The sequence below is a fragment of the Azolla caroliniana genome, unplaced genomic scaffold, assembly GCF_043228905.1.
Source record: "Azolla caroliniana isolate FFs.n. ecotype wild unplaced genomic scaffold, voAzoCaro1.0.p SCAF_4, whole genome shotgun sequence".
Lineage (NCBI taxonomy): Eukaryota > Viridiplantae > Streptophyta > Polypodiopsida > Salviniales > Salviniaceae > Azolla > Azolla caroliniana.
Genome location: NW_028230439.1, coordinates 3901509 through 4045687, shown reverse-complemented (window position 1 = coordinate 4045687; position 144179 = coordinate 3901509). Strand labels below are relative to the sequence as shown.

At 40.9% G+C, this 144179-nt stretch overlaps 7 protein-coding genes, 1 non-coding gene and 1 pseudogene across 10 annotated transcripts; 3 read left to right on the top strand and 6 right to left on the bottom strand.

Annotated features, from left to right (window-relative positions):
- Positions 1 to 14461: 14461 nt before the first annotated feature.
- Positions 14462 to 16384, bottom strand: LOC147864873 (putative carboxylesterase 18). Its single transcript, XM_087319048.1, has 2 exons — positions 16086 to 16384; positions 14462 to 15278 (listed from the first exon to the last, which is right to left on the bottom strand). The coding sequence occupies exons 1-2, from the start codon at positions 16336 to 16338 to the stop codon at positions 14503 to 14505; spliced, it is 1029 nt and encodes a 342-aa protein (XP_087175174.1). The 5' UTR covers positions 16339 to 16384; the 3' UTR covers positions 14462 to 14502.
- A 24559-nt stretch (positions 16385 to 40943) lies between these two features.
- On the bottom strand, positions 40944 to 42892 carry LOC147864872 (putative carboxylesterase 18). Its single transcript, XM_087319049.1, has 2 exons — positions 42620 to 42892; positions 40944 to 41897 (listed from the first exon to the last, which is right to left on the bottom strand). The coding sequence occupies exons 1-2, from the start codon at positions 42870 to 42872 to the stop codon at positions 41122 to 41124; spliced, it is 1029 nt and encodes a 342-aa protein (XP_087175175.1). The 5' UTR covers positions 42873 to 42892; the 3' UTR covers positions 40944 to 41121.
- LOC147864869 (putative pentatricopeptide repeat-containing protein At3g01580) lies at positions 42003 to 88275 on the top strand. Its single transcript, XM_087319047.1, has 2 exons — positions 42003 to 42017; positions 84239 to 88275. The coding sequence occupies exon 2, from the start codon at positions 84578 to 84580 to the stop codon at positions 87314 to 87316; it is 2739 nt and encodes a 912-aa protein (XP_087175173.1). The 5' UTR covers positions 42003 to 42017; positions 84239 to 84577; the 3' UTR covers positions 87317 to 88275.
- LOC147864871 (U6 spliceosomal RNA) lies at positions 45498 to 45600 on the bottom strand. Its single transcript, XR_015529743.1, has one exon. It is a non-coding gene; the product is annotated as a U6 spliceosomal RNA (small nuclear RNA).
- Positions 67528 to 72821, bottom strand: LOC147864870 (uncharacterized). The gene is made up of 5 exons (XM_087319044.1): positions 72546 to 72821; positions 70944 to 71463; positions 69222 to 69662; positions 68254 to 68334; positions 67528 to 67877 (listed from the first exon to the last, which is right to left on the bottom strand). The coding sequence occupies exons 1-5, from the start codon at positions 72714 to 72716 to the stop codon at positions 67786 to 67788; spliced, it is 1305 nt and encodes a 434-aa protein (XP_087175170.1). The 5' UTR covers positions 72717 to 72821; the 3' UTR covers positions 67528 to 67785.
- Positions 88276 to 103794: 15519 nt separating the features above from the next.
- LOC147864868 (CDPK-related kinase 7-like) lies at positions 103795 to 107945 on the top strand. 2 transcript variants are annotated; one of them, XM_087319042.1, is made up of 11 exons: positions 103798 to 104509; positions 104691 to 104821; positions 104944 to 104985; positions 105076 to 105184; positions 105274 to 105352; positions 105448 to 105744; positions 105862 to 105968; positions 106737 to 106844; positions 106935 to 106997; positions 107228 to 107395; positions 107541 to 107945. In XM_087319042.1, the coding sequence occupies exons 1-11, from the start codon at positions 103847 to 103849 to the stop codon at positions 107685 to 107687; spliced, it is 1914 nt and encodes a 637-aa protein (XP_087175168.1). In that variant the 5' UTR covers positions 103798 to 103846; the 3' UTR covers positions 107688 to 107945. The 2 variants fall into 2 exon arrangements, with proteins under 2 accessions (XP_087175169.1, XP_087175168.1); XM_087319043.1 differs by lacking the exons at positions 106737 to 106844; positions 106935 to 106997 and having other exon boundaries at positions 103795 to 104509.
- A 12321-nt stretch (positions 107946 to 120266) lies between these two features.
- Positions 120267 to 123766, top strand: LOC147864867 (uncharacterized). Of its 2 annotated transcripts, none has more exons than XM_087319040.1 (8): positions 120267 to 120609; positions 121231 to 121368; positions 121498 to 121623; positions 121740 to 121973; positions 122265 to 122568; positions 122688 to 122920; positions 123007 to 123150; positions 123248 to 123766. In XM_087319040.1, the coding sequence occupies exons 1-8, from the start codon at positions 120289 to 120291 to the stop codon at positions 123368 to 123370; spliced, it is 1623 nt and encodes a 540-aa protein (XP_087175166.1). In that variant the 5' UTR covers positions 120267 to 120288; the 3' UTR covers positions 123371 to 123766. The 2 variants fall into 2 exon arrangements, with proteins under 2 accessions (XP_087175166.1, XP_087175167.1); XM_087319041.1 differs by having other exon boundaries at positions 120268 to 120609; positions 121234 to 121368.
- A 2870-nt stretch (positions 123767 to 126636) lies between these two features.
- On the bottom strand, positions 126637 to 127834 carry LOC147864866 (uncharacterized). The gene has a single exon (XM_087318680.1). The coding sequence runs from the start codon at positions 127823 to 127825 to the stop codon at positions 126647 to 126649; it is 1179 nt and encodes a 392-aa protein (XP_087174806.1). The 5' UTR covers positions 127826 to 127834; the 3' UTR covers positions 126637 to 126646.
- An 8548-nt stretch (positions 127835 to 136382) lies between these two features.
- Positions 136383 to 137710, bottom strand: LOC147864865 (protein EXORDIUM-like 2 pseudogene; annotated as a pseudogene).
- Positions 137711 to 144179: the final 6469 nt, after the last annotated feature.

Below are 144179 nucleotides of genomic sequence, written 5' to 3'. Positions count from 1 at the left end.
CTCCAACTATCACTATAAACAGAGGTGTACAATGGTGAAGCTACAAGGCAACGACCTTGAGCTCACTGTCTTCGCCACAGGCGGCGGTGATACACAGAGATGTCGACCTCTTCGTTTCTCTCCCTCTCTCTCGGCTGCTCTCACTTTGCTCTCTCGGCTGAAAACATAAAAAATGAGCAACAACATTTAAACTGTTTGCCCTAAGTCATATTTATACACATATGACTTTCGGGCTATTTACAAATATAGCCTCAAGGGCTCTTGGCAAACATATTCACAAATATGTCCCCGCATCCGGATCTCTCTCCGGGTACATTCGTCATCCGGCTCCGTAACCGGGGTCTTCAGCATCCGGCTCCGTAGTCGGGGTCTTCAGCATCCGGCTCCGTAACCAGGGTCTTCATCATCCGATTCCCGGACATCCGACCATCCCATCCGGAGGGACCGTAATCCCAACAAACTCCCCCTTCACTTCGGCATGGGATGTCTCTCCAATCCGATCCTTTTCCGGCATGCTTCCAGCTTGCGGGTGTGAGTACCTTGGTCAGCATATCCGACCCGTTCTCGTCCGTGTGGATCTTCGTCAGCATGAACTCCTTGTCTTCTATCCTTTCCCGGATCCAGTGGTATCTACGCTGGATGTGCTTCGTCCGGGAGTGATAGGCCGCATTCTTCGCAAGGTGGATGGCACTCTGACTGTCGCAGTAGAGTCGGTACTACACCTGCCGGATACCGAGCTCTCTAATGAAGTCCTTCATCCATATTATTTCCTTGCCGGCTTCAACAGCCGCCATGTACTCCGCCTCCGTGGTTGACAACGCAACCGTCTTCTGCAGCCTCGACTGCCACGAAACAGCTCCCCCTGCATACGTCATCACATACCCTGATGTGGACCGGCTGGTATCTGCATCAGCCGACATATCCGAATCGGTAAAGCCGTCGAGTTCGGGCTTACCGGAGCCGAATTGGAGGCACACGTTTGCCGTGCCCTTCAGGTATCGGAGTATCCACTTGACCGCGTTCCAGTGCTCTTTGTCGGGATTGCTCATGTACCGGCTCACCACTCCGACTCGTATCCTATGTCCGGTCTTGTACACACCATTGCGTACATCAAGCTTCCGACGGCGAGGCATATGGTACTTTCATCATGTCCTCCTTCTCAGCCTTTGTCTTGGGGCTTTGCTTGCTCGACAACTTGCAGTTTGCCGGGAGGGTTGACCCGACCGGTCTTGCTTCCGACATGTTGAACCGGTGAAGCACCTTTGTCACGTACTTCTCCTGTGACAGCCACAACTGCTTCTTCTTCCGGTTCCGGATGATGTGCATCCCTAGTATTTGCCTCGCCGGACCCAGGTCCTTCATTGAGAAAGTTCGGTGAAGCGCTTTCTTCAGCATCCGTATCTTGGCCTGGTCCCGTCCGACGATCAACATGTCGTCCACGTACATGAGGAGTATTAGAAAGTCTCCTCCTTCGAACTTCTTCACAAACACGCAGTGATCGGACTGCGTTTTGTGGTAGCCTTCGTCGGTCATGAAAGAGTCGAACTTCCGGTACCATTGCCGGGGAGCCTGCTTCAGTCCGTAAAGGCTCTTCTTCAACCGGCATACCAGGTGCTCCTTCCCTTTCTTCTCGAATCCTTCTGGTTGCTGCATGTAGATCTCTTCTTCGAGGTCACCGTGAAGGAATGCCGTCTTCACATCCATATGTTCTACCTCGAGGTCCACGCTTGCCGCTATGCTCAGCACCGTCCGGATGGAGGTCATCTTCACTACCGGGGCAAATATCTCGTCGAAGTCGACGCCCTTCTTCTGCTGGAACCCCTTCACTACGATCCTGGCTTTGTATCTCGGGAGGTTTCCGACATCTCCCGGTTTCAGCTTGAACACCCACTTGTTTCGAAGTGCCTGCTTTCCTTTCGGCAACTCCACAAGTTCATATGTGTGGTTCTCATGCAGGGAATCCATCTCCTCCTGCATTGCACTTAACCACCTGCGGCTATGGGTGTCAAGTTTTGCTTCTTCAAAGCTCTCCGGCTCCCCCTCGTCGGTTAGCAGCACGTGCTCTGGTTCCGGAAATCTCCGGGGGGCCCTTCTCTCTCTTAGAGGATATCTCCGTTCCAGAGCTTCGGTAACCGGCTCCTCCGTTTCCTCTCCATCCGAATCCATTTCGGGATCGGGGCCAGTTCCGGTATCAGTTTCATCTTCCTCGGCCGGTTCTGTTTCTTCACCGTCTTCGGCCGGATCCTCGAGTGCTAACCGGTCCCTTGCCGGTCGGGACTGCTCTTCGTAGAGTTGATCCTCACCGGTCGACTTGGAGCTCTTCATCTTCTTCTCCGACTCCCAGTCGGCGAGTGTCTTGTCCTCCATGAAGATGATATCTCGACTCCTGAATATCTTCTTGTCGGCCGGGTCCCATACTCGTTAGCCGAACTCGTCGTCACCGTAACCGAGGAATATGCATGGCCGGGTCTTTGGATCTAACTTTCCTCTCCGGTCCTTTGCCACATGCACGTATGCGAGACACCCGAACACCTTCAGATGCCGGTAGGACACTTCCTTACCGGTCCACACTTTCTGCGGCGTGTCTCCGTCCAAAGGTACTGAGGGTGATCTATTTATCACATACGTCGCCGTCGACATTGCCTCAGCCCAAAATCCCTTGGGTAATTTTGCATGTGCTAGCATACTCCGGACCCTCTCCATTATGGTCCGGTTCATCCTCTCGGCCAGCCCGTTCAGTTCCGGCGTCCTCGGCACAGTAAACTCGAGCCGTATTCCCTTCGAGCGACAGTACTCTGCGAACTGCCCCCGGTATTCCCCTCCGTTATCCGCTCGTATCGCTTTCAGCTTCTTGCCGGATTCTCTTTCCACTCTCGCGTGGAGTTCTTTGAAGACGGACAATACTTGGTCCTTTGTCTTCAACGGTGCCGCCCACAGCTTCCGGCTATGGGCATCTATGAATGTTACGAAGTACTGAGCTCCGCCATGTGACTTCGCTTCTACTTGACACACATCAGTGTGTACCAACTCCAATGGTGCGCTACGTCTCGTCGGTGGCCTTGAGTGGAAGGAGGTCCGGTTTTGCTTACCGGCCAGACAGTCGGTACACTTCCCCAGGTGTACGTGCTTTACCGGTATCAGGTTGTCATCGGCAAGCCTCTTCATCCCCTTCTCACTCATGTGGCACAGTCTCTTGTGCCACAGCTCACCGGCAGTGTCGGCTGCCACGTTCAGCTCCTCCGGACATAGCCGGGAATTCATCAGGTACAGTGTATTGACCTTCCGGGCCCGAGCCACTATCAGACTCCCTTTGCTGAACTTCATGACACCGTTCCAGATGCTACCCGTGTAGCCTTCATCATCTAGCCTCCCGGCCGAGATCAGGTTCAATCGGACCTCCGGAACGTGTCGAACATCCTTCAGCAGCATCTTGCATCCGGTTGATGTCATCAGCCACACGTCTCTTATGCCGGCAATCCGGCATGTGCCTTCATTTCCCATCCGGACACAGCCGTGCTCACCGGCTGTGTAGGATGAGAAGTATTCCTTCTCCGGGGTCAGGTGGAACGACGCTCCGGAATCGACCACCCAGGTCATCTCTACACCGGCAAGGTTCAGCTCCCTCTCTTCGGTAATGAGCATTATCTCTTCTTCACTTGCCGCGAGTGCCGTCGTTCCTTTCCGGTCCTGCCCTCGCCGATCCCGACCTCTCCGGTCCGTGGCTCCCCGGTATGCACCGTTTCTCTCCGGTGACTTCTTCGAATCGGTGTCGTCGGCTCCGTTGTCCTTTCGGTAATGCCGACAATTCTTCCGGAAGTGCCCCGGCTTCCCACAGTGGAAGCATGTGGGCCTTCCTCTTGATTGCGACCGGGTCCCCGACTTCTCCCGTCTTTGCGGACTTCGATTCCATTGTCTTCCCCGATCCGATTCGGTAAGCAGCATCTTCGGATCGGAAACCGGTTCTTTATCTCTCCGACGCGCTTCTTCGTTCAAAATGCTTGTCTTTACCGTTTGTAGAGACAAGTTATCTTCGGTGCAGGAGGTGCTGAGAGTCACCACCAAGTTCTCCCAGCTTTCCGGCAATGTACACATCAGAATGATGGCTTGCATTGCATCCTCCAACGGGAACTTGATCGCCGCAAGCTGGTTCACGAATCCCATGAACGTGCTCACGTGTTCCACCATATTCTCGCCGTCCCGGTACTTGAGGTTCACTATCTTCCTCATCAGGGAGGTCCGGTTCAACGCATTCTTCCTCTCGTAGAGGCCCGACAGCTTCTTCCACATCTCATATGCGTTGGTGTCGTTCGCCACATGTTGTAGAACGCTTACATCGACATATTGCCGGATCGTCGCTACGGCTTTCCGGTTCAGGAGCTTCCACTCCGACTCTATTACCCCCTTGGGTATCTCGGCATTGTCGATCGGTTCATACAGGTCTCGGACGATGAGAAGGTCTTCTATCTTTATCTTCCAGTCGGCGTAGTTCTGTGAGTTCAACACCATCATGCCCGGAGGCCCACTACCGCCGCCTTCCATTTTCTGTGTTACCGTCGCTCTGATACCAATTTGTTGCAGAACAACGCTCGGTCACAAACCGAGGAATAGGATCAACTCACAGAAAACGGGAAATACAAAGTGCACGAGGACAATAGAGAGAGGAGTACACAGGATGTTTTACGTGGAAAACCCTAAATGGGAAAAACCACGGGAGTCCTCAAACTCCAACTATCACTATAAACAGAGGTGTACAATGGTGAAGCTACAAGGCAACGACCTTGAGCTCACTGTCTTCGCCACAGGCGGCGGTGATACACAGAGATGTCGACCTCTTCGTTTCTCTCCCTCTCTCTTGGCTGCTCTCACTTTGCTCTCTCGGCTGAAAACATAAAAATTGAGCAACAACATTTAAACTGTTTGCCCTAAGTCATATTTATACACATATGACTTTCGGGCTATTTACAAATATAGCCTCAAGGGCTCTTGGCAAACATATTCACAAATATGTCCCCGCATCCGGATCTCTCTCCGGGTACATTCGTCATCCGGCTCCGTAACCGGGGTCTTCAGCATCCGGCTCCGTAGTCGGGGTCTTCAGCATCCGGCTCCGTAACCGGGGTCTTCATCATCCGACTCTGTAGCCGGGGTATTCATCATCCGATTCTCGGACATCCGACCATCGCATCCGGAGGGACCGTAATCCCAACACTAAGCAATCGGTGCACTTCTTAAGTTGCACGTCTTTCACCTCCGGAATGAGGTTGTCCTCAACAAGTCTACGCATCCCTTTTTGGCTCATGTGACACAGCCTTTTGTGCCACAGCTCACCGGCATTGTCGGATGCCACGTTCACTTCTTCTTAGCAAATCCGGGCATGCATCAGGTACAATGTGTGGATCTCCTAGGCTCGGGCCACGATCAAGCTCCCTTTGCTTAACTTCATGAATCTATTCTGGATGCTACCCATGTAGCCTTCATCACATAGCCAACCGACTAATATTAGGTTCAACCGAACCTCTAGAACATGTCAAACATCTTTCAGCAGTAGCTTGCACCCGGTTGATGTCGTTAGCCACACATCTCCCATGCCGACAATTCGGCATGCACCTTCATTTCCCATTCAGACAAAACCGTGATCTCCGGCTTTGTAATATGAGAAGCACTTCTGGTCGGGGTTCGGATGGAACGATGCGCCGGAGTCGACCACCCACGTCCTTTCATCGCTAACAAGGTGTAGCTCATTTTCCTTGGTGATGAGCAACAATTCTTCCTCACTAGTCGCAATTGCAAACGTTCCTTTCCGATCCGGACCCTTCTTCGAGTCGGTATTGTTGGTCCCTTTCTCCTTCCGAAAGTGCTAGCAATTCTTCTGGAAGTGCCTTGGCTTCCCACAATAGAAGCATGTGGGCCTCCCCCTTGATTTAGATCTCGTCCCCAATTTCTCCCAATTCTGGGGACTCCGATTCCAGCGTCTTCGCCGGTCATACTCGTTTTCCATAACCAAGCCCTTCAGATCGGTTCCGGATTCCTGATCCTTCCGACGAGCTTCTTCATCTAGAAGGCTCGACTTTACTCTTGCTAGGGATAGGTGTTTCCCTTCCGGCCCGATGTTTCCCAAAGTGACAACCAACGTCTCCCAACTATCCAGGAGCGAATCAAGCAGGAGCAACGCGAGTACCTTGTTGGCTAGAGGTACTTCCTACGAGGTTGTTTGATTTAGAAGCCCTTGGAAGGCATTCATGTGCTCCGCCATACTGGAGTAGTCTTGATATCAGATTCTCACTAACTTTCGGAATACTCAGACCGGATTCACAACATTTTTGTTTTGAAACATGATGCCTATCTTCTCCCAAAGTTCATGAGCCTTACTCTCATCATTGAAGTTGTTGTACAAGCTCATATCGATGAAGCAACGAAGGTAGGATGTTATCTTCATGTGCATCACCTCCCAAGTCGGTGCATCTATTTTGTCCGGTTTTGCATCTCCAAACTGTACTGGCAGCTAGAGATCTTTGGCCACCAACATGTCCCTCATCTTCGACTTCCAGACTGGGTAGTTGGAATCGGTGAGCTTGAACATGCTACCGGATTAATCTTCCATTTTCTTTCTTTGTTTGAAGTTTACAACTTCGCGTTAATACCAGTTTGAGAAAATCATGCTCGGCCACAACCGAGTCTCAAACTCACAATGGAAGAAACAGAAAACAGAAATAGGACGACACAGAGTATTAACGTGGAAAACCATAATCAGGAGAAACCACGGGAGCCCACAGTTCGATCTCCAAGTCCATATTGGCAATTATGCTCAGAACAATTCGAATTGATGTCATCTTCACGACTAGTGCAAATATTTCGTCAAAGTCAACACCCTTTTTCTGTTGAAACCCCTTCACCACAATGCGGCTTTATATTTGGGTGTGTTGTCAACTTCACCGGTCTTCACCTTGTAGACCCATTTATTTCTATGTGCTCTCTTACCTTTCGGTAATTCTACTAAGTCATAGGTGTAGTTCTCATGCAAGGAGTCCATCTTGTCTTGCACTGCACTCTACCATTTCTCTGTGTGCTCATCAACAATGGCTTCATCATAGCACTCAGGTTCACCTTCATCAGTCAAGAGGATGTCTTGACTCACATATGTATTCTGTGCTCTTCTTTCTCTAAGTTGGTATCTTCTTCCACCCATTGTCAGCTCCAATCTGGATGTCTCTGCTGACTCTACTCTTGGCTCAGGTTCATATGTGTGGATCGGTCGTTGAGAGTTAGCCGATTCTCACTCGTAGTCCTCAATCGACTTCAATAGGTCCCCCGACTCCGACTCATTTGTGTTGGTCGGTTGCTCCGAGACAACCGACTCAGATTTGGTTGTGTTGACTCGTTGTCTCCAAACAACCGACTGTTCGGTTCACTTGGCCTTAAGTCGGTAGTAGTGGGAGTCGATTGGGAAATCTATTCCGACTTCTGTTCCTTCCGGTCCTCAATTGTCTTGTCTACCAAGAAGACTACATCCCGACTCCTCGCTACTTTCTTGTCAACTAAGTCCCACAACCTGTAGCCAAACTCGTCCTCTGAGTATCCCATGAATATGCATGGTTTCAACTTACTATCGAGCTTCGACCTTTGGTCCTTAACCACATGCATCTACCCTAAGCATTTGAACATCATGAAGTGTCGGTAGGAGACATCCTTTCTTGTCCACGCCCACTGTGGGATATCTCCCTTCAATGGCACTAAGGGAGACCTGTTTATCAAATAAAAAATTGTATACATCACCTAAGCCAAATACGTTTTCGGCAACTTAACATGTGACAACATGCTCCTTACTCTCTCCATAATCGTTTCATTCATTCTCTTTGCAAGCCCGTTCAACTCAGGGGTCTTTGACATTGTGTATTAGATTCGAATACCTTGGGCCTTGCAGTTTTCCTCGAACTGCCCTTTATATTCGCCACCATTGTCGATTCGGACAACCTTCGACTTCCGACCTAACTCTCTTTCAGTTCTAACCTGGAACTCCTTAACTCCTTAAACATTCACAGTACTTGATCCTTCAACTTCATTATGAAGGCCCATGTCTTCCGACTATAGTCGTCCATAAACGTTAAGAAGTATTGTCCACCTCGATGTGATGGAGCATCTACATAGCATAATCCGTGCGTACCAGTTCCAATGCAGCTTCTCTTCTTCTTGGTGGTCTTGTGTGGAATGCTGCTATGTTCTGCTTTCCTTCTCCAAGTGTACTCCTTTCATTTCTGGGAGAAGTTTGTGGTCGGCCAGGATGTGCATTCCTTTTTCACTCATGTGGCCAAGCGTCTTATGCCATAACTCTCCACTCAAGTCGGCTGCCACATTGTCTTCCGATTTGCAGAGTCCCGCATGCATTATATACAGTGTGCCCTCTTTCTGTGCTCAAGTCACTATGAGGCATCCTCGGTAGAACTTCCACTTGTCGTTTCGGAAGCTACCATTGTAGCTTTCGTCATCCAACCTTTCAGTTGATATCAGATTCAATCTGATATTGGGGACATGTCGAAATTCCCTCAGAGTTAGTCGACAACCTATTGACGTCATAAGGCTTGTACTTCTAATGTCGATTATCTTGCACTCACCATTATCTCTCATCTTTACATAGCCATGATCTTCGGCTGTGTAAGTCAAGAAACACTCTCTCAATGGAGTTATATGGAATGATGCACCAGAGTCGATCACCCATGTGCACCATTCACTTGCAAGATTTGTGCCTGCCAGCTCACAGATGAACAAGATCTCCTATGCACTTGTGGCCACGGCCGAAGTGCCCTTTTCCGCAAAACCTTTCTCGGTTTGACATCCTTACTGACACCTTTGTCCTTCTTCAGGTGTCGGTAGTGCTTCTGAAAGTGTCTAGGTTTCCCGCACTAAAAGCATGTCAGGATGCTCGCATCGATGCTAAGAACAGTTCGGATGGATGTAATCTTCACGACTAGTTCAAAAATTTCGTCAATCTCAACACACTTTTTCTATTGGAACCCCTTCACCACAATGCGGGTTTTATATCTGGGTACGTTGTCGACTTCTCCAGTCTTTATATGGGTTCGGATGTCTCTACCGACTCTTCTCTTGGCTCGGGTTTATATGTGTCGATTGGTCATTGAGGGTTAGTTGATTCCGACTCGTATTCCTCGATCGACTTTAGTAGGTTCGCCGACTCAGATTCGTTTGTGTTGCTCGGTTGCTCCGAGTCGACTGAATCGGATTCGGCTGTGTTGACTTGCTATCTCCGAACAGCCGACTGCTCGGTTAACTTGGCCTTAAGTTAGTAGTAGTGGGAGTCAACTGGGAAATCGATTCCAACTTCTGTTCCTTCCAGTCCTCAATTATCTTGTCTTCCAAGAAGACTACATTCCGACCCCTCAGTACTTTCTTGTCGACTAAGTCCAACAGCCTGTAGCCAAATTCATCCTCCAAGTATCCCATGAATATGCATGGTTTCGACTTACTTTCGAGCTTCGACCTCTAGTCCTTAGCCACTTGCATATACCCTAAGCATCCGAACACCGTTAGGTGTCGGTACGAGACATCCTTTCCTGTCCACACCCGTTGTGGGACATCGCCCTTCAATGGTACTAAGGGAGACTTGTTTATCAAATAAATAGATGTATACATCACCTAAGCCAAATATGTTTTCGGCAGCGTAGCATGCGACAACATGCTCCTTACTCTCTCCATAATCGTTTGAGTCATCCTCTCTGCAAGTCCGTTCAACTTCGACACTATGTATTCGATTTGAATACCTTGGGCCTTGTAGTATTCCTCGAACTGCCCTTTATATTCACCACCATTGTTGGTTCGGACAACCTTCAACTTTCGACCTAACTCTCTTTCGGTTCTAACCTGGAACTCCTTAAACATTGACAATACTTGATCCTTCGACTTGAGTATGAAGGCCCATGTCTTCCGACTATACTCATGTGGCCAATCCTCTTATGGCATAACTCTCCACTTGAGTCAGCTGCCACATTCTCTTCTGACTTGCACAGTCCGGCATGCATTATATACAATGTGCCCTCTTTCTATGCTTGGTTCACTATGAGGTTTCCTCGGCAAAACTTCCAGTTGCCGTTTTTGAAGCCACCATTGTAGCCTTCGTCATCCAACCTTATAGTCAATATCAGATTCAATCTGATATCGGGGACATGTCGAACTTCCCTCAGAGTCAGTCGATAACCTGTCGACGTTGTCATGCATACACTTCCTATGCCGGCTATCTTGCATTCCCCATTGTCTCCCATCTTTAATAGTCATGATCACCGACTGTGTAAGTCAAGAAACACTCTCTCGGCAGAGTTATATGGAAGGATGCACCCGAATCGATAACCCATGTACACTCTTCACTTGCAAGATTTGTGCTTGCCTGCTCACAAATGAATAGGATCTCCTTTGCACTCGTGGCTATGACTAATGTGCCCTTTTCATCAGGAATGTTCCTCGGTTCGACATTATTACCGACACTCTTGTCCTTCTTGAGGTGTCGATAGTTCTTCTGGAAGTGTCCAGGCTTTCCACAATAGAAACATGTCAACTTGCCTTTGGACTTGGACTTGGCTTGGGACTTGTCCCTTCTTTATGGCTTCTTTGCCATTTTCTTCCTCTACCAGTTTGTTGAGTCATATTTGACTTCGACTGGGACAGGACACTCTTGTCCTTCCTTCTTGTTTCCTCATTCAAGATGCTTGTCTTTACCTCTTGTAGAGACAAGTTCTCTTCTTGACATGAAGTGTTGAGAGTCACCAACAGGTTCTCCCAACTGTCTGGCAGGGTACACAATAGTAGAATGGCCTTTATTGCATCCTCAAGGGAAACTTGGTTGTCGCAAGTTGGTTAACATACCCCAAGAATGTGTTTAGATGCTCCTCTATGCTTTCTCCGACCCTGTATTTCAGCCTTACAATCTTTCTCATCAAAGATGTTTTGTTGAGGGCATTCTTCCTCACATATAGACCTAACCACTTTTGCCACATCTCATAAGCATGTGTCATTTGCCACATGCTTAAGGACACTTACATCGACGCATTGTCTGATGGTGGCCACTGCCTTTCTGTTCAGAAGTTTCTATTCAAACGCTAATACCTTGTGGGTATTTCTACTTTGTCGATGGGCTCATACAAGTCTTTGACTATGAGAAGGTCTTCCATCTTTATCTTCCAGTCTGCATAGTTTTTAGAGTTTAGAACTATCATACCTAGGAAGCCACTTACACCTCCTTCCATCTTTCACCTGTCGCTTTGATACCAGTTTGTTGAGATCTAATCCCTGAGATTCAAGAAGAAGACCGATTGTGAAATACACAATAGCGCAGAAACAGAAAACAAATGCACAGTATACAGTGTTCAACGTGGAAACCCTAAACGGGAAAAACTAGGGGAGAACAGATCTTCCACTATACACAGAAAATACAAAGAAAGATTACAACTCTTCTTTGATGCTCAGAGGATAACCACTTAGGGTTCTTTCCAGGTTTGTTAAACTTTGCCGCCGCTCTCTCTCACGCACTTTCACGTCTCTCTGTAACTCCCAGTTACAGAAACTCTACACTAGTCTATTCTCTCTTTCTACTCTAACTTCTGTTCTACACTAACTTCTTTTACCCTAAGTGTATTATACTTATACACCTTATGGGCTATTTACAAATGTAGTCCCTACTACTCTCACTTCTATTATTATACTAATAATAAATAGCAGTTAATCAGCTGACTGATCAACTAGCTGACACCTGTGTCGACTGTCCAATTGACCCGACTAGTCAACTATATGGTTGGCCCGATTAGTTGGTCGTGTCTTCGACTTGGATCACTTACTATGTTGTTGACTCCATGATATCGATTGTCGGCTCTCGGCTAGACCAGTTAGCTATTCCTTGTCTATTGTCGACTCTCAATCCGACTAGTCGGCTCCTCCCATAGGAGGGACATATTCCTAACAAACTCTTCACCTTGTAGAAATAGGAGAAGACTTCGCTTTTCTTCTCTATCAAGCATGCCCAGGTGTCCCAAGTGCAGCCATCAATGAAGGTTAGTGTAAAAAGATTACATGTGCGAAAGACATCGAGCACACAATTGATTATTCGGAAACTCGACAGTTAGGTAAACATAGAAAATATGAGAGAGAGAGAGAGATTGAGTGTAGCAGACAACAATATTTCGATTACAAAAAGGATCATTACATACAATAGTGCTCAGAGTGCACTTTATATACAAGCCCTTATGAGTGGGCTGACACAAGTATCTTCATTACTTGAATGCTCATAAATAAGCCTGACATTAATTCTGCCTATAATATTCCTATTTACTATAGGATCTTAACAGCCAATCGAATTCCCTTCAATTCGGCATACCTAAATCGAACTCTATTCGATTTGGCTCTCGGCTTCTTCAGCCGATTCGGGTCTAGTTGATCAGTCTTCAACCGATTCATTTCTCAACTCATCTAGTTCCGTGCACCTCGACCCCTACGGTCAACTTGTCTACTACTCAGGACCTTCTTAGCTACCTCGTTGTCACGGTATTGGCGTCCCTCGACCTGTCGGCTCCTCCATCTCGGCGTTGGCTTCGGTTGCCTTCTCGTCTGTTTGGCCTTTGTGTGATTCGGTTTGTCCGAATCACCATCCTCAATCAAATCGGCTAGTACCGATTCGTTCCAGCTCTTGTCCGAATTGGTTGTCTCTGATTCGTCCTCCTTCAAGCCCTTGACCACATCTCCCCATGTCTTGGTCCTGGCCTTCACTTAGTCGGCTCTGTCCTTTTCAATTTTTCCGCCTCTCTCAATTCCACCTCCCCTTGGTTCGGTTGGCTTTGGCTTTGGTCTCTCTTTTTGGCATGCAACTAGTCTTTGCTTAGCCAATCTTCTTCCACTTGTCCATGTGTCCTCGGCTTCTTCAACCAATCCAAAATCGAATTCTTCATCCGATTCGGCTTTTCGGCTTCACTCCTCCCCCTCAAGTTTGGTATGTCGAGATGTTGTAAGCCAAGCATAGTCGAAAAATGCCGCAACTTGTCCAGGCCAAGAGGTTTGATGACAATTTCGGCAACCTACCGATCAGTCGGAAGTTGTGTGTGGTGCAGAGCGAGTGCTTTTGGGAATGTGGTGCCTTTGAGATTGATGGTTGTTGACCACCAAAAAGGGGTTGGCTTTGTCATAATTATATTTGTTATGCTTCCTATGGTTGTTGTCTTGATCTTGATAATATCATTAGGATGATTATTTTATTGTGTCGATGGTAGTATCGCAAACACCTTCTTCTTGGTATGAAAATCATTCACTACTTGAGGGCCTATGTAGTTACGACCACTCTATGTTGGGTATCAAGGGTTTTCTTGCATTGCATAACTTGTTTTCCACTTGACTTTCTTAAGTTATATATTGTGGGTGTAGATGTTTCTGTAAAAAAGCATCATGAGTTTGTAGTCTAGCATTTTGGAGGCCAATCATCGAATCCTCCATGATTATTGCAACAAGAAAAATTTTAGTCATAGAATCTTCTGTGATTAGATCTATGAGAAAACTTTATTAGTAGGTCATAGAATTTTCCACAATTGTTACAATGAGAAAACTTCGAACACCACCACCATAGCCATAACCATAAAAAATATGATCATCATCACTATGAACACCATCACCATTACATCAATATTCACATCAACATACCATCATGATCATCAACAACTGTGTAGCTACATTAGATCAAAGGTACCAATCTTGCGAACAATAAGGTATAGATTGGCGTAATATTGCATCATAATCTTGGTTTGGAGGAAGAATTTTGGCCAAGTTGTTAGCCTGATTTAACACACCTAAAAGCTATACAAGATTGAGATTAACTAATCTAATTATGTCACTAGCCATATAACAAGTTTGGTGTAGTCATTTTGCAATGGAAGATGTTGGAAATGAAGCTAGATTCAAAGATGTACGTAGTAACATTTTTTGGGACATTACCTAACTCGTGGAACACCTGTCATGTGAATCTTCAATTGTAACATGTCTATAACTACTCAAGGATTACATCTATATCACACCCTTGATATTAATTTCCCCTCTTTGCACTTTCTAGCATTATAATAGTTTCTTCACGTCCCTAACATCAAATTGATGCAATCATATGTAATGACATGTTCATTTTGACATTGTGTTTCTAACATTAAGCTAGTTATGGCCCAATATTGATGTCGTATGAGAAGACATATTTGATGTAGATATGATGGAATATACATAGCTTTAACCAAATACATCTATCAAACATTCAATTTACACAAATAGATAATTACAAGATCTAAGACATGAGATTAGTCCCATCTAGAAGACCGAGGATCTAGAAAATTTGTTGCTTCATTATACTAGAGCAATATTTGAACGTTGGTGGTGACTATACCCTGCCTTTATGATGGATCATCTTCGTCGATGACTATACTATGCGTCTAGATGAATTCCTTTATGATGCGTCTAGATGACTACCTTTTTCATTGATTATCTTCTTTCGAATTCAGAACATTCTTCCATAAACTGACACAACCTATCAATCACATACGAAGACATTTCCATTTGGGGGAAAAGATGGGAGGAGTGGAATCCTCCCTTGCAATACTCGAGAATGATTCTCTTATCAAATTCCCGAAATTGCTCAACATAACGTAGTTGCCAATCTTTCAACATATCATGTTCTGCAACTATGACCATGGCAGGGGGGAAATCAAGCTTCATATAGTCGTATGTGTCATGTTGACCAAACACATGGGCTGCTTGGTGGTCTCTAGTGACTCCGAGGGGGAGATAAGCATTCCAATATGAATCACATGCTTGAAGAGTTATGAGAGGACTATAACTCATACGAATCTCACTTGGTGTTCTTTCTTCTCCGCCAAAGAATGGGCAAAGCAAGACAATACCTTTGAGTTTTAGCGGATTTCGTGATTCTTTTGGCATATTAGTGAGTATCATCGATGTGACATGATGCACAATGTTCCCCCCGGCACTATCACCCACCAAATACATGGAAGAAGCATCTGCATAAGGTGAAATTTTATTCTTAATATTGTGATGGACCCATGTAATTGTCGTCAAGCAATCTTCGTAGGCAGTAGGGTATCGAAACTCAGGTGACCTACGATAGTCAATGGAGATAACTATCGCATTGCAAGATTCACATAGACGATTGCAAAAGGCATCATAAATTCGGTTTCTCGGAGTCATAAAAACAAATCCACCTCCATGGATATAGAAGACTATTGGGAATCCCTTTTCTCCTAGTATGAAAATAAAGACCAAAGGGTAAGTAAAAAGAGGAAAAAAGAAACCAATCCCTACTCCTGACCTAACCTTAGCCCCTTAAACATAAACTTAACCTCGACAATAACCCTAACCTAGTCTTAATCATGATTCATAGTCCTAACCTAAACCCTAACCTTACCAATAGTTCTAACCTAACTTTAATGCTATCAATATTCCCAGCCCAATTTTTACCTTACTAATATACCTAATCTTACCAATATTCCTAACCTGATCTTAATCTTACCAATATTCCTAATCTAACCATAGCTAACCGAGTCCACAACCCTGATATAACCTTAATCTTATCCATTAACCATAATTCAGAACCTCACCTTGACCTTAAGAATACTCCTGACCTAACCTTGATCCATAATCATAGCCTGAGTTCTATCTTTGACCTTAATCAAGAATATAACCCAACACCACCCCAGCCTAACATCCAAACTCCAAACACAGCTCAATATCCATAATCCAAACCTAAACTTTATCCATAATCCTAACTTAACCTTATTCATCACTTTAACCTTAAAACTTAACTCCAACCTAACTATGTATCCAAACCTAAACTTTATCCATAACCCATTCATAATCCTAACTTAACATTATTCACCGCTTAACCTTAAACCTTAACTCAAACCGAACTATGTAAATAATCCTAGCATGGCTTTATCCCTAACCCTACATTTTAGCAATACTGATCCTAACCCAATCCAACGTTAATACTTCTATGTTCTATCCCGTAACACACCCTAAAATGGATTAATCCTGAACCAATCCCTAACCTGGAGTTGTTGAAGGGGTATAGATTCTGAAGCCAAACCCTTTGTTTTTGTCGATAAGGATGTCTTTACAAGAGATGCCATGGCGTGGGGAATAAGGCTTCACAGAGAGTAGGTAATCAAAGAAGTCAGATACGCTTCGATTGATGGACCCATCTCTGCGGAAAATCAAAGCGCTCATAAGCTTCTCGATTATTAAGAAGAGCTTCAATGAGAGTGGGAGCTTGAGCTCTGTTTCGTGGCCATATGGCTCCATCTACAACCTCTGTTTTTCTTTTGTTTTGTCTATTCTTTCTTCTTCTTCTTCTGTTAAGTTTAGCCGCTCTCGATTTTAAGCATCCCCACATGAGTTAAAGTTCAACCACACTTGAGTTAAGGTAACCACACTTTGAGTTGAGTTAACCACACTTGGGTTGAGTTAACCATACATGAGTTTATAGTTAAACCCACATTTGGGCTTGCCTTAACCACACAATTTTGAGTTTCTAGTTAACCCCATGTGCACATGGGGCTTTCTTAGTGTCAGAACATCACACCACTTTTTTAAGCCTCTCGTCTCCTCCTCTATTGCGAGAATATTGCATCACTTTACACGAGTTTATAGTTTAAACCCACATTGGGGCTTGCCTTAACCACACAAATTTGTGTCTCTGGTTAACCCAATGTACACATGGGGCTTTCTTAGTGTCAGAACATCACAACACTTTTTAAGCCTCTTGTCTCCTCCTCTATTGCGAGAATATTGCATCACTTTTTTTGACCCCTCGCGTTGACAAAAACACCTCCTGACACCGTACTCGGCGCGATCACAACAATTTTAAAGCTACTCTCCCTTTCTTTAAATACTCCTTTCTTTCGTTCTTCCTTTAATTTCTTTAGTTTTTATGAATCCTCTCTAGTCTATATACGTTACATCGATCAACCAATCAAATATAAAAAAGGAGGTTGGATAGAAAAGAACGTGTCTCTTATTTACCCATCTAATGTGAATGGCTCTTTTGAAGTGAGAGGCTTTCACTTGGGTCCGCACTCTTTTCTTCACTCACTCATTCCGGTGTGAACCCTCTCAATGTTATAGGCTTTTGCTTTGTTGTGTTGTTGGCCTGCACACTAAATGATCTCTTAATATACATATAATCTATGTGAAGATAATTACACTTGGCATCTTAGTGTGGTATGCATGTTTCGCATTATCAATAAGAGAATTTGGTCACTTTGCTTGGATTAGGCATGGTTTATAACAAACAAATAAGTGTGCTAGGGTAATAGATGGTATCTTATATTTATTGATTTTCAAGGTTCTTCCCTCCCTCTATTTGGACAACTCAATGTAGGGATCAAAACTTGAAATGACATGTTTTTCTTGGCTATCGTTGTCATACTACACGCATGCAAAATCTATATTGAAACTGGAGTGATACTAGAGCATTTATGTTTTCCATGCATCACCTATAGCTCCGAAGTATAGTATATCAATTCACATGTTAGGGGAATGAATTGTATATTCTAATTGCTCCAATAATAGTACGACTTGGGCTCTCTTTAATGTATTTAAGAGTAATAAACGTGGACACATTCATTGGACGCATAGGTCCTAGACTATACATTAGTTGATAAGGTGATACATTGTATTTTCTTCTAGACGCAATGTTAGTAGTGAGTAATCTATTTATGGCTCTCTACCATGCCTTCTAAGTGCTCCCTTGGCTTTTTGCATGAGCACATGTGTGTATGAAAAAGAGTACCTCATTCAATCTAGTTACATAGTCAACATAGTTGAGGAATTCGTTCAATCAATAAAGCTCAAGTGATTGTGTATCACTATGTATGTGTGTGTGTATTGTGGTTCATGCATCACAAATTCAACATTATGAAATGCCAAAATCTTCAAATCGTGAGTGCATCATTCAATGAATTTATGAGCATATAGACTTTGGTTTTTCTTCAATTTTTTGTGAGTCCTTTAGCTTCTAGACTTTTGCCATTAATTTGTTGAAAACAACTTGGATAAATAGGGCTATGAACTTAATAAATGTTTAGAAGAGCCAAAAATTAAATACAATGTTCAATGCTATAAAATCTCAAGGTACATGAGCAAGTAAATTGTAGCTCTTCATCATCTCATAGCATTTGGCTGTAAATTTACATGAGACAACTGTAAAGTGAACTAAAGGTTCTATGTTCATACAATGACTCTTCCCTTTTCTCAAACTCTATAATTACCAAATGTATATCTGAAGACATTGGAGTACTCTTATGTGGCATAAAAGTATAGGTTGCATCAGGCCAAAGCAAGATGTCATGGGAAGGTGTCTCATTTGCTTTTACCTTGTGCTTTTATTCATTTTTTATCTTTGTCAATCAACAAAACATAATAGAAGTTCAATCAACAAAGTAATGGATTGCATAACAATATGATTAGTTTTGTATTAAATACAACACTCATCTTTTAAGGAGTTCAAACGTCTTGACCACCCCCATGGCCAAGACGTTTACTCTTTTATGTACATTGCCATGGCCAATGACCCCCCGTACATAGATTGAACCTCAAGCCACTTTTAATCTTAACTCTTCTCACTCCCACCCTCATTCTTGGGTTTCTCCTCTATCCAACTTCTAGTTTATTTGTAGCTACCATCTCTCCTTTCTTCCCTTCTAACATTAGACCATTCCTTTTATCATTAATATATAAACCCACCTTTGGAAGTGTATCACATGCCAAGACCTATGTAGACAAGGAAACTACAAAATATGCACTTTCTAAGGCACTTGACTCACAAAACTCAATAATTATCTTGCTAGAAACCTTTCCTAATCTTATACATACATTCCAAAAACAACATGCCAAATGTCAATTTTTCTAGAGAGAGAGAGTGTGTGTGTATACACATTCAACATTAATTACATATTCAATTACCATAAGATGAAATGAAGATAAAGATTTAGAGCCTGTCCACATAAGACAAAATTGTTTCTGGTTAACCCTAATGCAATTACCTATAGGCTATGACTATCCATCCACACATCATTCATAAAACAAACACCCAAAATCATAGATATAGAAAATAAAAACTACTTGTATGAATGGTCAAATATCGTGAAAAGGACATAACAACAGCTCTTGCACAAAATATCATTCATTATGTGTAATACACATGCACTGTATAATAAGGTCGTCCATAACTTAAAAGTATCATGTGCATGCGTAGAACAAGTTACACCAACATTCAAATACAAGTGAGGATGTCTTGCTTTTATTTATTGACTTTGTATGACGTACTAGTAAAGACAAATCTTTATCATAAATGTTATTTATTGCTTTTGTTGCATTGAGTTTTATAACATCGACATTCACTCTGTCTCAAAGTAAAGTAGGTCTAAGGCCGTTATATTGAATTACGCTTAATAATCACGATAAGTCATCAATTGCATGTCACATTGGTGTATTCAATTAATGACTTCATGAGTCACTGCAAAGAGACAAAAGTTATTAACATTCACAAGAGAGATTGAATACTATCTATGAGACATGGCCAGGTTCATACTGAAGATTGAACTTCGGTTCTCAATGCTTACACTTTTATGACTTTGTTGTTACAATGTAAAACACCAAGGATAGATTGATATATTTTTAACATCCATAAAGACTTATTGTGTGTGTTTGTGAGAGAGAGAGAGAGAGAGAGAGAGAGAGATGAGACTAAAGTATCAACTCAAAGGTCAAATATGACCTTTACAAGACTAAAGTGAAACATTTTCCTGTAGTATGTGGGGTTGATAAGTGATTCCCAATGTTTAAGAATTATAGATTGGTGACTTTTGATGTTCTTGAATTTAACTAATGTATGTCACAGAGGTGGGGGGAGGCAGGGGCGGAGAAGGTAGAAGCAATTTCACGATGCTAACTTATAGGTACTTAGACAATGACAAAAAATGATACTTATCCCTAACATAAGGACACACATAAAGACATGGGGAACGTACGAACTAATGAAGTAGAAACCCCTTATCATTGATTCCATAAGCAAAGTGAAACTTCCACCCTAATGCAATGGAACCCTCCATCACTATCTCTATTGGATTATTTAATGAAGAGATATATTTTACCATTTCATCATGTTAAATAGCTTTGTACCAATAAAGTAACCCAATGTGTCTACACAAAGAAAACGACATCCAAGGCTATCACATCTAAACAAGAGTTATTAATTTTTAAATAAATAGATTATAAGTATAGTGTAGCCATCTTTGCGAATCAATCCAAAGACAAGAGCTTATATTTTGAAGGACATATAAAAGTTATTTAGACTAAAGCTCTCTCTTAATCTCTCTCATTTCTAAGAACACTTAGTGCTTAAGTTTCCTATCTTAGGTACATAAGATAGCAACTTGTATATGCATGATATTTGTATTAATTGAAAACATCCATTATGTATTACTAACCTAAAGTAAATATACCAATTCTTAATAGAGATTGCATTGTTGTATTAATGAAGTTTTAACATTAAGAAATATAAGATATATTAAAATCTTCTAAATTTGGTCTATGAGACAATTAAGAAATTTGGCCCATAAGAGATAAAGGGAGTTCATCTAGGTGCTTTACATGATCAGTCGTAGATTAAGAGTGTTTGACAATCATTTTGGCTATGTTTGTAGCTTAATAGTGAGGGAGGGTGGATTCAGTTATGAGAGATGAAAAGGGGGGTCACCAAAGTGTGTTGGGTTGTGGGGTGGTTGTTTGTGGTGCAAAGTGAGTGCTTTTGGGAATGTGGCGCCTTTGAGAGTGATGATTGTTGACCACCAAAAGGGGGTTTGCTTTGTCATAAGTATAATTGTTATGGTTCCTATGGTTGTTCTCTTGATCTTGATATTAGCATTAGGATGGTTATTTTATTGTGTAGATGGTAGTATCACAAACACCTTCTTCTTGGTAAGAAAATCATTCACTACTTCAGGGCCTAGGTAGCTAAAGCCACTCTATGTTGGGTATCAATTGTTTTCCAGGTAATTCATGGGGATTGTCTCGTTGATCCCCCTAGTACATATTCTCGTCTACTTGTAAGTAGAGAGGCAACACCCTATCGTATTATTATTGTTCTTTTTCACATCGTCTTCCATCTTTGAAGTAAGGTTTGATCACCCCCAAGCCTCATGGTTCACCCCTATGGTCATATGCTAAGTTGACAAGATTGGTTCTAATGTCTGGTAATGGAGGTCCTCTTAGTAGGATCTCCAGATGAAATGGTTAAAGGAGCCTTAGGAGATGATTTACAATGCTTACACCACTAATAGTAAGGTCTATGTTGGTTGAGGTATGTGTGTTCATGTTTGCTATGGTGGGGACTAGATATTTTTTCTTGCATTGCATCACTACTTTTCCACTTGACTTTGTTACACTATATATTCTAGGTGTAGATGTTTGGGTAAAGAAACATCATTTGTTTGTAGTCTAGCATTTTGGAGGCCAATCATAAAATCATCCATGGTTATTGTAACAAGAAAAACTTTAGTCATAGAATCTTCCACAATTAGATCTATGAGAAAACTCTACGAAGTCCTTTACCATCTTCTTGATCTGGGGATACTTGAAATGCACATCATTGTACATGGATCCCATGGTTCAGATTCCGTACGGCATATCTGCAACACACGATGTATGTGCCTTTTTGGTAATATTTCGAGCATATTCGCCACATCCCCAATACATTATAATGTAATTGTTTGAAAGGGTAAACTTTGGGCAAAAAAACCTTTTACCGTTTTCAAGTCCTTCGTCACTTCCTACTACTTTCCCGATGTCATTCTCTTTTCATATTTAACATGTTCCAAGTGCATGATGAACGAATTTGGAATACCTCATTACTATCACTAACTTTCTTTTGATCAAGGTAGTTTTTGCAATATTCGATTTTGTAAGGAATCTATATGATAAATGAATCTATTCAAATTGAAAATACACATACCCGTTCTCTAAATATAATGAAGAACTCTTGCAATGCCTTATATAATGATGTTACTGGACAAGCTTGTTCCACTTCTTCCCAAGTTGGCAAGAACAATTTTTTCATCATCAGTTCTTGTATCTTCATGTATACTTTATGATTAAAAATAAGTTATGAAATGTAAAATTAGACATCAAAGCAAATGCACAAGCAAATAAATGACGAGCATATCAATACTACTTACTTTTGAAACTCGGCCACCATCTCGTCTAAGCTAAACTCCTTGGCTGCAACTCGAGACAATACAGATATTAACAATTTATCATCTTTAATTCCTTGCAATGACCTCCAATGGTGCAGCTTCATATCTTCGGTCATAATCCTCAATAACTAAGTTACTTTTACGTGACTTCCTCTTCATTTCCAGTGGTGGATCTATCTTGGCCTTCTTTGTCTGTTGACCTTTGACCTCTTTACGCTCCCACATGTTGAATATTCTATATTGGAGATCCCATACCTCACTTGTTCTAAAGGAAACCTGAAACCACAAGTCATATTATCGCAGCCCTTCCAATTTCGTACTCGAGCATCAACTGCAATACTTGAAGCGTGAGTGTATGCGGAAATGTATGAGGATCTGTCTCAATTCGTACTCAGAAAACAACACAGAAAGAGAAGCAAGGATATACACAGATTGAAGCTTTAATGGAAGCTCTATTACGTTCTCTGTCTCTCTTTCAAAGACTCGATATCTGATCTATGATCAAGAAGATTATTCTTTACATCGTTAGGTTATTGCTTATATATTAAGCCCTAACTATGTGAACGAGTTCACACTAGGATACAAAGTGGAGGGAATCGGCCTTTTATGCCAACAAACTACCTCGTAAAAGGACTACTCTTTCCTACATGTACATGTGTTTGGGGTTGTCTCCCCCGTAAACTTAGATTACAACACTAATCTTGATTTATGTTACAAGTCGGTCGGCATATAGTCGAGTCGGCATAAGTGAGGTTCGTGTCGAGCCTAGCATGGCTCATTATCATGATTGATCCGGTCGACTCTTACCTTCTACTCCTTGTTTGACTTTCTTCTACTCGGTTGCTTGTCATAGTCCCATCTTTGTCCTTAGTGCTCCGAAGTGTTGATCTGGGAGTGGCTTTGTCACACAATCGGCGATGTTCACCTCAGTGTCGATCTTCCGGACTTTGAGCTTCTTCTCGGTTGTGAGCTCCCGGATGTGATGATACCACACCTCAATATGCTTCATCTTTGCATGATAAACGAGATTGTTGATGAGGTGTATTGCACTCTGTGAGTTGCAATATGTCACGATTCTCGTTTAGCCCCATCTTCTCTCCTTGATTTACATCTCTGTCTTTATGCTCTTGTATTCTTCCTAGCATCTTAAGTTCCTCATCTCGTCGCGCCCAACTTCCCAAGTTTCTAGCCTCATCACGTTGAGTTCCACGTTTGTAACCTTATCAGTCATAGCCTTGTCATTCGTGCTCCGTCGTAGTCTAGGGTTGGTGTGTTCATGATAGTTTGAATCCCTTGAAAGGGACCACGAAGGTTACAAGTATTTATACTGTAAGTTGAAGTACATGTATTTGAATATTTTGAAGAGCCTTCTAGAACCTTGGAACTTTCTAAAACTTTGTATATGTCTAGAGAGTATACGTAGATCATGTACACCTTATATAATGACATGTAGATCAAATGTATCTTATACAATGCTTATATGAAGATGGTTGAGCATGATGTATTGTTCATGTGAGGTTGTAAGTTCAATCCTCACCAACTATATATTTTATGTCATTGTATTGTGACACAATAGATGGTTGGCGCAGGTCAGTCGGTTTGGCTTATAGCTGAGAAGTCGGGAGACAGTCGATGCACCTAGATCTCTTCCTTCGTTGCCTCTGATGCTGCTATGTACTCGGCTTTTGTGATTGAAAGAGTCGTGCACTCTTGAAGTTTTGACCTCCATGATATTGCACCGCCACCATAGGTGATGATGTAACCTAATGTCGATTTCCAATTGTCCGTATTCCTGGCATAGTCGGAATTGGTGTAGCCTTCGACTTTGGCTGAGTTTGTCAGTCCGAAAGTTAGTTGTGTATCTTCGGTCCCTCTCAGGTACTTGAAGTTGTGCTTTACGGCCTCCCAACGCTTTCGTCCTAGGTTTGACATGTACCGTTTGACCACTCCTACGACATAGGCTAGGTCGGGTCGGGTCGCCACCATTGCGTGCATGATACTTCCTACGGCCGATTGTCTGCACCAGAGTTGAAGGCCCTTCGTGTGTATCTCGATGAGAACCTCGAGAAAGGCTTTATTCAACCTTCTAAGTCACCAGCCAGGGCCCCCATTTTATTTGTGAAGAAGAAGGACGGCTCTCTACGCTTATGCGTCGACTACCGAGGTCTCAACAAACTCACTGTGCGCAACCGCTATACGCTACCGCTGATCCCCGAACTCCTTGATCGGCTCTGAGTTGCACGTGTCTTCTCCAAAGTTGATCTACGTGGAGCGTACAATCTAGTACGCATCAAGCTGGGGGATGAATGGAAAACCGCATTTCGAACACGGTATGGGCATTTCGAATACAAGGTAATGCCTTTTGGTCTTACTAATGCTCCCGCAGTTTTTCAACATATGATGAACGATATTTTCCGGGAATATCTTGATCTTTTTGTTGTCATTTACCTCGATGATATTCTCATTTTCTCGCCAAACATGGAGGAGCACACTCGCCAAGTCCGATTAGTTCTTGCCAAACTTCGCGAGCATGGCCTTTATGCCAAAGGCGAGAAATGCGAGTTTGACCGTACCTCGATCGAATTTTTGGGCTACATCATCTCGCCCACTGGCATCACCATGGATATGAAGAAGGTCTCTGTCATTCAGGCGTGGGCGACTCCAAGGCGACTTAAAGATGTGCAATCCTTCCTCGGCTTCGCGAATTTTTACCGTCTCTTCATCAAGGGGTTTTCCACCCTAGCACAACCTCTTATTGCTCTCACCCATAAAGGCACTCCATTTTTATGGACCTCGGACGCACAAAATGCGTTCGACTCACTCAAACACGCATTCATCACTGCCCCGGTGCTGCTACATGCCGACCCCACAAAACCCTTCCAAGTCGAAACCGATGCCTCTGACTTTGCCATTGGCGCCATCTATAGATTGACATATTCGCATTCGTCGGGTTTCCCATTCGAATGCAAACGAATACGAATACGAATGGGCAGTCAAGTATTCGTTTAAACCCCCCTCCCCCAAAAAAAAAAAATTAAAAATTAAAAAAATTCCTAGGATAAAAAGAAAGGAACTTAACAATAAATAGGGATAATAAAAGAGGGACTTTGGGGACTTGACAATTCTAAATTTTTATAATAAATGTATAACTTATAAGTATTCGTTTTATTTTTAATAAATAAATAAAATAAAATAAAGGCTCATTAATTCTCACTTTTTATTTCCTCAAAATTTATGGATATTTTTATCTTAAAATTAAAAATAGTACTTCAAACTAATCATATCTTCAAAGTTCATATTAATTAGTAATCATATTTGTATAATAAATTTAAAAATATTCGTTTTTAAACAATTAATTAATTAATTAAAATAAGTTTCATAAACTCTCTTGACACTATAATCTATTAATGAATAATTGTTTTTTTTGGTGAAATACATTTATTTAAATAAATATATAATTTTTTTATATTTATTTTACAAAACGAATGGTTTTTTAATATTCTTGGGGCCATTTTGTATTCTCGAATATGGAGAATATTGTGCATGGAGAATATCACGAATATCACGCATGTGTCAATCTATGGCGCCATCTTATCCCAAGCAAACGACAACAACTTAATGCACCCAGTGGCTTACTATTCCCAAAAATTTACGGCATCCGAATCAATTATCCCATTTACGACAAGGAGCTTGCTGCTATCATTGTTGCCTTTGAAGAATGGCGACCCTACTTGGCCGGCGCACAACATCGTGTCCAGGTAGTGACTGATCATAAAAATTTAGTTTATTTTTCCACCACTCGTACTTTGAATCGAAGGCAGGCCTATTGGTCGACATTTCTCGCCGACTACAATTTTGAGATCGTATTTCGACCTGGTGGCCAACATGGGAAGGCTGATGCCCTTTCTCGCCGGGCTGACCTTGCATTCCGCCCTGGGGATGCTGCTTATGCTCAACAATCTAGACGTTTGTTGAAACCCGACCAATTGCATCTGTTTGCCACTTGTATGTTGCAGGATGATTCTTTACTCCAACAAATCACTGATGCATCCAAGACCGATGCGTTCGCCAACGAGATTCGAGATAGTCTGCAAAACCCCTCCAAGGCGACCAAAAGGAAGGATCTTGACACCTTCACCATACAAGAGGGTTTGTTGTTCTGAGATCATCTCTTATACGTCCCAGAGGGCCCATGTCGCACCCGGGTGATGCGGGAATGCCACGATGACCCACTTGCAGGTCATGTCGGGGTCCCGAAAACCCTCGAGCTAATCTCTCGGGGGTATTGGTGGCCACAACCATGGAAGCTGGTCAAAGAATACATAAAGAGTTGTGAGGTTAGTGCTCGCTCCAAAGCCATTCATCATCGGCCATACGGCTTACTACAGCCGCTTCCATGTCCTCGTCGTCCTTGGGCCTCTATCTCTATGGACCTGATAATTGATCTACCCTTGGTCAATAGCTATGACTCAGTGTTGGTTGTTGTCGATCGGTTTACGAAGATGGCTCACTTCACTCCATGCTCCAAAACCATTTCCGGAGAAGGAATGGTGCATCTCCTACTCAACAATGTAGTACGCTTGCATGGACTCCCCGATGATGTCATCTCGGATCGCGGACCCCAGTTTGTCTCTCACTTCTGGCAGCGCCTACTACAAACTTTAGTCATCTCTGTCAAGTTGTCCTCCGCTTATCACCCCCAAACTGACGGGCAAACGGAGCGTTGTCGCGTTATTACGCGCGTGCGTGGAGAAAGGCGGGACCACAGGGGTCTTGGACTAGAGAGGGATGGAGCGTAAGACGTCGTGCTTCACTGCTTCTGGGGCATCTCAGAAACACACCGGAAGCAACCAAAGGGAGAGAGAGAGAGAGAGAGAGAGAGAGAGAGAGCTTAACACCGACTCACGCGCGCGCACACACACACACACCCACACATGTACAGGAAACGCAAGGAAAGAGGGGAGCACCCGACACCAACAAGACGCCGATATACACAGACAGACGCAAACGTATATGTATATATATATATATATATATAAGAAGAATACACTCCCGGCTTCGAGCCGAACCAAGATAGTTTACAACAGTCGTCTGCTGTCAAGCCGCCGTCGGGGAGCTCTCGGGCTCGTCGTGCCGAGCGGGGTCTTGCACAGGAGATAAGCTGCAGCCAACCCTAAACGAACACGAAGGGGAAGAAGAAGAAGCAGAAGAACCCTAACCCTAAACCTACCGGTATACCCTCTAATCCAAGAAGCAGGCCGATCGCCATCGATCTTCCACTCCACACTTTGTCGTTGGAGACATGGTCTGGTTGTTACGTCGACACATCTCTACTGCTCGTCCATGTGCGAAACTTGATTACAAGAAGTTGGGACCATTCCGTATCATCGAGTGCATCAATCCCGTCGCCTTCCAGTTCGCCCTTCCATCCCACTTCCGGATTCACGATGTTTTTCATGTCTCCCTCCTCGAACCCCATTATGCTTCACAACTCCCGGGACGTCAAGCCCCACCACCACCTGTGCAATTGACGACAGGGGAGGAATACGAGGTCGACCAAATCCTTGACTCACGTTGGCACCGTCGACACTTGCAATACCTCGTCCTATGGAGGGGTTACCCCATGTCTGAGGCCACATGGGAACCATCGGCAAATTTACAAAATGCCCTAGAGGTCGTCCAAGATTTTCATTACCGATATCCCCACAAACCAGCGGCCGATTTGGGAAGGCGGCGTAAGAGGGGGGATAATGTCAAGATTCGAACTCAAGACACGACCATGTTATAATCTAGTATTATGAGTTAACCAAGATATCTAGTTATGTATGTAATTGGTCCTTATTATTTTGCTAACATCATGTGCATAGTTGCTCCCTTATAGTATTTACACTTGGCACATGCATGCATACCTACATGCTCTATTGTAGATTCACATGCGTGCAACAAGTATGCATGCCATGTAGTATAAATAGAGGAGTTCACCTTGAAGGAATTCAAGGTGAACAACACCAGTTATGGAGTCTTTCCTTTAATACTATCTTCTTTCTTGTCCATTTGGTTATCTTCTTGCTTGTCTCTTGAGTTTATGATCCGTGACACCTGCCCCCAAGTCGGGATTTCGGTGGTGTCACATTGTCCTCCCCTATGGACTTTGTCGACTCGGTTATGTTTCCTACTCGCATCTTGTTGACTTTGCCTGCTTTGACTCTTGTCGAATTGGCTTTGTCGTTGATGGCTTTGTCATTGATGGCTTTGTCTTCGAGTTTGACTAGTGGACTTCCTACCGATTCGGAGTCGGTAGGTATGTTGTCGGCTTGTTCGAGTTTGACTGTTTGTCGAATCTTTGATTCGACTTGGTGGGTCGGTTCTTTTATGACAACTTTGTCGTCTTTGAATGCTACCTTCTTACCAGTTGTTCTCTACTGGTTCCGCTGAGAGAAGATAGATTCTTCATTGAAGACTACATCACTGCACCAGATCAGTTTCCTATTCTCAGGGTCCCATAACCTGTAGCCAAATTCCCCATCGGTTCCATAACCGAGAAATATGCATTTCGTTGCATGGGGTGCCAATTTTTTCCTTTTATCCTTGGGCATGAGCACGTAGGCTTCACATCCAAATATACGAACCCTATCGTAGGTCGGTTGTTTGCCTGATCATAGTGCATGTGGCACTTCGAGCTTGATTGCTCGTGACGGCGCCAAATTTATCAGGTATACTGTCGTCTGCAAAGCTTCTACCCAGAATTGCAGCTTCAATCCGGCTTGTTGGAGCATTGCCGTCACCCTCTCCTGGATCGTTCTGCCGGTCCATTTTGCATGGGTGTATAGGGAACGGTCTTTTGATGTCGGATCCCTTTGTTGGACAGGTATTGTTTGAAGGCTCTGGAGGCGTACTCACCTCCATTGTCGGATCTAAGTGTCCTCACTCTGTGTCCCAACCAATTCTCCACTTCATATGTCCACCGAGTGAAGACCTCAAGCGCTTCGTCTTTGGACCTGATGGAGTAGGCCTAGACCTTCCGTGTGTTGGGATTACGGTCCCTTCGAATGGGATGGTCGGATCCGGATGGGACGGTCCCGGTTTCGGTTTCGGTACCGGATGACGAATGTACCCGGAGAGCGATCCGGATGCAGGGACATATCCGTGAATATGTTTCCTATGGGCCCATGTGGCTACAGTTGTAAATAGCCCAAAGTCATATAAGTATATATATGACTTAGGGCAAACAGTTTTACTGTTGCTTATCATTTTTCTGTTTTTCCACTTAAGAGGAGTGAAGAGGGAGCAGCCGTGAGAGAGAGAGAGATAGAGCGCGAGAGAGGAAGAGGACGACGCCTCTGTGTATTTCCGCCGCCTGTGGCGAGGACAGCGAGCTCAAGGTCGTCGCCTTGGAGCTCGTCATTGTATACTTCTCTTGTATAGTGTTGTTTTGGAGTCTTGTACTCCCGTGGTTTTTCCCATCTAGGGTTTTCCACGTTAATCCCTGTGTACTCGTGTGTTTCTCTCTTTTGGTTTCTATTTTCTGTTGCATTGATCCGCGATTACTCGGTTGTGGTCGAAAGGAAGAAGGTGAATCGAAGCGTCTATTTCTTACAAATTGGTATCAGAGCGACTGTTGCAGAAAATGGAAGGCGGCGGCAGCGGGCAGCCGGGGATGATGGTGCTGAATGCACAGAATTACGCCGACTGGAAGATCAAGATGGAGGATCTTCTGATTGTTCGGGACTTGTACGAACCGATTGACAGGTCGGAAATACCGAAGGGGGTACTTGAGTCGGAGTGGAAGCTCCTGAACCGGAAAGCCGTAGCGACGATCCGACAATATGTCGATGTAAGCGTCCTACAACATGTGGCAAACGACACCAACGCATATGAAATGTGGAAGAAGCTGTCGGGCCTCTACGAGAGGAAGAATGCGTTGAATCGGACCTCCCTGATGAGGAAGATAGTGAATCTCAAGTACCGGGACGGCGAGAGTATGGTGGAACACGTGAGCACGTTCATGGGATTCGTGAACCAGCTTGCGGCAATCAAGTTCCCGTTGGAGGATGCAATGCAAGCCATCATCCTGATGTGTACATTGCCGGACAGCTGGGAGAACTTGGTGGTGACTCTCAGCACCTCCTGCACCGAAGATAACTTGTCCTTGCAAACGGTAAAGACAAGTATTTTGAACGAAGAAGCGCGTCGGAGAGATAAAGAACTGACCTCCGACCCGAAGGCGCTGCTTACCGAATCGGATCGGGGAAGACAATGGAACCGGAGTCCGCAAAGACGGGAGAAGTCGGGGACCCGGTCGCAGTCAAGAGGAAGGCCCACATGCTTCCACTGTGGGAAGCCGGGGCACTTCCGAAAGAATTGTCGGCATTACCGAAAAGACAACGGAGCCGACGACTCCGATTCGAAGAAGTCACCGGAGAGAAACGGTGCATACCGGGGAGCCACGGACCGGAGAGGTTCGGATCGGCGAGGGCAGGACCGGAAAGGAACGACGGCACTCGCGGCAAGTGAGGAAGAAATCATGCTCATCACCGAAGAAGGTGAGCTAAACATTGCCGGCGATGAGACGACCTGGGTGGTCGATTCCGGAGCATCGTTCCACCTGACCCCGGAGAGAAGATACTTCTCATCCTACACAGCCGGTGAGCATGGGTGTGTTCGGATGGGAAACGAAGGTACGTGCCGGATTGCTGGCATAGGAGATGTGTGGTTGACAACCCCGACCGGATGCAAAATGCTGCTGAAGAATGTCCGACACGTTCCGGAGGTCCGACTGAACCTGATTTCGGCCGGGAGGCTAGATGACGAAGGCTACACGGGTAGCATCCAGAACGGCGTAATGAAGTTCAGCAAGGGGAGCCTGATAGTGGCTCGGGCCCGGAAAGACAACACACTGTACCTGATGAATGCCCGGTTATGTCCGGAAGAGCTGAATGTGGCAGCCGACACTGCCGGTGAGCTGTGGCACAAAAGACTGTGCCACATGAGTGAGAAGGGGATGAAGAGGCTTGCAGAAGACAACCTTATCCCAGTGAAGCATGTGCACCTGGAGAAGTGCACCGATTGCCTGGCCGGTAAGCAGAACCGAACTTCCTTCCACTCAAGGCCACCGACGAGACGTAGCGCACCATTGGAGTTGGTGCACACTGATGTGTGTCAGGTAGAAACGAAGTCACATGGCGGAGCCCAGTACTTCGTAACATTCATCGATGATCATAGCCGAAAACTGTGGACGGCACCGATGAAGACAAAGGACCAAGTGTTGTGCGTCTTCAAAGATCTCCACGCGAGAGTGGAAAGGGAATCCGGCAAGAAGCTGAAAGCAATACGAGCGGATAACGGAGGGGAATACCGGGGGCAGTTCCAGGAGTACTGTCGCTCGAAGGGAATCCGACTCGAGTTTACTGTGCCGAAGACGCCGGAACTGAACGGGCTGGCCGAGAGGATGAACCGGACCATAATGGAGAGGGTTCGGAGTATGCTGGCGCATGCGAAATTACCCAAGGGGTTTTGGGCTGAGGCAATGTCGACGGCGACATATGTGATAAACCGATCACCCTCAGTACCTTTGGACGGAGACACGCCGCAGAGAGTGTGGACCGGTAGGGAAGTATCCTACCGGCATCTGAAGGTGTTCGGGTGTCTCGCATACGTGCATGTGGCAAAGGACCGGAGAGGGAAGCTAGATCCAAAGACCCGGCCATGCATATTCCTCGGTTACGGCGACGACGAGTTCGGCTACCGAGTATGGGACCCAGTCGACAAGAAGATATTCAGGAGTCGAGACATCATCTTCATGGAGGACAAGACACTCGCCGACTGGGAGTCGGAGAAGAAGATGAAGAGCTCCAAGTCGACCGGTGAGGATCAACTCTACGAGGAGCAGTCCCGACCGGCAAGGGACCGGTTAGCACTCGAGGATCCGGCCGAAGACGGTGAAGAAACCGAACCGACCGAAGAAGATGAAAATGATACCGGAACCGGCCCCGATCCCGAAATGGATTCGGATGAAGAAGAATCGGAAGAACCGATTACCGAAGCTCCGGAACGGAGATATCCTCTAAGAGAGAGAAGGGCCCCCCGGAGATTTCCGGAACCAGAGCACGTGCTGCTAACCGACGAGGGGGAGCCGGAGAGCTTTGAAGAAGCAAAACATGACACTCAGAGCCGCAGGTGGTTGAGTGCCATGCAGGACGAGATGGATTCCCTGCATGAGAACCACACATATGAACTTGTGGAGTTGCCGAAAGAAAAGCGGGCACTTCGAAACAAGTGGGTGTTCAAGCTGAAACCGGGAGATGCCGGAAACCCCCCGAGATACAAAGCCAGGATCGTGGTGAAGGGGTTTCAGCAGAAGAAGGGCGTCGACTTCGACGAGATATTTGCCCCGGTAGTGAAGATGACCTCCATCCGGACGGTGCTGAGCATAGCGGCAAGCATGGACCTCGAGGTAGAACAGATGGACGTGAAGACGGCATTCCTTCACGGTGACCTCGAAGAAGAGATCTACATGCAGCAACCGGAAGGATTCGAGAAGAAAGGGAAGGAGCACCTGGTATGCCGGCTGAAGAAGAGCCTTTACGGACTGAAGCAGGCTCCCCGGCAATGGTACCGGAAGTTCGACTCCTTCATGACCGACGAAGGGTACCTCAAAACGCAGTCCGACCACTGCGTGTTTGTGAAGAAGTTCGAAGGAGGAGACTTTCTAATACTCCTCCTGTACGTGGACGACATGTTGATCGTCGGACGGGACCAGGTCAAGATCCGGATGCTGAAGAAGGCTCTTCACCGAACCTTCTCAATGAAGGACCTGGGTCCGGCGAGACAAATACTAGGGATGCACATCATCCGGGACCGGAGCAAGAAGCAGTTGTGGCTGTCACAGGAGAAGTACGTGACGAAGGTGCTTCACCGGTTCAACATGTCGGAAGCAAGACCGGTCGGATCGACCCTCCCGACAAACTGCAAGCTGTCCAGCAAGCAAAGTCCCAAGACAAAGGCTGAAAAGGAGGATATGATGAAAGTGCCGTATGCCTCAGCCGTCGGGAGCTTGATGTACGCCATGGTGTGTACGAGACCGGACATCGGATATGCAGTCGGAGTGGTGAGCCGGTACATGAGCAATCCCGGCAAAGAGCATTGGAACGCGGTCAAGTGGATACTCCGATACCTGAAGGGCACGGCAAACGTGTGCCTCCGATTCGGCTCCGGTAAACCCGAACTCGACGGTTTCACCGATTCGGATATGTCGGCTGATGCAGATACCAGCCGGTCCACATCAGGGTATGTGATGACGTATGCAGGGGGAGCTGTTTCGTGGCAGTCGAGGCTGCAGAAGACGGTTGCGTTGTCAACCACGGAGGCGGAGTACATGGCAGCTGTTGAAGCCGGCAAGGAAATAATATGGATGAAGGACTTCATTGGAGAGCTCGGTATCCGGCAGAAGGAGTACCGACTCTACTGCGACAGTCAGAGTGCAATCCACCTTGCAAAGAACGCGGCCTATCACTCCCGGACGAAGCACATCCAGCGAAGATATCACTGGATCCGGGAAAGGATAGAAGACAAGGAGTTCGTGCTGACGAAGATCCACACGGACGAGAACGGGTCGGATATGCTGACCAAGGTGCTCACACCCGACAAGCTGGAAGCATGCCGGAAGAGGATCGGATTGGAGAGACATCCCATGCCGAAGTGAAGGGGGAGTTTGTTGGGATTACGGTCCCTTCGAATGGGATGGTCGGATCCGGATGGGACGGTCCCGGTTTCGGTTTCGGTACCGGATGACGAATGTACCCGGAGAGCGATCCGGATGCAGGGACATATCCGTGAATATGTTTCCTATGGGCCCATGTGGCTACAGTTGTAAATAGCCCAAAGTCATATAAGTATATATATGACTTAGGGCAAACAGTTTTACTGTTGCTTATCATTTTTCTGTTTTTCCACTTAAGAGGAGTGAAGAGGGAGCAGCCGTGAGAGAGAGAGAGATAGAGCGCGAGAGAGGAAGAGGACGACGCCTCTGTGTATTTCCGCCGCCTGTGGCGAGGACAGCGAGCTCAAGGTCGTCGCCTTGGAGCTCGTCATTGTATACTTCTCTTGTATAGTGTTGTTTTGGAGTCTTGTACTCCCGTGGTTTTTCCCATCTAGGGTTTTCCACGTTAATCCCTGTGTACTCGTGTGTTTCTCTCTTTTGGTTTCTATTTTCTGTTGCATTGATCCGCGATTACTCGGTTGTGGCCGAAAGGAAGAAGGTGAATCGAAGCGTCTATTTCTTACACCGTGTACAGTCATCTACAAAGGTGATGAAGTAGCGGGAGCCTCCTAATGGTCGCTCTGGCATGGGCCCACCTATATCTGTCAGTAGAAGCTCTAGGGGTTGTCGTATCGTCTCGTAGTGGAGAGTGTGCGAACTTCGGGTCTGTTTCCCGTATCGACAATGCTCATAGAAGTCCATCTCTGCTTGGAGTTTTGGGATGTAGCCTACTACCATCAACTAATCAAGTCTGGCTTGAGACATGTGACCGTGTCGGCCATGCCATAAGTTTGGGTCGGTCTTTTTGGCTACGTTTACGGCCCCTTCTGGATTGATCGCCATTAGCGGGTACAGGTTGTTGTACTTGTGCCCGTCTAATCATCCATACCGACTCACCTAAAGTTGTTTTGTACCCGTCTTTGGCTAGCACGCCAATGGAGACCAGACTCCTTTTCAGATCAGGTACATGCCGAACTCGGTGCAGGGTTATGTCATAGACATATGCCATGAAAGAAGGTAGGGATTGAACCCAAGACCTCATGGTCTCTATTGGGCATCCTTGTATTTAATTCAACTTCATATAGTGTAGATTGAACATTGGAAGTTCCTAGCTTGCATGTATTCTCATTTTCTAGCTTGCATGCATCCTCATGCATACTCTATTGCATGCATCCTCATGCATACTCTATTTCTAGCTAGCTTACATAGCCCTACCTTCTTGTATAAATACTCATGTGCACCTTGATTCTAATCAAGGTGAACAACACAAGTTACGGGTTCTATAAGTTGAGTTCTTGTTCTTTTACTCTCTCTTGTTCTCTAGTCTTATCTTTGTTCTACTCTATTATACTTGTCCGTGACAGGTTATTGTGTTGCCATTTGGCAATCGGATGGGAACCTCTTCGGTCCGTGCAATTCTGCACTCATGCCCGTTGCCTAGACGGACTGTGCCGTTGGTGTCAGCTAAATAGTTCAAAGACCATTCAATGTTGGGGGTCACATGGAATGTGGCACCGGAGTCCAGTAACCACGTGTATGCATCTTGTGCACAGTATAGGACTTCTCTGATCGTTGAGTCCTCTAAGGAGAGAACTTCTCCTAATCGGGAATCAACAACATTGATTTGATTGCCGACTAGAGAGTGGTCCGAGTCGAATCGTCCTCAATTCCACTCGGATCGCCGACCACTCTCTTTCCTCTTGATTGACCGCTAGCTTTTCTATAGTGTGTGTAGAATTTGCGTGATCGGCCCGTTCTCGACTTTCACCATTGTCGGTCTCCCCTCGTTTTTGATTGGTTGGTATTCCGACCGGCTCTGTTGGCTTGTTCTCTTGTACAACTCTGTTAGTCGAATGACTCGGTCGAGTGATGGGCTTCTGCTGATTCATCGATGGTAAGTCCCATCAATTTTCGCCGAATGTCCTTAGTGAAGACTTGGCGGATCGTCTCATCATGATTTAGGATCGGTCGACTATTGGCGTTTGTCATGCAGAATACCTCCCAACTCGCCGGCAAGCTCAATAGGAGGGCAAGGGCTTTCACTTCTTCTTCGAAGTTGATCCCTTATGAGCAGAGTTCTGACAACACCCGACTGAAGGTGTTGATGTGGGAGGTAGCCGGATCATTCTCTCTCATCTTCATGTTGAACAATTGTTTGATCAAAATCAGTTTTGAAGATGATGACTTTTTCTTGTACACGTCTTGTAGTTTCTCCCATAGTGAGAACGTTGTCGTCTCTTTTGCCATGCTGAAGTAGACGTTTTCGGCTAGGTGCATTCGAATGGTGGAGCGTGCGATTTCGTCCATCGATCTCCACTTATCGGTTGACATTGAAGCGGGCTTTTCGAAGTGTCGAATGACCTTGACTTGTCTTCGAATAATCAGTACATCCTGCATCATCTCCTTCCATAGGGCAAAGTTTTTACCATCGAATTTCCGGATCTCAACTCCTGTACCGGATGTTGATGCCACGATTCTTTCAGAAGTGGGATTTACTAACCTGGTCTTTTCTTTCCTCCTTTTCTGTTGTTTGTTGCCGTCGATCAGCAGATCGCTCTGATACCAGTTGAAGCGTAAGTGTATGCGGAAACGTATGAAGATCTGTCTCATTTCATACTCAGAAAACAACACAGAAAGAGAAGCAAGGATATACACAGATTGAAGCTTTAATGGAAGCTCTATTACGTTCTTTGTCTCTCTCAGAGATTCGATATCCGATATATGATCAAGAAGATTATTCTTTACATCGTTAGGTTATTGCTTATATACTAAGCCCTAACTATGTGGATGAGTTCACACTAGGATACACAGTGGAGGGAGTCGGCCTTTTATGCCAACAATACTCACTTCAAGTAGACACTAACAACGTAGACCAAGGTGCAACTTGGGTGCAAACCTTTGCAACACATCAAGATACTTGTGGTAAAAGAATCAGATAATGAGTTCAATACAAGACATGTTTTGTCTATAATGATTATCGTTGTTGTGGTCCCAAGCTAACAACTTTGCCTCTTCATGAGTGAGACAGGTGCATATACTTTGAATTCTACATACTTAAAAAATGGGATGAGAGGATATTACTTGACTAGTTGACGTCGGGCTTCACCTGAATGAGATCCTCCAATGACATAATATGTATAATCATCTGAAGACCTATATTTGAAATCTGCAAGCATCAAACATTAATCAGGGTCTACCATAACAAAAAATGGTACGATAGTTGCATGCAGATTAATCTTCATTTTGCTCTTGAGATTCTCTACATGCACCACATGTGGCTCTCTTCCTATCACAAGATCGATGGGTGGCCTTTGGATTGAAGAAATCGACAGATGGAAGAGTTTTTCACACTAGTTTTCTCTTTGCTATATTTTCTCTTATTTGGTTTTGCTCAGAAGTCATTACACGTGAAACTATTTTTCTCTCCTGGAGGGACTACTTCAAGCTGTTGCTCATCTTCTTCTTCCTCCACAAACTCCAAGACCTTGAGCTCGTCGTCATTAGATCTTTGTTTTTTTTTAATATTTTTTCTGTTCCGGTTTTGATTTCCGAGATTGTTTTGGTGGAGTCTCTACTTCTGTGCTCATCCTCTCCTCGGTAACATAAGGTGGAAGAGCAACAATAAGGTTATTTTTTGTTTGCATAATATATTTTCTTAAAGTTTTCGGTGGCGCAAGTCGGCTACCAGGTTTCCTTCATCGACTCGCACTCGCCTAGTACCACCCAAGCTCTCTATGTTGAGGAAGATATTGGTCGAATCACTATCTCAATATTCGATATTACGACCTTTACTGTAGGTAAAGGTTTTTCCCTAATTCTAGCTTTCTTTTACTCTCCGACTTAGCAAATATGAGGAGCAATACTCCATCTTCTTCCACATAGACCAGATTCCATTCTAAATTTAAATAATTTTTAAGCTTAAGCTCCAATGACTTATCTTCTAGGAGCATAATTTATTTTCCTTTCGTATTGCTTATAGACGATTTCGATGTCCCATCATGTTCAGATTTCAATAATGTTCTGTGTTACTTTTCTTTTAGGAAGCTCTCTGAATTGCATTTCATCGGAAATCGGATCTTCAACTTGAAAGAGAGGACCTTCTGATGAGGTTCACTAGAATATAAAAAAGCTATTTTATCGAGAAAAAAGTCAATAACTAAAACATAAAATACATCAAAATACATGCCCAAACCACATATGAATAGAAAACAATATCCCGATGCAATGCATCAGATTCTTGAACAAAATGTAAAAAATCTACGAGAATTCGATGCACTATATCGGATTCTAGCATACAAACACATGAATCCAATGTAATGCATCGGATCTAGTTGACTTCCTCTAGAATTTGATGTAGTGCATCGGCTTCTAGAGGAAGTCCTATGATGAAGGATGAAACCTCTACTAACGAAGCTTGCATAACTCATCCGTTCACATTTAAAAGAGTTCCTTGAGAAGTTAGTCTAAAGAGATTTAACTTTTTATGTTTTGATAGTTATATTGTTTGCTATTCAAGCAAGACGTGTTGAGGGAATGAATCTATGTCTTAATAAATTTGGAAAGGCCAACTTACATATACTGCGAGAGAAGTATTTATCACTTATTTCACATATGCAGCTTGTAAGGGATCACGCCGTTGGGGCTAGTTCGACGCACGTTGAATATTTCCTTGGATTGAGTATTAAGTGTTGTAGAACTGTGTTTAAAATTACCCATAGCATTGGGAACATGAGGTTTCAAAGAATACAACTAAGATTGGTAAAAGGATCGTGGTAACCTTTTGATAAGAATATGTATAAATATAGGTGGTAGTCATTTTATACATTTTGTAAGTTTGGAATGTCTATTATTTAGGCATTTTTTGAAAGACCTAAAACTTTGACATGCTAGAAATCAATATATTTTGGGGTCATTTTTTAAAATCCTTTACGCATGCAACACCCTTTTTTGTGAATCGACCTATTTTGTGTCTTTTTTGACGGGCAGTTCTCCAAGTGCCATATATTAACTGTTTCTAATGTCTTGGTGATTGTTATGACCTCTCCAAAAAAATGTCTTCATGGGCCTCCAATGTGCATTTCCTTTGCTCAAAATGTTGGACGCAACGACGGAAAATTCCAGCTCCACCCCACCGATATATAGGGCGTCTCCCATCACTTTAAAATTTCGTGAACTCAACGTTAATCTTTTGCTTTGATCTTTACTCAGTTCAGCTCGGAATGTGCTTGTGGTAAAAATGCACCATGTCAATCTAACGATTCATGATTGGGATTGTTACGCACCTATGGGACTTCGGTGTGGGCCTTAAATAAGTTAGCTGCCATCCGGAAAGTCATCTGTGACCCCAACTAGAGGTTTGCCATCTTTGCTTCTCCGATTGGATAACCTCCTCACTTAAAGTGTTCAGCCAGCTGCAAGATGTCCACTTTGAAAAGGTAGACTAAGTTTGGGATTGAATTGATAATGTCCTCCACTTCATTGTCCTCTAGACCATCCGACATGTGCAATCCTTCCGCGACTTGTGGCCTATGTTGCCTAGAGAGTTTTTCCTCTTGTGCCGAATTTTTAGATAGTGGTTTCGTCGTCGTATACTTCAGGCGAGGTATCTCGATCTTGCTCGCTGGTGGAGACTGTCAAGTTTTGTGCTTTGTTTGCTATTCATTAGTGCACCGATGATGATTTGATCGCAAAATCGAGGTACTAGTGTTAGCAGCTCATCTACACGAAATGTAATTTTCTAAATTTCCGTAATTTGCCACCCATATGTTTGTTTCTCCGACGGGACTTTTGAGTTTGTGTGTGGGAGCTGGGGCCGGTATGTTCCGGGGTTACCATTTTGTTGGTGACAATTTCTTGCAATACCAACCCTCTTACTTCCTCACGGACATTCTTTTCTACGTCCCATTCATTGTGCTTGGTTTGACTACGGGTGGCGACAAACACCGAGTCTACGGTATCTTCGCCTTCCATTAATTCGATCTGGACCATGTTTACTGCTAGTTGTGACATGCCTTTTTCCTTCTCTTTTTGAATTGGTGCTCGGTACGGGCAATCAATTTTCTTATGCCCTTTTTCCTTCTCCTTTTGAATTGTTGCTAGGTATGGGCAATCAATTTCCTTATGGCCTTTTTCGTCTTATGTCCTTGTGGGGCTGCCATGCATTGATGTGGCCACCATTCCTACTCCAAAATCCCTGGCGCAAATCTCGTGGTAGCCGGCTATTCGCTGTGCCATGGCAATGAAGTCCTTGTGAGCAATTGTGTCCAGATTCTGTGAGCTTAGCACAGTGCGTAAATTCATGGGCATCGCTTGTGTTGTTTCGATCCGCTTGTGTGTGAGAGTAAAACGGACAATGAAATCCCTCGCCCATTTTCCGGGTTTCATCCTCATTATTAACTTCACACCTCTTTGCAATTTCTAGCATTATTCCTATTTCTTCACGTTTCTAACATCAAATTCATGAAATCATATGTAATGACATGTTCATTTTGACATTGTGTTTCTAACATTAAGCAGCTAGTTATGGCCCAATATTGATGTCGTTTGGGAAGACATATTTGATGTAGATATATGATGGAATATATACATAGCTTTAACCAAATAAATCTATCAAGCATTCTTTCAATTTACACAAATAGATACTTTCAAGATCTCAAATTCACACAAATAGATACTTTCAAGATCTAAGACATGAGATTAGTTCCATCCAGAAGACAGAGGATCTAGAAAATTTGTTGCTTCATTATACTCCGAGCAAAATTCGAACATTAGTGGTGTATGTTCATTTCACCTATATATTATTAAAATAGCTCATGATGTTATGTAGGCTAGACATAATCTATAATTCATTTTAATTTATTGGTTAATTTTATAAGGTACTTAGAAAAAGTTCTTCATTGAAAAAGTTGTCTAATTTAGTATGACTGGAATGTGCTTTGATTGTTGGAAAATGTTCCCTAGTTTATGCAAATAAATAATGCATATTGATCATTGCAAGATACCAACTAGAGGGTCAATAGATAGCAAGATGAATTCCTTTATGATTCGTCTAGGTGACTATACCTTTTCGTCGATTTATCTTCTTTCAAATTCACAACATTCTTCCATAAACTGACACAACCTATCGATCACGTACGAAGACATTTCCATTTGGGGGAAAAGATGGGAGGAGTGGAATCCTCCCTTGCAATACTCGAGAATGATTCTCTTATCAAATTTCCGAAATTGCTCAACATAACGTAGTTGCCAATCTTTCAACATATCGTGCTCTGCCACTATGACCATGGCAAGGGGGAAATCAAGCTTCATATAGTCGTATGTGTCATGTTGACCAAACACATGGGCTGCTTGGTGGTCTCTAGTGGCTCCTTGGGGGAGATAAGCCTTCCAGTACGAATCACATGCTTGAATAGTTAAGAGAGGACTATAACTCATACGAATCTCGCTTGGTGTTCTTTCTTCTCCACCAAAGAATGGGCAAAGTAAGACAATGCCTTTGAGTTTTAGCGGTTTTCGTGATTCTTTTGGCATATTAGTGAGTATCATCGATGTGACATGATGCACAATGTTCCCCCCAGCACTATCACCCACCAAATACATGGAAGAAGCATCTGCATAAGGTGAAATTTTATTCTTAATATTGTGATGGACCCATGTAATTGTCGTCAAGCAATCTTCGTAGGCAGTAGGGTATCGAAACTCGGGTGACCTACGATAGTCAATGGAGATAACTATCGCATTGCAGGATTCACATAGACGATTGCAAAAGGCATCATAAATTCGGTTTCTCGGAGTCATAAAGACAAATCCACCTCCATGGATATAGAAGACTATGGGGAATCCCTTTTCTCCTGGTATGAAAATAAAGACCAAAGGGTAAGTAAAAAGAGGAAAAAAGAAACCAATCCCTACTCCTGACCTAACCTTAGCCCCTTAAACTTAAACTTAACCTCGACAATAACCCTAACCTAGTCTTAATCATGATTCATAGTCCTAACCTAAACCCTAACCTTACCAATAGTTCTAACCTCACTTTAATGCTACCAATATTCCTAGCCTAACCTTAACCTTAACAATATTGCTAACCTCATCTTAATCTTACCAATATTCCTAACCTGATCTTAATCTTAACAATATTCCTCACCTAACCTTAGCTAACCGTGTCCACAACCCTGATGTAACCTTAATCTTCTCAATTAACCATAATTCAGAACCCCACCTTAACATTAAAGAATACTCCTAACCTAACCTTGATCCATAATCATAACCTGAGTTCTATCTTTATCCTTAATCAAGAATATAACCCAACAACCCAGCCTCACATCCAAGCTCCAAATATAGCTCAATATCCATAATCCAAACCGAAACTTTATCAATTACCAGTTCATAATCCTAACTTATCCGTATGCATCACTTAACCTTAAAACATTAACTCAAACCGAACTATGTAAATAATCCTAACATAGCTTTTATCCCTAACCCTAAATTTTAGTAATACTGATGCTAACCCAATCCTAAGTTGTATGGCGTAGCACAAACCCTAAAATGGATTAGTCCTGAACCTATCCCTAACCTGGATTGGTGGAAGGGGTATAAATTCTGAAGCCAAGACCTTTGTTTCTGTCGATAAGGATGTCTTCACAAGAGATGCCATGGCGTGGGGAATAAGGCCTAACAGAGAGGAGGTAATCAAAGAAGCCGCATACGCTTCGATTGAAGGACCCATCTCTGCGGAAAATCAAAGCTCTCATAAGCTTCTCGATTGTTAAGAGGAGCTTCAATGAGAGTGGGAGCTTGAGCTCTGTTTCTTGGTCATATGGCTCCATCTCCAACCTCTGTTTTCCTTGTGTTTTTCTTGCGTTTAGTAGCTCTCCATTTTAAGCACATCCCCCACATGAGTTAAATTTCAAGCACACTTGAGTTGAGTTAACCACACTTGGGTTAAATTAACCACAATTGGGTTGAGTTAACCATACATGAGTTTATAGTTAAACCCACTTTAGGGCTATAGCCTTAACCACACAAATTTGAGTTTCTAGTTAATGATTACCATGCCACCACCAACCTTTCCCTAATTCCCTACGTACATGCCAAATGTCAATTTTTCTAGAGAGAAAGAGAGAGAGTATGTATGTATACATACACATTCAACATTAATTACATAATCAGTTACCATTATATGAAATGACGATAAAGATTTAGACCTTGTCCACACAAGACAAAATTGTTCCTCGTTGTTCCTAATGCAATTACCTATACCTATAGTCTATCCATCCACACATCACTCATAAAACAAGCAGCGGAAATTCCAGATATAGAAAATAAAAACTACTTGTATGAATGGTCAATTATGGTGAAAAGGACATAACAACAGCTTGCACACGAAATATCAGTCATTATGTGTAATACGCATGCGGAGTATAATAACGTTTTCTATAACTTAAAGGTATCATGTGCATGCATAGAACAAGTTACACCAACATTCACAATACAAGTGAGGATGTCTAACTTTTATTTATTGACCTTGTGCAACATACTAGTAAAGTTCAATCTTTATCATAAATGTTATTTATTGCTTTTGTTGCATTGAGTTGTTTTATAACATTGACATTCACTCTGTCTCAAAGTAAAGTAAGTCTAAGACCGGTATATTGAATTACGCTTAATAATCACGATAAGTCATCAATTGCATGTCATATTGGTGTATTCAATTAATGACTTCATGAGTCACTGCAAAGACACAAAAGTTATTAACATTCACAAGAAAGATTGAATATTATCTATGAGACATGACTTGAACCGAACTGAACCAAACCGGCAAACCGTTTAAAAACGGTTTAACGATTTAGTTTAGGCTTGAGTGGAGCCATTGTTGACTCCTCATTGTAATCGGGAGTGTGAGTGTGATTGTGATTGTGTGAGTGTGAGTGAGAGAGAGAGAGAGAGAGAGAGAGAGAGAGCTCATTCATTTGCATATTCCATCGTCCATTATCTCTATGTTGGTATTAATCTTTCATGGGTTTGATTGTACCCAACATGGGTTAGGTTTCAATCGTACAAACAAATGGAGTGTATTCTTCAAGTTTACTTATGTTCCTTGTTGTAAAGTTAGTAAGTGTTGGAGAATAAATGCAACCAAAGTGCTACTCATATATAGGAAGTGAAACTAATGTTATTTAATGCCGTGGTAACTTAATACCTACTTTATAGAGTAGAAGTGAGGGGTCGCACTATCCCTCTTAATGCATGGAATGAGATTCAGAAGATTTAGGATATGTTTTTAGGAGATAATTGAGAGTTAAATCCAACTCCTACTAGGTCATGCTCTTAAAAATAGGTTTTCAACCCAGAGAGATACTATGTCACAAAGAGAATATAGATACATTACAAAAGTAAAGAATTATACCAAACCATACATTACCACGTCTTGTTGTGGAATGTTGGATGTAAGCTACAATGACTCACAAGAATAAAATTCTCTCATCTAGTTGGGTAGTTGACATAAAAAAAACTGGTTCTAAATTCTAATGATGGATTGTGGAAAATCTCTTAGAGCTTTGATATGACATTAATTGAAGAAAGGTTAATGGAACCACTAAAGAAGTGGGAAGATAATAAAAGGACATATTAGAATATTACATTGCAAACGTGAATGGCTCTTAAATTACAAGTGGATTCAATTTAAGGCAAGGATGTGTATTGATCGTATTCAATCTTATCTCATTACCAACATTAACTCAAGTAGGGCCCTCATACTCTTTTGCTCTCGGTCACATGAGCAAGGTATTGATAAAAAGGACAAATTAGAATACTACATTGCAAACATGGATGCCTCTTAAATTAGAAGTGGATTCAATATAAGGCAAGGATGTGTATTGACCATATTCAACCTTGTCTCATTATCAACATGACTATTAACTCAAGTAGAGCCCTCATACTCTTTTGTAGTCCATCACGTGAGCCAAGTATTGATAAAAGGACAAATAGAATACTACATTGCAAACATGAACGCCTCCTAAAGTAGAAATGTTTCAATTTAAGGCAAGGATGCGTATTGATCGTATTCAACACGAGTATTAGACGATGATAATAGGAAAAATTAGAATATTACATTGCAAACATGAATGCCTCTTAAATTAGAAATGCATTCAACATGAGTATTAGAAGATGATAAAAGGATCAATTAGAATATTGCATTGCAAACGTGAATGCATCTTAAATTAGAAGAAGACTCAATAGAAGGCAAGGATGTGTATTGATCGTATTCAACCATATCTCATTACCAACGTGCATGTTAACTCAATGGAGCCCTCATACTCTTTTGCACTCAATTACATGAGCTAGGTATTGAAGTTGTATTATTACATCAAAATGCATAAAAAATGAAAGCATATAAGGTATGTGATGAAGGCCTTGTAGAGGGTGAATATCACTTGCTTTTTACATGCTCAACATCTCTCTCTCTTTTCTCAATTTGTGTGTGTCATCCTTGCGCAAAGGCCATGGTAATCTTCTGTGTATTGTTCCAATTTTATCAAATGTCCCTAGGGGAACTCTCTCTCTCTCTCTCTCTCTCTCTCTCTCTCTCTCCACATATATATATATATTGCTTAAATATCTAGATGTCTATCTAACCTACATGAGTTTCTTATCACAAAAAGTTCCCCCCAAACATATTCAACTCATCAGTTACCTCAACACATTTCCATTCAACATTCACAACATTGTGTATGGCAATGTAAATCACAACTTCCGTTCAAGAGACTGGACACCAACCATCAATCATATATCCAACTACGTTGAATCTATTTCAACAAAAATCATGTCGGCATGCTTTTGGTACTAAATTTTGGACATTTTTCTTGGACATCGCGGTTATAGTATGTATAGATAAATCAAGGTGTTATAGTGATGAAGAAAATCTTTTTCGTGCTTGAGTGAGATTATTATACATTTGGCTCTCATCAATATCCTCCTTTTTTATTTGGAAACTTGTACATAAATAAAACATGGACTTCCATATCATTCACAGTTGGGCATTTGAAAATAAATATGATATTAAATTGAAGGATTGATGAGTTGGTTAATTGTCAAAAACTCAATTCAGGTCCTAAAATGGCTATTACATCATTGCCTTATCTTTGGGCACATTCAACAATATAAATCAAAACATTTATGTATGCTCAAAGTCTTGTTCAATGAATATGACCATAAATCTCTAAAATGTGGCAATACAAAATTGTAAAATTTATGGGAACGGTTTTGGATTTTGTAAGTCGATATTCCACACTATTTCCTTTTCAGCAACTTCATGAATTCCCTATTGTATAATTGAAGAGAGGTGTCACTATTTGGTATAAGGTCATCAATGGTGAAACTCTTACACATTTCCATTAAGGTAACACACATCTTTAGTTGGGGCATTTTTCTTCACATTATAACGTTATAATCATTTTGTGCGACTTTACAAAGCCTTTCCATTATCATTTTTAAACATTTCGTTGAAATTGTAAAATGTTTTTGTTGTAATGTACATCTTCATGAGATGACCTAACAAAGAAATTTATTGGTTGGATGATAAAAAAGGTTATGCTTGTTAATTGGGTGCAACGCTCTCGGCCATATACATCAGTTTTATGAGTATACTAACTCTACATATGGTTTTTCTTTTTTAGAAAACATATCCTTCCATTAGTTTTAAAAAGCACATATCAGCTACAAAATACAAAATGATGGAGAGGAAGTGATTATCCTTCCCCAACCTGTCTTGTGTAAGATAATGGCTAGCCATGAATCCTTCGTTTGATAGATTTGATTGAGCACTTCCTCAATAATTGAAACATACATGAATTTGCATATGCTCAAAGCAAATCAATCTTCCTCATCATGTTCATATTCAACATATCCAGATACCACCTTTTTGTCATCTAATCCTTGACAAACTTTACATGCATCCAATATACCACCACATTTACAATGACCAAGCATCCTCTATTTTCCATATTCAACGTAAAACTCAAGCAAAGCATTATTGTATAGAGGTCATTTTGTATTCCTTGATCCATGATTTCAGCATGTATCAACATGCCTTCATGCAAAGCCATATGATTGACACCCACCTTGAGGGATCTCAGCCCATGGAACAATTTATATGCATCTAATAAACTTCCACATGTTGCATACATATCAACAATGCTTCTAATGAACATATCCAATTTGATACCTAGTTGAGCGATGACAATATGGATTTCTTTTCCTTTCTTTTAAATCAAATGTGTTCGACCATGAAAATCACATCTTGAATACAAGATTTGAAGAACAATGACTCCATCCATCACATAAGAAGAAATGGAATTCTTCTAAATGCATACGTAAGAGCATCCTCCCCCCACTTGTTTCAATGACTCCATCCATCTCATAAGAAGAAATGGAATTCTGAATACATACCATTTAGCATATTAGTGATTACAAGATCATCTTCCAAACCCTATTTTCATATTTCACTTATCCTTTTTCTACTGCTTGAAGGGCAAAATTCCAGATAAGCCATGTTGCCATTGTTTCTTTTGATATAAAACAACAGGATTCTGCTTTGCCAATGTCTTTGAGATCTATGTCAAGTCAAAGGTAATGACTTGATGCTCCCATAAGTAGCAAATTATGCAATATTTACAAATTCTTGGGCCGACGCATACCACACAAACCTCTCTTCAAAGTTATCACCTCTGCATAGCCCTATAGCTTTTACGATGTTAAAAAGTTGCTAGATGAAGAGCTCATGAACTAGTCTATCCTTACAAGATGAATTGATGTGTAAAAAACTTTCATACAACTTATGTGACGCATGAATTCTATAAACTTTGCCATAATTGCATATTATCCACTCAATATCTTCAAATTATGGTTGTACCTTGTCATATGCTTTAATTTCAGAAACACTTGCCCTATGATTGACTTGATAGGTATCACAATTGTGCTCTATTGATGCTTCATGATAAACTTGAATGCTTCAAATAAAGTCACTTCTCCATGGTGGTTTAACAAGTCAAGGACTTTCTCACCATGAATATTTATAACATATGGTTTTATGATATAATACATCAGTTCAATTCTCCACAAACGATGTATACATAACCCAACTTAAAATTTCCCATTAAAAAATTGTTAGGTAGTTCATTTTCATTCATATTTCTGATAGATAGTGAGAAAGGCCATAAACCCTAATTCTCACTATTTATTAGTAGGTATAATAGAAAACAAGGGTTTTCCGGCGCCCGCCAAAAAATAAATTCTGTGTGTTTTTCTTTGTTTCCTTCTATGTGTGTGTTTCTCATCATTTTCTCTGCAATAAAAAATAGCAAGCTCGCTCGCTTCTCCTTGGAATTCCAACAGTGGTATCAGAGCATGAACTACCTGCAAGACATCGTTTGTTGTAGGAATCACTCGTTTTCTCTGTCTTTGCCCCTCTGCGTATGTTGTTTTGTCAAGAACTCGTCGAATAGAGCTAATATCTAGTACTTGCTACTATTGCAACTCATTTTCCCACTCGTTTGTGATCCGTTTTTGCTCTAGAACACACCATTCAAGATGTACTTTTTCCCTCTTTTTGACCTAGAGATAGTAAAAAAAAACATGTATTTACTAGTCTTTTGTTCTCAAAAAAGAGGAGTGTTTCTAGTATACAAAAGAGAGGATTTGCATGTTAAATACTTGCTCACCTAAAGTGAGATTATGAAATTGGAAGTTGTGTTTTAGTTGCATTCCGTTTACTTTTGGCTGAAATATGAGTGAGGTGTTGTTCTTAGGCGAACACACATCATTCTTGTTTTTTGGGGGCCTAGTTACATATACATATCCTTGAACATGGTGATAGTTGTACTTTGAGACCTACCAATGAGTAGCGTCCCAACTATCATGAGGTGCTTAGAGTTGCAATCAATTAGGTTTACTTACCACTTAATGGCCTCTGAAATGTCTGAGGTTTCAAGTACCTCAAGCAGTGGTTCCTTTAATTCCCATAGAAATCACTCTATGAGTGGAAAAGACCAGCATGAGATCTGTAAATTTGACGGATCCAACTTCTCCTTGTGGAAAAATAAGATTAAAGATGTTCTGATTCAAAGAAGGCAATTAAGGCCATTAGATGGCATAGCCAAGAGACTTGAGGGCATGTCCAATGACGATTAGGAAGAACTCGATCTCTTGGCAATGTCTACCATTAGATTGCACCTAGCTGACAATGTATACTTCACGATCTTGGATTGTGACTCAACTGAAAAGTTATGGACTAAACTATGTAGTACATACGAAAAAGACACTACATCAAATAAAGTTTATCTAATGAGAAATATTTAGGATCTTCGAATGAAGGACACCGATAGTGTCGCCTCTCATTCGAATGATTTTGATGCACTATGGTCTTACTCACAATTATAGGCTCCGAAAATGACTATGGATGATGAGCTAAAATGTGTATTTTTGTTATGCGCTTTGCCTAGCTCATGGGACACATTTTGCACCGTTGTTAGCAATAGTGCACCAAATGGGAAATTAGTCAATAACGACATATGTGGAGCACCATTTGGCGAAGAGATTCGTAGGAAATCCATGATTGCGTCACATAATGGAGATGCATATAATGTTTATGATGTTGGTTCTCGCAAGAACCAACACCATGGTAAGAGCCAAATGAGAAATAACAATGGAAATGATAGACGTAGAAGCAAATCTAGGAAGAAAAACAAGGAGCATCATTATTTCCATAAAAAGGGACACCTCAAGAAAGATTGTTATGCCCTGAAAAATAAGGAAAAAGATAATGATAAATTCAAAGGTGATGGGCATGGAAGACAATCTAGTGGTCCCTCTTCCTCGGTGGAAATAGAGGAAGTAAATGCAACATGTGATTGAGACGGACATATTGGTCTTAGATGAGATTAGCACACATGTTGGGTGAATATGGTTTTTTCTCCATCCCATACGTGGTTGTTGGACTCCAGTGCATCATTCCATGTGACTCCACATAGAGAGTGGTTCACATGTTATGAAGCCAAGTCCCTTGGGAAAGTTAGACTTGGAGACTCACATCAGTGTGATGTGATTGGCATTGGAGATATCTCAATGCACTTTAGTAATGGTTCTCATCTCACCATCAAAGATGTAAGCCGTGTTCCTCAACTAACTCGTAGTCTAATGTCCATTGGTCAGCTTGATGACAACGGATATAAGGTGATATTTGCTTCCCAATCCTTTCGTATAACAAAACGAAATATGATCGTTGCAAAAGGGAACATATTTGGTTCCCTCTACCCTCTATTTGTTCATAAAAAAGAACATGTGTTGGCTATCACAAACCAACCTATGACAAGCATTTGGCACAGTCGTTTAGGCCACATGTCACGAAATGGCATGGAAGTTTCATCTCGTTATGGTTACTTACCTAAGTTGTCATTCTTTGATTTTGCATTATTTGAACATTGTCAACATGGTAAGCAAACTAGAAGTGCACATAAGACCAATGTTAACTCATCCATTAGACCATTGGATCTTGTTCACACGGGTGTTTGTGGACCTATGCCCACAAGATCCTTGGGTGTTGCATTGTAATTTGTTACTTTTATTGATGATGCCATTATGAAAGTTTGGGTTTATCCGATTAAGGGAAAGGATGATGTATACCCTACTTTTAGAAAATGGTTTAGTTCGGTTGAGTTGGAAAAGGACATAAAGCTTAACACTTTACATTCGGACAATGGAGGTGAGTATGCCTCTCATGAATTTGGTGGCTTTGTAAGTCTAGAGTCATTCGGAGAGAGTTTACAGCTCCTTACACTCCTGTCCAAAATGGTGTGTCTGAGAGGATGAATAGAACCACCCAGGGACAGAGTTGTCTCTATGCTACACCATGCAAACCTCTCACAAGGTTTTTGGGTAGAAGTTATTTTAACAACAGTCCACGTGATTAATCTATCACCTGACACAACCATAGATCTAAAAGTGGCACAAGAGTTGTGGACAAGCAAGACACCTCATTATGCTCATCATAGAGTTTTTGGATGCGAATCATATGTACACGTTGTCGTGAAGAAAACCGTCCCTTAGCGCAATCGGTGCATAGCGCGCGTGAACCGGCTCTTCACACGTGCGCGCCCCTTAATGTATATAAAAGAGAATTAGGTACAAAGGTATATCCTAGGTAGTTAGATTCGGTAGTTAGGAAGTTAATGAGAAAAACGGCTCCCTTCTTGAAGCTATAAAAGAGAGGGAGACGCGGGGAGAAAGGGATCGCGCATTGAGGAGGACGAAGTGTTGTCAGACCATAACCGAACGCTTCTCCTCTGTTTTCTATTGCTCTTCTCTGCAGGTTTTCGGGAGGCTCGCGCTGCTTCGAGGAACGCCTGTGTGCTTCCGACAGCACCTCCATCCTATCCCCTTTCGTGCGCAGACGAATAGGCATCGACATCTGTTCGCCGGCCTGTTCAGTTGTAACCGCTCGCGTGCTCTGTTGTTTATTTGTCATTCGTTAATATACAAACATTCGTGTCTCTCTGTCTCTGTGTCCATTCGCGTCTTCTGCGTTGACGGGTTGTGCCCCCTGTGTTTCTTTGCTCATACGTAACCGGGCATCTCTCTCTTTCTCTTTCCCCTTCTATCACCTGCTCTTCGGTTCAAGACCCCGGTGGTCCCGCCTCGTTTCTCCACGCACGCACGTAGTAACGCGACATCTTTGGTGAACCCGACGTGAAACAGGCGGCAGAGGAGCAGAAGATGAGGGGGTCGGATCTTTGCAGAGGCCATGGCTTCGGCCGTGGACCGGATAGTGAGCGCGCGCGACGGCACTGGCGCCCTTGACAGGGCTATTGAGGCGATCGTTGGTATGATCGGCCGGTTCAGTGGAAAGGATGTCACGATTTATTTGGCGTCCTACCGGGCGGAGATGTTGATGAGGGATATTCCGGAAGAGAGGCGTCTTGCCGGATTCCCTCGAGTGGCGATGTCGGGCATCCATGTGGAGGTGCTCGAGGTTCGGGCGGAGAGCCGGACCTGGGAGGAGTTCGAAGGACAGCTCCTGGAGAAGTACGGGCTGGATGACGCGCTTCGACTTTCGAAGCGGAGCTTCATGGTGTGGGTGGAGTCCCCCGACAAAGGAAGAAATGCGTCGGCACTCCTCCGGGAGTTTGAGGATCTCTTTGCGCACCTTTCGGCGCTCGATCGGACCGTTCTGGACACAAGTCGTGTTTGTCAAATCGGTTGACGCACGGGATCGGGAGCAAGTGGGCTCCTTACTGGAAACTGAAGATGGGCTGACGGCCAACTGGGCCGCGGTAAAAAGAGTCTACAGCCGTTTTGACAAACGGTGGGAGTGGGCTGATACAGGGGTGACCGGGGTGGGGAAGCTCGAACCGATACCACAGGCGCGGCGGGAAGAGACCCGGGAGTGGCTCGAAACCGGTTCGGCGTCGACCGGCGTGGTCAGAGGCTCGTCCGGGGGGACAACTTTGGAGGAGTTGACACGGGCGGTAAAGGATCTCCAGATGGCCCAGGCTCGGAGGGAGGGCGGCGATCAGGCTCGTGACCGACGGCCTCCGGCAGGAAATAGGTGCATGTGTTGCGACGAGGTTGGCCACATTCGGAAAGACTGCGGGGACTTTGCGGAGGCTTTGAGAAGCCGGGTAGTGTACCTGTGGGAAGGTCGGGTGCACGCCAGCGATACCCGGAGGGCCCTGAACCGAAACGACGGGCGAGGAGGAATGAAAAGGCTGATGGAAGAGGCGGCGGCCCGGCACGCGGAGACCGTCCACTACTCAGCGTCAGCCGGTATTCGGGTCAGAGGCAGCGAGGCCCGGAAGGAGAGCTAAGCCAGGTTCTGGCCAACGGTGCTGGAAGGCCTCGCCGATGCCCGACTAAAGAAAGACGAGGCGGACCGCGCGGAGAAGCGGGTCCAGGAGGTAACCGGGTGGAGTGACCCGGTCGAAGAAAAGACAGGGTTCGTCGAAGCAGCTTGCCAGAACTACGAGGCTCTGGTTGAAGACAAACGGGTAGTTAAAACTGGAGGCGCCGGACCCTCACAGAGATACGAAACCCGATTCAGGCCGAAACAGAACGAGGCTGGTGAGACCAGTGCCCGGGATAACCACAAGAAGGGCGGATACCGTTTGGGCACGGAGATCGAAAGGACCACGGACCTACGAAAGGTCCTGGAAGAACGAATCCTCGACAGCAAGGTGGAACTGTCGTTGCGGGAGGTGCTCGGAATCGCCAAGAAGGAGTTCCACGACTCCATCGTAGACTTGGTGAAGAGGAAGAGGTTGTCGACGGAGACAGAACCGGAAAGACTAGTGGAGGTGCGGACGACGCACATAGAGGACATGGCGCTGGAAGACGAGTGGGCGGAGAGCCACTACTCGAGGCCACACTGGGCCCGAGCGACCACGGAAACCCCGATGAAGATCGGAGCTGTTCAGGAACCGGTGGTGGCGCTGGTGGACCACGGTTCGGAAATAAACCTGATGTCTATGGACTTCTACAAGAAGGGGAATTGGCCGATCAACACCAAGCACGGGTGGAAGATACGGGCGGCGACGCGCGCCACCGAGGAACTACACGGGGCCTGCCCGAACATGCGAGTAAAGATCGGCGACGTCGAGATAGATCAACACTTCTTTGTGCAGGAGACGTCCTCGCACCCGGTCATACTAGGAGAACCGTACATTACGGCAGCACGGATGGAGACCAAGGTGCTGGACAACGGGTCGGCTTACGCGAGGGTCAAGAGTCAGGACGGGCGTCATTCAGTCCAGTTCCTGACGGTGCGACCGAACCACGTGCGAAACCGCGAGTCCCTCGGTGGCGAGAACCGAGAGGATTTTTAGAGAGGGCTGCCAAGGCGTGGGGCCGCGACAGTCCGGACACTCCGGGAAAACCCCACAAATGTACGATAGAGGCGAAACCGAAGAAACCTTGTACCATAAGTAGGAAGTTTTGTTTCTCCGAGTACGATAGTCGGCGTCGTTGGCCAAGGAAAGACAAGGGCAGAAGAGCGACTTCGGGCGTGCGGAGTTCTCGGGCCCAGCGAGGAAATCAACGGAGCCGTGGAGGTGGTCTCCTTCGACGATACCTTGGGAATACCGCGAGAGGTGGTCGGAGAGGGCCTTAAAGAGGACCGGACAATACCGGTTTGTTCAGAAGAGATGTACGAAGTCATTGCGGACTTCAGTCGAGGGCTCGAGTCAGATCGGACGGCCCGGGTTAACACGAAGTACAAGACTGTGGACCGGAAGGTAAGGCCAGTCGCGGCACCCTTACCGGAGGGCAACGAGTTGCGAATCACGGGGGTCGCGTCGGACCCCAGTTTACGAGATCCGGCCTGCATAGGACACACCTTCACCGACAGAACGCTACGGGAGCTCAAAATCGGTGGGGGCGGGTTCCTACTGCCGGCGGAAGAAGACCGGTTTCGGAGAATGCTCAGAAGGCACGGGAAAGCCTTCGCATTCTCACCGGGAGAGATCGGGTGCGTAGACCCGACAGTCGTGAAGCCGATGGTGATATTCACGGTACCGCATGTGCCGTGGAATCTCAAACCAATTCTGGTATCGAGAGCTCACATCCCGGAGCTGATGGAGCTGTTGAGGCAGAAAGTCGATATGGGCATCCTCGAACCGTCGAGTGCCCTGTACTCGAACCGGTGGTTTATGGTACCGAAGAAGAACGGGACGTTGAGCTTCATTCAAGACCTGCAACCGGTCAACAGAGTGACCATTCGAAACGCAGGAATCGGACCAACGATAGATGAGTTCGCGGAGGTACTCGAGGTACGATCAGTTCCAACTAGCCGTAGAGAGCAGAGACATTACGACGATGCGGACTCCTCTTGGCCTAGTGCGGATGTGTACCCTGCCACAAGGAGGGACGAACTCGGTGGCCCACATGGTGAATGCGATGAACAATGTGCTGAGGGATTGTATCCCAGACATCACCATGCCATTCTTAGACGATATCCCGATCAAGGGATGTTCGGTGGAAGACAAGGACGAAACGATCGGACCGGATGGATGCCGGAAATTCGTGGCGACACACATTGACGACTGTGAGAGGGTGCTGCAGAGGCTAGAGGACGCGAGGCTCACCTTCTCTGGGGAGAAATCGGCCTTCAGGCAATCAGAGATCATGGTCGTCGGACATCTATGCGGACTGTATGGCCGGAAACCGTCTCCGACTAAGGTGGAAGCCATCTCCGCAATGAAGCTCGATTGTAACTCGGTCACGGAGGTGCGGAGGTTCTTGGGAGCGTGCGCGTTCTACCACATATGGATCCCGCATTACGCCCACGTTGCCGAGCCGCTATACGGGTTGCTGAAAAAGGGGCGAAAATTCGAGTGGCGAAACGAGCATGCGGAGTCGGTCCGGAAGATGAAGGAGGCTCTTGCTGCAGCTCCGGCACTCTGAAAGGCTGTCTACGAGAAAGGCATTCCCATCTACATAACGGTAGATACAAGTCCGACCGGGATCAGATGGGCCGTCAACCAAGAAGATGAGGACGGCATTCGGTTCCCAATCCGGTTCGGCGCGAAGGTCCTCAGCGAGCGAAAGCGAGGATACGCCCAGGTTAAACGCGAACTTTGAGGTATCGTTTCGGCAGTAAAGGCTGATAAAGACTATCTGATCGGGACAGAGGTGATTATTGAGACGGACTGCCTGCCGATTCTCGGCATGGTTTCCGGATGCGCAACCCCGGATCTGGCAATGCTCAGGTGGATAGCGTACATCAAGTCCCTGGATCCGGAAATACGACACATTTCCGGGAAAGACAATGCCATGGCCAACATGCTTTCGAGGGCGCGATTCGACGACGAGGCCGGCATGGTTTCGGAGGATGAGGAAGTCGGCGTGAACTTCTTCGAGGTGGCTTACGTAACAACCGAGGGAGGGAGCACTCCGGCGCTTAACGATTTCGACGAGAGCAAGTACAATGGGGAGTGGCTGCAGATTGGGGGATTCTTAAGGACGATGACGTCGGACGCATCATGGACAAAGAACGAGGCCAACCGGATCCGGAAGAAAGCATACCGATTCTTTCTCCGGGACGGATACTTGTGGAAGCACCCGAAGAAGAGAAACGGCATCCCGCTCCGAGTGGTGGCGATGGAGGAGGAACATGAGGAGTTGCTGAAGGCCTACCACGACAGCCCCTGGGCTGGACACCGTGGGACGTGGGTCACGTTCGAGAAACTAAAGGGGAAGTACTAGTGGCCGAGGCTGTATCGGGACGTGCATCGGTTCGTGACAACTTGTGAGAGTTGTCAGATGCACTCCATAGTCCGACATCGGGACGAGCTTCACCCGACTTACCCTCCGGCCATCCATTTCAAATGGATGGTAGATTTGGTGACGATGCTGATGGGCGTAGGGCAGATGCGATATCTGGTGCTGGCCCGGGAGGACCTGACGAACCAGGTGGAAGGCTGAGCCCTGCAGAAAAAAACGACCGCAGCCGTGTGTCGGTTCTTGATCGAGGACGTGATATGCTGGTATGGGTGCATCGGGAAGATCGTGGCTGACTGCGGGGAGTTGGACGCCAAAGAGGCCGAGGAGTTGTTCAACCGGCTAGGGGTCAAGCTCTCGCTCACCACAGCATACAATCCGGAGGCGAACGGGAAGGTGGAGCGCGGACACGGACCGATCGTCAAAGCGCTAGTCCGGGCATGCGGAGGCCAGGTCGAGAACTGGCCACGACTGTTACCCTATGCCTTCTGGGCGGACCGGACAACGCACAATTCGGTAACCGGGTTCATGCCGTCAGAGCTCATGTTCGGACAGAAGCCGATCATGCCGATGGAACGGACGATCTCCTCTTGGGCGACAGTAGACTGGAGAGACGAGATGAGTCGGGAAGAACTGCTAGTGGCGCGTATACGGCAGCTCGAGCGGAGGCCAGAGGACGTGGAACGAGCGGCGGAGAGACTTCGGACGGCGAGGATGAAGAACAAAGCCCGGTTCGACCGAACGCACCGGCTCCGACCAAAGAAAATCGAGGAAGGCGACTGGGTGCTAGTCTACGACAGCAACCTCGACAACTAGCACCGAGCAACACGGAAGTTTGCAAAGCGGTGGTTCGGGCCTTACATGGTAACGAGCGCCAACGACAACGGGACGAATCACCTGGCGGACCTCGACGGTACGAGAATGGCGATACCGGTAGCAGGGAAGCGGAGCAAAGCGTTCAAGAAGCCCCACGACGGCGAACCGGATCTAAGAGGCCTGGACAGCGACGACGAACAGTCCGAAACGGAGGACGAACCGATGGACGAGGAACCGGAACCCGGACCGGTTTTCTCCAATTTTGGCGCATACCGGTGGATGCGCGGTTAGGTGGGGGCGGATGTCGTGAAGAAAACCGTCCCTTAGCGCAATCAGTGCATAGCGCGCGTGGCTCTTCACACGTGCGCGCCCCTTAATGTATATAAAAGAGAATTAGGTACAAAGGTATATCCTAGGTAGTTAGATTCGGTAGGTAGGAAGTTAATGAGGAAAACGGCTCCCTTCTTGAAGCTATAAAAGAGAGGGAGACGCGGGGAGAAAGGGATTGCGAATTGAGGAGGACGAAGTGTTGTCGGACCGTAACCGAACGCTTCTCCTCTGTTTTCTATTGCTCTTCTCTGCAGGTTTTCGGGAGGCTCGCGCTGCTTTGAGGAACGCCTGTGTGCTTCCGACAGCACCTCCATCCTATCCCCTTTCGTGCGTAGACGAACAGGCATCGGCATCTGTTCGCCGGCCTGTTCGGTTGTAACCGCTCGCGTGCTCTATTGTTTATTTGTCATACGTTAATATACAAACATTTGTGTCTCTCTGTCTCTGTGTCCATTCACGTCTTCTGCGTTGACGGGTCGTGCCCCCTGTGTTTCTTTGCTCATACGTAACCGGGCGTCTCTCTCTTTCTCTTTCCCCTTCTATCCCTTGCTCTTCGGTTCAAGACCCCGGTGGTCCCGCCTCGTTTCTCCACGCACGCGCGTAGTAACGCGACAACGTTCCAAAAACTTTAAGAAAGAAATTGGACTATAAATGCAGAAAATGTATATTCCTTGGTTATGGAATTGATGGGCAATTTGGATATCGCTTATGGGACCTTGACACACTTACTGTGGTTAGAAGTAGCGATGTTGTTTTTTATGAGAACAAAATGCATAAACAATTCGTAAAGGAGGTAGAAGTGAGAAAGGTTATGTTTAAGGATATTGTGCCTTCTATCGATGTAAAACAGAAAAATCTTATTGATGTAAATGTTTCTACATGTGGTTAGTGTCGAAAAACTGCTATTAGTCAACATGATGATGCTCAGCACAATGATGTGCAAAATGATTATTTTCATCAAGAATATGCTCAGAATGATGTTTCTCATGCACAACCTGATGGTATTCAGGTTCAAGAATCACTGAGGAGATCCACGCGTTGTCGCGTTGTTACGCGCGTACGTGTAAAAGGGGTGGAACCACGGGGGTCTCGGACTAGGGAAGAGGGGAAGCCGTGAAGACGATTCCCGGTGGGTTCCAGAAACCACCGAACGGGAGAGAGAAAGAGAGAGAACGCGCGCTTGACTCCGACTCACACCCACACACACACCGCGCCGAACCAACTCACACCCTTATGCACAGAAACGCAGGGAAGGGAACACCAAAACACCCATACAAACAGAGACACGAGTATGCACAGAAGGATACTAGTATGTATATTACAAAGGGGGAGAATACAATCCCGACTTCGAGCCGGACCATGGTAGGGTAGGTTACAAGAGCAGTCTGTTGCCAAGCTGCCGTCCGGGGAGCTCTCGGGCTCGTCACGCGGAGCGGGGTCTTGCACAGGAGACCCAGCAGAGACAGCCCTCAACGGTCGACCTCCCCGCCAAGAAGAAGAAGAAGAAGAAGAAGGAAAAAAAAAACTAACTCTAAACCTAACGATATACCCTCTAACACAAAACGGGCAACCCTTTAACAAAGGGCGCTCCCTTCCTTTTATAGAACAAGGAGAGGGACGTGTTACAATGTGGGATAAATCCCGACTTACATGGGATCGTCTGTCCCGACCGGACTACTCTTCGGCACCATAAAGGTGCCCTCATTATTCACACTAAATGTACAAGGGTGAGCACACATGTTGCACCCCGCCGATGTAGCCAATGTTTCCCGGTTTCCGCCTCTGGCCGAAATTCTTCACGACATCCGCCCCCACCAAACCGCACGTCCACCGGTACGTGCCAAATGCGGTGAAGGGTGAGAGATTTCGGCCGGTGAGAAACCGGTCAACCGTGATCCGCATCCCAGCTCGCTGCCGGTTCGAACCGTCAGCTTCGGTTCTTCCTTCGCGCTTACCTCCCCGTAGGCTCGTTCGACCCGTCGATGGGTCCTTCAACGCGATCTCCGTAGTACGCGTACTTCCATTGGCCCTTGTTCGGCCGTATGCACGCCCCGCTCTCTGCCGTATGCCCGATGTCCTCCACTTGAGGAATGCCCATAGTGGCGCGCTTCGCCTTTCCCGTTTTGCGCTGCTACAACAGGTCCTGAGTCTTCCGCTTGCCGTCATGCCCTCGCCCCCACCAGCTTGTCATCCCGGGCTTGCCGTGTCAATCCTCGCTACTCTGACTGAGCTGCCCAGATCTACGAAGCGAGTGTGGAGGATCCTCCTCCGGACACCCTTGTCATCCCCTTACTCCGACCCTGTGCAGTCCATTATGCACTCGTCACCTCGTTCCCGGCACCTCCCTTGTGCCGTCTTCCGCTTCCTTTGTTCGGCTCCGCCCGTGCCGAACACCGTCCCGTAGTCACGCTTCGATCCAGCCCGCGATGGCCACTTATGAGACTCTTGTTCCGTCCCAGGTGTGCCTTTCCGGCCTGACACACCTCCCCGTGTTCGCCCTACGGGCTACTTCCGAAACCGTAACCGGCCTGTGAGGGTTTCGCACTTCGTTCGCCCCGTCTTACCGACTCCTGATCCGCTACCCCGTGTCGTTGGGTCCCGTTCCCTGCCGCCACCGTCCTTCTCCCTAGGTCTCACGTTGCCACGTTGGCCGAACTGTCGGGGTCTCCGGATCAGTGTGAGGGTCCCATAGGACCGGTCTTTGTTTCGTCGCTTGCCGAGATCCGGGTGTCTTTTGTTTGAGTCCCTCCCGGACTCTCCTCGTGTCCTCCGCGTAGTCGGGTCCCGTTTCCCGCCGCCACCAACCTTCTCTCTCGGTCTCATGTTGCCACGTTGGCCGAACTGCCAGAGTCTCTGGTTAAGTGTGGGGATCCCGTAGGACCGGACTTCCTTACGTCCACTCACCTCGCCGGAAGGTTTGAGATGGTCCATAGCCACCTTGCCGGCCTCATACCTCCTTGCCGTTCGTCGCCTCCTGTCGTTCAATCACGTTCTCCTGCCGCCACCGATCTCCCCTATAGGACTCACGCCGACACTCGGGCCGACCACCGGATCGGTGTGAGTGTCTTCGTGGGACCTCCCCTTCTGGCTTTGGTTGCCCGCCTTGCCGCCACCACCGTCCCTTACTCTAGGTCTCACACCTCCTCTTGTCGTTGGCTGCTGGAGTCTCTAGAATCGGTGTGCGTAAGGTCCTAGGTGCTCCGCTCTACCTTCGCCATTCTCTACTGTTGGTCACGTTCACCTGCCGCCACCGTCCTTTCCTATAGGACTCACGCCGGCACTCAGGCCGACCACCGGATCGGTGTGAGGATCTCCGTAGACCGCCCATCCGTAGCCCTTTGCCTTCATCCCCTCGCCACCACCGTTCGTCACTTTAGGCCGACCGCCGGTTTCTGTAGAACCGGTGTGAAGGATCCTCCTCGGGCTTGCCATATCTCTAACCCTTATCCCGGGTCTTCCTTCTTTCGTAAGTCGAGAGGGTAGCTCGCTCCACACCCTCTCCTGTGGTACCAACGTACCGTGTTCCCGGCCTCTTCGTAGGCCTGCTCTCTTTCTCCCTCCCGGAACGGTCATCCGGGAGTCCGCTCCGCCCGGTTCTCGTCCGGGTTGTTCGTCCTTCTCCGGTTTGCCGGGTCCCGTTCTCCTGTCGCCACCAGCCTTCTCCCTAGGTCTCACGTTCCCACGTTGGCCGAACTGTCGGGCCTCCGGACTGGTGTGGGGATCCTGTAGGACCGAACTTCGTTCTCCTCTTCATCCCTTGTACTTCTCCCGAACTCGTCGTTTCTCTCCTCTTCGCGTTCTCGCCTCCATCCTCCATCTCTTTCGGTCTCACGTTGCCACGTCGGCCGAACTGCCGAAGTCTCCGGATAGGACGTGGGGTAACCGATTTTTGCAACGTCTTTTGGTGACTCGTCTGGACCACCGCCCCTTTTAGTGGTGTCGGTGGATAGCATCCGCTCTGTGATCAATCAAGCCCCGCCTGAGCTTGATTCTCCAATGTCCGGAGTTTCGGCTCCGATGCCGACCTTGCCAGACTCGTTCCGAACCTTTGATCACCTTCCTTCGAATTCTCGACCATCGCCCAGTCGGTCTTTCTCCCCATGTAAAAGAGGGCGGCTCGTCCCGCACCCTCTTCCGTATCGGCCCCTTCATGCCGAATCCGGCCTCAGTCGAACAATCCACGACCGGATTACGCTCCATCCGAATCGGAATGCCAATCTTCTCATGCCGCTTCCGTCCTCGGCCTCCTCGCAAGTCGTTTCCCATCCATCTTCGCTGGCATCATGCCAGGACTCCTCGTCGGTGCCTTCGTTCTCTTCGGTCTCATGTCAGCACACGGGCATGACCGCTGGAGTCTCTGGAATCCGCGTGGAGGGCTCTTCTCCGCTCTCGACCATGTCCTCGGTCGGCAAGTCTCCGCAAGTCGAGAGGGCGTTTTGTTCCACACCCTCTCCCGTGGTATCGTGGTACCGATCTTCCGCCATCTCGTGGGGCAAGACCATCTCCTCGGTCTCAGCTTGGGGCCTCGATCTTTCCTCTTCCTCGAGCATCGCCTCGAGAGCTGCCTCCGCAATCCTGGCCCCAACGCCGACCTTTGCCAGCTCCCTTTGCCGTTTGGCATCTTCCCGTTGTGATGGCACGCCCTCGTGCGTCTTCCACTTAGCCTTCTCGGCTCGCTCATCATCTAGCCGTTGGCACACCCTTCCGACCTTCGACCAGTCCTCTGTAAGCCCATTCGCTCCGTCATCGTCTTCGAGCTCCATCTCGATGGCCTCCCGTTCCGCTCGGTCGATCGACTTGACGAACAATAGGACCTTGTCCATCCCCACCAAACCTTGTTCCCGCTCCGGGAGCCGAGCAAGCCGTCGCTCGAACTCTCGGAACGCCTTCGTCGCGCCCCGGTGGGTCTTTGCCGATGCGATCCACTGGTCGAAGTCGTGTCGTCCCTGGCTCTTCCACCGTCCTCCATATTCCTGCAGGAGCGCCTCTACAAAGGCCTCCCACGAACTATGAGCTTGTCGGAGCTCCTTTACTTCCGCGTGCATACGGACGGCGACAGCCCGACAGAAGAATTCCAGCCTCAACGTTTCGTCCACGTCTCACTCCTCCATTTCCGCGTTGTAGGCTTCCAAGTAAGATGGGACTTTGTCCCCGTTGAAACGGCCGACTCTTTCGACCACTCGCTCAACCGCTTGTTGCGCTGCTTCTCACCTCATCACCACTCGTGCCGACTCCAACACCACTTCGGCCACCATCGCCGCGAGGTCGTCGCCTTCCGACTCCATCCTCCCTTGCCGCCTTTTGACATCGGGTTCACCAAAGATGTAGCGTTGTTATGCGCGTACATGTAAAAGGGGCAGGACCACGGGGGTCTCGGACTAGGGAAGAGGGGAAGCCGTGAAGACGATTCCCGGCGGGTTCCAGAAGCCACCGAACGGGAGAGAGAAAGAGAGAGAACGCGTGCTTGACTCCGACTCACACCCACACACACACCGCGTCGAACCAACTCACGCCCTTATGCACAGAAACGCAGGGAAGGGAACACCAAAACACCCATACAAACAGAGACATGAGTATGCACAGATGGATACTAGTATGTATATTACAAAGGAGGAGAATACAATCCCGGCTTCAAGCCGAACCATGGTAGGGTAGGTTACAGCAGCAGTCTGCTGCCAAGCCGCCATCCAGGGAGCTCTCGGGCTCGTCACATGGAGCGGGGTCTTGCATAGGAGACCTAGCAGAGACAACCCTCAACGGTCGACCTCCCCGCTAAGAAGAAGAAGAAAAAAAAAAACTAACTCTAAACCTAACGGTATACCCTCTAACACAAAACGGCAACCCTTTCACAAAGGGTGCTCCCTTCCTTTTATAGAACAAGGAGAGGGATGCGTTACAATGTGGGATAAATCCCGACTTACATGGGATCGTCTATCCCGACCGGACTACTCTTCGGCGCCATAAAGGCGCCCTCGTTATTCACACTAAATGTACAAGGGTGAGCACACATGCTGCACCCCGCCAATGTAGCCAATGTTTCCCGGTTTCCGCCTCTGGCCGAAATTCTTCACGACAGCGTGTCTCCAAACCACCTAGTAAATTTGTTGATTATGTAATGTTATCATATGTCGGTGAGCCTTCATGCTACAATGAAGTCATATTTGTTCATGGTCATGCTAAATGGAAACAAGCGATGTAAAATGAGTTGGACAGTATCCATAAGAATGGAACTTGAGCCTTTGCCAAAAGGTAGGAAACCACTACCATGTAAATGGGTGTATAAGTACAAATACACTTCCGATAGTGTTCATCCCAAGTATAAAGCTCGCATTGTGGCAAAAGGTTTTAAACAAGAACAAGGAGTCTATTTCGATGAAAACTTCTCTCCGTTAGTCAAGATGACTACATTAGTTACGCATGATGCTTGCATTGGTTGCCAAAAATGATCTTGATTTATTTCAAATGGATGTAAAAATTGCTTTTTGCATGGAGATCTCGATGAAGAGATCTATATGGAGCAACCAAAGGGTTTTGAAGTTGATGGGAAAATGCCTTTGGTATGTAAACTTAAGAAAAGCTTATATGGTCTTAAGCAATCACCTCGAAAATGGTATCAAAAATTCGATGCTTTTATGAGGTCCCAAGGTTATGTTAGGAGTAATGAAGACTCATGCTTATATACGAAGAAATGTATAGACGACTCATATGTGATTTTGATACTCTATGTAGATGGCATGCTCATCGTCGATAAAAACAAGGATGAGTTGTCCAAACTAAAGAAAAATCTGAGTCAAACCTTCGATATGAACGATTTGGGAAATGCTAATCACATCCTTGGAATGTGTAATTACTCGGGATAGGAGTAATGGATGTATTTATTTGTCTCAATCTGAGTATGTATGCAACATACTCAAGAGGTTTAATGCATGCTAAATTGAGCAAAGATGAATGCCCCAATTCTGATCATGAAAATGAGCTCATCAGTAAAATTCCTTACTAGTCTGTTGTTGGTAGTTTTATGTACGCTATGATAGCGACTAGGCCAGACGTTGCATTTGCAGTGGGAGCTGTGAGCAGATTTTTTGTCAAACCCTGGTACGAAACATTGGGAGGCAGTTAAAATGATATTAAGATATCTGAGTGGCACCAAGAACAAGTGGCTATGTTTAGGTGGCATAAATGTATCCATTATTGGATATATAGACTTTGATTATGCTAATTGTTCTGACCATAGTACGTAAAATTCATGTTCGTCTAGCATAATATTCGTTTTCCTACGTTGGAAAACGAATGCAAATGTTATTCAAACATTCTTGTGTTTTTTTTCCCATTTTTTTAATGTTTTTTTTTCACTTTTTAGGCTTATTTACCTCATAATAAATAGTTAATCCAAAAGTATGGTATTTATCATTCTTTGAGGGTGTTTTTCTTATGCAAATGATTGAAACATTCGCAAATGCGAATGTACGTATGGTTCATACTATGGTTATGACAGCAGAAAATCCACTTCGGGGTACATTTTTCAGTTTGTGGGAGGTGTCATATCTTAGAGATCTCGTCTCGATGAGTGTATTGCCCTGTCCACTACAGAAGCAGAGTACGTTGCAGCTAGTGAAGCATGCAGGGAAGCTGTATGGCTGTCAAGATTATCTTGTGACATGGGCATACCTAAACTTGTACCCATACTGTTTTGTGATAGGTAGAGTGCCATTGCATTGGCGGAACACCCAATATACCACGCAAATACCAAGCACATTGGAGTATGATATCACATCATCAGAGAATGCATATCTACTGGCTACATCAGACTTGAGAAAGTTGTCTCTCAAGAAAATGCCACAGACGCATTGACCAAAGCTCTACTGCATGATGCACTAGAGCATTGTTGTCACTTGATGGGAATTGCTTAGGTCTTCAAGTTACACACTTTGTATACTGTGTAACATATTCATCTGTTTGGCCTTTAGTGGGAGATTGATAGATACTGAGGAAGGCCAAAAAGGTAATTCTCACTATTTATCACTAGGTAACTAAGTTAATATAGAAAACGAGGGTTTTTCGGGCGCCCGCCAAAAAACCGCTTCTCCTAGGAATTCCAACAAGATCTCCCCTTCTTCTTCATTATGATCAGAGCAGGAGACAAGAGGGAATCAAATTGGTCATGGTCCTCATCCATTTTCATAAATGAGGCCCAATTAATTGTTCCGAGAGGGTTTCAACAACAGTTAAGAGACCAAAACTTTCCCAACAATCTTCCAAGCGAGATGATTGAGAAATGCCTGCATTACATATATTACAAGCATCTACATGGCCTTTAAGAAATCTCCATTTCCATTGTTCTGCATAATATTTTTCCATCTACAAATAAGGAGCACCAAAAGAGAAAAGGAATCATTCTTTCGCAATCTACAAAAAAGATAAAGAAAAAGAACACCAAAAGAGAAATAGAAACTTCCTTTTGCCATCTACAAATTAACATGGTTAAACCAAAGAGAAAACAGAAACTACCTACAAATATGTATAGACAAACTCAATCGTCACAGACAGACTCTTCTTCCTCTGCTCCCAGAAAGTATACTCAAATTTGGAGAAACTGCAAAAATAGCCTTGTCTAAAACTACTCCCCAACTTTTAGAGTTTAAGCGCTTAGGGGCTTAGGGGTTTAGAGATTCACTGGCTTCGTGCTCGGGGTTTTGAGACTTGGGGTTGGGGCTTAGGGGCTTAGGGGCTTAGGGAGCAGTATCATTGCAATCACAAAACACACTAAATGGCCACGGTACATTGCAATAGCAACCCGAATCAATGTGTAACCAAAAGTATGAAGTGATATTTCGGATTATGTACATCCACCACACAAGAAATTGTTTCGGTCGGTTCTCACCTGTAAGTCAAGGAAATTTGGTTTTTCTTTTATAATGTCTATTGGATATATTGGGGGCATCTTGTGAATCAAAACTCTCTCTCTCTCTCTCTCTTCTGTCCTAAGCTTATGGTACATGAGCGTACAATTTAGTGGCATTTCATATTTCATGTCGTCTAAACATATGATAGTGTGGTTCTTTGCTTCATATGATCCATAAACTTTAAAACGAAATACATTGTAATCATATTACAATTTTATCTTATTTTGAACATTAGGTTTAAACTTATGTTTCCTTCTCTATTCTTTAACAAAATTGTCGTATATATTTAACATGCTTATAAATCTGGATCCTAGCATAACTGGCTTATTTGTCTTCATGCCGATTACTTTCCCTTCAAACAACAGCATAGCTAAGTAACATTATGAATGTCCTCATTAGCTCGAATGACTATAGCAAAAGTTCAAAAATGCTTTGTTAGTGTAACTACAGAAAAATGCATCCATGCACAAGCAAATTAGACCAATTTAATGTACTTCTACATTGAAGAATATTGAAGCATTGAACAAAAAGTCATCCAATGTAAAGCCATTCAATGCATGTTCTAGCGACATAAAGGAAGTCTAAACAGAGTATATTACACATATTTGGGATGTCAAATTGGAATGGCTTTACACTGGTTGACTTTTGAAATCAAACAATCCATCAAGGGAAGCAGACAATAGCTTGCATGACCATATGGCTTCAAATCCAACAATACAAAAACAACCTACTTCATTCTTGTGGTCTATATTACACAAGAACATAAATACATATATTGGCAACTCATTTTTTGTACCTTGGACCGTTTGAAAAGCTGAGTACACTAAATAATAGATTAATTGTTTTTATGCTCAACAAATACATAGACAGTTAAAATTGGTGGAATCACAACACAAATTAAAATATATGTATATATAGCTTTAAATATTTTGTTGAAAGAATATATTTTTTCAGCAATTAATCCAGTGTCACAGAGCATAACTAGCTGTTAGTTAATAAGGGAGTTCCCGTTAACACCAGCATTACTATAACAATGCTATCAATCTATGGTATGCTTGAGCAAGAACAAAGTAAATATGCGTACTGTCCAGTTCAAGTAGGTGTTAGGGCTTTCAAAATTCTTTTCACGAAGTTTGATTCCCCAAATAGGTGAACCTTTTCTCAAACATTCTAAATACCTTGCAACCAAGGTGGCCATATTTTATCACCAAATGTTACTACAAAAATTAGTTATAGACACTTTCAGAATGAAATGCCTAAGAAAACCCATCTAGCATATTGTGAAATTTTTCCTGACCTTTTTCATTTTGTTACAGAGTTCTACTCTAAAAAATCTGAGAAAATCTAAACTTGGTGAGAAAAAATTTATTGTAGAGACAAGGCTTAAAAAAAAACTGAAATTTTCATCACCATTCCAAGTATAATTTCATCTTTTGACCCATTGGAAGCTTTTTCGTGCCTTCGCCTTTCCTGGTTTCTTTCTTTCAACCATTCTGGGGTCCCTTGTAAGCATTCCAGCTGTTTTTTACAAAGACAAGTACAAAAATAAATACAGCAAGTAGACTTCCATCATAGTTCTATAGTGAAAATGATGCATACATTCTTGTATAAGATGATAGCTCAGTCTATTCAGAGAAAAACTAGTTTTCTATTAACCACCTTGAGAAATGGAGGATAAAGATCTTTAAATCTCTCACACACACACATTCAATGTATCCATAGTGGTGCACCACTTAATTCCTGGCTTTCGTATAATATAAGCCTTGTTAGATAATACAGCTAGTACCTCTACCTTCAAAAGCCAATAGAAGAAAGAAGTTCTCTCCATATAAGAAGGTAAAACAAGCATGGAAGTTTTGATATAGAGCACATATTTTTTAGCATTAATGCTTACCCCTTTTCAAAGTTCCCCGCAAAGAAGGTTCGAACCACATCAGGGCTCTGCTCAGCCCATGCCTTATAGCACCAGCTTGACCTACAAGGAAAAAGTTAAATTTTGAATGAAGAGTTACCAGGAAAGACAAAAAGTCAATAAGAGATTTAATTAGTAAATCTTTGTATCTTAAAAAAGCAAAGCCCATGGAAGAAATCTTAAAAGGACTGCAATAAACCTAGTCTGAAATAAGGTAAAGGCATCATGAGCACTTTCAATTACCAAACTTTCATCTCTTAAGATCCCTTCACAAATGGCCAGAAAAAAATGCTAACTTTTGGAATTAATTATGCCCTTAAATTGTTTATCATTTTATATTTTCTTTTTTATCTGCTGAATTCTTTCATCCACAACCTTCCGACTTACATTGTAAGATAATGCATATAATTTTAAATGATAAATGTATACATGTGTATTTGGTTTTTGATCCCATGGATAGGAAGTAGGATTAATATTAAAACACATGTGACCTTATATTCTAATACATGTTATAAACTGATGTTTCCATTAACTTAGACTAAAAGATATGGTGCATTTATCTGATGTGGCAAGTTGCACAAGAACCTATTAATTATGTGTGTCCTTCTGCATATGTCAATAGGAATAGAACAGCAAAACTCTTGAATTTGAATTTTCTTGAAAATGTGATCTGACTATATACTATGCAAGTTATGGTGCCATGATGAAGAGGATACCGATCTTTCAAACAATACAGTACTCTAAGAAGGTATTAAATAAAGAATAGAATAAAATTGTTAATAGTAAAACCATCCACACTAGCATCATTAGTCAATAGCTGATCAAGAGTATATAGATACAAATTCAGTTATTTTTGTTATAAACAACTTGCACCAAATCAGACCTTCATATAAACCAAAATCAGAATGCAAACAGACTTTAAGACATCTGCAAAAACCATTCAAAAGTACCTGTTGTGCCACCACCTCTGACAAGTACAAATGTATCAAACATGCCCACTGTATCAGTTACAACAAATGGTTCCAAATACTGCACTCGATCATCCATGGATGGAAAGTACATATCATGATGCATTTTATTAATGACTATCCTTCCTCGACCTTCTTTAATCCACACTCGGGCATTGCTCGTCTTTCTCCTTCCCACAGCATGGGCAAAACCTTGCTCGTCGACTTTTCTCACCCAACGTTTTGCCATTTCTGCTTGTTTCTCTAGTTCAACCTCCCTGCGCTTTTTCCTCCTTTCGGCATCCATGTCAATAAACTTGTAATCATCCAAATGAGGCAGCCCAACAGGTTCATAAAAGCCAGCCATTAGATTAGCGATGTCATCATCAGTATATCCACTTCTTTTGATCAAATCTCCAAAGGCGGCATCAGATGTAGGTTCCTCTGTCCACACACACATCTCTCTCTCTCTCTCTCTCTCTCTCTCTCTCTCTCTCACACACACACACACACACGTCTGCCATTCGAATCATTGTTTCCATGCGACTTAGCTTACATGCATTGCAATGTGAGACAAAGCGTCGGGGCACAAGTGATGGGAGTGGTTGACTATGCACACTTTGCCCTAAACAAGTTCAACAGTCAAAGTTTCACACTTTAATACAATGCTCTGCCTATGATCATATTCGACCATGCTTTCCACACATCTTTTACTAAGCCCAATCCTTGCATGAATTTCTTTGAAAACCACAATGTGCACTCTTGATTGCAACATTCATTGGTAAAGCATCGCAAGTCGCTAATCACATTCACATGTATTACGTGAAATGTAATATTTTTTGTCTCATAGGTCATACTTGACCTCCCAAGACAATAATAGAATCTATCTATCTATCTATCTATCTATATGTATGTATCTATCTATATGTGTGTGTGTGTGTGTGCGCGCTATTTTCATGTAAAGAGTTCTACAACAGAGTAGTAAACCCCCTTCTTAGGACAATAAAAAATCTCTTCTATTCTATTCTCTCTCTAGATGATGAGGAAAATGATATGATATCAATTGAGTGACACTACTAATGGATTCACATTATTTGGTAACATGTTTGATGTACCTCTAGACTCTCGCTTATCATATGGAGAATTTGCAAGATAAAAGCACTCAAATCGAATGATGGTAACATAAAAACATTGCAGTTCCTTTTTCTATCTTTCAATGGGTTCACATTATACAGCAATGTGTTCGAAATACCTCTAAACTGTCGCTTATCATAGACAATTTTGCAAGATAACGCATTCAAATCAAATCATGGCACATAAAGAAATTGTGGTTCCTTTTAACATCTTTCACCGCATGAGATTAATTGAATGATTTCTCTATTTTGGTGATCTTTTACATTATTGATCACAAACAAAATAATAGCATGAAAGTGCAACATTAAGATCCTAATTATGAGAGAAATGAAACAGCATATCACATGCATCAAGAAAACCAAAAACCAAAAACTAAATCAAACATTCTATATATGGCTTTCCTAACAAGATTAGCTGGTGAGTGAATGCTAATATAACCACAACTTCTGATCAGTTTGATGAAATGCATTGACACAGTCAGATAAAAACCAATATCGGATGCATGGATTTTACATCATAAGGGCTAAACTAAAGCCTAAATGAAAATAAACCATTCTGACTTTTAATAGACAGAAACTTAAGAAAACATACCTGCTACAGGATAAATATCCTCATCCAGAGGGAGTTGAGGCTTTCCCTTGAGAAGACGACCATCAGGACCCCATCGGCCAATATAAGATGGTGCCATGTCTTCTTGAGGCATCCAATCATACTTTATATCCTTTTCGGTTACAGTGGTTGAAACTTCAGCACTGAAACCTTTCTCCGTTACAACAGCGCTCCATCCCTCCTCAGTTTCCAATTCTTGTCCAGGTATATAATCCTCAACCGTCGGCTGAGCAAACACCCTTTCCTCACCAGGAGCCCACTCCTGATCCTCATACATTTCTTCATAATCTGGTTTATCAGGTGAAAACGATGACCATGCAGGAGGGGGCTGATCATCCTCTTGCTCATCCCAATCCTTTGTAGACTGGTCTTCTGAAATAGATTTACCAAATAATCCTCCTTCGCCAAATAGGCGAGGTTCTCCGAGATCTTCCTCACCGTTTCTGGAATTCCCTTTCCCATTCCCTGAATCCCCAGGAAATTTAGATGAAAAGTGACGATTCTGCAGGTACATCATCAATTTGTCAAGGCACGATTTAAATCTATATCAAGGATTAATCAGGATAACAGCGACGGTAAGAAATCTCCTGCCAATCAAAATACTTTCCTGAGCTGAGACCCAATCAGCCAACTAGAAGCTTGTTGGATAAACAATGAAGTTCTATATCCACATTGTAAAGGAAAGATGACTGGTTTGTCCATATGACGACATTTAAGAACATAGCTGGTTCTGCCACCATTGTTGAGGGTGTATCCCTAAAAAATGAAGTGATGCCTAAACTCTTTAAATGACAAAAGTCTAGGTCCTGCCCAGACAATAGTTATCCTGATAATGATTCAGCCAAAGGGTGTCCATTTGCTAATTAAGCTATTTAAAAGGCTTAATTTGACTCAAGCTGCATAATCGATGCATAGTTACGTGTACGACATCACAATATTTTAGATGTAGCATGACTATTAAACTATAGGTCCAAGTATATGCTTGTCGCAGAATCCACATTGGATGTGGTATCTTTGTAATAAGATTCCTGCATCTAACAAGATCTCGGTTGGATGAGGCATGATTATGCAAGTTATGACAGTACATACAATCAAGCATAGTGGTCTCAAAAATATGTCCTTTTTCAGGTGTTCGAATTTTTCTTTAGCAAGCTCTAAATAAATCTTCATCTAAGTTTGCTGAACTTAATTCTCACTAACAAATATTTCACCATTTACAAGGTTTTTATTGCCAAACATATGCATAGTTGAAAATACTTGTAACCTCCAATCTCACAACTTGAAGGTAATTTTTGAAATCTTGCAAGTGGGAATTACATTATACTCAGATTTCCTTTCTTTGTTGTCACCACTGCATTGCATTCAAGATAACCAGAGCCAAAGAGACATGAAAGATAGAAACAGACACAAATCTAGTGTTCCAAAGAAACAAAGAAACTAGCAGTAAGACATTATTCTGCAAAATGGTTCTCATTTCAAAACAACGAATTTTTGCACTTAAAAACGAGCTAAAAGGAAGGAACTTTTCATTTTAATCTCTAGCGTGAAGCCACAAAAATTAAGAGAAACGATTATAAAATTTACCATAGAGAGAGCAAAAGGCGACTTTGCGCAGAGGGAAGAACGAGAAGAAGAAGATGATGATGATGATGATGATGACAATAGCGATGAGGAGGAAGGTAAAGAAGAAGGAGAGGCGAGTCTCAAGCGCCTGCCTGCCCCAAAAAGAACCCTAGAAAGCATCGCGGATGCCATTGGTTTGTTCTGCTCTGTTGCTCCTCCTGGAGGTGTTACATCATGGCATCTTCCTCCTCCTCCTCCTCTGTGGGTTTTGACTGAAACAGAGTTCAGAGACAGACAGAGACAAGATACTGTTCTTCTTATATGTATGTATGTATGTATTGTATGTATGTATGTATGTATTGTATGTATGTATGTATGTATTGTATGTATGTATGTATGTATGTATGTATGTATGTATTGTATGTATTGTATGTATGTATGTATGTATGTATCTATGTATGTATCTATGTATGTATGTATGTATGTATTGTATGTATGTATGTATGTATGTATGTATGTATGTATGTATTGTATGTAATGTATGTATTGTATGTATGTATGTATGTATGTATATATTGTATGTACGTATGTATTGTATGTATTGTATGTATTGTATGTATGTACGTATGTATTGTATGTATGTATGTATTGTATGTATGTATGTATGTATGTATGTATGTATGTATTGTATGTAATGTATGTATTGTATGTATGTATGTATGTATGTATGTATGTATGTATATATTGTATGTACGTATGTATTGTATGTATTGTATGTATGTATTGTATGTATGTATGTATGTATGTATGTATGTATGTATGTATGTATGTAATGTATGTATGTGTTTAGGGGGGAGAACAAACAGAAGAAAGAAATAAAAATTGAAGGGTTTAGTTAGCCCTTGGGGCTGCCTTAGAATGCTCTCTCTCTCTCTCTCAAGTGGTAGCTTTTATTCATCGGATACATAGTCAACCACAAGATAGGATATCCCGTCGAGCCTTTGAGGCATCCCGATCCTTACATGTGTCTGGAGACACCAACTCTTGGTATAGCATTGTGGTGAGTTGGTTATTTGCAAATGGCATAGACATTAATAACCTACCTCCCCTTAAGTACAACCATGGGACTGATCAAACTTTAATCTCTCGTGAAGATCGTAATAAAGTGATACGCCAAGACATATGGCAAATCTACACTCGATACAAATGGATCACCCCACGAGAGCCACTCCCATCTAAAATGGTGTACTATAAGGAACACTTCTTGCACTTCTCTAAGTTAGGGTTTATTACACGACCAAGATACCTAGATACTTTCTTATCAAATGCACTAAGGGTGGCCATTGGACAACTTAGGATATCATCTCACCAACTTGAGATTGAGAATGGTCGAGCTAATAGAGTCCCTAGAGAGGAAAGGCTATGTAGGTTATGCCACATAGAGATAGAGGATGAGTATCACTTCACATGCAAGTGCCCAACTTATGCCGAGATACGGGCGGAATACCAAGACATACTAGGACCCTCTCCCACCCTCTCCAAACTATTAGATACCCCGAGTGTAAAGAGACTAGGTAGGTATATCTTAGAGCTAAAACAACATAGGGAGGATAAATTACAAAGTGTTAATCATAACCCTTTTACTACTCATCAACATGTACCTAGTGTAATTTTTCAGGAACATGGGGAGACGATGAATGTGGATACACTTATGCCGCTCGGCCTCTCCCTTGAGGAAGCAGAAATACAAAGAGCAACCAAACGTCCTCGGATGTTGGGCTTCAACACAAGTCAACGTGGAGTAGAAAAGATTAAGAAGATAAGGGAACGTGAGCTACGCCGACTCGAAGCTATGGTTGGGGTACCTCTTACATGGGGACCACGGGCCACATCCACATCATGGCAACCCTTTGACCCCCCGCTTCTCTTCGAGAGACTTGGATGGAAATGAAATTAGGCCTAGTATAGAATCATTCTCATTGTAGAACATGTTTTTTATATAGAACATGTTTGTTGTTTTCTTAGAACTATTTAGCTTAAACTCTATTTTATCTTAATTTTATTTTTACTTTCGATGAATGGGTAAATATCCCATTTTTGTTGTACACCATTTGTCTCATGGGCCAATTTTGGCCTTAGAAGACGTTAATATATCTTTCTTTCTTTCTTTCTTTCTCTCTCTACTAAAATCCATCTATGTTTGTTGTTATAACAAGATTTTGATACTAAAAAACCTTGGCTATCTATCTCTAAGGTCCACTTCGTCATCTCCGTAGTGACATATACATATACAATAGACATTCGGTTAAGTGCGCACTTTTTGGACGCAATGAAGAAGTGCGCACTTAGGGGTTTTCTAAAACATTTTAGGGTGATTTGGAAATTTTTAGGGTTCTTTGAAATATTATCCTTCTGTGCTCTAATCATATCATTCTTGATAAGAAAAATGATCAATTTACGTGATATAATTTACTTGAAACGTTTCTGGTTTTAGCATACATACATACTCTTCACTCTTCTGTTTCTTTCTCAATTCTAGATTACCTTCTGTTTTTGCCTTTTTTGCTACATCTAAGGAATACATCCATCTATGCAACAAACCTAATGGACTTCCTTGGATGCAATGAGATTTTTTCTTGTGTTTTCTTCCTGCTAGTGGTAGGTTTGAGGAATCGAAGTACAGATGGAGGAAACAGGAAAAGAGAGAGGGAGGGAAAGAGGTTTTCTTCATGCAAGAAAAGAGCATGCACACACGCATGCATGCAGCACATGCAGAAGTTTTGTTCCACATGGAGAAGGAGAGCTCGCATTCGCGGCCGATTGCTACAAAAACTTGACTATTCACGATCATCAAGATATCATCATGGCAATTAACCACAAGCAAGGTCGAAATAATCGTATACCAACACCGAATGATCAGTTGCAAATTAGAGTGGATGTCTGCAAGGTGATTGATGTTGATGAAGAACTTGGAGAACTTCATAGTAGAGTTAAAAAGCTGAAAGGGGTTGCTCTAGCCATAGAGACAGAAGGAAAATTCTAGAATGAACCGCTTACTCAGTTGGAATCTAAGACTCGTAATCGTAAACGCACACACACACACATAGAACACATGACACGCATACACATACACACAAAAACTCCTTTTGTTATTTTCTGAATGTTTAGAGCATAGTTTCAATTTGGTTTAATGTAATTTCGTCATGAAACAATGTAATTTTTTTTATCTGGATTTTGACCTCTATAAAAAGTGCATTTAATAGAATGGTGCACTTAAGTGGGCACACACTTAACCGAATGTCTACTGCACGCTAAACCCTCTCTAAGTGTTGTAATGCTAGATAGTGTAAACCTACCTCTTCTCGAGACCTCATTCCCCATACATCATAGTTGCGAAAATTGCCAAATCAGCCTTCCTTTCAACCTATAGAGTTGTCGTGGTATCCCACGAAGTTCATCAAATAGGAACCCATTTCTCATGCTCCAATTATACACTATACCACATCCCCCCCCCCCCCCCCCCCCCGATACCTACGGTTGTCAAACACCTCTTGATATGATGGGGGTGGGTAGAGCTCTAGTACCATCAATGAAACCTCATTTAAAAGGTGACAGAAAACTGCATGTTAATGATGCTTGAATTTGTTAAGTATCTGCCATTCGAGGCACATGTTGTGGACACAAAGGCACCAACAAAGAGACACCAATGTCAACAAGACATTAGGGAAAAGGGGGATATAGTAAATTTTGATAGAAAGGTTTGTCGTCAGTGGACACGTTAGTGTAAAATTAACCCACCCCTTTGTAAAATGCTATATAAGCCACTCTTTTGTGACTTTTGTAGCTCTTCTCCATTGAACATTCTTGGGTTTTCGCCTTTCATTAGACTGTTAAGAGCTCTCACTCTATCCCTCTAATCTTCCATTTGAGTTAAAAATACTTAGGGTTAAGAGGTAATTACTCAAAACCCTAAGCACACCACTTTTTTTATATGTGCTAAATACTCTATTATAATAAGAAGTTGTTATTTTCCTTTATTCTTCTTATGTGTGTTGTTAACTAACATCCTTTATTGAGAGAGAGAGAGCAATCACTATTTGGGAAATCTAGACTAGGCAATGCCAATATTGATTGCCAAATATACCCATATCCATGTGGTATGCAAAACTTACTTCGGACTATTTGAAAGGTCATCATTTTCCTATGTGACTCTAGAACGAAATCTTCCACTGTTTCCAAGCCAAGCCTTGCCATTCAATTGAACTATGAGTTGAGACTTTCTTTTCCATCCCAATGTAATATCGTTGCAGTTGCCATCACCTCTATTACCAAAGAATTATTATATTCTCTATACTCTAGGGCTCTCTAATTAAACAATTTCAAACATTGTTGCCTTGAAAGCAATAATTGTTAAAACATAATATATTATGGATAGTTAAATGCTCATGGTATATACCCACTTCCTCCACAAATTGGCAAATTATTTATGCCCACGGTGTCGTGAAAATCCGTCACTATGTGCAGATCGTGAGGCGTAACTACCGAGGTCCTGGACCAGAAGGATTCGAAGTTTGTACTAGCTTTAGCGAGAAAGTATTTAAGATAGATTGAGAGAGATTGATATGGCGAGAGAAAGATTGAGATGGAGAGAGAGTAACAATCGGCGACGGTTCGGTTCGGTTTGAGAGGGTCCAAACCGAACCGTTTTCATTTTCTGAAACTTGAACCTAACCGAACCGAACCACGGAACCGTTAAACATTTTTCAAACTGTTAAACCATTAAACCGTAAAAACCACGGTTTCGTGGTTCGGTTTCGGTTTTCAACATAGGTCAAATTTATAATATTTTTAAAAATTTATAATATTTCATTATTTAGAATTTTTAGAATTTTTTAGATGTTCCTAAAATGTGAGAATAAGGTGTAAAAATGAAAAGATTGTTTAAAAACAAAATTTAGAAATTTTTAGAAATTTTTTTAAATTTTTTAAATAAAAAATAAAAACCGTTAAACCGTTAAAACAATGGTTTTTTACTGTTGAAACCGTTATGCCGTTAAACCGCGGTTTCGCGGTTCGGTTCGGTTCAAACCAACCGAACCGTTGTCGATTGTTAAGAGAGAGGGAGATTAAGATTGACCCCTTGACTTTAGATTTGAGAAACAAGATTAATACATCACCAATTGGATAACGATTTATTATTTTTATTAATTTCTTGATTAATACCTAGCTCTGTTTTTGTTTTTCATCCACTCTTTTATAGATGCCCCAATGCATATGATGCATGTGAGGGTGCAAGACATGCATGTAATGCATGTGATGCATGTTTGCCATTTGGCGCTCATGCATTGCATGTGTTGCATGATAACCATGTCACTCATTCAAGCTCTCATGTATGAGAAGTATAATGATAAAAATATAACTTAAAGAAATGACTTGGCTTAGTGCCTTTCTTGGAGGTGCAAGGTTCAAGCCTTGCTTGCATCCCTTTCAATGCACAAAATATTACTCGGCTTTAGTCTTGTATTTTACAAATGTTTAACTGCATATTACACCTTCAGTCGACCTCCAATGAGCCGACGGAACCTATAGACAATTTTTTTTTGTTCGTTTCACACCGAAATCTTCAAGACATCGTGTGTTGCGATCAACCTATCTGACCCACCAATCGATCTGTATGTCTGATGCCGACCAGTCCGATCTGGTCGTGTCCGTACCGATCGGTTCGATCCAGATCCGTCCGTCCGGCTCGATCCGAATCCGATCCCGGTCCCGGTTCCGTCGTCGTACGTCCGGTCCAGTTCTCCAAAACCATTACAAGTGGTTAAGCCACATCCATCCATCCGAACAGTTTAGCCCAAGTCACCTTGAACATTCTGTGCTCCACACATAGACAAAAAGTAATAAGTTCTAACTATGCTCATATACTGTAGGATCCTGATTTGTCCTATCTATGTGGGATATCTCACAATTTTGTTTTTCTCTTCTTCTTCTCAAACTTTGCACTCACATAACTTGACATTTAGTTGTCCGTTTCAAATGTAGTAAAGTGCATTCGGAAGCTCTTGAAGACATCCATCTTTTCGTACCAAAATATTAAACTAATATAAAATAGTATCTTCACTATTATTATTTCATATTGTGTGTGAAGAACCACACTTGATTTTGTACATTCCATGCAATTTTCACACCGTTGCCGAAAATCTTCACGACAACAGTTGAGTACTTATGAAGTTATGCACATACCTTTTAAAAGGTTAAATCTTCAACTCACCATACAATCTTCTAAATTTAGTAAAACCACTATGTATATTGCTCCATGAATGTCAACTCATACCAATTTTACTCTTTTCTTCCACCATGTATATTTTAATGAACTAACCAAATGATCAAGTGATTTCTTTGTCCATGGCAATAAGGACAAAGAATAAGAAATCATTTGAATCATTGTTGCTTGTACCGCTTTAAGACGAGTACCAGACATCCAAGCTTGAGACTTTCAATACATAATGTAAAGAATTAGGTAATTAAGCAAGGGTTAATTAACGTCTAATTATGTGAGTAGTTAATAAGTAGAAGATTATGTGATATGTGTGCGTATGTGTGTGAGAGGAAGAGAGAGAGAGGGGAAGTTACACTTATGAACAATATTATAAATGGGGGATGATTAACAAGAGTGTATATTAAAAAGCATCATCAAATAGAAAAATACCCACAACGAGGTATATATATACATCTCATGTGCAAAGGTGCACATGTGTGAGTATAATATAGGTACAAAGGTGTAAGTCCTATATTAAATGAACATGGGAGTGGAGGATCTACAATGTATCCCACTCAAGTACAAAATCCTATTTAAGGCTTTAAGGTCAACACACTAACTAGATTCTATCTAGGTAACTACTAAGTTATGTGTGTTGACTAACTAACCAAATCTAGTTGAGCTTGATATCTCCACACATAAAGTTCTCTAAAACTATGCCAAATATTGTATTCAAACTTTGAGAAGGTGAGATATCAACACCAACAAAGCAACCTAAGTGCCAACATACATTGCCTTGACCTAATATTTGGCCACACCATCCAAGATAAACCAAATCACTCTTCGTGCATTTAATAAGTAAGCATAGACTTCCGCATATTAATATGTAATCTTCACACCAATGCAAATCCATTCCACACTCCATGGCTTTAACTATATTATCAGGTACAACTTTGAGAACAAAAATGAATCATCTACCAAACCTTGGGCTATCAATTATTTCCCGAAACGGTAAAGCTAGACCAACTATATACCCACATATTTCCAACTCATGTATCTTAACCATAATCAGGGTGTAACACTGGCAAATAATAATGGACTCAATGGGCATTCTTGTCTTAGATATATTGCCAATGGTATTGCATTCGTAACTCCACACCATTTATGATCACATGTGACAATGCACCTAACCCCAACATCAAAGAGAGTCGAGACATCCTTTCACCAAAACCCATGTGAGAAATAAGTTTGGTAAGAAAAGACCAACTTACATGATCATGAGCTTTCTTGATGTCTAGTTGTATCATTTCAATTTGTTGTTTTGATTCCTTTGCATAATCCATTGTCATTTGCACATTCAAAATAATATGAAGGATGTCCCTTCCCTCAACAAACCCATTATGAATAGTATGTATTTTCCCTCAACAAATCTATGTGGTCTATGCATTGATGACTTAGAGGAATAAGCCATTAATAATGTTGTCCAATGATGTAGTCTGCGTGTTTTGTATTACACAAATGACATGGTGCTTTTGTAAATACGTTAGAATATGTGCAAAAGTTTATGAGGCATTGAAAGAGTTGTGCATGCATACTAAGTTGATAATCAATAGCAACACATTTATTTCTCCATGCATCAATAGATTCAAGATGTTATAAAACTAGTCAACTACACACATTTTTCCATAAACAAGTTCAAGAGTTTTGGTTTCACGTTTCAATACAATGCTCTGCGTTTGGGTGTATTTTGCTAAACTTTTCACACATCTTTGACTAACCCAAGCCTTCAACAAATTCCCCACATTCATAGTGACATGCACTCTCAATTGCAACATTCATTAGTAAAGTTTTTGAACATTGAGAGTCACTACTCACTTTCACATGTATTATGTGAAAATATTATATTTCTAGTCTCATTGGTCATATTTGACCTTTGAAGATGATAATACAATAGGTAGTGGGACATTCTCAAGTGTCACTAAACAAAAAGAATGTTTACCTAAGCAAAGAATCCTTAGATGCTCCAATATCCTTAGATCCTTTCAGTTTCCTTAGATAAGGTTGTACTCCATGTATACAATCAAATATAAAAGCATTATACATATCCCAATTATCTCCATCTCATCGTTTGGGCCATTTTGTGAATATTGAGCAATTGTGTAGGCATTATCAATTAAATATCTTATATGTAATTCCAAATGGTAAGTGCAATATGGCATTGAATAAACTAGTGAGGACAATCTCTTTCATTGAGTTGTGCAAAAGAAGCATGTGCATGTTCCCAATCCTTTGCCTCTCTAGAGTTGAAACCGAAGGTTGACCCCTCTCTAAATAAAAGCCTTAGATCGAAATTATAATCAAGACTGCCAATAACAATCGGCAACGGTTCGGTTTGAGAGGGTTCAAACCGAACCGGTTTGGAACCGAACTGTTTAAATTTTAAAAAACCTGAAACTAACTTAACCGAACCGCGAAACCGTTAAACATTTTTCAAACCATTAAACCGTAAAAACCGCAGTTTCGTGGTTCAGTTTCAATTTTCAACATAGGTCAAATTTTGTACTTTTTAAAATTTATAATATTTCATTATTTAGAATTTTTAGAATTTTTTAGATGTTCCTAAAATGTGAGAATAAGGTGTAAAAATGAAAAGATTGTTTAAAAACAAATTTTAGAATTTTTTTAATAAAAATTTTAAAAAATAAAAAATAAAAACCATTAAATCGTTTAAACCACGGTTTTTGACAGTTGAAACCAAACCGAAACTGAACCGAACCGTTTAAAAAACCTAAACTTGAACCGAACCGAACCGTTAAACCGCGGTTTCGCAGTTCGGTTCGGTTCAAACTGAACCATTGTCGATTGTTAACTGCCAACTACATTGCAAAAATTTCCACCACTTTGCATGAGAATCTACAAGTAGAGATGACAAAATGTTACAATAGATTATTGAGCAATAAGAATCGTGTTTAACCATTCAAGCATTCATGCACCAATCACCCAAGGTTGCTCATCTATTAGCATCAATAAATATCCTTACCACAATAATATGCTCTATAACTTTCGTTAAATAAAATTATAATTTGACAAAATACATAAGAAGTGTTCTGCCTCTTTAAGTGATCTATTGGCATTAATAAATATCCTTACCACAATAATATGCTCTATAACTTTCGTCAAATTAATTTATAATTTGACAAAATACATAAGAAGTGTTTCACCTCTTTAAGTGATGAAATTGAGATCAGGCTTTACGATATTGAAACAATGTTAAAAATCTTTAGAAGTAAATTTTCCATTTGGAACTTGTGACGAGGAGCATGTAGGATTTTTCGGTCCGTGAATCGGAGTTCAGAATCCCAAGATACAACCTCTGGAAGGATCAATGTTACCTTCAAGATCACTCAAGACACAAATGTAATTATATCAAAAGGGGAGCTCGAAATTAAATGAGGATGATTTTGCAATTTCTCAAATGTAAATATAAAATAGAATTTATAAATATAAATATAAATATAAAAAAATAAAGAAACAACCACCCATGCATGAGGCCGCCTCAAGGAGAGTGGCTAGGCAGTTGACCCCCTACAAAAGCCATTCCCATGGTGGCTAAGGAAGGTAGAGAGGGGGAAGAAAAGAAGAAAAACAGAAAGCGACTGAAGAAGCTCACAAGGGTGAAGGATGCAGAGGTCGCTCAAGAAGATGATGGCCTGCTGAAAAGAAGACAAAAACTAAGGAAAGGAAAGTAAATTGAGTAAATGAAGAAGTTGAATTAATCTATCTCAAATGCCTCTTTGTAGAGGTTATGAGTTGGAGTCCTCCTAAAACAATTTCTTTAGGTAAACAAGTTTTGTAAGATAAAATTTGTAAATATAAAGAGAAAGAAAGCTAAATGAATAGAGAAGAAGAAGAGTTGAAGTGGTTGATTTGATAAGCCTTACTTCTAACAAAGGAGCGGCTAAGTTCGATTGAGTCTTACCAAATAACTTTTTGCAAACTAATATTGTAAGTGGGTTTTTACAAATATGCACACACAACCACAGTCTTTGCGACAATGTGTATATATGTTAGTGGAAACAGAACACTCATTGTGGCACCTTTAGGTTTCTATGATCCATCTATATGCACAATTCATCATTTGTTTTCTAAAGTACTACAATGAGGGTGAACACATGGCTTGTTTGGCTGATTTCTAAACCTAGATTTTAAGGATTTGTCAAATTCTTACCTCAATTTGTTGGTTTGGATCCATTTGATACATCCTTTGTTTGTCCTTCAAATGCATTTTGTGTTGGCAAAACTTTATATCTAGCCTCCATATATTATATAAGACAAAGCCCAACAAGTTCAATGTGAAATATGTGTTTGAGTTGGTTTGCAATTTTGATCTTTGTGGGTAGGATCCAGTAATCACTTCCTCAAGTTTAGATTCTTTCCCTTCACTTAAAATATCGAGTTCTCTCTACACAACCCCTCTTTCACGATTGCTTCCTTTTAGCACATATGTGGCCAAGAGGTTTGAACTCTTCCTAAGCAGATTGAGCTTTTTAAGTGCAATTGTACTAATTCCTTAGAATGAATATTGCAAATAGATGCATCGGCTCTTTTGCAAAAGTGAGACTCGTTCATACATTTTGTTATAAGGTAGAGTTGGACACCAATTTCATCATAATTTGTGTAAAACAAGTACTTTTTATCGAGTCATTGAAAATTCCTTACAAGATCTAGATGTGATCCATATCACATACCATAATAGACTTGTCTATAAAATCACATAGTTGTTATACAATTCTACACTGAAGATTCTTTCGTTCTATGTTTGGAAAAGTTATTTGGGAGGAAACGCCTTGATTTAGATTTCACACAATTATTTGTTGTGATTCCACAAGTCGATCATTCCAAACTGTAAGTAGACTTTGCATGCCTTTATTCCTTTGTTGATAGAATTTGCCGAGTGACAACATTTGACCAATCCCATGTGACAATTGAAGTGGGAAAATAAAATGCCCCCCTTTCATGCCCAAGTCCATAGTTATGGCAAAGGGCGTGCAAACTTAGCTTTCTATGACCACACGATTCGGCAAGGTGTTCGAAAAGCCAATAACCATAGGGAACAAAACCTTGCTTCGAGACCATCGTGAGCTCGTTGCAATCGATCAATCGATCACATCACATTGCGGAGTAGTTATGATTTTCTATCATTTCCATGGTTGCGTGTAGAGAACTTGTGTTGGGATGAATGAAGCGCCAGGCCTAAGATTTCATTAGGTCATATCAAATGTGATCATTTACATCAGTAAGTCCAATTGTTATTGTTTCAGAAGTCTTCATACCAAAGGCTTTAGAGTAATCTGATCATTGGGGTTTTCTCAATTCATATCCTGAGGATTGATTCTTCTTTGTATTCGCTCATGGGTCTTTTTAATTTCATCAGGATTTTGATGATATTAATCAGTTGTTTCAATGTCACTAGGCGAGATCCATGCCTGGGAAAAACAGGGCTTTTGTCTGTTCTGCCCCGAAATGAACAGGGAGCTTCCTAAAGTAAGTATTGTATTTACATATGGAAGGGGAAGGGGGAGACATAAAGATTTATCCCAACTTCAGTGTCTACCATGTTTGGCATTGTGAATCTTCAGATGTTCTGTATTCAAGACAGATATGGTCTATCATGGCCATGTTGTAAGATTTGGGTATCACATTGTGAGTGTCGTCAACTGAAACTAGTTATGTATTCCTCGAAATTAAAAGATGTGATTTTAGCTATTATCATGTCTGAGTTGTGAAGATTTGGATGCTCGGTCATTTCGAAACAAACTGGTTGTGCCACTTTGCGAGATTAGGGAGTCAGCTTGTGACATTTGGATCCTTATCATCAAATAAATTGGCGTCAAATGTTGTATCTCAAGAGGGACAGCAGGCACTTGAAGAGGTCATAGGAAGAAAGAAAGATATATTAATATCTTCAGGAGAGAGAAAGAAAGATAGAGTGAGTGTGGTTTACAAATATGAGGATATTGAGCATCCTTTTGGCATCATGTCATGCTGTGAGGCTATTGGCAGTCTTCTGGAGAGGTTTGGAAACACGAAAGACCTTGAGAAGGGAAAGAAAGTTAATGTTCACATGGTTTACCATGGATTGGAATCAAGCATTTTACTTGGAAACTTGCTCATTAGCATGTATGTTAAGTGTGGTACTCTGGCCAATGCCACTCGGTGGTTTCACAAAATGCATTCCAGAGATGTCTTCACGTGGACATCACTTATTGGAGCCTATTCTAAATCTGGCCACAGCAAACAATCTTGGAATGTGTTTTGGCGTATGGTGCATGATGATGTCAAACCAAACAATGTGACATTTCTTAGCATTCTTAAGGCATGTACAAGTTTGACCCATGTGAAAATCATCCATGCTCTAATGGTAAATGATGGATTTGATTGCGATGATTTTATTAGAAGTGCTCTGCTCGATATGTATGGCAAATGTGGAAGCATACATGATGCTCATGCATTGTTTGACAAAGTCCAAAAACACCACATTGTGGCATGGAATACGATGATTGCCGCATATGCACAACATGAACTTCATGATCGTGCCTTTTATCATTTTTGGCAAATGCAATCTCAGAATGTTGAACCTGATGAAGTAACGTGCTTGAATGTTCTTAAAGCATGCATCAATCAAGGATCCTCAAAGGAAGGACGTAGGGTTCATATGATCATTATTCAAAGCAAAATGGAGTCAGATACCTTTCTTGCTAACACACTTATCGATATGTATGCTAAAGACATGAGTTTGGCTGATGCAATCTATGTGTTCAACCATTTGTCTGCACGGGATGTTGTTTCATGGTCGGTAATTATTGCTGCTTATGTCCTACATGGCCAAGCACATGAAGCCTGGTATCAGTTTGAACAAATGCAACTTAGCAATTTCAAGCCTAATAAAGTCACTTATATGAGTGTTCTCAAGGCATGTGCAAGATTATCATCTTTGAGAGAGGGACATCATATCCATATCGACATAATTTTGAACAATTGGGATCCAGATATATTTCTTGGCAGTTCACTTATTGATATGTACTGCAAGTGTGGCAGGATTGAGGATGCCAATTATATCTTCACGAGTATGGCTCAGCGGGATGTTATTGCATGGAATTCCATAATTGATGGGTTCAGTGAAATGGGAGAAAATAAAGAAGCTTTAAATTTATTCTGGAAAATGCAAGTGGATGAAGTTTCACCTGATGAAATTACATTTGTAAGCACATTGAAGGCTTGCACAAATCTAGGTGACCTACAGCAAGGTAGGTGGATTCATTCTTATGCAATTGAATTTAACATGTTCTCTCAGGTACAAGTAGGAAACACACTTCTTGACATGTATGCAAAATGTGGCTGCATGATTGATGCAAGACATGTCTTTGACAAAATGCATGACCGCCCCATGTTTGTGTGGACATCAGCCATATGTGGGTATATTCAGAATGAATTAGGAAATGAGGGATTACAACTATTTGATCAAATGAAGCAAGAAGGACTAGCACATGGTGATGTTACTTTCTCTACCATTTCAAAAGCATGTGGAAACACCTTGGATTTGGAACATGCAAAGCAAATTCATGTACCAATAATAGAGCTCAGTCTGGATTCTGATGTACATGTTGGGAACAGTCTTCTTGATATGTATTCAAAATGTGGAAGTTTCAATCATGTTACACAAGTTTTTGACAATATACAGCAAAAGGATGTGGTCACATACAACACGGTCATCTCGGGTTATGTCCACAATGGAGTTTGGGACAAAGCAATACATACATTTTGGCAAATGGAGATGGACGGTGTGAAGGCAGACACAATCAGTTTCACATGTGTGCTTAAGGCTTGCGGTGGCCTTGCAGGTTTAGAACATGGGATGCTGATTCACATTCTTGTGATAGAAGATAGTTATGATAGGGATGACATCTTGAAAGGAATCTTTGTGGACATGTATGCGAAATGTGGAAGTATAATACATGCGAAAAGAACTTTCGATGACATCATGAGACCAGATGCAATTACTTGGACAACAATACTCTCTGGGTATGCGCAACATGGTTGTGGTGAGGAGGCCTTTCAACTTCTAGGAAAAATGCTAAAGAATAATGTTAGTTGGGATGAAATAACGCTTGTGGGCGCTCTTTCGGCATGTAGCAACGCAGGCTTGGTGCAAGAAGGTCTTCATTGCTTTTACCTAATGAATAAGTTATGTGGTATATCATGGAACTGCCAGCATTATGCTTGTGTTTTTGATCTTCTTGGACGAGCGGGATGTTTAGATTACACAGTAGAGTTAGCAAATTTTATTCCATCTCAACCTGCTACTATAGTATGGTCAACATTGTTAGCGGCATGTAAACTTCATGAGCATGTAGGTCTGGCACATTATTCAGTAAAGCACGTGTTCGAGCTTGAATCAACTGACATAACTGCAAGCATTATGCTGTCAAATATAAAGACAGCATATGGTATGCAACCAAGAAACACACATTAGGGGTTGGAAATTGCTATGTCTCTTTCCCTATGGATATTGATGGAGATCAGATTTGTCCAGCCTAATGTGAGACTTCAAACTATGAATTCAATTTTCACACATGGGATAAAGCATGTAAGGGTTCCATCCAAATCACACTGAATATTAAAATGATAACCACTTTGTACATCATCCCTTGCATTTTACTTGTCTTTTAATTCAATATCATCCACACACGAAAGCTCTAAAAGATGGGGCGTGGATGATCTTTTAGAGCTTTTGGGTGATGCTATGCATTATGTAATGATTGAGGAAAGGTTGGTGGAATCATCAAGGATGAAATGGGAAGATGTTAAGAGGACAAAGCTAGAATATTACATTGCGAATGTCAACCTTGAATGTTGGTCTCAATATAAGGCAAGAATGCCTATTGATCGTATCCAACCTTATCTCATTACCAATATGAGTAGTAATGCTTGTAGAGCCCTCACACTACAACACACTAGATCTCACAAGTTAGGTGTTGAAGTTGCATCATGGTATCAAAATGTAACGAATTTGAGGGCATGTAAAGTATGCAATGAAGGCATGGTAGAGGATGAGTGTCACTTGCTCTTCACATGCTCGACATATAGTGCAATTTGTTCAAGATATGATGACATATTAAGAGGGAGTGATAACTTAAGTGCCAGTTGAGCTCATATGTGCATGCCTTATTCACACATAGAGACATTGTGCTTCAATGTATGAATACCCCATTTTAGGAAGGAGACACGTATCAAGAACACATGTATACTCTCATCCCATAAGTCAAATTTGGCCTCTTTATGGACAATAAAAACTATAATTCTAATTCTAATTGGGCAAGCCACCTTCAAGACTATGCTCCACAAAATGAGTCAAGATTGTCAAGAAGGAGAAGGTTTATTGTGCCACTTATACTCTACATTTTGTGCAATCTTATTTGTGAGCTTTAAACACTAATATTGTTGTTCTTAATAGACGTTTGATAGCATTCTAAGTCATATGTTGCATATGATAGTTTTGCTGGTGTCACGGTGTACCAAAATCACAACAGTATAAAACTTTAAAAGAACGAAGATTGTGAAGCTCATGGAATTCAATGGCTAGTTTACCTCTCTTTTTGGAAATGCATTATGCACAACTCTTAAATATGAATTAACACCCAAAGAAAAAAAGAGTTAATGATAAGGGCAAGGAATAATTTCATATAACAATCGGCAACGGTTCGGTTTGAGAGGGTCCAAACCGAACCGTTAAATTTTTTTGAAACTTGAACCAAACCAAACCGAACCATGAAACCGTTAAACCAAACCATTAAACCGTAAATACCGCAGTTTCGTGGTTCGGTTTCGGTTTTCAACATAGGTCAAAATTTTAATTTTTAATATTTTTAAGATGTTCCTAAAATGTGAGAATAAGGTCTAAAAATGAAAAGATTGCTTAAAAACAAATTTTAAATTTTTTTATAAATTTATAAATTTTTAAAAATAAAAATAAAAATAAAAAACCATTAAACCATTAAAATCGCGGTTTCTAACTGTTAAAACCGAACCGAACCATTTTAAAAAACCTAAACCGAAACCGAACCGTTGCCAATTGTTAATTTCATACATTCTTTAAAGAACCTACAATTTATGTTGCAACATGAGAATGGATAAATATCTATTGATTTTCTATGAGAGCTATTAGATAGAGCACAACTTTTGCACTCTAGGCACAAAAGTCTTCTCTCGTCAATGCTCATTAAAGCATAGCGATTTTGTAAAATTTTGGGCTTAATCACGTTGAGTTTCAAATAAAAGTTGGCATTGCTACATTGTGTGGGAGAAGATACAAGTTCATGATCTTTCCTTAGTTGTTGTCATGTTAATAATGTCTTTGTGGTGATGTTGTTTTAAAATAATAATTACGCACATCAAGGAAGAGAGACAAATAAGAGCCATGCTCTACTAAAATTTAGCGGCATTTCCACATTAAAATGCTAAGTTTTTGTTAAAGTCTAAACAATTTTCTTTTAAAAGAAAATTTTGGCTTAAAATAATATGTTTGAGTTTTAAATTGAAGGAAAATCTTAACTAGTGTTAGCCACTTAAAGTACCATCTTATTGTTTGGGCTAACGTGATAGGGGCCAAAAGGTAGGTGCATGAAAAAAGAAGTTAAAGCCAACATGCCACACCAACCCAACAAAAGAAAAACAAGGATTATGAATACGAGAAACATGAGATTATGTACGCTTGTGCACATCACTCTCTCTTTCTCTGTCACACACATACCAACCATATAAAGATAGTTATGACATATTTGCATACATTAAACAAGTATGAATTTCATATATACATTTGTAATTTGGTTAGAATTATTCCCTAAAAATGATGAAATATGTGCCAATCTTGGCCACCATTCACACTTCCATGCATGGAATTCAATGAATAACTTGATATGGCCCAATATTGATTAACTCAATCAGAGTTAGTAGGTGTTTTAGAAAGATGGTCCATCTAAAATATTGTGGAATGAGAGCAAGATGGGTGGTCTACTTTTAACTTATATATTAGTGGGTGATCCATTGTTACCGTTTATAGTGGGTGGTCCACTATGATCATAATAAGAGTTCGTTGGGAATTCAAGAATGGTGGTGTGGAAAGGTACACAAAAATGTTTTGGCCTTGGTAGGTTCGATCCATGATTTTCAAGTCATAAGAGAAACATGGTAATGTAGTAGAACATCATGAAAGGTAGTAGAAGGTTATGAAACCCCTTTTGAAGAGTTATGGGAAATAATAGAAGATTATGTTAAGTGTCCAATCTATATGTATGTATATGTGTTCAAGTTTCAACCTCAATCCACATTGGGTTGAATCAATGACCATTAGCTTGATTGAATCTTTTAATTTGGCCTTAAAAGTAGTTGGAATCCAAACTTATTGAAAAAGGGCCAATTATTAATTATTTTCGAGTCCTTTTGATTAGTTGGCACATGGAGAATGTCTTCATGCACCTTTGATGGTCGTTGATGTTGCCAAACGAGACATCTCTAGTGTGGTAGATCAAGTGAGCATTCTTGTCACCCATATCTATGAGGTGGGGTTGGTTAGGTGTCTAAGAATCACAAAACCACTCGGCATGTGGTTTGATATGCTTGAACAAATAAACCACACATTGAACCTGTTTGTACTATTCAACATGGAGTTAGCTTCGCCGTAATCATCGTTAAGAGTTAGTGGCATAGTGAATCAGTTTTTTCCGACTGGATTAACACGACCCATACTTTGGAATGTTGCACTTCCAAGGGTCGCTACCGAGTCCAAAGGGTTCACCTTCCTCTCGATGGGCTAACCGAGGGATTGGGCAATGTCACTTCCCAATGGCAAAGACCACGTCACAAATCAACACAAAAAACACTTACCTATCCACTCCATGTAATCGTAAAAGCCTCGAAGGCTTCTTAAGTTAATCTAAATTAAGACACACTTAATCCCTACACTAATTAATAATATATGTTAATCTCAATTAAATAGATAATCACTATAGAAGAAATATAAGAGGTGTCTCAATTAAATAGATAATTACTAAATAAGAAACATGTGTTATAGAATAGAGTGATTAAGTAAGATCAAAGAGTGATTAGATATTAATCAAGATCACAATACAATCTCTAGATAGAGCTCATACGCTATGCTCTTCTCTATATCATATCAAATGATTGAGATACATGAGTTTATGACCCACAAGATGATGGGATGCATGCATACTATTTACATTATGAAGTCTTGGTAACTAGAGTTTAAGACTAAGATAAGTAAGTATAGCATGACTCATGTTATGCATGATTTCATAACACTCCCCCTCATCTCATCATCATTGGTTTAGCTCATTAGCTCTGATAATCTTCTAAGTCCAAGAGAAGGAATGTTCAGCCAATATTTTGATGCGAGTAAGCTTTTGGTAAATATATCTGCCAAGTTCTTGCTTCATTGCATAGGTTGAATGTTGATATACTTATCATTGAGCTCATGAGTAAAGAAAAACTCGGGAGAAATATGTTTGATTCAATCCCCTTTAATGAAGCCTTTCTTGATTTGATTAATGCAAGCATAATTATCTTCATAGATAACTGTTGGTAATGAGGGGCTAATAAAACCACAAGAACTTTCAATATGCCCGATTAAGCATTGTAACCATAAGCATTCTCAGCTTGCTTAATGTAATACCAATATCTCAACACGATTTGAAGATGTTGTAGCCAATGTTTGCTTTGGCGATCGCCAATAGATTGTTGTACCACCAACAAGGAAAACATATCCTGTTTGTGGTCTACCAATGTGAGGGTCAGATAAAAACCCAACGTCAGAATAACCAGTCAATTGGCCTTGCATAGAATCGTTGGTAAAGAAAAGACCGATATCTTTAGTGCCTCGTAAATATTGGAAAATCTGCTAAATTCCAATCCAGTGTTGCCTGGTAGGATCGTGACTATACCGAGCTACCAAATTGATAGTGAACGAAATGTCCGAACGCGTACAATTGGCCAAGTACATAAGTGCACCAACAACATCCATGTCAGGATATTTGTGGTCCCAATGCTGACTCGTTGGAAGATCTTGGCCGAAATGGGTCATGAGAAGGATCCCGAGAACGTACTACTGGATAGAGGTTCTAATAAAATGAGCTTGATACATAGAAAACCATTTTAATATTTTATGGATATCAGAGCTCTGATGAAGATGAATTCCATTAGATAGGTGCTCGATCTGAAGACCCAAGCAGAATATAGTTAAATCGAGGTCTTTCATTTCAAATTGGCGGCTAAGCATAGCAACAACATCTTCAATATCATTGGATGTTCCAATAATATTGAGATCATCAATATAAATAGCGAGGATGAAAAATTATTTGAGATGATGCTTGATAAATATGCAAGGACAAATATCATCATTCTTAAATCCATGAGAAGAAGATATTGAGAAAGATGTTGATACCACATACAACCGACTTGTTTAAGTCCATAAAGTGACTTACATAACTTGATTGATGGATTGCGAAATTTTCCAAACTGCATAGATTTGCAAAGTTCTTTAGGTATCTTCATGTATATATCTTTATCTAAATCACATCCATGAGACGCATATGAAGACTTCGTTGAACAGTAAAATGAATAAACCAACAAATACGTTGCATCTATAACCTGAGAATATGTATCGCTATAATCAATACCAAATTGTTGTGTAAAACCTTGAGCAACAAACCTTGCCTTATAACCGGTACCAATAGGTGTTTCTTGAATTTTACCAAAAAATCCTTGTTTGAGAAGACTATTTAGCTTCTTTCCACTTATCCCAAAAATGGGATGTTTTTGCTTCTTGAATAGTTTGAGGATCTGATTCATTCACAAAATTTGTCATGGGTTGATGGGGAGAGTAAATATGATATGATCACGGTCGTAGTCGGAGAAGTTGTGTTGCATGAAGTACTACATGTCCCCATGTTGAACTAGGCAAATTCGATTTGATAAGAATCGACCGCACAATTACTTGGATTTGTTTAATCGAAGATTCAGCCATACCATTTTGAGTGTGAACATGAGGAGTTGAAACTTCAAAATTAATACTAATAGATTCGCAATAGCGAATAAAGGTTGTTGACGTAAACTTGGCAACATTGTCCATCCGAATCGACTTAATTGGAAAATCAGGGAATTGAGCACGCAACTTGATGATAAGGATGAGGAGTCAAGGAAATGCCATGTTGCGAGTAGAAAGAAGTGTGACGTGAGAAAAACGCAACGAAGCATCTTTGACTCCCATGAATTAATAAAATGGTCCAAAAGGAGGGTGTACTGGTCCATGGATATCGCCATGTATATGCTCCAAAAGTTTCCGGTGACTCACACAGTTCCTTGTGCAAGAAAGGACGAATCACCAACTTTCCTTGTGCACATGGAACACAAAGACAAGTTTTAACTTGATTCAAGTATTCCAACTTTAAAGGTAGATATTGAACATTATTGAGAATTCTCCTAATCATTGTATGGCTAGGATAACCTAGTCTATCATGCCAAAGATCCATTATATCACTATTGACCTTCGAGGAGATATTGGAGTAATGCCCTCATAAACCACATCGAAGACATGAATTCGATGAAGGTTTATCTTGACTTGACTTTGATTGATGATGCATTTGCTTGACTTGATTACTTTTAGGATATTGTTTCCTTTGTTGATCTTTCTTCCTCCTCTTCCTCTTCCTCAATTCTGTGCATATGGGTGTTGATGACGATGTTGTCGTCTAGAATAACTACTCTTGACATGCGACAAATCCTTGAATTGTAAAGGAGCCACAGGTTGACTAACTGGATGAAGTTTGTCATTCTTGAGGAGAACTTGGTGGTGTTACTCAATGACAAGAAGTACAAATAAAAGTTTAGCATATGTTTTAAAAGATTAAAATTTGCATAAAAGTTCAATGACAAGATTAAAATTTGAGGAATGAAAAGTACTTAACATTTTTTTGATTAGATTCGCCACTTGAACAAGGTTTTCATGACCGCAAATTTTAAGTTTAGAAACGATACCAAATAGTGAGGAATTATATTCAACAACTGTCTTGAAATCTTGAAAGCGAACTTGATTGCATGCATGCAAATTATTGGGGCCGAGAACAGTTCGTTGATGATGAAAACGGGCTTTGAGTTGTTTCTAGAGAGTTGATGGATTCTTGATGGAGATTTTTGGAGGCTTAGAGCTTGAAGGTGATGAAGGATGAAGATGAACGCTTCCGCCTTGTTCTTCCTAGCATTTGAGTTCTCCACATCATTAAAATTATCACTTATCGTATGAAGGATATCTTTTGTCGTGAGATGGCCTTCGACATGAACCATCCAAGTCATATAATTGGACCCATCCAATGTAACTGGCAGGAATAAGCATTTATCTATTTGTAGAGCTTGAGAAGTCATGCTAATGGTAACAATAAGGTAGATTAATATAAGAGAATAATTATAGAGGCTAATCGTGCTGATAACGTGTTATAGAATAGAGTGATTAAGTAAGATCAAAGAGTGATTAGATATTAATCAAGATCACAATACAATCTCTAGATAGAGCTCATACGCTATGCTCTTTTCTATATCATATCAAATGATTGAGATACATGAGTTTATGACCCACAAGATGATGGGATGCATGCATACTATTTACATTATGAAGTCTTGTTAACTAGAGTTTAAGACTAAGATAAGTATAGCATGACTCATGTTATGCATGATTTCATAACAACATGTATATCAACATTAATTACGGGGAAGAGAAAATGGAGAAAAGTGGCTCTTAGTGATTGTAAATGGGAAAGAATGAGGACCAAAAGGTAGCCCAAAGTTAGGTCACCCAAAGGCATCTTTTGCATTAGAGCTCTTGTTCTTTTGTACAAGTTGGATACCCTAAAGTGTCCCTTTCATAAATTACAAGCCCATTGGCCATTGTTCCTACATAATAAAGGGCGGGTTCCCCACAAATTACAATATAACCATGTTTCTTGCGTACATTTGGCTTAGGATCAATACTTGAGACTGAAAATACTAAAGCCTTATAGGGTTTGTTACAACTAAATAAATATAATATTATTCCCATTAACACATAGTTGGTGAGTTGTTGGTTATTACCAACATCTCTTTTCTTCTAATGGTAATCCATGCTAATGTGGCATAAGAAACTACTATAGAGTTGTCACTTCCATAGTGGTTTTCTATGTCTTCCATGTCATTGTTTTGATCATTGGCCACATTGGTTGATCTTCTTCCTCTACCACGATCTTCATTTGTAATTCCTCAGCTACCCACATAGTTGAGCATGTGGTTGTTCGTGCATGTCGATAGATAGTACATCATTGACTCATTTCTTGCTTCATGAAGCATATTCTCCAAACCACGTTTGGTGTAGCCCCATGTGCTTCATCAAGCATATTCTCATAAGAACTTTTGCATCTTGCATCATAAGAAGTTGATGTCACCTAGCTTATTCTAGCCTGGAGTGAGCTATGCATTTACATATAAATGATGTTGATGCCCATTACTTCTTCTCTTCATCTTCCTTTTGCTATAACAACACATGAACTGTGGTCGACTTTTTTTTAGTCACAAGTGTTTTGTACTCCCTAAAAAAGTGTTAGTTTGGCTTACTGACATGCATAAGTTGGTTTCTTCAATGAGAGCTTCAAGAGCAACACATAAACAACAAAGAGGTTATGTCAATAAATAACCTTCACACTTTGTTACCATATGAAGAGCTAAGAGTAATTTTATAGAGGATCAAGTATATATGAGTTGGAGGTAAATAGATTGCATGTGTGCGTGTGCGTGTGAGAGAGAGTTCTCTGTGTCTCTCTCTCCCTCTCTCCCCTCACGTTCGAACCCCCCTTGGGAGGGGGGTGGGTTGTTCGTGGCTCCACCCCCCACCCATCAATAGAGGGTAGTGTGATACTTAGACTCCCAAACTTGTTTAGTCAAACAAAACATGCATAATTTCATCACATCTAATCCAACATCTTGTTTCACATCGAAGTGTGAAATATGTGTTCTTTCCCTTTTCCGCAAAGAATATGGTTTTGTAGTTAGGTGCAAAACACACACACACACACACACACACATAGAGAGAGAGAGAGAGAGAGATTATATTATCATCTTCGGAGGTCAAATATGACCTATGAGGCCAAAAAAATTTACATTTCACGTGATACATGTGAAAGTGAGTAATGACTCTCGATGTTCAAGAACTTTACCAATGAATGTTGCATCGAGAGTGCACATTGTGATTGTGAGAGAAATTCGTACAAGGATTGGCCTTGGTCGAAGATGTGTGGAAAGCATTTCACGTGACACGTGTGAAAGTGAGTAGTAGTGACTCATGTCCAAGAACTTTACCAATTAATGTTGCAATCGAGAGTGCACATTGTGGTTGTGAGAAAAATTCGTGCAAGCATTGGGCTTGGTCGAAGATGTGTGGAAAGCAGAGCATTGTATCAAAGTGTGGTATTTAGACTCTCGAAAGTGTGCATAGTCGACCACTCTCATCACTTGTGCCCCAACGCCCCGTCTCACATTGCAATGCATGTGAGCTAAGTCGCATGGAAGCAATGGTTCGAATAGAAGCCAACAGAATGGGCTCTAATATGTATCGGTGTGCACGGTTTCCCCGTTCCGAGAAGAATATGGTTTTGTAATTAGGTGCAACATTTGTAGTATAATGTATGAAGCGTGAGCCTCCACATTTTTCCCATGTCATGATACATTGGCGTTGCAAAAATGCCTTATTTACAAAGGAATCTAGTGATGCATCGTGAAGCAAATGTGTTGCATCCCATCTACCAAATCACTTTTTCATCTCTTGCATCCAACTAGAACACAAAATTTTGCTTTTATGTGTCTTTTGGATCTTTTTGTGTGCTTCCCATTCGATTCTAGGACATAAGTCTTCATTTAGAGAATATCCATTAGGGGTTTGCCTTTGGGATTAGCTCTAAAGGGACATGGACTCACAAGAGGCAATTGCTTCTTTTCCATTGTTCAAGGAGAAGATAGTGTAACTTATCGTTTCATACATTGTCCAATTTCTCGTCGAATTTGGGGTTATAGCTCTAAGGTTTTGTAAGTTGTGTCACATTGTTATATGATGCCAAGACAACAATTGTTTGCACAATTCACACTGACCGAATAGAAATCAAAGATGGAGTTAGTTTTCCTATTTTTGAGATATTGGGGATCGTGTCATAGTTGGGATATTCACAATGCTTTTGTATTTGATGGTAGGCGTGGGGTTAGAGGATATTTACAAAAGTTGGAGTGCTAACATGGCTATTTTATTTATTGGCACAATTCAAAATTCTTTCCTCAGTACAATGTTCATCTTGCCTATTGGTGACTCAATATGTACCATTGCTTGAGGGACACTGCTCACTTGTGATACCATGGTAATGTTTCTTATACACGTTTATTAATATTATTATGTGTTTTCACTCAAAAGAGAGAGAAAGAGAGAGAGAATACAAAAGACTATAAAAAGACAATGTATTAAACAAAATGGGGTATAATACTTAGACAATGGTAAAGAACTAATTGATTATATAACGAAGTAAAACTAATGATAATCAGCATTAGATAGCCTATAGAATTTGGGATTAGTTTAGTATAATGGGAGAGATATGACACTCTTCAACATTCAAGGCCTACTTTTTGGCATGATACCTAGTATGTGCATGGTGGTGTCACTTAACATCAAGCTCAATCCTGTCATGATTCTTCTCTTGTAGGACATTTTGGAATTTACAAGACTCTAGAACTCAATGCTCAAGATTATGATTGGCCAAAGCTTTACCACATTGTGACAATCTAAAGCATCAAATCATCTTCCACCTAGCTTGGTTTAGCATTATCTAGTTCTAGCTAATCCCTGGAAGAGCATTTCAGTATATTTGATTGTTAAGCTCTCATTTTCCTAAGGCCCATTCATCTTGTCATTGATTGATTCACCAAGACCTCACATATCATTCCTTGTAGAATACCATCCCTAATGAAGCTACTATTTAGACATTTGCACAATATTTGTGATGGTTCATCAATTATTATCTTGAATTACAAGATTGATTGACTATGTCTATCTACATCAATCAAGATTGATTACCATGAGGAATTAGTTCACGAAAATTTTGGCTTGAAATTCCTATAACATCTTATTTAGCAAATTGGGGATGTTACTTTGCTTCCAACCATACTTGGGAGCCTATAGAGAATGTTCACTATCCAAAAAATTCTATGCTGAGTACTCACACTCAACATCATGTCATCATAAGAGTGGGATGGTATGACAACTATATAGGTATTATGCACATACACACTGACATTCGTCACATGTGTACAAAACGTGTTGCACAAAGTAGTGTGAATTCATAACTTTTGAGTTACAAAATAAGTAAGCTACCAATCTCTTATGTCATCTTCATATATAGAATTGTGTTTAGAAGCTTGAACCGTTATGGTTTAACCTCATCCTTGAGCCTTCTAGGTATTTATCTTGTATTCTAAGTTCTAACTCAATAATATATTAGATCCTTGTGAATCTTTCATCCCTTTTTCTTGATTGTTTAGTGACTATTCTACAATAATATGACCCAACAACATAAGTTTCAAATATTGAACAAGTGGATTTAACAACAAATCAATTGTTATGTGTCAAAAGTGGAATGGAGAGAAAATTCCTAACAAGCTTGGTGGAGTCTTCCACATATTCACTTGAGTTAGACTTATCAAAGAGGAACTATGTGATTGATGTGTATCTCTCTAAAATGAACAAATGATTGAAATCAACAAATGATTGAAAGTAATGAAACTCATGAATAATAATGAAAGTAATGGAAATCAACAAGTGATTGAAAGTAATGAAACACTCTACCCTAAATGACATTGTAACATTCACCCTTTCCCCAATGTGGAATACCCATGAAATTTTCAACATTCTCATGATATTCCATATATCGTGGCTAATCAAATCACAGTTTAATGTCATTGATGAATGCAACCATGGATGATAGCATATATCCATTGACATTTTTAAAACTCATGCGAGAGAATTTTGAATTAATTATGGATACATGACTTTTTAATGATAAGGAAAAATACAATCATAGTATAATATAGTACTCTAAAAGTTGTGTGCATTAAATCGAAGTGTGATAGTGCAACATTGTTGTATGTGTTACTCAGTTTGTCCCATGTTATGGGGCATAAGAAACTCGTCCTCATTAAATTTTAGGGTGGTAGCACAACATTGTATGGACACCATTTCCAAGCTTAAATTTTCATGAGATGTTGCTCCATTTGTCCTACATTCTAAGATGCATGAAACCAATCTTCTTTAAAAACAAGAAGCATTATCATAAATTAAATAATCAATTGTCCATATAAGGTAAATATTGATACATTATGTTTTGCATGTCATACTTTAGATTCACATGGCTATCTTTTGAAACTCTTGAAATTTAAATATATAGGCATGATGTCTACATACTAGTAAATCACGACATTAAGACTGTGGTTCAAACTTCAAGTCTTGGGGGAGATTTGATTTGGCAGGCATTTAGGAACTCTTTAATGTTTTAGTTAAGAACATGCATAGTAGTGGTTTACAAGTGAAATTTTGGCTTTACAAAATTGACGCTATAATGGTTTTACAATATGACATTAAAATGTCTTTATAACATTGAAATCGACATATTTCTATAATACAAAGGTGAGAGCAATAGCATCGCCCCTTAAAACACAATGCCAATAAAGTCAATGTTGAAGCATTACAGACATACAAATGCAAGTGCACATATACATGTATGTATACCCACATATACTCATACCACCATGTTCAAACTAAAAAAACATTCTTGAAGGGTAATTACATATCAACCCATGGACAATGCAGTCACTTGATGTAGCAACACTATTGGGGAAAATGTAAGGGAGAATGAGGTCTATCTATGCAAAACCACTTTTGGGGAAAGAAAAATAAAGGAGAATAAGGTCTTTGTAAGCAACAACTACCTCAACAAAAAGCTGTGGCAAGAATCTATGAGCCAAAGTAAAGGAAGTCACATGGTAAGGACAATATAGCTGTTGGGAAAAGCAAAAGGAATAGAAGGCTCAAAGTGAGGGTTGGAGATACATACCATATAAGTGTACGAGGGAAAGGTGAGGGTAGATAAGATTCAAGAAAGGAGCTTAAAGAAGTTTAAATCATTGTTAGATATGTGATAGATATCAAACATTTACTTTATTTAGCTTCCCTTGGTACTAGAGCCCATGCATAATATGTAGAAAAAATACACAATTATTAATGCAAAGGCGTATTTTTTAAAGAAAAAGTGTTGAATCAATTAAAGATAACATAATTGTGGTGGTACGACGGCAATTTTCAAAATTTGAGGTTAAGACCATCCGTTTGCGTGGAGTTGTTCAAAGGTAAAAAAATAGAGGATCACAAATTACAATATATGTTCCTATGACTAAAAGGGATAGTCATGAAGCCTAAAGGCTCTTGTGGAAAAACATAACAGGAATGCGAAACACTGCGAAACTCGAGAGGGGGTTGTTCCCATGTGAGGTAGCGAGTACCCAACCAAGAGTCATATTTTTCCAAATTAGATACTCGTCAAATATGTCCAATAGTGTGTGTTGGTGGGGTGGGGCATACTAGAAGAATGCAAGACCCGGTGAAATTCAAGATAGGGTTGCTTTTGAGTGATGTAGGAAGTATCAAACTTGGAGGCAATATTGCTTTTGAAGAGGCGCTCTCAAGATTGGGGGACATGTTGGCATGTTAAAGGAATGCAAGAGCTTGTGAAACTCAAGACGGTTTCGCTCTTGAGTGAGGTAGGAAGTACCAACCCTAGAGTCATGTTGCTCTGAAACCATGTGTGTGTATTGGTAGGGGGCAATTTGATATGGTTGAATCCATGTGTGGATGTCATCCAACCTCCAAGTCGATTGTGCCTTCCATTAATTTTACGATGTATGAAACAATTTAAAGCTTGTATATATGTACCCTTGGTTTCTTGCCTTCTACTCTTTCATGTGTTATTTTACCTTTTTTTAAAACACGTGGGTAGCATGACATTGGATGAGAGGGTTTGTAGATCTCCTCCAACTTAGTGATGTGTACCACATGTACATTTTACCCGTCTTTATATTTATATCTCAGTGGTTATACCCCATTTCAAGAAAGCAACTTTTCTCTGACCGTGTCATTTGATAAGACAAAGTTGGATGAAGAAAATGGATTTCTATTTGAGTTTGGACTTGTGAAGTTGAGCTTTCCCTCTCTACGATAATATAAGACAATTGAATATTTACGTGTGAATCCATCCTTGTTGCATTACAGTGACACACACATAAGAAAATGCTTAATCTCTATTTATTTTAGATTTGGAGTTGGAAAATGGTGACCAATGGCTTGTGTTGCACCACGCTTCATAACTAAATAGTAGAGCCCAACTGGTCTCTACCCTAAGATCTATGTCAAAGAGAGCCACATATAAAATGAACCTACGGGCTACACCCATAAATAAGATTATGCTACCTTGTTCTTTTTATTTTCTATTTTGGGTCAATAATGCTTATACTACAAAAGAACAAAACCATGCACAATAGACATGTGTGATGTGAGAAAAACACATCGTCCATACCATGATAACCATTTAACATTAATTGTTTATGCATGTAATCGCTTAAACACTCATAAAACAAGTCGAAACATGTGCCTGCATATCTGTAAATTAGGAGTCGCATTTAATAGGTGCTTTCTTTGTATTTCAAAAAGGGTGTTCTAATTTTGTCGTATAGTTTTCTTGAGGTCTTCAACGTGTTCCGTTATTATGGTTTCTAAGTGTTCAACATGTTTTGTATTCTAGTTTCTTGGGGTCGACAACGTATTGATGTAGCATTTTGTGTTATTATGGTTTTGCTCCTTTTCCATCCAAGAAATTAGATAATCGCCATCAATGTAAATTGGCAACTTGCCATGAGAAAATACTTGGTTCTATTAATTGACAATGTTACCAATATAAATGCTAAATATGTTTCGGCTTTCAGCTTTCTTCATCCATGTACGGAGATGTAACAAAATTTCAAGGGACGTGAATATCAAGAGATTATCAGCCATCAGAATGCTTCTTTCCTGAATTCAACATGATGAACTATTGCATGCAACTTGGCTCGATGTCGACAACTCCAACCCCTACCCCACCATGCTTAAGTTCCCCAAGTATCATCGTTTAATTTTTTAAGCTTGTTTCTCGGAAAGACCTGTAAAGAGAACATAACTCGATAGAAGTATGTATATGGGTTTGGTATTCAAGCCTTATAAATAAATAGTTTCGAGCATCGTTTCTTGAAATTGCATGGATGGGAGAAAGGGAAACTACGCCAAAGTGTGAGGAAAAAAAGAGAAATTTCGCGAGTCTCTGATGTTGAGTTGCCGTGTGTGGTGGGTGGGCATAATGGTTGTACTGACCCACCCCCGAGTGAGTGAAGGTCTCCACTCCCGACCACCTAGTTAGGTGTGTGCATAAACGCGCATACAATAGGCATAAACGCTCACAATTCACAAGGGGGGAGGGGTCTGCTTTATGGATTCAGACAAAAAAGAGAAACGATAGTTCCCGAGCGAGCGAAGAGGCGGGAACCGGACCCTGCAGAACGCATCGAATCTCTAAGTGGGCGCTATATAAAATGTAATGCGAGAATGGATGGCCGCTTTATAGGCGGTTAAATTCCGGAGATTGGTTGGTCGCAAATTGCAATGCAGACAAGAGGACAGAGGACAAATGGGCCATAAAAAGCCCAAAATGTCCATCTTCCAAGGATGCACCAAAGCCTTGCCATTTTTTCCTAGATCATCTCTCTCTAGACTGACTCTCTCTCTCTCTCTCTCTCTCTCTCTCTCAGACATCTATGTCAAACACCTACTCACACATTCTCTCTCTCTCTCTCTCCCAAACATCTATGTCAAACACCTACACACACATTCTCTCTCTCTCTCTCTCTCTCTCTCTCTCTACTAGTTGCATGCGTTCAAAGCTCACCATACCCCATCAAAAAAACAATGAAGGAGTAGCTTCCCCTTCCTTTGCACATTAATCATTTCCTCTTCCTCTTTGTTTCTCGTTCTTTAATCCTTCACCCCCCACCCCCCCAATCCAAAATCTGTGCTATGATTTTAGGGTTCCGCACATTTGTCCTCAATTCATAGCTTTAGCCCCCCCCCCCCCCCCCCCCCTGTTTTGGGTAATCTGTATATACCAATTTAGGGGTTGTGAAATTGTGTTTTTTTAAGCATGATTTCTCTCCCAAATTGAATGGGTTTGCTTCAGCTCTAGTTGAAGATGTCAGTGTCAAACCGGATTGGTCCAAAATCAAAACCATAATTCTTATCCCAATTGAATGGGTATTTTGGCAAACTGATTCAGCTGCATTGATCCACAATTCTCTTCCAAATTGAATGTGTTTCTGCTTATTAAAATTTATCATTAGGCTGAATTGATCAAATTTAGCATGGAATTAAGCTAAATACATTGGAAGATATCCTTGAGCTGTATTAATCGAAATTAGCATGCAAGTAAGCATAATTGTCTAACAGAATCCAAATTTATTGGTTTCTCCCTATCGAAAGTTTATCACTGCTGGGCAACACTTATCCAAATTAGCATGGAATCAAGCATACTTCTCTTCCAAACCAAATGGGGCTTTGCCTAACATTCAAAGATACCATACGGCTGCAGATATCCAAATCAACATATAGAAACAAGCATAATTCTCTGCAAAATTGAAGGGGCTTTGATTATTGAAAGATTGTCACTGAGCTCTAGTAATCAGGATAATTCTCCTCCAAAATATGCTTTTGTCCATTGAGGTATAATTGGGCTGCATCCATCTAAATTAGCATATAGCCATTTCACTGCTTTTTTGGATCCTTTGCATTATTAATTAGCATGCCATGGGAATATGCTATGGCAAAGGAGCTCAATTTGATGGTGATTCAACACGAAACAGTATTGGATTCTATGTAGAACAAATAGGAGATTCGGGAAACGCTGCAAATGTAGCCACAAACAGAGAATCTAATCTGTCTGCTTCAAGACAAAGACAAGGAAGTACAACAAATAGAGAACCCAAATTGCCCTCTACAATTAGACGAGAAGGAATAACAAACAGAGAACCAAACTCTCAATATAGAGCATCTCCAGGCTATTGGACATGGACATCACCATTCCGGTCTCCTTTCAGATCGCCTTTCCGGCCTCAGAGTGAAAGCTCACCGGCTAATGGCACACCCCGACGCCTCCAAAAGAGACCCTTCCCTCCTCCCTCCCCTGCAAAACACATACAATCAGCTCTTCTTCGGCGGCGTGGAACAACAAAACAACCCATTAATGGAGAAGCTGTTTCTATTAATAATCAATGTGATCAAGACTCTTCCGATCATGCTTTACAGAAACCCCTTCGGAAGTATTTCGGATATGCGAAGAACTTCACCATCAAATATGAAATTGCTGAAGAAGTTGGACGTGGGCATTTCGGTCATACTTGTCGAGCCATTGTCAAGAAAGGGGACCTGAAGGGACAATCTGTCGCTGTCAAGGTCATCTCTAAAGAGAAGGTGACATATTTCTCTTCGTAGTGTAACGCAGCCTAAAGTTTTCGGAGCTTCATTCAAATCTCTCTTTCATGGCTTAAAACTCGAATAGTGTCTCTGAATCTCTTTGCACAATCCTATGTGACTCTGATGAAGTTGAGTATAAAGCTGCTCCTAAATCCAATGTTGCTCATTTTGTTTTCAGATGACAACAGCCATTGCCATTGAAGATGTAAAAAGAGAGGTTAAAATACTAAAGGCACTTTCTGGGCACCCGAATCTCGTGAAGTTCCATGATGCATGTGAAGACACCACGAATGTGTATATAGTTATGGAGTGAGTTCATTTTCTTGACATTATAATCATTATGTAAGTTCTAAAGAGCCAATAATTATAGGATGAGTGGGGAACTGAGGTATGTGTTGCTAGATTTGGATTTGATTTGTAAGTTTTCACAGGTTGTGTGAGGGTGGTGAGTTGCTGGACAGATTGCTTTCAAGGTATATATTACTGTTTTTGCCATCACTAGTTTCCTTTACTATCTCTAGATTTAGTTTTTTTCAAATGTAAATTGCCATGGATTATTGTAGAGGTGGAAAGTACTCAGAGGAGGAAGCAAAGGCTGTTGTAGTGCAAATTCTGAGTGTGATATCCTTTTGCCACTTTCAGGGAGTCGTGCATCGCGACTTAAAACCAGAGGTATTTCTTATTTGTGCATGGGTCGTTCATTAGTGCCTTAAAATTTCAAAAGAAACTTCATAATCAGCATGAATATGGTGTTGTATCAGAATTTTCTCTTCACAAGTAATGATGATAATGCCCTGCTTAAGGCCATTGATTTTGGACTATCGGATTTTGTCAGACCAGGTACATGAAAACATCAACAAAGAAAAATGTTGGAAGTTTGTGTATCATGATGGCAAATGCTTGAAATCATATATGACACTCTTGATTCATTACAGATGAAAGACTAAACGACATCGTTGGAAGTGCATACTATGTGGCACCAGAGGTTCTTCACAGATCATACAGTTTAGAAGCGGATATATGGAGTGTGGGAGTTATAACTTACATTCTATTGAGTGGAAGTCGGCCATTTTGGGCACGCACAGAATCTGGAATATTCAGATCGGTATTGAAGTCGGATCCACCTCTTGATGTAGCACCATGGCCATCAATATCTGACGATGCAAAAGACTTTGTTAAGAGGCTTCTAACAAAGGATCGACATAGAAGAATATCTGCTGCTCAAGCATTAAGTATGTACAGTGCTCCTATTTCCTTTGATGGAACATGTTTAAAAAGGGAAGAGATTATTTTGGGTTTTTGTTGATGTTTCAAGGAGTAAAGATAGGTTGTTTCCACCATTGTGTCAGCTCATCCTTGGCTACGTGGACTGCACAAAGTTCCTCTTGATATATTAGTATTCAGGCTAATGAAGTCCTACCTCAGATCATCCATTATACGGCGTGCAGCTTTGAAGGTAAGCACGTTTTACACATGATCAAAAAAATGTTTAATGTGATTAGGAGAAAAAAAAAGAGAAAAATCTTTTGCTGTATTTCAACAAGAATTGGAACTTAAATTTCTAATATAGCCTAAACAAGACCAATATGTAATGCGATCAAGAAAAAAGGAACTTCACTGCTATATTTCAGACAAGTCATTAAGAATTAGTACTACACTTCAAATAATTGGAAAAAACTTACATATGCGAAAATTTTCATGTGGTGAAGGCAGAATCCATTGTTATGTTTCACAAAATTTGGTAAGAACTTAGAAATAACATCCAATTACAAACCACAACCGCATGCAAACAAATGTGTGACAGTGATCTAAACTGACGGCGTTCTCTCAAAATACACTTTTACTCATATAAAGCAGCACAAACTTAACATCTCCTTTCTGAACTCTATGCTAGTTTTTTATAGTCTTGGGAGACAATTGCCCATAATGTGGTTGATAGCAAAAACAGAATATTTATTAGGTTGGCAATTCCAAGGTTTTGATCATTGTGTGAATATTGGATGAATATCCTAATTTCCAAACTAGATTATCAAACTCTATCTTGTGCCATTTCAGAGTGAGATGCATTCACATTAGTGGAAAAAGGATAAAAAAAGAGAGATTTCTTCCCAGATAATTTCTAGGACAATTCTGCCTCATTGGCCACATGATAAACTGGTAATAGTAAAAAGTATTCCCACGAAGAAAGACTTGCATGAAAAACATTTTGGAAATTTAATTTCAGGCATTAGCAAAGACATTATCAGAAGATCAGCTATTCTACCTACAAGCTCAATTCACAATGTTGGGACCAGTAAAAAATGGCAAGATATCTTTGGAGAATTTCAGATCAGTGAGTAACCCTTTATTTTATTTAGCTTCAAATGTTTATTTTCCATTCCTTTCTTTTGACATCTAATAGAAAGGTATACTTCCCTCACAGGTCCTAACTAAAAATGCAACCGAGACAATGAAAGCCTCCAAGATATTTGACATGATTGCTCCTGTATGTAATCTCTTGTCTCTTCATAAATGGTATTGCATAATACAATAAAAGAACATACAATATCCCACTGCAACTAAACTGAAATCTCAGCATATAACAATCACCAATAACATCAATCCAGAAAATGAAAGATGTGCTTCATGTGATAGTTCATAAGGTTGAATATAGCCTTGTTGTTCTTGTCATTACTAACTCCATTACAGAGCTAAGGCATGAGTTTCTGTGGCCAGATTGATGCAGCTCAATCGAAAAAGATGGACTTTCAAGAGTTTTGTGCAGCAGCTACAAGCGTTCCACAACTCGAAGGTCTTGATACATGGGAAGAGCAAGCGAAAAAAGCTTACCAGATCTTTGAGAAAGAAGGAAACCGAGTTGTGCTGATTGAAGATCTTGCTCGAGTGAGTACTTTCTCTACTGCGAAGATGAATATATCTATCTCTCTTTCTATTATCCATTCTCTCTTTCATAGCTCGTTCTATTGGTTGAAGCAAAGAGGTGAATTGTGATTCAATTTCCATTTTAATTTTCTTATATTCTGTTCAGGAGCTTGGAATCCCGTCGTCAATTCCTGCTCATGTTATTCTGCATGATTGGGTGAGACATAATGATGGAAAACTAAGCTTATTTGGGTTCACAAACTTGGTACGCGGGATGCCACCACGAACTAAACATCAACAGCCCCCTAAATAATTATTTCATGGATCCAACTGATAAAAGTATACATATATAAATACCTTCGATTTTGATTATGGTTGTAATTTTATTGCATTGAGCTTTCTGGAAAGGATTCTTTCTTAACAAGCTTACTTAGGCTAGCCTTGATAAAAGCTAAACCTCATCCCTCTGCAGTAGTTGTTGTGGAGGAATGGCTTCATGGGGATAACACCCTTTGCATATTTAAACACATTATTTCCTATAAATATCATTTCAGCTATTCATACAAAAACATCAAGTTGGCTCAGATTTTTTTAACTAGATGGAGGAATGGCTTCATGGGGATAACACCCTTTGCATATTTAACACATTATTTCCTATAAATATCATTTCAACTATTCATACAAAAACATCAAGTTGTCTCAGATTTTTTTAACTAGATGCCCTCTATCAAAACTCTTGAAACTACACTAATCAAGATCTCCATGAATCGATAAATGTAAAACTATGTACTTCCATACCTCAAAACTACACTCATGAACGAGAGGAATGCACTCTTTGTCCCTCTCCATATAAGCTTTTTCAGTTCTCCTCTTAATATGCCTCATTGTTTCAGTAATAAAAAGAAAATGGCATATTTGTGGCACCAGCTATTGTGAGATTAAGTCTATTTCGTAGCTTTTCCTTCAGGGGTGGCAGCTTGACTTCATATAATACTAGCATCATTCATTCAGGTTCTCGAATTCATATACGTATATACATACATATATATATACCTATACCTATACCTATAATACTAGCATCATTCATTCAGTTTCTCGAATTCATATACGTATATACATATACATATACATATACATATACCTATACCTATACATATACCTATACCTATACCTATACCTATACCTATACCTATACCTATACTTATACTTATACTTATACTTATACTTATACTTATACTTATACTTATACTTATACTTATACTTATACTTATATACATATACATATACATATACATATACATATACATATACATATACATATACATATACATATACATATACATATACATATACCTATACCTATACCTATACCTATACCTATACCTATACTTATACTTATACTTATACTTATACTTATACTTGTATGTATTTACGATATACATATATGTATACGTATAAACACATACATATACACAAAGAGAGAAGACATTTCTTGTTTTGTTGCAACCTCATAAAGAGATGCCATGTATATGTATGTATATACAAATGTATACGCACATACATATACAAAAAGAGAGAAGGCATTTCTTGTTTTGCTGCAACCTCACAAAGAGATGCCATAACTTCATGACACATGACCATCCCATACATTTGGGTCCTTTAAACAGTGCTTCTTCAACTGTGTCCCCAAGGTTTATTTAAAATTTACGCACACCTTTTTAGCAGCCTTTCCTTTTTGCTTCCTCCCTGCAGGCAAAACATGCATAGCCAATCTTCCATCTTCTCCTGCCCATCTCCTTCAATTGGGTGAAGGGGTTGTGTCAACTGATGACACATACATAGAAGCCTCACTATGAGCTGGGCACAGGGCATGTCACATCAATACACATACACCATACATGGACCATACACATACATACACACAACACACACACATACACATACACACGTGTCACAACACATATATGTACATACACACTCAGAGTTCGGAGCCATGGATGAAACATGGACAATTCTTCATGTTGTGTTGGGACTGACGGAAACCTCGGTTCTCCAGTGATATCACGATTGTCGAAGACAACATCCTAGATCACAATTCGCACACGTGATTCACATTAGTGCTTATCGGAAGAAGAAGCAAAAGAAGGATACGAAGATGATGAAACCATTCTACCATTGCATACGATCACATTCATACACCCCCCGAGAACTTGTTGAACATCTACGGTTCGCTCTTATCTCTCATTGAATCATATAAATGATAATCGTCATTTCATCTTCATTGTCTCGCTTCCCCCCTCCTGCATGTATGTACATTTTGTTTGTAGGATTTCATTGGAAGTTTGGCGATTCCAAAATAAATGCAAAGTCTTCCCTTTACATAAAATAAATAGCCAGCTTCGAGCAACATTTCAATCAAGTTTTACTTTTTGTTTGTTAAAATGAAACAATAATGCAAACTACAATCATCTATGGTGAGAAAGGAAGCTTTAGCTTAACGCCAGTATATGTGTGCGTGCATGTATAATTTTTTATTATTATCTGAACCCTAGGTGAATACTTGGATTATATAGTAAAGGGGTCTCAAACTTCAAAAAAATTTGAGACAACCTAATGTTTTATTAAGATAACTTGTGACATAATAAATCAATTGAGCTCAAGCGCACCTATCTCTTTCTTGGTACCTGACCATACATTCACTCATCATATTTGTAGGTAGGATATCGATTGCGCACCATAATAGCTTTTTTGAATTATTACCTTTGAAAAGTCACACTTTTTGGGCTTTAGTGTGTTTTAAAAGAGGATTTGAAAAGTTGAAAGATAAATACTCATTAAATCATAGGGATAATATATTTGTTGTTTATGTGATGTATACAACTAAGAATAGTCTTAGAGGAATTCCACTATTTATCTTGATTTTGGTTAACCTTGATGGGTACATATGTATGTTCCCATATACAAGAATTTAAAATAGTTGTAAGATTCATGACATGTGAATTTCCTTTGTTGGTTTCTTTGCTTGAAGAATCAACGATCAATAACTTCGTTTGGAAATTTTGTAACTTAATAATAATTCGTTTCTACGTTGGCAAATATTGAAATGTTGCATCATACATGATAATTTATAAATATTGCTTGATTTCATATGTGGAAGGAACTATACAAACTCGTAAATAATTATTACTTACTAATTCATGATCATCCCTTGTGGTTCCTTCTATATCTACGATGATCTTATGGCAAGGGGAACCTTTGAATGAATTATAAAACTAGTTAATATAAAGGCAACTTTTGTAAGGAAGGGTACCAAAAAAATGCATTTGTAGAACCCGCCAATTTCATTTTTCTTTCAACCTAAATACATGTTATGCTACTCCATGGTGACCGTCAACTATGAACCCATTTCTCGTACTCCATTTGTACCATAGACTCTGTAAAGAATCAAGAGATGGATTCTTGTGAAGTGGAAGAGGTGTGAGTTGTGTGTGTGTGTGTGTAAGAGAGAGAGAGAGAGAGAGAGAGTATACGCAAGGTTAAAAGTATATTAGCAAAGGAGAAAGACTCAACATTGTACAAGGTGGGAGGAGGGTGCTTTACGTAGTCACCCTCTCTCTTCATTAACTACAAGCCTCATGGAGCATGGGGAATGTGAAAGCTCATAAGTTATGTGTCATAGAATATGATTCTATGACTCATACTAAATGCTAGAATACAAAGTGGTGACATAATGGTGACTCTTGACCGTTTGAGTGTCTCTTCACTCTCAAGGTGAGTTCACACACTAGACCAAGTTGAGCTTGATTCTCAACATGACCTCTCAAGCTCAAGTTGGGTCGGTTTCATACGGTATCCAAAATCCGCTTCGACTCGCTTTATGCGGAGTTGCGGAATCCGTGCTCCGGCTTGCGTTGTGCATAGTTGCGAAGTCTGTGCTTCGGCTTGCGTCTTTCTTCGCGGCTTTGCGCGGTAGATCGACTCTTCGCTACTTCATTGCGTGGTTGTGGAATACATGCATTATTGCGTAGTGTCTTTAGTACTCCCCCTCAAGCTTGGCAGGTCAGGGATCGTCAATCCGAGATCGGTCATGAATTGCCATAGCTTGTCGGCTCCTAAGGCTTTAGTGAAGATGTCGGTTGTTTGAAGATTGGTGCTAATGTGTTGTAGGTTGACATCGCTAGCCAGAACATGCTCTCGGATGAAGTGATAGTGCACTTCGATGTGCTTTGTCCGCAGGTGGAACACCGGGTTCCGAGCCAGATAGATATTGCTCATGTTGTCGCAGTAAAGGGAAGTCGGATCCTTGATGGGTACGCCTAGATCCTTCAAAATCCTCTTGAGCCATACGGCTTCACACGCAGTTACGGCTACACCCCTGTATTCCGCCTCCGTACTCGAAAGAGCAACGGTAGGCTGCTTCTTGCTACTCCAGGATATTGCTCCGCTGCCGAGGGAGAAAACAAATCCAGAGGTTGATCTTCTATCAGCTTTGTAGTCGGCCCAATCGGCGTCTGTGTACCCATTGAGTTGTATTGGCATCACGGTCTTGTAGAGGATGTCGCAATCCATTGTGCCGCTCACGTAGCGTAGAACTCGCTTAGCGCAATCCAGGTGAGTATCACGCGGTGTTTGCATGAATTGGCTAAGGAGACCGACCGGATAACTCAGATCGGGTCGTGTGATCGTGAGGTAGATGAGACTCCCGATGAGTTGCTGATATTGAGTCGGCTCACACGCTTTGGTGCCGGAGTTCGCATCTAGTTTGAGATTACGATCGAACGGGGTTGCCACGGATTTGCACTCAGCCATCCCGAACTTGTATAACAAGTTGAGGATGTAGTGCCATTGAGAGATCATGAATCCGACCGGAGTCCAAATTACCTCGATGCTGAGGAAGTAGTGGAGCTCCTTCATGTCCATCATCTCGAACTTGTCGGAAAGGAGGGATTTGACTTTATTGATTTCGATGAGATGCTCACCTCCAATGACTAGGTCATCCACATATAAAATGATGACGATCGGATTTGCAGAATCACTACGTATGTAGAGGGAGTTGTCTAATTTTGACATACGGAAGCCGATTTGATGAAGATATTGCGTTATCTTCGAATGCCAAGCACGTGGTGCTTGCTTGAGGCCGTAGAGTGGCTTCTTGATTCGGCATACAACTTTCGGATGGGTGCTCGAGTTGAAGCCGGGTGGACCTCCTCTTCTAATTCGCCTTGTAGAAAGGCGTTCTTGACGTCCATTTGGTGGAGGTGCCACCCTTTCGCCACGGCAATCGCAATTACGATCTGCACCGTCGTCATCTCTACCACCGGGGCAAAGGTTTCTTCGTAGTCGACACCATGTGTCTGAGCGTATCCTTTCGCTACGAGTCGAGCTTTGTAGCGGTTGACGGAACCGTCCGCATTGTACTTCACTTTGTAGATCCATCTGCATCCGATCGCCTTTTTGTGTGGTGAGGTGGGAACAAGATCCCACGTCTCGTTCTTCCGTACTGCCTGCATCTCCTTGTTCATTGTTGCGATCCATCGCGGGTCCTTCGCGGCTTCCGAAAAGGTTTCCGGCTCTCGTATTGTTGCTACCTTCATCATAAAGGCGTAATGGTACGCCATATAATCGTTGTAGCCGAATCGGCTTACAGGCTTCTTTTTACGAGTGGATCGGTGGAGCTTTTCATTTGCAGAGATGAGGGCTTTCTTTGCTCCAATTGGTACCTCGAAACCGCCGAACTCACTGTCGAGTGAGTGAGTTGACTCATTGTTGGTGAAGCGATCGTCTTCGTATTTCACCATTTTTGCCTTGCCTTTGTCCATCTTCGAGCTAGGCCGTGATGTGCTTTGATCGCTCAAAGGCTCTTGTGGTCCGCTCAATCGGGTCGTGATCGGACTTTCTTCGAACATGCACGTAAGGTGATCTTCGTCCTCTATCTCTTGTTCGGTGGATTCCGGGTCGAGCAGGGTCGGAGTCGAAGTTGTCTCTGGTGCGTACCAGGATGCAGACTCGTCAAAGACGACGTCTCGACTTACCCGAGATTTTCGAGTTGAGGGGTTGTAGCACTTGTACCCCTTTTGCTCCAGTGAGTATCCTACGAGGATACATTTCTCCGACTTCGGGTCGAGCTTTTGACGCTTCTCGTCGGGGATGTGCACGTACGTAATGGAGCTGAATATCCGAACATGTGATAGGTTCGGCTTCTTTCCGAAGAATCTTTCGTGCGGAGTGACCTCGTGCACGCCGGATGTTGTGCACCGGTTCATTAGGTAGACGGTCGTATTTGCCGCTTCGGCCCAATATGACTTGGGCATATGCTTCTCGTTCATCATGGCCCGCGCTGTCGTGAATATTTTCGGCAATAGTGTGAAAATCCTATAAAACGTACGAAATCGAGTATGAATCACGTAGTACAATAATTGTGAAGATAATTTTTTTAATAGATTTAATATCTAAGTACAAAATGATGGAGGTTTCGAATGCACTTTATTACACGAGAAACGAACAACTAAATGTCAAGATATGAGGGTATAAAGTTTGTAAAAGGAAAGGAGAAAATTGTGAGATATCCCACATAGGCACGACAAATACAACTCTCATCATATATAAGGTGGAGCAAAAGATATTATCTTTGTGTCTATGTGTGGAGCATAAAGAGTTCAAGGTAACTTGAACTAAGAGTGGACGTGGGCTAGCTACTCGTAAAGGGTTTTTGCCAACCAAAACCGGACCGACGACGGTGATCCGACGGTGATCCGACGGCGGCGTCCGGCGACTAGATAAATAAATATAAAAATATATATACATATTTACATATACAAGGAGGGCAAGTAAGGATTCAAACCTTGCACCTCCAAGTTAAGAGTCAAATGGCTTACCATTAAGCCATGTTATTTAATTAAAATTATATTTCTATCATTGTACTTTTACATGTAAATTCTCATACATGAGAACTAAAATGAGTGACGTGGTTATCATGCACCACATGTAATACATAAGCGCCAAATGGCAAACATGCAATTTATGCATGTCTTGTACCCTCACATGCATCATATGCATGAGAGCATCTATAAAAGAGAGAAGGGGAAGGAGAAAAAACACGGTTTTTTTTTATGAAAATTAAGAGGAAGAAATTTGTTATCAAATTGATCGTGTAATCTCAACTTCTCTCTTTCCCAATCTATCTTAAGTACTTTCTCGCCAAAGCTTGTATCGACTCTAAATCCTTCTGGTCCAGAACCCCGGCGGTTCCGCCTCATGATCCGCGCGTAGTGACGGATCTTCACGACAACGCTACTTTGAGGATGTGCCGATTTTTGCACTTGGCTACTCCGTTTTGTTGCGGAGTGTGTCGGCAAGTGAATTCTCACCGAATTCCTTCCTTTCGGAGATACGTCGTGAAATCGTCCGAGAAGTACTCCTTGCCGCCATCCGATCGAATGCATCGTACATGTCGGCCCGTGGCTTTCTCAACTTCATTCTTGAAATTTTGGAAGTGTCCAAACACTTCGCTCTTTTGCCGCATCGGGTAGATCCAAGTGTGCCTAGAAAAGTCGTCGATGAAGAGCACGTAATATCGGCATCCGCCGAATGTCGACGTCTGGGCCGGACCCCATACATTGGAATGAATTACGTCGAGTACGCCTTTGCTCACATTCTGCTCCTTCGGGAATGGGTGTCGGTGTTGCTTGCCGAATTGGCACGCTTCACATACACCTTCAATCTCCTTCTCTTTGAATGTCGAGAGTCTGATAACGACTCCTTTCGATCTCATTGCTTTGAGTTTGTTGAGATTGATGTGCCCGATTCGCTTATGCCATAGCTCTATGTTGGAGTCGGCTTTCGTGCTTTTCGCGAACATGGCGGATTTCATCTCGTGCGAATCGAGAATGAACATCTGGCCCTCTCTTCTTCCACGTGCGATGATTCGGCCTTCTTTTTCGATGATGCACCCTTCTTGATCGAATCGTACTTGCATCCCTTACTCAACCATTTGGCCGACCGAGACCAAATTCTTCGTGATGGTGGGAACATGCAAGACATTTTTAATGTATGTTTGCTTACCTCTTTCGCCGAACGGGACATTGCCGATGTGCCGAATCGGGTGCGTAGTGTCATCTCCGGTTTCGACATAACCGGGTCGCTACGGCTCTCGAAGTTCGAGAAACCATTCTTTATGGGATGTCATATGGTTTGAGGCTCCGGAGTCTACAAACCATACGTCCTCCGGATTGAGGGCACTAGTTGAGGTAGCGGCCAACATAGAGTTTGCTCTATGTTTCATCATGAACATTCCGCCACGGTCGGAGTTGTGCCCATACATTCCGCCACGATCTTCGTAGTCGGAGTTGTGCCCGTACATTTCACCACGGTCAGAGTTGTGCGCATACATTCTGCCACGATCTTCGTAGTCGGAGTTGTGTGCGTAATTCGTGAGTTGTCGGCTTGTGGGAGCCGATTCACGCATCTTCTTTCGGCACTCTTCTTCGTGGTGGCCGAGCTTTCCGCAATATCCGCATTTGGTTGCGTTTAGACGGCTCGGGCCGGAGTGGAAGCCCCCCCTTCTTGCGAAGGTTCCTTGTTGGCCTCCGTTTTGCGGCCGAAATTGGGAGTTGTTGTCGTAGGTCGGACCTCGTTCGCCTTGTCCTTGGCTGAATCGGCCTCTCGCTCGTCCGCGTCCTCTTCCTCCATTAGAGTGCGTGTAGAGCATGTGGCCTTCCGACTCATTGCTCCTTGTACGCACGTGGTTTTCTTCGACCAATAGCATTGATTGGAGCTCGAAGAAGAAGGGAGATTTCTCTCGTGCTAGAACGGCGGTTCACATCGCGCCGAACCGTGGTGCGAGGCCGCCGAGGCATATTTGCACCATCTCATCATCATCTATACTTATGCTTATTGAGTCGAGCGAGTCGCAAAGCTCCTTGATCTTCAAGGTGTATGTCGTGATGGACATGTCCCTTTGTTGAATGTTGTTCAACTCTTAGCGGAGTTTAAGCTTCCTCACAGTCGTGTTGGCGGCGAAAATCTTTCGTAGATTTTCCCATGCTTCCTTCGGCGTCTTGGCTTCTCGAATGTAATCGAGCATGTGGTCATGAACACATGTCGCCAAACAATACATCATGCGGCTTGCGGATTGCTCCCATGTCGCGTATCCGGGAGCCGCTTCGGCGGGTCGGTCTTCATGCGCTCCTTTGATGTAGCTCTAATAGCCTTGTCCGACAAGGTATTGGTGCATCTTGTACTCCCAAGATGCGAAGTTGTTTCGATCCAACTTCTCGGTAGGGAGAGCGCTCCCCATTTGAGTATTCATTATGTCGATTCTTCTTCTTCTTCTTCTTCTTCTCTCTTCAAGTGCGAGCTATGTAGCGAAGCTACAATAGTGATGAGCCGGTTCTTGGTCGTCGGCATGGAGCACAACACACGATCACGATGAGGCGAATGGGCTAGATCGAGCTACCAAATCACTCTGATACCATGTAAAGAATCAAGAGATGGATTCTTGTGAAGTGGAAGAGATGTGAGTTGTGTGTGTGTGTGTAAGAGAGAGAGAGAGAGAGAGAGAGAGAGAGATAGAGAGAGTATACGCAAGGTTAAAAGTATATTAGCAAAGGAGAAAGACTCAACATTGTACAAGGTGGGAGGAGGGTGCTTTATGTAGTCACCCTCTCTCTTCATTAACTACAAGCCTCATGGAGCATGGGGAATATGAAAGCTCATAAGTTATGTGTCATAGAATATGATTCTATGACTCATACTAAATGCTAGAATACAAAGTGGTGACATAATGGTGACTCTTGACCGTTTGAGTGTCTCTTCACTCTCAAGGTGAGTTCACACACTAGACCAAGTTGAGCTTGATTCTCAACAGACTCCAATAACTATAGTAGTCAAATACTACCTTGATTTGGATTTTTTTTAGTGCCCATGAAAAAGCCAATATTTACCCCTGGGACCTAAGTACACAAGTTTCTTGATGTGTGTCTCTTTTGTGAGAACGGATATTCATGTGTACTTCAAAACACAAAGTGCATATCTATGTATTAATAATCTATGCACATATGAGCTCCCTTGAAAGCTCTACGAGATCGTTTAGGCCACATCTTGTCAAGTTTTCTTTTCATGTAAACTACCTAACCATATGAGAGAATTTGCTCTTGTGGTTCTATGACAAATTAACACCAACATTCTACGTAATATGTGGTAATCCATGATTTGGTATATATCTCGACTTTGATAATATATCTCTATACTCTTTGTAGTGCCAATATCTCCATGGGAACACGTGTTTACTAGAGCATAACAACAGACAATGGAGAAGGTAAAGCTCTAGTTCCATGAGCAAGACCCAATGAAAGGATTGATCAATGTCCATATCATATCTGTAACTCTCCATTAATATAAGTTAGAAATGTAAAACCTATAACACGGTCTCTTTTGAAATGAATAGAATTAGCCTCCATTGAACATGAAACAATCATTCTTAAAGTAGCATATATGTATAAGGCTCATTCATGAGAGTGTGTCAACTCAAGGTGTACTCATTGACCACACATCTTTGTATGTTGAGGTTTTTGGAATGTTGTATACTCTATTTACGACAAGTTCGTAGAGTTTTGTCTCTATTGTATGTCAAGGGTTTTGGAATGCCAAACACCCTTTTGATGGTGAGTTGGGCGAGACTGGTTGTTGAGCACTCTTGTACCACTAACATCACTTATCCTAATCTATCGAGCTCTTACTCACCTCTTTTAAGCATATAAATTAACTAATGCCTTTGAAAGGCTTAAGTATTTGAGACCAATATAACTAAAAGAGATTACTCACAATGGTGTTAACTAAACCTCTATTACAAAACTCGCCACAATACACACACAGGGTGGAGTGTTTAGGGTTTGGTTAAATAGCACTTACCTTTAATCACTGACTTCACACGAATAAGATAGATAGATTTTTAATGTCCATGGCTGATTGATCAATGCCATAAGGTTGGCTATGTTAATGATCAATGCCCCAATTGATATTTGGTTGACAACGGGACAAAAGTTTGTTAAGTATCAACGAGACATCCTATCTCAAAAGATACACTCAAGACACCTGATAAAAGTGGAGAGTGATAGAAACATTGTAAATAGGTTATAAACGTAATGTTTATAGACTTTTATAATTTCTTAAGAGTCAAAGGTGTCGGGGAAGTTGTGGTTCGTGCGGCGAGGTCACGGGGACTAAGGTGAGTTGGCTAAATTTTAATAAGGCTTCTGTGGCGATGTTAGAAAGATTAAGTATATGAAGAAGAAGAGTTAAAAGTAATGTATGAGAGAGGGACAAGCATAGATAAAGAGAAAGAGACAATGTATGATTTAAGATGAAAGAGTATACGATATGAAGTTATGAACATGATTTATATTAAGAATAAAAGATTTTACGAACTTTACAATGCTTGATTGCAAGATGAAACTTTTCTCTACCAAATTCCGGCTTGAACCATCAACTTAAGTGTTGAGAGATAATAAACTTCCCAGATGGGCTAGCTTGTTTGGTTGATTATTTGATTTTCTATCTCTCTTATCCTTCTTTTCCTTGATTCATCCCTTGATTCCTTGCCTCTCTTTATAGGTTCTCTCATGCATATGATGATATGAGGGTGATTTGCATGCATGTAATGCATGTGATACATGATAACCATCATGCTTATCTAAGCTCTAATCTATGAAGATAGATCCGCTCCTGGAGTTATCTCCAAATGTTCCATATACGAACCCCCCCAAACAGGTCTCACCTCTGTCGATTCAATGATCCCCGTGGGTTGAGGTCAACAAGAATAAATCATTAGGGATGGCATAAGTATGATGATGAAAACATAACTACTTATCCTAATGCTATATATACTTCATACTTGATGTGCGAGGTTATGGGTTCAAGTCTCTCAAATGTCACTCAATCCAATATTCAAGCTTATTTTTTTATCGTGAAGCAAATGCTTCACGACACCGAAACATAATTGTATTTTAGTAAAACAACCAGATGTATTTGAAAGACAAACATAGTAGTTCATCGTTAAACATGACGCCCTTGGGACGATGATTCACTGAAAAAATGTGGTCACATTGGGATGGATATTTTTTGTTTCATGTAAACCATTTCGCCTTATTACATGGTGGGAAAATCCATCATCCATGGGAGGAACCTAGCGTACTTAATGGTTGTCAGTCGTCTCAGAATTCAAATTTGTGAATTCCGAATGTACATATATCGGGCATGCAACACGCGACAACAGAACGACCGACTCAAGTTCAGGGAATGTGACACGAGCCTTCATTGAAGAAGAAATCCCAAATGGCGTACCATCTTACAAATCAACACGACTGACGAACCATGGCAGACTCTTGAAGGGGGGGGGGGGGGGGGGGGGGCACGTTTGGACGCGCAGGCACACATGAGGCAAAAAGAAGGTTTTAGGGGTTTAGAGTTTCCAAATTTCTCCGTTCCAAACGAGAAATTGAGAGATGTTTCGACGAGGACAAATAGATAGGTTTCACAACGAACGGATCGATCGATCGAACAGATGGCAGTCACACATGAGGCTAAACAAAGGTTTTAGGGTTTAGAGTTTCCAAATTTCTCTGTTCCGAACGAGAAACCGAGAGATGTTTTGATGATGACAAGACAGATAGGTTTCACGACGAACAGATTGATCGATCGATCGATCGAACAGATGGCATGGGGGCTGCTGCTGGCGACAATTCCATGGGTCTCGAGGTTTCCATGTGTTGTCCGATTTTGGCCAACAAGAAAGAGCAGATGTTGGCCCAAGTGTGAACACGACGTGTCCACAGAGATTTGGCAGAAACCCTAAGGCCTTCCCTCCATAGCCTTCTTCTTTCTGCACTCCTCGATCTGTTCCACAGGCGAAGCTCGCCATGGATTCTTCATCTTCGTCCTCTCCATCATCATCATCATCACCATCTTCTTCCTCTTCTTCCTCTTCTTCCTCTTCTTCTTCTTCTTCTTCTTCTTCTTCTGTGTCCGAGACAAGGCAATACCTCTGCAATGTATGCGGCGAGACGCGCTCGAAGAGGTCCCTCATTGTGTCCCACATGCTGCTTCGCCATCCGCAGGATTCCTCGCGCTTCTGCGTCGTTGGCAAAGACAAGCGGCGATACATGTGTCAAGTTTGTGGTTGCTTCCGATCCAAGCTTTCTACTCTGCGAAGCCACATGAAATCTCACGAAAGCTCGCAGGTGAATTAATGAAGGAATGAATCGAGTAAATTAGCAGAATTTCCTGTTTTTTTTCCTGAAATTTTGAATGAGCTAATGCGCCGGCTTTCTATGGTCTTTTCTAAAATCGTAAATGAATACGTGGTTTATTCGTTTTCGATTCTTATAATGAATCTACGCTTCATCTTTCTTCGTTTTCTCCAATTGAAGATAATCTGATCGTTTCCATTGCATACTTTACTTCTTTTCTAACGTTTTACTGATCTCATCCTCAGTCTGCCTGATAGGTATATCTGCATTGGTTTTGCTATGAATGTCGTTCTCTATTATGGTTCGAAATGACTCTCAAATATTCAGTTTCCACGGTCATATTCTTACTGCAATGTAGAATGTGTGTTTGAACAGGATCTTTTGCTATAATTATGGATGTGATACTGTCCCCTGTGCCTCTTTCCCCACCTTTATTTTGACTGTAATACAAAAGACATTGAAATAGTAAGATCCTTATTGTAAGTCTTTCTGAAGATGTCGTGGTAATATGAGTTCTTCGTGATTGTGCTTTTGATTTTATTTAATGTTCAATCTTTGGCATGTCTGTCTGTTGATGGTGTGAATTTGATTTTAAAGAGCGAGTTTTTTCAGCAGATTGCATGCGAGGTAGAATCTACATCGCCATCTCAGGATCAAGAAACAAGGAAATGGGAAGACCTTATCCAGTGTAATCACTCTGCGTCTGAGTCTCAGAAGGCTTCACACATTAACAAAGACCTCATAGATGAGGTATTTTTTTAAATTCCCTCAGTAGATTGTTGTGTTACTGTCCTTGTTTTGACATGGGAAAGTGCATGTATTCTTCCGGTTTTACTTTTGGATTGCTCACGAGTCCATGTTCCGGGCCTATTCTTGCAGTTTGTATGTGCATCTCAATGCTCGTTGAAATCTACATCATCTCCACAGCAAGAGAATAAGAAACAGAAACTCTGTCAATCAGAAGCTGAGAAAATAAACATTCAGCATACAATGTACTCAAATGAGGTATTTCGTGGCTCATTTCAGCATATTGTTTCTTCAGGGGATAAGGTCTAATGCAGGAATGCCATTTTTCTTGTTCTACTATTCTTTATTTACAATCTGTGTTTCTCTTCAAACAGCAAGAATGTAAATCTAAACATCTGGGAGAATCGTGTTCTTCATCTCCGCCTCAAGCAAATGAGGAAGAATGTGAACACCGTCACTGTAAATCTAACTTTGAGGGCAATCATCCAACATCATCTCCACAGCTAGGAGCAATAAATCATAAAGGACTTCTCGAGTGTAATCAGTGTGGATTTGAAACCAAGAAAGCATCTCATATGAGGCAACATTTAGCTACACACACTGATGAGGTATTCTTTGGGAGCTATAGAATTGCAATCAAACAGATTACTTTAGAATACTATATATTAAGCTTTTGCATGTTGAGCAGTTACATATGGTGCACCAGATTAGTACTGAGAAGGGTGACCTCTCTGGAAGTCCTGGTCACACATGGCTTTGTTTTGGATTCATATTAAAAGGTCAGATGATGATGAAACTAATTGCAATGGAGAAAGCTTCTATGTTTTATGGCCCACTGGACAAAACAACAGTGAGAACTATTTACAAATAGTTGGAACTATGTTTTTTCTTGCTTGCAGAGGGCTTTCCATTGTCCGAAAGATGGCTGTGGGAAGTCTTACAAGCGACAGGACCATCTCAATCGACATCTTCTTTGTCACGAAAAATCATCTGGACACCTTTGCCCTAGACCAGGATGTATAATGATATGCTCCAATAAGGCAAATTTGCTTAGACACCTCAGAAGTCATGACTTGAAAGGTGATCATCTTCAGCGCAGTGTCCTGCAGAAACAAATGAATTCCTTGAAATGCCCTGAACAAGGTTGTGATAAGACCTTTGACTACCCCTGCAGACTACAATACCACTTTGAGTTAAAGCATGGTAAGATCAGTTGTTACTAATTGTATTTCTATACCTTTGCTGAGATACTGTACTTTATATCAATGCTCAAATTGTTTTAGCATCATGACTTACCTAAGTGTTTTATGTTTTGGAACCAGGCTATCAATATGCAGATATCTTTTGTTGTATTGAAGGATGTGGAATGAAATTTCCCAATGCAGAGGCTCTTTATGAACATACCCGGACTTCCCATGCTAATCTTGGCTGTAACATTTGTGGCTCTTCTGTGTCGAGAAAGAGTTATAAACGGCATCTCATGTCACATGATGACAATGAAACTAAGCCAAGACTATTTTGCCCTTACGATGGATGTACTCGCAGCTATGCAAATGTAAGGTTCTTATTCTGTCATTATAATCATAATTACAAACTATTGATCTCTCTAAAACAATGTGTTCTCAATCTGTTTCCAATCAGAGCTCAAATCTGGCAGTGCACATCCGAGTTTGTCATATGGGTAAAAAAGATTACCGATGTACTGTTGAAGATTGTTGTGAAGCATTTGGCTATAGGCATACCAGAGATAACCATGAAAAGTCTTGTAAACACTGTTACAGTGAGGTAACTACAAAAGACATTTCATTGATAATATTATGTGGTTTTCAATTGTGTCTTTTGAAAAGAAATTTATACTATAAATCTTTTGCTCTGTTATTAGGGTGACTTTTTGGAGGCAGATCAGAAGTTCTGTTCTCGACCTCGAGGTGGTAGGAAGCCTATTACTCTACAAAAAGTGGAGGACTTATTTAGGAAACGAGTCTTTGGTTGTGACAAAGAATAACAGAGTTAAGGTGTAGATACTGATGCTACGGAGTTAATGAAGGAGAAATATAACCTTGGGAGGTTCGTATACTGATTCTCAAGAGATGGGGGTGCTCATCTCTTAAAAAATCATACTCTTAAGCTATCGATTCGTGACATTATATCTATATAATTAATCGAATCAGCAAGTAAAAATCTATCCCTCAGGAAATCTGAATCCCTCCATGGATCCTAACTGGTAATGCGTATAAATATTGTAATTATAAGCTATATGTATACATTACTACTTCATTTGGTCCCTAGGAAGTTCTCTTCCAACTTTGTAACATAGTGGGGCTCCAATTTTAAATTTATTATTTTCCCAAAACAAAATTATCCACTTGTGTGTTGTATCTGCAAAGAACTTGAAGATAAAGATTGAAATGGCAACACATACGATTTAGCAAAACGTTTACATCCAGTAAAGAGATGTATGTACACAAAAAAGAGTTGGAAGTTATGCAACAGTAAAGAAGAGCTGTCTTTAGTTGGTCCTGGAATTCGTATTGCTATATTTATTTATGAATTTTTAGGTATCTGAGCTATGCTGATTGTGTTGGATGGCTTCACCCCAGTGAATGAAAGGTGTTTGGATATATGCTTAGTTGCAAAAGGTGAATCTGTTAACCTGGCATTGCCTTAGGCCATGCTTCAGCTTTTACAGCAATTTTGAAGTGTGTTTTAGCAGAGCTGAGCACAACAATGTTGTGTAGAGAAAGCCTCAACTTTTAAGGTAGGAAGGAAAAAACCTACAGCATCAGAAGCACATGAAAAGACTAAAAAGAGATGGTGATAGTTCTATGTGCCGAACCAAACTTTACCTAAAGAATGTTTCCTGTGCAATGTGATTAATTCCAAGATGTTTAAAGCTTGCGAGGGGGTGTGTGAACCATAATTTGCTGTTAGGGTTTTAGACCAAGAATGGTGAAAAGAATGCATGGATAAAGCCTCAATTTTTATGGTAGGAAGAAAAAGACCAACAGCATCAGCACATGAAGACATGGGAGATGGTGATTCAAACTTTACCTAAAGAAAGATACCTGTGTAATATGATTAATTCCAAGATGTGTATGGCTTGTGAGGTGAACCATAATTTGCGATTAGGGTTTAGACAAACAATGGTGAAAAGAAGGCCTGGATGCCGCATGACATTTTACATCTAGGTAGAGGTGGGAGGCAAAGCATATGTGCCTCATGCATTCTGCATTCACCTAGAGTCATGTAAAAAAAGGTGGTGAGTATTGGGTTGAAGAATAAGACTATCGTGCATCTGCATCCACCTTTATTATATTATAGTCTGCGATTTCTACATATAATTGAGAATTCACTACTTAAATTTTTGTCTAATTAATTGTTTGATTTCTATGTAAAGCTAAAAAATTTCCTTGACATTTTCATTTATTAAGTGTTCTTTTATGTATTCTGCTCTATACTTACATCCATGTGACCTCTTTTACAAAAGATTATTCTGATGTTTTCACTACTTACGATGTTGTAACGACAATTTCTTTTTGTCACTCACACTAGCACAGTTGCACACCATTTTGACAAATTTCATATTTTCAAGTATTTTGGCAAAAAATCCAGTTATCTACCAAAGCAGTTAATGATTCCGTGATTTTGAAGATATTAAATGAATTAGGAATATGCACAATGAATATTTGTCGGTCATCATAATCTAACCATCAATAACATGCTAACACTTCTTTGTCATATGACACTATACCCCAATGCCACAATGATTATTTGTCGGTCATCATAATCTAACCATCAATAACATGCTAACATTTCTTTGTCATGCAACACTATACCCCAATGCCATGGCTTCAATGATGGAAGACAAAATTCAACCTTGGACGCTTGTATCCATCTGATTCAAAACGTTGTCATCGTTGTACCTATCCAAAAAGGTGAAGAAAAATTACAAATGGTCATGTCATATATTTAACACATTTAACACATTCCTAGAACTTAGAAAGTGCTCACAATCATTAAATGTATTAAGGTTTTACCTATTGTTGGGTTTGAACCGAAAGAGTTTGTTGATTACAAAGACATCCAAATTTATTGCCTCAATGTAATAATTTCTATTATGACGAGGCAAAATCGGACTTGCACATGAATTTCTCATGTCATTAATCTCAATGCAATAATGTCAATAATGCTATATTTCTATCACCAACGACGTGCCCACAAACTTTCAATTACGTGATGCACTATATTTCCATCGTGCTTGCTATATAGCCAATGAATTAGAATCCTTTACCACGTCTCAATAGGACAAATTCAATAAGATACATTTCATCAATCTCGATGAAATGTCAATAATGCTAGATACATGTCATTAAGAAGGATGTCACCTAAGAGTCTTTTAATTACAAGACACTATACAAGCACCATAGGTTTCAGATGTATCCAATGAGTTAGAATCAACCGGTGACAAGACACATCACTCGATTCAATAGTAAAGCAACCATAAAACACCATGTCAAAAACAAAACCAATCTGCAAGTTTACTTTCTAAAGAAATTCAACAAAGCATCATGTTGACAACCAATTGAATATCGATGACTGCTAGGTGAAAAAGATACTAGCACTTGTAGTGACACCATTTTAATGACTAGCATATCGAAAATGCATCATGACCAGTGCTATGCAAATCATTGTTTGTAGGCAATAATTTCCCATGTCTCTCATAAATAAAGTCCTAGAGATAAACAAGTGGAAGGTTGCAAACCTGTGCTTCTAGATTACTCACATATTTTTCTAGGAGTTCAAATAAAACCCTAACAGTAAATTGTACACGTCAAAGCATCATTTACAAAGATCGGCACCTTGTTTTAACATTTCTTCGATTTGCCATACTCATATAAAAAGGGGATGATAATTTACCCTGAAATATCTTTTCAGTTTTCCTATGAAAATTTATGAACAAGGTGTGGTAATTTAAATCAAGACTTTTTTGACGGTTTTCTTGTGAAAACTGTGATGAGAACCATATGAAGCAATGCTTACAATCGGCTAATTTTACACACTAATAACGACCTGGGTGCAACTCGAGAAGAGGGAGTAGCGGTCCTAACTGATTCTTACTATGAATTTGACTTAAGGCTGCCATTCTTCAGAGCTAATTCATGTAATTCATATCTCATCAAATTTAAAGGACTCTGGCAAGGTAAATACGATCGGCAACTTTCTTGTTTGAGATAATACGATCGTTATATTCGATTGGCAAGTTCCTTGTTTGAGATATTCTTCACATATGATTGTAGGTGAGGTTGTGTATGGAATTCTCTCCTCCAATACAAGTTTGCATAGAACCTTGATCACATTTTTGACCTGATATGATTGGGCTATTCAAATCATCATATTGAGATGAGCCTGAAACGATATTCGTCTCTTTAGGGTTTATAAAATACTGGGAGGATGAGATAAAGTTATTGCCCCCTTGATGGTCTGAATGGACCCAAAATGCCTCTAAATTATTGTCAAAGCTATTATAAGAGCCCTTTGTTTGCATGGAAGAGGGTAAACAAGTAGAGCCTTCAATCTCAAAGTTATAAGGGTTTTTTGTATCTTCCAAGAGCTTCACTATTTCATTGGCAACTAAATTATAATCAGATTCTTGCAAATCTTCGATAACTGGCTCGAATGCCAACTCTCCTCTTAATTCTGGCAAATTGTCGACGAATTCCAGCACATTGTCCACATTATTAACCGAATCACTGAAAAGGTTGCTGAGACCTTGGGGAGAATTAATGGGGTTAAATGATTCCATATCATACTTAACATCTGAATCATCTTTGCAACTGCTCAAACAAGATACACCTGGCGAGGACTTATCCGATACCTCATGAGGGCTTGTACAGCTAAAAGAACCCAAATCATGGCTCTTCACATCGGCATCAGAACATACATTGGCATCCAGATTGATTGATCCTTTCATAATACTTGATGATCGAGAACAGATCTTTAGAATTTGGCAATCAGTGACCTCGGGGAGATTGAGGCGAGCACACGAACCATACAGTATTCTTGCGGCTTGATCATATGCTAATGCGGCTTCTCGTGCTGTGGCAAATGTACCTAACCACAATCTCTCGCCTCGATTCGGCTCTCTTATCTCTGATACCCATTTCCCCCATACCCTCTGCCTTACTCCTCTATATTTGCAATGTGCATTCTCTGGTCCTCCTTTCCCTTTCATACAGCCTTTCTTCGATCCTCTGGCAGGTACTCTTCTAGTTATGATGGTATCCTTCTCTGCTAGTGAGCATTGGCCTCGCTCTTGATCTTGTGGTTCGAGTTCATTGGTTACTGATTTGATTTGGTTTTGCTCAGCCCACCATGCCAGGATCTCTGTCACCGATTCACATCCATGAGGTCGTTTTGATCGCTTCCGCACACCAGACATCTTCTGTTGGGCAGCCATCATCGATTGATTATCCCTTAATCGAATATTTAGATAGAATGTCAGGGCAATATCTTTACGGCCGAGAAATTTGATCAATATACCAAAAATCTCGTTAATACTGCTCTCAAAGAATCTAGATGAAACAGAAGCGAACAAAATCCCGCTTGTACTTTCCAAATAATCCTGATTGGTTCTTCAAGAATCCTTCACCTATGTATATATATATATGCGGATTGGAACTGTCCAAAACCCTACTATGTACAGATTGCAGATATATTCCTGATTTCAAAAAACCTGTTATCTTTCTCCTCTTCTCTTTTCTTTTCTATGTACATCTACGATCGATTGACAGCTTCAAATCAAACCCTAAAACTGCAAATCAAAATTTAAAAAATAGGTTATTATTATTATTATCCCTGCTATGGGGAAACCCTAGTCGAGGAAATCAATATGTACAAAAATAGCATTGTATAGTAGGTACATACATACATATACTGTATACATATACATACACATACACATATACATACATACATATACTGTATACATATACATACACATACACATATACATACATACATACATACATACATACATACATATATGTATAATGTATGTATACATATATACACATAGGAGAAGACAGAAAAAAACCCTAAAAACGCAAAGCTTTTATTTTCAAACATATCCATAATTATATCAGCTTTTTTAATTGTTTGAAGCACAACATCGAGATTATGATGTCACATACGACCGTTGTGTGCGCCTTTGTCCACCCACAATGATTCTCACTCCATCATAAACTTCTTTGGCCGACTGGCTGTTTCACTCGTACACCCAAAGTGCTCACAAACCAGATGCCCGAGTCAATGATCTCAAGTAAATCCCTTCGGGACAGTAAAAAGAAACATCAGTCAATGAGCGTTGTCCGTGGGGGAAACACGATCGATAGAGCAGGCCATGTGCTGCATGGAACACGCAACACAATGGAGAAAAAGGTTGGAAGGATGTGACATCAGTTTTTTGTTCCAAAGAAAACGTTGTTGCAAATACATACGTTGGACGCAAAGGGCATTCACGAATAAAGGACAATATCGAGGATTCGAGCATCAAAACAATCTAAAGAAGTAAGAAACTCAAATGGACTGCCACTTAACGTATTGGATGTGAGGTTGTGCGAGAGAGAAAGAAAGCATAAAGGCTTGAGCCCTATGTAGTTCCTTCCATTTTTTTTCTTGTCCTAAAAAAAGAGGACAATGGTAAGAATGCCACTTGGTTTTCACCTATTTGACAAGTGTACACCTTGAATCCATCCACCTTGGCATTAGTAAATTTCAATAATTATACCCTTACGTAGTATGTAAGTTTATTGCTATTACATTTGGGGTATTCTTGCGACATTTCCAAAATTTGAGGATATTTTGGAGAGTTTGGTGATTCCACCATAATTTTTTTGGAAATAACATGATTGACTAGGCACTATAAGGCGAATAACTCAAAAATGAATATGCAAAGGAACACCATCCAATCAATGTTGGATGACAGAATGCTTAAAAAGCATTCAAATCATATTGGGAAGTTGTGTAGAGGAAGGTTGGGTTGCATTCGTTGTGTGTGACATGTAACTGCAGAAGCATAAGATCACATGGTCTTACACTAACCCCGATGCCTTATTTTCCTTCTCTTGTTGTGTGCACAAGTTGTGTCTTTAGTATTGTGTGAGATTGAACTTTGGCTTTAGCAAGGACCAATAAATTTTATGCCAAAAGAAGTTCATTTGAAAGCCAATCATCTAGGTAACTTATAGAGTTACTTTGTCGTGCCTAATAGATCTCGAGAGAATATATAAAACCATTATTGTGGATATTTAACATCCCTCACATTTCTTGGTACAATCAAAACTTTCATATGTAATGCAATGCTATGTAACAAAGAGCTTGACATAGTTAATGTGACACATTATCCACAAGCACATGAGAAACAAGTGGCCACCTCATGAAGCAAGTGACTAGACTAACACATGTTCTTCCATTTTGTTTAAATGATTGCTCAATAAGTAAGGCGAAGAAAAGTGAGGCATCAAACCTGGGTTTCTCTTATGTTTCTATGATCAAACCATTTATATACAATGTAATTGAGGGTACAAATAAATAAAGTTCATGTGATGGTACATTATCAACCATACGTGAGAAATAGTTAGTTGGTCATCAATGACTGACACATCATATCTTCATTAGTTTTGTTTTGATGTTTATTTAATATGAGGGTGAAGATGAGTGTGGTACGCATGCTTAGTCCTTGAGATGTGAATGCTTTGCGAGGGCAACTTCACTAAAAATTAAATGCGCAAATGGCATACCATCATTATCCATCATAGCCCATGTGTATTTGCATGTTATTTTTATGCATCACCAATGCATTCTACAAGAAATGGTTGCATCTCCAGTTATGTTGTGCGTAGTTACATGTGAAACTGAAGTAACAAAGAAGTTATGAGCTCAAGCAATTATTTAAATGACATTTAATAGCAATGTTAAAATTAGGGATACCATGCATCTTGCAATAAAACAAAAGATGCCAAAAATATTATCTTGTCAAAAACTGTTGGGCCATCTCAAAGTATCCATGAGCATTGGTAATATATTAGATATTTAACACTCCTACCTATGCTCTTGCAATCATGAGATTGGAAAAAGACAATGTTAATCCATGATACAAAATGAGACAAACTCTTTTTGTGCAAGTAGAAAACCCCCCCTCAGTTTTAATACCAGTAGTGCATGCTTGTTGATATTATATAAGGAAATTGTATAAATTCACTACCCAATGTCGGACCATTAACATGTTTCGAAGGGCAATCAACACTCCCTACACCTTTGTGTCCACCATTAGTGCATCGGGTGGAAGGACAATCTCTTAATCTAGTTGTGTGATAGTGCTATTTAAAAAAAGTGAATGGAGTCATTATGTATAATTAAGGTCCTATGCATGCATGTTACATGAAAACCATGCCTAGATATCATCTCCACCAACACATATGAATCAATCGATCTAGAGTATGATGGCTAACATCATGCTCGAAGAGTTTCAAAATCTCTAGACACACAATCACTTGGCGTAAGGACTTGCACCAATTCGTTAAGTCTAGTATTATGATACCTAACTCGTAAAATTGGCAGACTATGCCTTATGGCAACCATAAACTCTTAAGGAGTAAAACAATGCTTTTAATATCAAAATATGAGGCCAACATATAAATGTTAGGGTGGAACACCGAGTTTTTGTTATTATGTGGATGACTCGTGAGTTTGGGAAATATTAGATTGAGGAAGCTTTAGATGCATTAAGTGCATTGACCGTTAACTCTGCCTATGACATATTCAATAAGAACATGTTAGAAGATGGTATTGTTATGTATTAGATGTTCCATATTTGAGGCTTTACTCACACATGTGGTTCGATGGACTCTATGTTGATGCAATAGACATATAGTTGGATCTCTTGCAATATAATCATAACTTTCGCCACTCATTAATGGCATCGAAGATGTGTATCAACTTGAAGATTAATGGTCACATTCAACATCTATTGGTGTTCAACACTAAGAATTGAACTCTTGCCTCCAATCCACATTTAGGGCATGCACACAAACATTTGACCTCCTCTCGAAGATATGTGATGATGATCACAATTATTATATTCATCGAATGTTTTTTGTATAGTATTGCTCCGACATGCCTCTATTTGATCAAGTAGAACTTTCTCCAGTTGAAGTCCAATGGGAGTCCAATACCTTTGGTACATGCGTTATTATTGTCATCAATACATAGAGTCTTCACTTGAATCTTGTGTTGCATTCACTTGGTGTCCATATGGTTTAATGGCAATGATTCCTCATATATATTTTGATGAATACCTTCCTAATCGGAATTTCTAATACACTTACTCTCTATCCTAGATGTCATACTTATAGCCTAATTTGCAAGTTCATCGCTTCGTATTCTATGCATCCTTACAATTTGATAATTCCTACATTCAACTTAGTTAGAATTTGAGATGTTCATAGATTCATGATTTTAAGTGGAACGAAAACTTGAAACTTTTAAAAGAAAGTGTAAATTGACACCATGCATTTTGACTCATAAGATTTGCTACTATTTAGGGAAAAAAAACCTATAATCGTTATGGTATTGATAACTGTTTATGGTAGCGATCATCAAATATCGCAATGATCATGATGATCACTTTGAGTATGTTGAAACACGTTAGGTGCAATACGAACTTGAACTTATGGTATCAATGAGCAAGAAGAAATATCTTTAATGTCACGTTTTATATATTGGTTATTAAAGGTTCTAATTTGAATAGGATCGCGTGGCAAGGAAACCAAATATCTAAGATGAGGTTCAAAAATACATGTTTAAGCCACAAACTTAATTATATGGAGAGGCATAACCTATGGTAAATAACTTAACACCTTCTAGGAAAAACTCGTCCCCTTTGTAGTCTTGAAATGATAAGGTTGCAACAAGATGTCATCATGATCACTAGCTTGCATTGGTTAAAGGTGGACCCTTTAGAACAAGAAATATATTATATGTAGATCATAATATATTATATGACGTTGCATTCTATTTCTAGCTTCTTATTTTGATTGTGCAATGATGCCTAATGATGCATTAAGATATTAGTCTTGTGCTTGTCATGAACATTGAAAGTTTGCCTTTTTTGACTAAATTTATCTACTCTTGAAGCATTTTTCAAGCTAGCTATAATATTTTAGATATTATTATTTTGTGGTTGATGTCTAAGGTTGACGAACATATGTTTTGGAAGAACATATATATTGGTCGCATACATTTATTTCTATTGAGATTTTAATTAATGGTATTAATGGATGAATAGGGGATATTAATCAAAATCATGATGCCAATTCAACACTAGGTTAGGCCTTGGACTTATTGCTTGTTCTAAATTTTATTTATTTATTTATTTATTGTTTTCAAGTCAAGATTCACCTTGGTATTAATGAAAAGATGCCCAAAGGCTACAAAGAATCCATACAATAAAATATAACCCTCCTACCCACTTCAATCAACATGTATAGAAGCGGGAGCCCTCATGCAATGTCCTTCCATGACGGGGGGTGTAAAAAGCCATCTTGGTGGAGCATATTTCTACTTTATTCTCTTCCCCCAAAAAGTAAAACCTTTGCCTTTTTTCAAATTTCTCGAAATTGTTGTTGCTTCCCATCAGGCTCACCTGGGTTTGCCTCATATTGACCTCTTAGAGTATGATAGAGCATCAACCATATCTCCTTGACTAACTCAATCACATTCGGTTTGACTTTTTGAAATACACACTTACATCTTGCCTTCCAGAATACCCAAACTACTAAAGAAAATATTGTAGAACAAACCTTATCCTCTTTCAAACAATGGATTGGTGTAGTATACGAGACCTCCAATATATGTCTTCCATCAGAGAAGAGCAAAAAATCAACATAGTCCCTTTCATAATACATGTCTTTAGCAAACTTTCTCCATCTCACAAAACCCCACGTGTACACCTGTTTACCATAAATAGGATACAAAATTCTCAATATTCTCCATATCGCTTTAGCAATAGGATATACTCATAAAACATGGTGAACCGTTCTCTGGGAAAACCACAACTGTCACATTTTAAATCACGACAATGCCCTCTCATCCATGACTTCATAGGAATGCCATAATGTACCAGCAACCATCTAAACAAGGCAACTTTTCTAGGAATTTGCATTGCCCATAGCCATTTTCAATAAGCATTCAACCAAGAAGTTGCTAGCGTAACAACCATACGCCTAAGCAATTCTCTACCCATTTTTACCGAGTACTGAAAAAATGGGATTTGCGTAGCTAGCATTCCTTGTGCTAAATTTCTATTATTTATAAAGCTTATAATACCAATGTCTCACATTTCAACAACAATTTTAATTGGTAAATATGGATCATGGGTAACATTATTTGCCAAAGGTTTGTAGGGTCCAAGGATATTGTAGAGATAGTTAGACTCAAAAACTATGGTATATGGTAGAAATGATTTTGTATACAGTGGGGATGACGGTATAAACAACACTAGAGTATATTATTGTAGATGTCGAATGTTGATGTTGATGTCCACTACTGGAAACCAAGGTTCATTATTTCACATGTGTAGATAATTGCAACAGAAAAGCATAAGGTACAAATGCTAGATGGATTAGTTCTACATCCAAGAAAGCACTAAAAAATTCTCCATTGTCAACAATAAGAGAAAGAGTGTGAAAATAGTTAAACAACATAGGGAAATTTGGATAAGATAGGATTCTTCATCAATTCCAATTGGGAATTTGAGAAATCTTAGTTATGAAGCAATGATTTTGTACATACAACATAGATTCTACTTCTTCCTTTGTGTCAATAATTCTCTCGTTTTCCTTTATAAAGTTTTTGTCTGAGGGTTGAAAAGGTTCCTTTAAAGGTCATGGTACAACACACAAATTCATTTTTTATAGACTAAGGGTTATCTAGATGAAGGTAGACAAATAAATTTACTGTATGCTATCCAAATTCAAATGAATCTTAACTTTAAGACACTTCAATGTTATCGACATCGTCAATCATTGGCCTCTAGAATGCTTCGTATATGTTGTGTTTTGACTTTAGTTCATGATTTCTTGACATTCATTTTCTTTAACATGACCCTCAATTTTGATAAAGAATACATCACCATTGACAAATATTTGTTGAGTGTGGCAACAAATGGGTATGAAAATTTGTTTATGACTCAATGTTGTGATACAAACAAAGGCACACCAAATAGCTAGCTACATTTTCAAGAATCGTAAAAAAACAGTTTTTCAACTAGCAAATTGAACAATATGTAAACCTTTGACATGACTTCAAGGTGTCCCTTGGATAACATATAGTAGATCAAGAATGTTAGCCTTGCATTGTGAGCATTACATGTACATATGTAACACAATGGCAAACAACTGTAATCTAGTAAAAACATTGATGTTTGAATACCATTTAACAAATACCTTACCTATTGAACAAATAACCTATTTCAAGTCACTCAAACCGCTATATTGATACCCTATAGCTATATAGACCAACTTATTGTGGGTCCTCTTTGCCAACCTATGTGTGCCATTTTATTGCTTTAAGTACACAATACTACAAGGCTATTTGCTCATAAATGGAATTCTATGCATATATGTATGTAGCACATGCATATATATATCCCATGTGCATACTAGATTATACTCACTTTTGACTACTACAAAGACTAAAGGATATAATGTTTTGTATGCTATTAGTTTGATATATTTTAAAAATGCTAATGGGAAATTTAGCATGTATATAATAAAGACATTGTCATATAAGATGCTTGTATCCATTTCCTTAAAAAGAAAATGCAAATTATGTATCATCATGTAAGTTCATAACCTATAATTGTGCATACTCCATGAGAACAAGATAAATTTGTGCATTTGCTCTGAAAATGAATCAAATTTGGTTGCATGACTTGCTAACTTTCAAAGTGATTTTGTGTGGAGTTTTATTGAAATAGAATGTCAGAAGAGTAAGTGGTAGACTATTGCGGATACATGTAAACGAAATAAACATTTTAGAGGGGAGCTTATTTTGTAAGCTCTCTAGTTCTCTATTATTGTAGAAGTGCTAAAATCAGTTATTGAATTGGCTTTGTGAACTTTATCCCTTGGTCATAACTTTTTCATAAAGGTGCACGCCTTTCTATAGTTTGAAAGAAGCAACTTGTCCTATTACACAAAAAATATACTAAATGCATTGATTTATCATAAGCATTACCTCATGAGTCACAACAATAAAGAAGGCTACATAGATCCTTTCTACATTCAAGCACAAACCAACACACGAGACATGGCCACTATAAGTAGACATAAGGTAAACGTTGGAGATGATTCTAGAACTAGGTGAAGTGACGTGTGAGTTCTAAGATAATCAAATTATCTGACCATGGCACATTGTGCATCTATCCGTCCGGGGAGGTTACACGTCAATACAAAGCCTCTCTTCCAATGCATAGGAATCCCCCACATATGAACAATAGAAATATAGTTAAGGCATGAAGAGATGGTTATATATTCGATGGTTAGACAGAGAGTAGGCAATCCATATCCTCAAGGAACAGTTTCAAAGAACGTATATTATAATGAAACCCATTCGCACACAATGGAAGAGCCAAATCAAAGCAAACGTTCTCTAAAGAAAGTTTATGAGTACATCGCCGGGCTAACAATGTTGTATGTGAGACGTATGAGGAAGCATTTTCAAACTTCAAGGAAACCTCGCTAATGTTCCAGAGATATTAAAACGTGTGGCCGAGATCTCTATCGTAATTGTCCATAGATGTATGCATGATCAAGAAAGCTCATTGGCACGAAATGCAAGGAGGGCCAACACTTGTAGGTTCGAGGTAAATGGTATGTTTCGAAAACAAAAGAAACTCTCTTTCTCTCTCACACAATGACTAGATTTTTGTACCAGCTGGAATGGTGTAGATGGAGGTTGATGATAAGTGGTGTAATAATAATGTACATGCGGATTACATTAATGTTGTTGGGTATGTTGGACCTACATAGCAATACATTCTATAGACTCTAGAGAGAGACCTAGCCCTAGACCTGGACCCAAGACCCAAACCTAGGGGTTAGGAGGCAAACAAGTGTTAGTGGAAGGGCTCCATATGGCAGGGAGAAGGTAATGGCGTCCATTCACACCTTGTGCATTGAAGGAAGCCCCGGTGTCTTGTTGCTTCAAAAGAGATCCCGGGTTCCCGGGATACGCCCCTTCTCCGAAAATACCCGTGCAAACTGAAACCGCCTCCGATGGCAACCCGGACTCGCCCTCGAAGTACCCAGTGTGAAACGGATTCGTGGCCATACCCGCGAGGAGGGTGGCCATATTGATGACCATGCCGTCCATGCCCACGTCCCCATTGGGCGGGCCCAAAGGCACGAAGCCTTGGGGCCCGAACTGCGGGGCCGCGAACGGCCACGCGCACACACCTGGGCATTGGGTGCTCGGGTTGCCGACCCATGCGTAGGGCAGCTTTTGGTTCCCTGTGGCCGGGGAGGCGGGTGTAAAATCGTGGAACCCGCACGAGCTAAGGCAGAAGTCCTCGACCGGGATGCTCGGGTCGGTGAATATGAAGTAGAGGCCCGAGGTGTCGACCGGAAGTGCACGGGATGAGAGTGAGGAGGTGAGGAGAGAGAGGAGGTGGTCTTTGGTGAGGAGATTAGAGGGGGGTGTGCCAAGTGTGAGCTGAAGGGAGGATTGGGAAGAGAATGAGAGGGAGGAGGAGACATGTGCATTGGTCCGATCCGTGTACAATGTGGCGGTAGACCACCACGATGAAACCGAAGGGATTTGTGCTTCATTGTGGGTGTTGATGGGCTCGAAGGAGGACGCGAAGTCGATGAGGATTTGCTTTTGGGCGGGCGAGAAGGAGCCGACCCAAAGGAAATGGAAGTTGAGGGGGGATTTCTCCGGGGAGGTGAGGAGGGGCCCCATGTGGTAGGACAATTCGATGGTCGGGGTCGGGACGAGAGACAACTCTTCGTTGTACGAATGGCTACTCGAGTACTCCACGATGTGCAACGGGGCGATGCTCGAGCTGAATGCCAAGTCTAGCACCATTAAGGCACAAACCAAAACTAAGGTTCCGAGATTCATCTCTTGGTTAAACCGCTCTCTCACACAAGACACAAAACCACAACCACAACAACCTATGAGTTGTTGATGAACTAAGCTAGTCTAAACAATTCTCTCTATGTTGAGTTATGTGTGTACCTCTCTCTCTCTCTCTCACTCTCACTCTTCCTACCCACATTTCCTTGGGGGCCATATTTATATAGTGAACTCATGTGGCTCTCTCCCTTTCTTTCCTTCCCTTAAGTTTTTCGTTCCTTCCCTCCCTTCCTTTCAACTTTTCCCCTTCTTTTGTTTTTTTCCTTAAGTGAAAAGGTCGAGATATTTATTTAGTTTTAAAAAGGTTCCACGTCTCCCACCCCGGCCCCCTTTCATGTGTCTCACACCACCCCCTTACACTCATTACAGTGCCACTTTCATCATCATCATCATCATCATCATCATCGGTGACCAAGTTGTCCTTAGCTCATCCACAGTGCCTATCCCCAATCTATCACGTTCCTTCCTAGTAATACCCCAGCTAATCTCACCTTCGATGTTTTCGGCTTCAACTTTAGTGCCCAAGTTGGGCCCTAGGCCCCTTCGAAAGAAATATACCCCATATAGGCATGTGAAAGCGTACGTGTACATGTATTGTGTATGTGTGAGGTGGAATACATTGTTCCAAAGATAATAATAAGTATCTTAATGAGGCATTGGGTTATTGAAAGAGACATGTGTCCATGCTTTTGTCTATGACATGTGTTTATATGCGAGGTGATATACATCGATAAAAAGATATGATATATATCTTAGTTGTTAGACCTTTGCTACCAATATTGACGATCTAGCTTTAATAAGTTGTAATAATTTATCTATGTTAGATGTAATATATATACCCTAGTTATTAAACCTTTGCTAACTTTCCATCCCATAATTGTATGATATTGATGATTGGGTTTTAACTTCTTGTGATACAATCCGATGGTTTTTTTCCCATACACTTGGTTCCTTCCTATCCTATATATTGTACATTGATCTTGTGGACACAAAAAATTTATCTATCTATATCCATTGTTAGTTAACAATTACTTCTGTATAGCAAACAAAGTGAGTAGTGCATCAATACCCTTCTTTGGGTTCAATCCATTTATTTTGTCCACATTATGCGAAGAAATAAAAGCTCTCTTCTCTAGCTTTATCCATTTGTCCACATTCAATGAAGAAATAAAAGCTCAGTCTTCTCTAGTTCTGTCCGTTTGTCAATGTTAAGGGAAGACATAAAAGCTCACTCTTCTCTTGTTCTATCAATTTGTGCTCAATTCGTCAAAAGTTTCATCTCACCAAGTGTGCATATTTCACTTTATGTGTGCTTTGGTCATGTCTGTACTTCACCATGCTTGTAAAAAGGGTTGGGATATTCTCTTCAAAACTTGTCCGTTCACCTTTTTGCTTCCGTCTTCACCTCTTATATTGCATACCGTACCAATTTCATCATCACTAACCCAAGTTGTTGTTCAGCGATCTACAATGCCCGCAATATTTCACAATTCTTTGAAGCCCAAATAAGTTCCGCCCCACAAGAGAACCTATTTCGCGGATGTTTCCTCAACCTTGATCTTATGGTTCAAGTTGAGCCCTAGGTCTCTATCAAACGACAACATGCATCTATTGTGCAATGAAATGAAATACATGCACCAAAATATATAGGTATCTTTATAATGAGACCTTCCCTACCAAGTCAATGCCCTTCAAAACTATAAAATATTTTGTCGGACCAAAAGCGATCTTCACTTTCTCCCCACCTACTTGGGTTGTGTGTCGATGTTGATATCTAAAGAGTGATTGTCTCTAGGTTCTATACGTATTTGAAACTAAGAACAACTCTTTGGGGGCTATTTGTTTACTCTTTTGAAGTTGAAAATATTTGTTAAATGTAATGCCAATGTATAAGATAATCACTAGTTGTTCAAGAATGATTTGAGATCATGAATATGTAAATCACGCTAATATGTATGTATGTATGTATGTATGTATGTATGTATGTATGTATGTGTGTATGTGTGTATGTGTGTATGTATGTGTGTATTCTATATTAAGAAGGAATCACAATATCAATGGTTCATGTGAACACGAATGTGAGATATCAATGAATGCATTGTAAGGTTGCTTGCAAAGTAGAATACTCCAAAATGACGAATACACCAAACTAATTTTAAACGCTAACTAGGTAACAATAATAATTACTCACAATTAAATAAGAATATCTTATTACATGCTACGATGCAATGTGGAAACTTGGCTTTGAGACATAATGTGAGAGAGTATACAAATATGTTTGTAATAGTGAGCTATTTTTTGCTATTCAACATAAAGAACTCAATTACAAAATTGTCATAAACATCTTCACTGATAATAACATTACCTTTAATGCTAAGAGACGTACAAGTATACATTAAAGGGAGCCACTAATTAAGATTTCCAATTACTCAATGTATGATTTAAACAATTACACATGCATGGGGAATAATTTAGTGAATGATAAGATATTAAGAAGAGGTTGAGATATTTACATGCAAAAGATTGCTTCACTTCTACAAGAATGCCTTTACAAAATCGTCATAAACATCGTCAATGATCATGGCATTGCATTTAATGCTAAGACACACACAAGTATAGATATAAAAGGGAGCCACTAATTAAGATTGCCAATCATTTAATGTACAATTCAAACAATTACACATGCATGGAGAATAAGTCAGTGAATGATACGATATTAAGAAGAGGTTAAGAAACTTACATGCTAAGATACACATGGGAGATTTTTCACATCACTATGGCGTCCCTTACTAATGTAAAATATATAAATGCAATTATGTACTTCTAAAGCTTGCGCTTGAAACCACGCTTTGAGGAGAAACTTGATAGATTTACATTATAATTTTGTCCACTATGTGAGATTTAAAGCAACATACTAAAGCACAATATGAAATAATTAACATGATTAAGATTTCATAAATATTTTACCTTAGCCTACGGTTAAAAACAACATGCTACAATGGGAATGAATTACTAGTAAGAACTATAAAAATCAGGTATAGAAACATGAGAATGTAGTGGTAAGGTTGGTTAAGATTGTGGGGTTGAGTCTTGGGCAATGTGTTCGCTCCATAATTCCGTCATAGTTTTACTTTGAGTTCTTGCACACTTGTAGTCATGTCCATATAGAAAGAGAGAGAGAGGTTTACAACATTGATATTGTCATATTTTCAGCAATACAAAGAGTGAAAACCAAATAACAAATAGGGCTAGAATTTAGAGATGCCATGTTGGGTGTAATATGTACCTAACCTATGATTGGTAGCTCATGTCCATGACTATATTTATAAATTAAATATTCAGCCCACATTGTATATTTTAAAAGTTAAACAAAGAGCTAGAAACTTTAGAGTAAGTTTCAAGTTACATAGCTTACGACTTGGTGAAGTTTCCTAACCTCGAGAAGAATTATCTTCATCCGATAACAACTACGACACATCAACGATTTTCCATTACCAGCTCATAATGGCTACAAATCATGCCTTTTGGTATCATTTATATCACTCTAGCCATGAGTAAGTACTCTTGTCATTATAATTGGATACATATATCTTACTTCTTGCACTTTTCATACTTTAGATCTTTAGGACAAAAGCAGCACATAAAATTTGACACAAGCCATACAAATCGAGGAAGTTTTCGTGAAACTAACCAAGATTCTCAATAGAGTTGTTACTATATCTAAAAGTTATGTCTAGACTTTAAAGCCATTGCTTTCCACATTCAGTCGCTACCTTTAATGTCCTTCTAAAGCTCTACTTCATATTAGAATACAAATCACACATGATGGATACAATCCATTGTTATACATTAAATACATCAAGACTAAGATCTTTGAGGAAAATGTGCATGCAATGCTATTTCTCATATAACCCTTTCAAACTATTTGTGATTCCTCAACCACAATGCTTTCATTAAGGTATTCTAGAGGATTCATGAGATATTAATTGACATTAAAAAATAGGCAAGGTTTAAAGAGTTTCCTAGCTATAATCTTGCTTCCTAAATTGCAAGTTGAGATCCTTTGTCAACATAGCTAGTGTTTTAAAGGAATCTTTAAAATGCTGCGTTAATGATCAACTCTCATTATTCTACATTTGTTTCCGGGAACATTTTGTTTAGTATGCATACATTCAAGGAATTTTGATCTAAATGCCTAATAGTGAGATTCCAATTGTCAACGGCTTGTATGAGATCAAAGTAATCACTTGTTTAACTTGGATGCACACGTTAAAGGACTCATCCAAATCATTAATTTGTGAGGATCAATCCACCATATTTCACATGCCATCGAAGTAATCTTTTGGTTAAAGCACAAATAATTTAAAATGTGTCAAAAACGTTTATGGGCCAAAAATGTGTTTTTATCTAAAACAAATTGTTTGATCTGTAATATAAAAGTGGCTGAACCCTAAAACGTTAATTTCCAATAGATAAGGTGGTTCATTATTCCCAATGACTAGAACATCTACTAGCCTATGAAGGGGTGTTTTCTTCTTTTAAAAATTTAAAGGGTCATGCATAATGTAGGACCAAAAACATATTTTTTAGCATTTTTCATATCTCCCCCATTGTATGAGGAATTGTATGAGGAACAAGTGCTACTAATCAAGATAAAATATGAGGAAATTCTTGGACTTACCCAAATATAAAAAACTGTTGGACAAGTTTTTAGGCTACAAATCCATGAAAGCGTAGAAAATATGGTCGACCTTTAGACTTTCCCAGAATTTAGTCTTTTGTTTTGTGGGGTATTAATTGTATTTTCATAATTTATTCCAAAATTAGACGAATCTTTTAGGAATGTAACCACAAGATGGCCCCAAAATATTCGAACTCCTTGAAAAGTAGTCGATTGGGGAGATCATAGCCCCTAATTTGGTCCTCGCTCTAGCCTACTTATAATATGTATTGACACAAAGTACATACATACATGATAAAGATGGGTACATTGGACCTCTTTCATAGTGGCTTCATTAATTCATCTTCTAAAAGAGATATCCAGAGAGATGCAACTATGCAATCTCCTTTGATGGAAGATTCAAATGAAGAAACTTTATATAATAGATTTCCTATTTAAAGTGGCATTTCACCGCCTTCTCGCTTAAATTAATCCTTCTTTCCATTACCTTAAATTCAACGAACACAAATTTCATACATGTTTCGATATTTTCAGTTTATTACGTTATATGTTTCGATATTGGCTGAGTAAGTTGTTTGATCTTCTAGCCTACTCAAAATATATAACAACACAAAGTACATCTATGTGATGAACTACTACACTTTCATATTGCTTCCATATAAATCCTTTTGATAGGTTCTTATAACTTTAAAATTAGCAGACACTAACACATTCTAGGGATTTTCTAGTCCATTTGTTGAACCACCTAAGTTTCTTGTAGATATCCAATATGACAAGTATCAATCCATGGGTTTTTACCTTTTGGATCATCAATGTGTACACTAAATACGACTTTAATCTAGAGGAGGACGTAGATTGTGTTGCACCTTGGTGCTCAAGTTAAATTTGGACATCAGATAACTGGCATATGTAATCATCTACTAAAGAAAACTCCCCATAGATCATTCACAACTTTCAAATATTGTGATGCAAAGTGCCCCGACTAATATATTAAATATGCCACATTGGACTCATTCTCGACATGGGAATACAACTAGATTCTAGACACGCTTAGGTTGAAGGGTTTGATTTTGTATTTAAAGCACAAAAGATTACATCTAACATGATCTCTTGAGTTTTTACATGACAATTGTGGACCCCAAATGCATATTTGCGATCAAATTCATCTACGTGGAACATATTCATTATGAGAAAATAGGTGGAAGTGCTGCTACAAACAACATTTCATCTTGCAATTCTAGTCCTATCATTTTAACAACTATTGATAGTGAATGTAAGTCACATAAACTCATAATGTTCATTGTTGACAATGAAAATATTGCAATGTACAATAGCATTTTCTTTTGTTTTTTTGAGAACAATCAACCCTTGGTATTGAAATAGGTCAACCATACCCATATGATTGACATTTTTAATATTGGTTCTTCTTGTCCAAGATCCATGTGATTGTGCATAGTCAACTGTTCATCTTGTTAAAGAACGTTGGAAACTTGAACTCCTAAGACTGATTCCCTTTGTACCCATTAAATTTATATATAAAAAATTTATCCATTTAATAATAAATAGGATGCTTCCATACCTTACACTTTCTAAGAGAATAAAAAGCCAACTACAACCGAATTGTCATTAGAAAAATGTAAGAGGGAATATGTAAAATACTCCAAAGAGGTTTGTTCATTAGTAGCAATCACTAGTAGGTGACCAACACATTTCAACAAGTGCAAGGAGGGATTTACTTGTGGTACAAGAATCTCAAACGGGCATGCATCATGCACTTGCTTTCTTCTTTTCCAATACCACATGAATATAGCCTAGAAGTCTTTGTTCCTTTTCCCTTGCCTATTACCACATGAAGATACTTTCTCTTAATATCATTGTCATTAGTTTATGTTAACCCAACATGTCACACACACACACTAGCATTCCCCCTCTCCTA

Excerpts from the sequence above, each read along its gene's own strand:
- LOC147864869 (XM_087319047.1), top strand. The coding sequence starts at position 84,578 with ATGCTCGGTCATTTCGAAACAAACTGGTTGTGCCACTTTGCGAGATTA.
- LOC147864867 (XM_087319040.1), top strand. The coding sequence starts at position 120,289 with ATGGATTCTTCATCTTCGTCCTCTCCATCATCATCATCATCACCATCT. Across the intron at positions 121,369-121,497 it reads ACAAAGACCTCATAGATGAG|TTTGTATGTGCATCTCAATG; the intron begins GTATTTTTTTAA and ends CTATTCTTGCAG. Across the intron at positions 122,921-123,006 it reads GTACTCGCAGCTATGCAAAT|AGCTCAAATCTGGCAGTGCA; the intron begins GTAAGGTTCTTA and ends GTTTCCAATCAG.
- LOC147864872 (XM_087319049.1), bottom strand. The coding sequence starts at position 42,872 with ATGGAGCCATATGACCAAGAAACAGAGCTCAAGCTCCCACTCTCATTG. Across the intron at positions 41,898-42,619 it reads TACCCCTTCCACCAATCCAG|GAGAAAAGGGATTCCCCATA; the intron begins GTTAGGGATAGG and ends TTTTCATACCAG.
- LOC147864870 (XM_087319044.1), bottom strand. The coding sequence starts at position 72,716 with ATGGCATCCGCGATGCTTTCTAGGGTTCTTTTTGGGGCAGGCAGGCGC. Across the intron at positions 71,464-72,545 it reads CGCCTTTTGCTCTCTCTATG|AATCGTCACTTTTCATCTAA; the intron begins GTAAATTTTATA and ends ATGTACCTGCAG. Across the intron at positions 67,878-68,253 it reads GCGGGGAACTTTGAAAAGGG|CTGGAATGCTTACAAGGGAC; the intron begins GTAAGCATTAAT and ends TGTAAAAAACAG.
- LOC147864868 (XM_087319042.1), top strand. The coding sequence starts at position 103,847 with ATGGGAATATGCTATGGCAAAGGAGCTCAATTTGATGGTGATTCAACA. Across the intron at positions 105,185-105,273 it reads ATCGCGACTTAAAACCAGAG|AATTTTCTCTTCACAAGTAA; the intron begins GTATTTCTTATT and ends GTGTTGTATCAG. Across the intron at positions 105,353-105,447 it reads ATCGGATTTTGTCAGACCAG|ATGAAAGACTAAACGACATC; the intron begins GTACATGAAAAC and ends GATTCATTACAG.
- LOC147864866 (XM_087318680.1), bottom strand. The coding sequence starts at position 127,825 with ATGATGGCTGCCCAACAGAAGATGTCTGGTGTGCGGAAGCGATCAAAA.
- LOC147864873 (XM_087319048.1), bottom strand. The coding sequence starts at position 16,338 with ATGGAGCCATATGGCCACGAAACAGAGCTCAAGCTCCCACTCTCATTG. Across the intron at positions 15,279-16,085 it reads TACCCCTTCAACAACTCCAG|GAGAAAAGGGATTCCCAATA; the intron begins GTTAGGGATTGG and ends TTTTCATACTAG.